Source organism: Trachemys scripta, chromosome 2 (genome assembly GCF_013100865.1).
Source record: "Trachemys scripta elegans isolate TJP31775 chromosome 2, CAS_Tse_1.0, whole genome shotgun sequence".
In the NCBI taxonomy this organism is placed as follows: domain Eukaryota; kingdom Metazoa; phylum Chordata; order Testudines; family Emydidae; genus Trachemys; species Trachemys scripta.
Genome location: NC_048299.1, coordinates 218673350 through 218785316, shown reverse-complemented (window position 1 = coordinate 218785316; position 111967 = coordinate 218673350). Strand labels below are relative to the sequence as shown.

General features: G+C 41.7%; 2 protein-coding genes across 6 annotated transcripts; one reads left to right on the top strand and one right to left on the bottom strand.

Annotated features, from left to right (window-relative positions):
• The first annotated feature begins 14159 nt into the window (after nucleotides 1-14159).
• Nucleotides 14160-72783, top strand: NSMAF (neutral sphingomyelinase activation associated factor). 3 transcript variants are annotated; one of them, XM_034762979.1, is made up of 31 exons: nucleotides 14161-14422; nucleotides 28051-28140; nucleotides 28244-28322; nucleotides 28414-28481; nucleotides 28571-28607; nucleotides 34919-34969; nucleotides 38999-39070; nucleotides 39847-39894; nucleotides 39985-40037; nucleotides 40614-40743; nucleotides 41925-41996; nucleotides 43120-43228; nucleotides 46321-46497; nucleotides 47886-47965; nucleotides 50049-50139; nucleotides 50235-50298; nucleotides 50421-50472; nucleotides 51380-51500; nucleotides 51892-52023; nucleotides 54579-54621; nucleotides 55074-55237; nucleotides 61543-61651; nucleotides 62680-62738; nucleotides 64133-64200; nucleotides 65717-65784; nucleotides 66032-66155; nucleotides 67049-67132; nucleotides 68293-68443; nucleotides 69069-69171; nucleotides 70000-70109; nucleotides 72390-72783. In XM_034762979.1, exons 1-31 carry the CDS (start codon nucleotides 14370-14372, stop codon nucleotides 72482-72484), a joined length of 2757 nt encoding a protein of 918 aa, XP_034618870.1. In that variant the 5' UTR covers nucleotides 14161-14369; the 3' UTR covers nucleotides 72485-72783. The 3 variants fall into 3 exon arrangements, 2 of the variants coding, with proteins under 2 accessions (XP_034618870.1, XP_034618871.1); XM_034762980.1 differs by lacking the exon at nucleotides 46321-46497; XR_004644743.1 differs by lacking the exons at nucleotides 68293-68443; nucleotides 72390-72783 and having other exon boundaries at nucleotides 14160-14422.
• Nucleotides 72784-75369: 2586 nt separating this feature from the next.
• SDCBP (syndecan binding protein) lies at nucleotides 75370-104573 on the bottom strand. 3 transcript variants are annotated; one of them, XM_034762976.1, is made up of 9 exons: nucleotides 104423-104573; nucleotides 95381-95447; nucleotides 92847-92925; nucleotides 84932-85041; nucleotides 84377-84541; nucleotides 81362-81537; nucleotides 79808-79979; nucleotides 78717-78808; nucleotides 75370-76163 (listed from the first exon to the last, which is right to left on the bottom strand). In XM_034762976.1, the coding sequence occupies exons 2-9, from the start codon at nucleotides 95429-95431 to the stop codon at nucleotides 76109-76111; spliced, it is 900 nt and encodes a 299-aa protein (XP_034618867.1). In that variant the 5' UTR covers nucleotides 95432-95447; nucleotides 104423-104573; the 3' UTR covers nucleotides 75370-76108. The 3 variants fall into 3 exon arrangements, with proteins under 3 accessions (XP_034618867.1, XP_034618868.1, XP_034618869.1); XM_034762977.1 differs by having other exon boundaries at nucleotides 84377-84538; XM_034762978.1 differs by having other exon boundaries at nucleotides 84377-84535.
• Between the last annotated feature and the right edge of the window lie 7394 nt (nucleotides 104574-111967).

The window sequence follows — 111967 nt, the reverse complement described above, 5'->3', positions numbered from 1 at the left end:
GCTACCGGCTTCGGGCAGCCCCTGTGCCTCCGGACCCCGCGCCGCTGCAGCCCGGGAGGGGAAGTGCCCGGCTGGGGGCGCAGGGTCCAGAGGCATAGGGGCTGCCCAAAGCCGGAGCGCTACCGGCTTCACGGTTTGCCAGGCAGCCTCCAGACCCTGCGCCCCCTCCCGGGCGCTTCCCCTCCCGGGCTCCAGCTGTGCTGGGGAAGCGCCGGCTGGGGGCACAGGGTCTGGGGGCTGCCCGGCAAACCCTGAAGCCGGTAGCGCTGGGGCAGCCCTTTCCCCCTGGCTGGGAGTGGGAGGGAGGAGGGGGCGGAGTTAGGGCAGGGAAGGGGCGGAGTTGGGGCAGGGCTAGGGGTGGGGAAATGGGCGGGGCCAGGGCCCGTGGAGGGTCCTCTTTTTTTATTTATGAGATATGGTAACCCTATACTAAACTATGTACAAGACTATCACCCTAGTGGAGTTTGATTGTGGTCACAAGGATGGATTAAAAAATTATGTAGTAGGGCTACAGCCCATCTTGTTAAAGCGGTAGTGCAGATATGACTAATAAGGCTATGGCTGACTTCTAAAGCTATTTTGTCTGTAGCATCCAATACCTCTAAATATATGCGTGGAACAAACAGTATGATAGACCATAAAGCGTCACTTTCATCTAAGACTGCTGGTGACAATATAAGCAAGAAGAACAAAGCTTGAGTGGCTTGACCATTTTACGAGAGCCTGTTATTTATAGTTGATTCTACTTTTTTAAAATACTAGGATTAAAAACAAAAGCCCTGCATGTGTGCCCTTTAACCTTCAAAGTGTTTGGTATGTTAGGATTCCCATACATGTTAGTGACAATCGTGTGCCAGCCCAATGCCTTGAACATTTAGAACGGCTGTAAACTTTCAAATGTATATCTAACCATTGACATCACTTCCTCTCTTCTTTTTGCACTTGCATTGGTTTGTTCCCTTACCCTTCTACATCTCTTGTTTTTTCATATGAAAGAGTAAATTGAGTATGTTAAAGACAGCTTCCTTCTCACCAGAGAAGTTACTCAAAGCCCTCTGGAGAGAGCCAATGGGGGGAGCAGGATATTAGTGCCTTCCTGCTCCCCACAACCCTGGCCATGTGGGGCTGGAGCTTTCCCCCGGGAGGTGGCTTTGGCCTTAGGGTGACCACCCAACCTGAAGTGGGTGGGACAGTCCCAAAGCACAGTACTTAGATAAATCATTCCAAGGCAGCATTTGTCCCAGATTCCCAGCTGTGCTGCTCTGTGCCTGAGGCTCAGGGGTAGCGCCAGCTTCTTCCTGGTTGGGAGAGATTAGATGGGCTTTAGCCCTGCAATGAGGCCCTGCCCGCTGCTTCTCCTCTCCCTCCCCCCCGCCCCCAGGCCCTGCCTCCTGGCCAGGCCAGAAGCTGGAGCTGGGCAGTAGTAAGCCACTGAGGGATCCCAGGCTGCTGTGGGGAGTCCTGGACCCTCCACCTGCCCATTGGCACACCCCAGGGGGTGGGGACACAGGCCCGGGGCTGTTATTGGGCACCCCATCCCCCCGTCCAGGGTAGGTTGAGGGTCATGGGCTCCCCACAGCAGCTTGGGCTCCCTGGGTGGCTCTTAACATTGCCAGGCTCTGGCTTCTGGACTAGCCAGGGTCGGGGCCTCAGGGGGGAGAGGAAGAGCAAGGGGTGCGGCTTTTGCCTTTTTAAAAGGTGGTCACCCTACTCAGCCTGTGTCTTCATCAGGAAGGCACAGAGCAACAGTAGCACAGGAGCACAGGAACACAGCTATAGAGGTGCCCTCTACTCTGGAAAGAAACAAGGGGGGAAACAGCTAAAACACCTTCCCTTCTCCTTCGCTGCCAGAGCCCCTCCACTTCTATGAAAGTTCCCAACTCTCCGTGGAGGGCAGAGTGGCAGTAGAAGCAGCATCCCAGCCAAAGAGGCCCACCTCCCCACTCACCAAAACCCTTCCCAGGAAATAGACAATGTGGGAGAAGCAGGGCCCAAGTGCTTTTCCTCATCCACTGGCTGGAGTCCTCATTCTCTCCAGGAAGACACAGCAGCAGGGACTGGAAGTCCCTGACAGAGAAACCCCACTGCCAGACATGCAGAGAGAGACAATGGCAGAAACTGCATCCAAAGGCACTCTCCCTCTGCCACTACCCCCGTCTCTCACTCAGGGCTGGTCTACACTGGGGGGGGGAGGAATCGATCTAAGATACGAGAATAGCGTAGCTGAAGTCGACCAATCTTAGATCGACTTACTTCCCATCCTCACGGCATGGGATTGACGGCCGCGGCTCCCCCGTCGATTCCACTTCCGCCTCTCGCCCTGGTGGAGTTCCGGAGTCGACGGGGAGTGCGTTCAGGGATTGATTTATCTCATCTAGACGAGACGCGATAAATCAATCCCTGATAGATCGATTGCTACCCGCCGATCTGGCGGGTGGTGAAGATGTACCCACAGTCACCAGTTTGTCAACCTTGGCTTTGAGGCACTGTACTGATCACTTGACTGAAGCTGAAACCTGAAAAGATAGAGATGATTCTGGTAGCAAGGGGAAGTACTTACAAGAATTTGCCTCCCTACCAAATTCACGGTCCATTTTGATCAATTTCATGGTCATAGGAATTTAAAAAATCATAAATGTCATGATTTCCGCTATTTAAATCTGAAATTTTACGGTGTTGTAATTGTAGTGGTCCTGTCCCAAAAAGGAGTTGTGGGGGGTGGAGGGCATGTAGGGTGACCAGATGTCCTGATTTTATAGGGACAGTCTCAATTTTTGGGGGCTTTGTCTTATATAGGTACCTATTACCCCCCACTCCTGTCCCAATTTTTCACACTTGCTGTCTGGTCACCCTAGGGGCGTGCAAAGTTACTGTAGTGGGTGTTGTGGTACTGTTACTCTTATTTATGCTCTGCTGCAGGCAGTGGCACTGCCTTCAGAGCTGGGAAGCTGGAGAGTGGCAGCTGTTGGCCGGGAGCCCAGGTCCGAAGGCAGAGCCACTGCCAGCAGCAGCGCAGAATGAAGGATAGCATGCTATGGTATTGCCACCATTACGTCTGTGCTGCTGCCTGCAGCACTGGGCCCTCAGTCAGCAGCCACCACTCTCCGGCCGCCCAGCTCTGAAGGCAGCAGCGCAGGAGTAAGGGTGGAATGGTACGGTATGGTATTGCCACCCTTACTTCTGCACTGCTGCTGGTGAGCATGTGCTTTTATTAATGGCTTTTTCCTCTTAGAATTTTTTTGAATGTTTTAATTACTGGACTATATTATGAGTTGCTGCTTAATTTATTTCCTGCATATTGCTGAATGATGCAGTTCTGAGTAGATTCTCACACGTTATACTGTTTCAGCTCTTTGAACATAAGGCCATTGAAGTCAGGTTTATTATAATAAGGCAGCAATGTCAAATAGAGTACTTCTCTTTCAAATCATACCAAGTAGAGATGCTAAGCTTGATGCTTGAAAAATGATCCAGCACTTATGGATCCAGGCCAGAAACCCCAATGTCGTCTTGGAAAATTTTCCAAACACACAAGGAACCAGAATTGCATCTCTCTGCTAGGATAAAAATCAGAATCAGTTTAAAATGCAGACGACTGCTTCTTCCTCTCTTCTCCTAACCTGTCAGTTGTTATTAGTATAGAGCAGAGTTAGGGGCCTTTTCTCTTTGAAGCACTCTTCCTTTAGTGACCCAACTACACGTATTTCCTGAAACAATTCCTGTTTTTTAAAAACACTATGAATACAAAAAGGACAAAATCTAAATTGTACTCATTGTTACTTTCTAGAACTATTGGAAAATAGGAGATAACAGTACTGATAGGGACAGAAGGTACACAATTTTCCAGATCAAAAAGAATTCTGGTGTAGTGTTCATACCTATACCCATTAAGGCATCCATTTTCAGTCTACTAAATCACACAATATCAGATTTTGTGTAGAACTTATTACCTTGGTGAATCAGGTTCAGATTTATGCAAGAGAGGCTGTTAAAAAAATGGTGACTTTGATCACATACGGGGAAATGTTCCACAGCTAACTGTTTCTGTGAAAAGCAATCTTACTCATGAATCTACTTTACTGAACTGTGATGGTGACATAAATATGAATCCCTCTCATCCTCTAGCACAGTGGTGCCCAAACTGTGGGGCATGGAGGAACAGCCAGGGGGGCACAGCAGGGCCTGGGCCAGCCCCAACAAGGGGGTGGGGAGGGAGTGCCACCTAGCCCCACTCTGCATCCAGCTCTGCTCTGGCTCCGCCCCCAGCCCTTGGCCGCAGCTACGGCTCTGGTTCAGTTCCTGCTCCCCAGCCCCCATCCCAGCTGCAACTCTGCTCCCAGCCTGGAAGAGGTGAGGCGTGAACACATTCTATTACTAGTAAGGGGGGACACGAGAGGAAAAGTTTGGAGACCTCTGCTCTAGCACCAGCTTCTCTTAGCAGTCAGGATGGTGGTGAACTCAGAGTAGAAGTCTCCAGTAAATAAATGGGTTAACAAATCATGGGATGTTTGTCCATGGAAAAACTTAGAAGCATTACAAAAGATTCTTAGCTGAGATTTTTTTAAAGGGCTCAGCTAAAGCCTGACTAAGCAAATCAGATGGCTTATCATACGGGGGAGAGCAACAGGCAAATACTTTGTTACTTCTTTTGAACTTTTGGAAATCATTCAGCTATTATGGTGAACCCCAACTGTTCCCTAAAATACTTGTACAGAATTATCTCCAACTGTACTGTCTTTGGGGTTGCCAGCAGTGTCACAATATAAGGGTCGTCCCTTTTTTAAATAAAGAATTGCATGCCCCATACTAAATTGGTTGGGGATGCCTTTTATCCCATATTTCCTCTTCTGGCCACTCCCTCCTTTTTTGCAGGCACATCTACACATGTTGAAGGATACAGCAGGAAGAGTTCATTGGTTGCTTTTTCCCGCTGTACTAAGTTCTGATGGGTTGTTCTATCCCGCAGGAGACAGGGCTATTGGGGATGCAGCCAACCAAGAGGCCCTCCCTACAGCTAACAGAGCCAGCTCCTGCAAGGTAGCTAGGCTTGGCTGAGTCAGGAGTTAGCGATGGACTTGGGGGCTGGCTGGGGAGCTGGGAGAAGGACCAGAGCTGTTGCATAGCTAGAAGGAACAACAGCTAGTTGGGCAGGTTTCTGGATATTGGTGTCAGGCAAAAGCTAAGAACCCCCAACCGCATTCTCCCTCTGCACTTTGCAACAAAGCCTCTCCCATCAGGGGGTCTATCATAATCCCAGATAAAGTAAAGCCCCTGTCTTCAGTATTCTCCTTCAGTACTTCACTCACTACTCCTCCCATGCAACAACTCTAATGCCAGCATTCTATTGGAATGCCTGCATTGTAAAGGTCCTGGTGGGTGTTTTGCCCCACCTACCAGGTAAATAAAGCCTTGTTTACACACAAACAGTTGAATTGGTTTAAATAAAATAGATTTTAAAATGAATTTAATCAAAGTGGTACAACCCCCTGTGTGGACACACTTAAACTGGTTTGCAACTGACTTATATACATTTAGCAGAATTAAATTAAGTATAGGGTGACCATATTTACCAAAGGGAAAACGGGACACCACGTGGGGCTGTCCTGAGCTGCTGGCCTGAGCCCTGCCTCCCCCATGTGAAGAGCTCTCAACCAAGCCTAGCCGGCTCCCCATGTGGGACTGGCATCACCGCTCATCCGAGGCCTGCCTGCCCCCTCCACATCAGTTGGCAAGAGCAAATGAGATAAATGCCCACTTTTGCCAAAAAATGTCAGGACAGCCGGGGCAGGTCTTATAAAAGGGACTGTCCCATCCAAAATGGACATATGGTCACCCTAACTAAGTAGATATAAGCCAGTTGTAAACTGATTTAAGTGTGTTCACATCAAGGTTTGCAATGGTTTAACTCAGGGGTAGGCAACCTATGGCACGCATGCCGAAGGCGGCACGTGAGTTGATTTACAGTGGCACTCACACTGCCTGGGTCCTGGCCACCAGTCTGGGGGGCTCTGCATTTTAATTTAATTTTAAATGAAGCTTCTTAAACATTTTAAAAACCTTATTTACTTTACATACAACAATAGTTTAGTTATATATTATAGACTTATAGAAAGAGACCTTCTACAAATGTTAAAATGTATTCTTGGCATGCGAAACCTTAAATTAGAGAGAATAAATGAAGACTCGGCACACCACTTCTGAAAGGTTGCCGACCCCTGGTTTAACTAAATCAAATTAAAAACTGATTTTAGTTAAACTAATGCAACTTTTGTGTGTAGGCCAGGTTGTAGGCATTCCTCTGTGCAAGACAACAGATAGCACAAAATTTTGTTCCTCAGACACAATGGGCCAAATTCATCCATTATTATTATTATTATTGTGGTAGTGCCAAGAGGAATCAGTCAGGGATTGAGCCCCATTGTGAGTACACATACATAATGAAAAGATGGTGCCTGCCCCAAAGAACTTACAATTGGAATCCACTTTACAGAATTTAGCCCAAAGAAAGCTATCTTTTAAAAGAGCAAAAATATTAACTCAGATCTTCTCAACACAAACTGCTAATGCCATTAATGTATCAGTTAGTTGCAAAATGTTAGATAATTATGAGAGCTCATTTGAAAATGTCAATTTCAAAATTTCAGTGAAAAATGGTGTGACGTTATCTGATTTAAATATGACCATATATGACCACTGTTATATATTTGCAACAAATCTTGTACAAAGGTTGTCAAGTAAGGTGTCTATGGAAAGGTTATAATTTACTGAATATGATTATGCTATTTGTATGCATGTATCGTTTTTGTATTTGAAGTTATGAGTATTGGCTCTATACCTGGATTTCAAATGTTTGCTCCTGGGGTAATGCCCACAAAGTATTTAGCCTGCACATCTTGGAGGGACTATTCAGATTAAGTGGCCCATCAAGAAACACTTAACTGACAATGGACCATGGGAGACACCCATCTACACTGAATGGACTGTCCCGTAAATGTTCTGTCTGGGATATAGGTAATGATTTCCTGCTGTGACTAAGCAAAATTATGCATGGACATGTGACTTGCCCATGTGACTCCAAACACCATCTTGTTACTGTAATTTTCCACAGTAAGAAAAATGGGATTCCCTCCACATGGCAGAAGATATAAAACACCTCCGGGAAACACCTCCATTTAGCCTCTTTCCTGCTCCAGACCTCTGTCCTGCTCTAGCCTGTGGACTATGGATTTACACTAATGGGAGCATTCTAATCAAGGAATTGAGGACCTTCCAATGAGTTGGAAGCAACCAGAGACTTGACTTAAGCCAGCAGTTTATTCCATCACTGCTACAAGCCTGAACCTAGAACTTTCCAATTATTGTATGTATTTGATTCCTTTAACCAATTGTAACTCTCACCTTTCTTTGTTTCTTTTTATAACTAAACCTTTAGATTTTAGATACTAAAGCATTGGCAACAGAGTGATCTTTGGGTAAGATCTGAGTTGTATATTGACCTGGGTGTGTGGCTGGTCCTTTGGGATCAGAAGAACCTGTTATTTGATGAAATTGGTTTTAAAGAACCACTCATTTATAAGTCTAGTGTTTTTGGTGGCGATACAAGGACTGGAATGCCTAAGGAAACTGCTGTTCTGACTTCTTGTTAGCCAGTGTGGTGAAACAGACGTTTACTTTTGTTTCTGGTTTGGTATACCAGTTTTGGGGTATGTCCGCCCTATTTCTCAGCAGTTTGTCCTGAATTTAGGTATTCTCAGTTGTGACCCACGAAGGCACGGTTACAAATGGCAACACATTTCAATGCAATTTTTCTTGGAAGGTTATATTTGCTGATCAGCTCTAGTAATAATTAATAGGCCAGAATATCTCCTCCCAACTCCACTGTTATATAATATGCCACTGGTTGCCTCTTGTCCACCGCTGAGTGAATTTGAAATGTGCTCAGCAGTGGCCAAATACTGCTTCCATTAAAAAGCCAATGGAAGTTTTACTGTTGACTTAACTAGAGGCAGCTAGGACAACACTGAGCACTTCAGAAAACTCTACTCCTACTAATTTTATAGGCATCTAGTGAGGATCCTAAAGTGATCCTTAGCACTGAAAGTTAAACAGGAAAATGTCTTACTTATACCCACTAAATGAGATAACATCTGCTGCATACATATTACCCTAGACATCCCTGCTAATAAAATACTAACCACTCCTGAAATATGACACCTATATTCACATCCACAGTAATGAATACTAGGCGGGTGGGGGAAAGTGTTGTGCATATTTTCTCCCCCTTCCTGAAAACATTTATGCACATGCTTAACTTTATGCTTTTAGGTAACGCTGATCAGAAATTTTATGACTAAACTTAGTTTAGTAGAAAAATGCCAATTTGGTAGAACTAGTGCTTAATGTCTGAGGGATGGGGTATGTTGTGGGGGGTCACAGATCTCAGATTTTTTTTTTTTTTTTTTTAAGTTTTAGGAGGTCACTATGGGGTTAAAAGCTTCTACCAGAGCTGCTGACCCACACAGCCCCCGGGGCTCTGCTCCACTGCCACATGGACAGGTACTGCCCACTCATTGGCCCACCCATCCATCCACCATGCACTCAGGGGTCTGTATCACTGGGGGAGTAGAACTGAGACTGGGCTGTGAGCAGCAAGAACCCAGGGAGCAGTAGTTGTAACCTGGCTGGAAAACATTGCAAAGATTTTGGGTGAGCTAAACTTCATTAGACAGGAGAGCATCTTGTTAATTAATCTAGGTGCTAGAATGTGTGTTTCCCACCCCTGCTCCACCCCAGCCCTGCCCCCACTCCACCCCTTCCCCGAACTAGGTCCTGGCCAGGGGACTGCAGCAGGGGTTGGGTGCATCCTGCACTCACTGGGTGGCAGGAAATGGAGCGACTCAGCCCCAGCCCGCTCCGCCGGTTCGTGCTGGGGGGGGCGGTTTCCCCTCTGCCTCCCATGCCTGGGGAGCAGATGGAGTGGTGGGGAAGGGGCATGGGATGGGGAAAAGAAGGGGATGGGGGAAGCGGGGGCAGGGGAAAAGATGCTTGTACACTAATGCGAGGAGCCTAGGTAACAAAATGGAAGAACTAGAGCTACTGGTGCTGAAGTGAAACCAGATACAGCTCTAGCTCGATATAACGCTGTCCTTGGGAGCCAAAAAATCTTACTGTGTTATAGGTGAAACTGTGTTATATCGAACTTGGTTTGATCCGCCAAAGTGCGCAGCCCCCCCCCCCCCCCGGAGCTCTGCTTTACTGCATTATATCCGAATTTGTGTTATATCGGGTCGCATTATATCAGGGTAGAGGTGTATTAGAGAGACATGGTGGGATAGTAGCCATGACTGGAGTACAGATATTGAAGGGTATGTGTTGTTTAGGAAAGACAGAAATAAAGGCAAAGGTGGTGGAGTAGCATTGTATATCAATGATGAGGTAGAAAAAAGAAGTGGTGGAATGGATAAGACAGAGTCTGTCTGAGCAAAAATCATATTGGGGAAGAAAGCTACTAGAGCCTCCCTTGGGATAGTGCTTGGGGTGTGCTATAGACCACCAGGATCTGATTTGGATATGGATAGAGACCTCTTTGATGTTTTTAATGAAGTAAATATTAATGGGAATTGTGTGATCATGGGGGACTTTAACTGCCCAGATATAGACTGGAGGACAAGGGCTAGTAATAATAATAGGGCTCAGTTTTTCCTGGATGTGATAGCTGATGGATTCCTTAACCAAGAGGGGATGCCATTTTAGATTTGGTTTTGGTGAGTAGTGAGGACCTCATAGAAGAAATGATTGTAGGGGACAACCTTGGTTCGAGCGATCATGAGCTAATTCAGTTCAAACTGAATGGAAGGATAACCAAAAATAGATCTGTGACTAGGGTTTTTGATTTCAAAAGGGCTAATTTTAAAAAATTAAGGAAATTAGTTAGGGAAGTGGATTGGACTGAAGAACTTGTGATCTAAAGGCAGAGGAGGCCTGGAATTACTTCAAGTCAAAGTTGCAGAAACTATCAGAAGTCTGCATCCCAAGAAAGGGGAAAAAATTCATAGGCAGGAGTTGTAGACCAAGCTGGATGAGCAAGCATCTCAGAGAGGTGATTAAGAAAAAGCAGAAAGCCTACAAGGAATGGAAGATGGGAGGGATCAGCAAGGAAAGGTACCTTATTGACGTCAGAACATGTAGAGATAAAGTCAGAAAGGCCAAAAGCCATGTAGAGTTGGACCTTGCAAAGGGAATTAAAACCAAGAGTAAAAGGTTCTATAGCCATATAAATAACAAGAATACAAAGAAAGAAGAAGTGGGACCGCTAAACATTGAGGATTGAGTGGAGGTTAAGGATAGTCTAGGCATGGCCCAATATCTAAACAAATACTTTGCCTCAGTCTTTAATGAGGCTAATGAGGAGCTTAGGGATAATGGCAGGATGACAAATGGGAATGAGGATATGGAGGGAGATATTACCACATCCAAGGTAGAAGCCAATCTCGAACAGCTTAATGGGACTAAATCGGGGGCCCCAGATAATCTTCATCCAAGAATATTAAAGGAACTGGCACATGAAATTGCAAGCCCATTAGCAAGAATTTTTAATGAATCTGTAAACTCAGGGGTTGTACTGTATGTCTGGAGAATTGCTAACATAGTTCCTATTTTTAAGAAAGGGGAAAAAAGTGATCCGGGTGACTACAGGCCTGTTAGTTTGACATCTGTAGTATGCAAGGTCTTGGAAAAAAATTTGAAGGAGAAAGTAGTTAAGGACATTGAGGTCAATGGTAATTGGGACAAAATACAACATGGTTTTACAAAAGGTAGATCATGCCAAACCAACCTGATCTCCTTCTTTGAGAAGGTAACAGATTTTTTAGACAAAGGAAATGCAGTGGATTTAATTTACCTTGATTTCAGTAAGACATTTGAAATGGTTACACATGGGGAATTATTAGCTAAATTGGAAAAGATGGGGATCAATATGAAAATTGAAAGGTGGATGAGGAACTGGTTAAAGGGGAGACTACAACAGGTTGTACTGAAAGGTGAACTGTCAGGCTGGAGGGAGGTTACTAGTGGAGTTCCTCAGAGATCGGTTTTGGGACCAATCTTATTTAATCTTTTTATTACTGACCTGGGCACAAAAAGTGGGAATGTGCTAATAAAGTTTGCGGATGACACAAAGCTGGGAGGTATGGCCAATACAGAGAAGGACCAGGATATCATACAGGAAGATCTGGATGACTTTGTAAACTGGAGTAACAGTAATAGGATGAAATTTAATAATGAAAAGTGCAAGGTCATGCATTTAGGGATTAATAACAAGAATTGTGGTTATAAGCTGGGGACGCATCAGCTGGAAGTAACAGAGGAGGAGAAGGACCTCGGAGTATTGGTTGATCACAGGATGACTATGAGCCGCCAATGTGATATGGGCGTGAAAAAAGCTATTGCGATCTTGGGATGCATCAGGCGAGGTATTTCCAGTAGAGATATGGAGGTGTTAGTACCGTTATACAAGGCACTGGCGAGACCTCATCTGGAATACTGTATGCAGTTCTGGTCTCCCATGTTTAAGAAGCATGAATTCAAACTGGAACAGGTACAGAGAAGGGCTACTAGGATGATCCAAGGAATGGAAAACCTGTCTTATGAAAGGAGATTCAAAGAGCTCGGCTTGTTTAGCCTAACGAAAAGAAGGCTGAGGGGAGATGTGATTGCTTTCTATAAATACATCAGAGGGATAAATACCGGGGAGGGAGAGGAATTACTTAAGCTCAGTACTGATGTAAACACAAGAACAAATGGATATAAACTGGCCATTAGGAAGTTTAGACTTGAAATTAGACAAAGGTTTCTAACCATCAGAGGAGTGAAGTTCTGGAACAGTCTTCCAGGGGGAATAGTGGAGGCAAAAGACATATCTGGCTTCAAGACTAAGCTTGACAAGTTTATGGAGGGGACGTATAATGGGATAGCCTAATTTTGGCTATTAATTGGTCTTTGACTATTAGCGCTAAATATGGCCAATGGCTTGTGATGAGATGTTAGACGGAGTGGGATCTGAGTTACTACAGAGAATTCTTTCCTGGGTGTCTGGCTGGTGAGTTTTGCCCACATGCTCAGGGTTTAGCTGATCGCCATTATTTGGGGTCGGGAAGGAATTTTCCCCTTGGGCAGATTGGGAGAGGCCCTGAGGGTTTTTTGCCTTCCTCTGCAGCGTGGGGCACGGGTCACTTGCTGGAGGATACTCTGCATTTTGAAGTTTTTAAACCATGATTTGAGGACTTCAATGGCTCAGATGTAAGATAGGGGTTTGTTACAGGAGGGGTGAGATTCTGTGGCCTGCATTGTGCAGGAGGTCAGACTAGACGATCATAATGGTCCCTTCTGACCTTAAAATCTGTGAAATCTATGAAATCTAAAGATAGCTACAGCACTGGTCCCAGGGTTTAAGAATCTGAAGCGCCTTCCAAAATCTGAGAGGAATGATATGTGGAGCATGCTTTCAGAAGTCTTAAAAGAGCAACACTCCAATGTGGAAACCACAGAACCCAAACCACCAAAAAAGAAAATCATCCTTCTGCTGGTGGCATCTGACTCAGATAATGAAAAGGAACATGCGTTAGTCCGCACTACTTTGGATTGTTGTTAAGCAGAACCCGTCATCAGCATGGACGCATGTCCCCTGGAATGGTGGTTGAAGCATAAAGGGACATATGAATCTTTAGTGCATCTGGCATGTAAATATCTTGCAACCCCGGCTACCACAATGCAATGGGAATGCCTGTTCTCACTTTCAGGTGACATTGTAAACAAGAAGTGGACAACATTATCTCCTGCAAATGTAAACAAACTTGTTTGTCTTCACGATTGGCTGAACAAGAAGTAGGACTGAGTGGACTTGTAGGCTCTAACATTTTTAATTGTTTTATTTTTGAATGCATTTTTTCATACATGATTCTACATTTGTAAGTTCAACTTTCATGATAAAGAGATTGCACTACAATACTTGTGTTGCCAGCACAGAGTGCCCGAGGCAAAGCAACAGCGGGTTCGTTGCCCGGTGTGCTTCGCGTCAATAAACACACCAGGTGGAGAAGCAAACAAAGTTTATTTGGGATCCCAAAGCGGTGCAAGGAGACAGGCGCGTCTCAGATCAAGCACACTAACAGAAACAGTTTTTCTTCTTTTATACATTTTGCAGTTAAGCCTCACCCCCCCCTTCCCCTCCCTTTCTCCCTCCCCCATTCCTCCCTCTACCCCTCCCGTCCCTGGTAATAGTTACTAAACAAATAACGATTACATTTAAGCAGTAAAGTCATTCTTGGCAGCTATAAGCCTAGCTTGTTAGTAATTTCTTTAAACTGTTATCTTGTCCTTTTTCCCTTCAGCCAGAAACATGCAGGCCTCATTATTACCGCTTGAGCAGGGGGTTGCACACAGATAACTGGTTGCTTACATATTCCAATTGCACCTGGCTTTTGAGGTTGATTAGAGTTTAAACATGGAAGGATAGAGTTTGGATCACTTAGGCCTAGTGCAGGAAGGCTTCATTGTCACTTTGTGGCCTTCCACCCTCCCGAGTTACCTAGGGTGATGCCTAGTGACGTCAACTCTTGTATTAGGTGAATTGAAAAATACCATTTCTTTTGTTTTTGTACCATGCAAATACTTGTAATAAAAATAAATATAAAGTGAGCTCTGTACACGTGGTATTCTGTGTTGTAATTGAAATCAATATATTTGAAAACGTAGAAAGCATCCACAATATTTAAATGGTCTATTATTATTTAACAATGCAATTCATCGTGATTATTTTTTTTGATTGCTTGACAGCCCTAATCTGATCCATTGAGACTCCAGGAGGAAGATGTCCTTAAGGCCTAGTTCTGCCATCAGCGCTGCAGGGGCAGAGTCCCGCGGGGGTGCCCAGAGAGCACCGCGCACAGCTCTGATTGCCCAGTCAGGGCCCCTGCCCGGCCCGGCGCGGCGGCTCGGGTTATGGGGAGGGAGGCTAGGGGCGGTGGCCCGGCTCTGGCGCCGGCTCTGCGTGACTGGGAAGAGCTGGGACCCCGCTCGGGCCCGCCCACTGCCCGGCCTGGTTAATAACCAATAACAGCAGTGGCCGCTGCTTGGGGGCGTGTCCCCCGCGCGGGGCCGGCAGGGGGCCGGGCTCTGGCACATCCCTGCAGCCGCCACCGCCGTGTGCCGTGTGGACGGAGCCCGACTCGGGCCTGGCGAGCGGGGTCCGCAGCCGCTCGCTGCCCGTCGCGGGATAAATGCGCCAGGGGCGGCGCGGGCGCCCCGGGCAGTGAGCGGGAGGACGGCCGGCCCCACGCTCTCCACCCCCGGCGGGGCCTGCGGGCGGCCCCATGGCTTTCACCCGGAAGAGGCGGCAGGAGCAGCAGCTCTACTCCAAGGAGAGGTGGGGACTCCGCCGCGGGCTCGGCTGGGCCGGGCTGCGATGGGGGAGGCTCCGGCTTGGCCTCCTGCGGCCCGGGCGCCGACAGACTCCCCCCCGCTCCCCCGAGAGAGGAAGGGCAGGTTTGGGCAGCGCTGACACTTCCCCCTTCGCTCCCCAAGGGGAGGGGGTCACATTTGTGCAGCACTGACAGTTCCCTTCTCCTTTCACAATGCGGTGTCTCCTGCTGGGCTGTGCATAGTGCAAACGCTCTCTCACATGCACACAGACTTATACCCACGGAGCAGGTGTTCAGGACATATGTAAGACAGGATAAAGATCTGTTTATTGTTTCATTTGTGGTATGGGGTTGGGAAGATGACATAAACACTACTCTGAGCACTTCTGGTTAATGGGGAAGACCAGAGTCACACACATTGGGTCAGGCCTAACTCTAATTACTATGAAATGATCAGGAGAATCATTCCCTAAAATAGGGTTCGCTAAAGTTGGAAAGGTCTCTCAAAGAGACATAAATATATTGTCTACTTCGGGGGTCGGCAACCTTTCAGAAGTGGTGTGCCAAGTCTTCATTTAGTCACTCTGATTTAAGGTTTCACGTGCCAACGTTTTTAGAAGATCTCTTTCTGTAAGTCTATAATATATAACTAAACTGTTGTATATAAAGTAAATAAGGGTTTTAAAATGTTTAAGAAGCTTCATTTAAAATTAAATTAAAATGCAGAGTCCCCCAGACTGGTGGCCAGGACCTGGGCAGTGTGAGTGCTACTGAAGATCAGGTTGCCTACCCCTGATCTACTTTAAGATACACATTAAAACAGTAGCCATGTCAGTTGTGTACTCAGTAGCTTAAAACACTATAAGCATCATTTTTGGCACACATTGCAGTGCCAGTAGCAATAGGGATGGAGTAGTAAACTAATCACGTGCCCATTTTACAAATGCTATTCTTGTGAGTGCTTCTCTGCAGCTGTTGGATGCATTGCACTCTTCATCCTTGGCAAGGAAACCACAGGACGATGAGACAAACTGAATGGCTAACTAACCAATGGCTAATGAAAAAGGAGAGCTGGGGTGAAATTAGTAAAGCATTCTACATATGCATTAAATACAAATGTCCATTGGATTACTTTTATATTATTGAATATTTAATTCTTTTTTTTTATAATAAAAGATACCACTTTGATGCTACTCTGATGCTTTTGGGGTAGCGTTGGGCACTGCCATAGGAGAAGGGTGTGAGTCCTAGGAATATACCGCCTTGAGGGTGAGCTGTATAAATTAGAGGGGAAAAAATCTTGTCTGAGGAGAAGGAAAAGAACAATCCTTAAAGCTCTGATGGGGCAAAAAAGTTCTTAAGAGTGGAAAAGGGGATAGGAAAGAAACACTAAATCTGTTCCACCAAATTTCTTATTTTGTGGAAGAATGGTTTTCTTTTGTTTGAATGGAGAACTTTTAAATTGTAAAAAACATGATGAGATCGGGGATTGGAAAATCTAGTAGTGGCTGATGGAAAAGGTGAGGGTCCCATCACCTGGGTCTGTGGGCAAACTCAAGTCTAATTCACAGTCCATTATTTTTGGACTGTCATCACTACTTCCGAGAGGTCTTCTCAGCCACTGAAATCTATAACGAGTATTTTTCTTCCAAATTTAATCTCACAATTTTATTGCCTACTAACGTTTCTAATTGCAGCAATTCAAGAAATACTGATTTCCGTCTTTACTAGTATTTGTAACCACTCCCAGTTTAATATCTGTGGATTTCATTTCAATTGCTTGCTCCTTCCCAATAATTAGTTAAAATCAAAGTTCCCTTGAGCCAGTGGCTCATGGGGTTGACATGGTTAAGTGACGTCAATTTCATAGCCAGTAGTACACAAGGTAATGATGTGGCCAGTGTGTCCTGGTGCCTTTGACTGCCCTAAGCTGATGGACCAGCTACCCATTTTGCAGCTGGGTGAACTGGAGATGGCCTTTCAGTGTGAAATCGAGTGAGACTTGAACCCACAACCTTCAGAATTGTGATCATGTGATTGTACCTGCAGATCCCTTTGTTTTGATACCCAAATATAGATGCTCCCCCTTTAGTATATGGGTTTGTACCCTTTTTATGACAAAGAAGACGTGAAAACATTTAAAGCAGGGGTAGTCAGTAAGCGCAGACTCTGGGCCAAATCCAGACTGCCAGATGCTTTTGAATGGACCCTGAAATCTTTTTATTTTCATATTATCATTATTGTTATTTTTTAAATTTATTTTTCTCTGGAGTCTGGACCTTGCCTATACATTGACCAAGAAATTTGGACCCTGACAAAAAATAATTGACTACCCCTGCTTTAAAGTGTTTTTCTGCTCCACTGATTTTTTTTAAAAAACATCAGTAATATAAAGTCTTGACACTTCTGTTTTTCTTAGATGCTTTTTCATCCCGTAATTGAAGGGCTAAGCTGTTGAATCTCTAACAGAGAGCTTTTCTTCTATTTGCTTGCTGGGTATTTGTTAAAGGCATTTGGACAGAAGTTGTGCCCCTTTATCTACTAATTTGATCTTGGGTGTTGTAACTATGTAACTGAAAGAGATTTGATTTTTTTCCCCCCATTTTATTTACTTTGTGCATTTGACCGTTTGTGTATAGTCAGTTTTGTTGGCTTTTTGCACAGCAGCATAGAACAATATTTAAGATACAAGATGATAAAAGTAGAAAATTGACTGAGAGGCAGGCATAGTACCTCAAACAACATTTAACTCCCGTTATGAAACTGACTAGATTACAAGTTAATTATATCCCTTTAAATAGACGACCTACAGAAAAAGTTTTAAATAATCTCAATAAAAATCATTCCCTTCTCAATTAATCAAGTTTAACTTTCTTAGTATCTGATTTCATAAGCCTCCTACTTCTCCAGTTATCTACAGTTTTCCAGAAAAATAGGACAGCACCAGAATTTCTCGTGTGTGTACAAACTGAGCAAATAAAAAAGCAAGACTTCTTTGTATTTCATAAAACAATGTCAAACACCAAAAAAGGGCAGAAAACCCAATGTCTTTTTTTCCTTTGCAGGCCATCTTTCATAGGTTTAGAACAGAAATATCCCTTTCAGATGGGTAGACATCAATTCTCATTTCTCTGACGCTTCTTTTCTCCCATTTGCTTTGTAAGAAAATTACTTGAGGGGCATGTATTGTGTCCTTTTCAATTGACTAGAACTAAAATCTTCTATTTTGTACCTGCTGTTTTTGCTGTATGTTTGCTATTTGAAGGAAATAAAACTACATTTCTAAAAAGTACACTAATTTTAGTTACAAAATTTACAAGTAAAATGAGATGGCTTTATTTCCTGTAAGATCATTGTAGTATTTATGGATTGAGTTCTCTATGCTGTGGGTTATTAGCGTGAACAGATGCGGGTGGGATTAACTCATTGGTCTGACACTTGATACAGAGAATCTTATAAACCTATATCTAATGATCTACATCTTGCACTGTTTCCTGTTTAGGAAGCTTATCTATTTCTGCATTAGTGTTCTGTTTGCATGTAAGATATTGGCAGCATACAGTTCTGCGGGTGGATCCTGAGCAAAACAACTGTTTGGCTTTTTTTTTCTGAACGAATAACCTTGTCTTCTCCTCTTGGAGCAAAATATCCAAAACCAAAAACTTACTGAGAGCTGTCCTGCTCAAATCACTGTAAATGAGAGTCACTTCTTATTTATGGATTCTTTGTTCAGTTAATAGTGTCTACATTTTTATTCAGAGTTTTACTTTACGAATAAGCTGGTGATTCCAGCCATTGCAGATGTTACTCACATTCTGATGCTGCGAGCTGTTCTATACAGATAGATGCCTGATAACTTCAGTGGGGCTCTGTGCAGGCGCAGAGGACCACCCGTGTGGGGCACCTTGCAGAATTGAGGCTTAAAGCTGCACAAGTAGGAAATCCTACTTACGGTTGCCTCCTCTCAAATGAGTATACCTATGAAAGGCTGAGAGTGAGCTCAGGATGGAAACGGAACTTTTATTTATTTTATCTTACTGAAGGCTTTAAAACTCTGTAGTTATCTAAAATCTTCTCTCAGTGAATATAATTGGGCTGATTTGGTAAGCAGACAGCTTAGAGACCCAGTGGGAAGGGAGAGCAGAGGGTGGTGAAACTTCACGTTTTCAGGAATCTGTTAATCAGATTGATATGGATACATGTTTCAGCAGGATCCAGGGAGTTCCCTCTCTGCTTAGGCGCTGAGGGTGGTAATGATAGAAATGGGCTTCTCACAAGACATTGACCTTGGTATCCTCACTTTCATATCTACCTCTTGTTAGTAGGTTTGACCAAGGGGTTCCTGAAGTACAGACTCTCGGGGAAAAAACAGCATTTCTTTATGATGACACACTCTAGTAACATATTTTTGTGCACAGATAGAGATGAAACCATATTTTTGTGCACCATAGAGATGATCATCTCACCAGGATCTCAATTGCTCAAGGGTCCCTGGCACCCATCAGCCTTTTGGGGGAGCTCAGATTAAAGCATTATTTGAAAAAGAGTTTGGTTCTCCACCTTTGTGCATGCGAAGCAGTTCTAAGGCTCATGTGGCTAATGGATTACAGAGCACATGTGCAGAGAGAGGCTGGCTATCTGGAAAACTCTCTCAGCATCACAAGACCTGAGGGTGTGTTATGGTTAAGGCTGCGAATCTGTCACGGATTCCATGACTTTCTGTGACCTCCATGAAATTTTCGCAGCTGCTGCGACCAGTGTGGATGATCCCCTGGGCTGCCTGAGCTACTGGCCCTGGGGCCAACTGCTCAGGTGGCCGTAGGGTCAGCCACAGCAGCCGCTGCTGGAGCGGCTCCACAGCCAGCCGCACTGTCCGCTGTTGGAGCAGCCGCACCAGCCGCTGCTTGGTAGCCCCGGGCAGCTGGCCCCAGGGACTGCCCAGGCTGCGGCCGGTGCCACTGGTTCCGGGGGCCCCCCAGAGTAGCAGGCCTCATGACAGTTAAGATTTAGTTGGGGGTGTTTATAGTAAAAGTCATAGACCGGTTACAACTGTGAATTTTTGTTTGTTGCCCATGACCGGTCAATGATTTTTTTTTCTAAAAATACCCATGACTAAATCTTTGCCTTACTTATGGTCACTGAATCTGTGCACCACCTCAGGCATTGTAGACCAGGTCAGAATCTGAAGTGAAAAAAGCAGACACAGTGTTCCAATCTGCCTCTGTCAAAAGGCGGTTCTTATTTTGAGGAAAAGTAATGTGAATACAGCAGAATAGTCAAAAGGTGCTGAAAACATTTTTTGAAAAGAAAATAAACCTACATAAGGAAATGCTTGCTGGTAGGGGAGGTGATTGGGGTGGAAGAGCAGGTGGGAATGGGGGAGAGGAGTTGGTGGATGGAAGTGGGGAGTGGGAAGGACGGCGCAGAGATGAGTGACAGGGGATTGGGGAAGAATAGGGGCAAGTTCCTGTCAGCCCCACGTTCCCCTCCCATATGTGTGCCATGATCAGGAGGCCCCCAGCCCATCTACAGGGCTGTGACCCTCCTACCATGCCTCCCTCCAATTTGAACCAGCTTCTGGAGGGAGCTTGCCTGTCTGAGTGAGGAGGTCTGAGTCCCTCTCACTGTGCTTTCATGTGAACTGCTATCTGGCGGGTTCCTGTCCTTTGGGAGTGTCTGAGCCCTGAGCCATGCCCTGGTGGTGTGCCAGGATCTGGGGGACCCTGCCCATATATGGGGATGTGACCTCACCTTCCCTAACCTGGTTTCTGGTGTGTGTTTGCCTTTCTGTGGTGGTGCCACCCACTCCCTAACCCCCTTATGTGATATGCAGGTAAGTGTGCCCTGGGATCCAGAATCTGGGTGCTCCTGCCCATCTGTAGGGGTCTGATTCCCCCCCGTGAGCTAGATTTTGGGGCGGGAGGGGACTTGCCTCTCTTGGAGTGTCTGGAATCTTCTCCTTACCCTCTCATGTGAACTGGGATCTAGATTTCCTTGTGTCTCTAAGGAGGCCTGAGTCCATCTCCCTACCACCTCCTCCCATGTAAATTAGGATCTGGGGAAGCCCTGCCCCGGTGCGTGGAATGCCCACCAACATGAATGGAGCAATTTGTGCATCACAGAGCTATTGTTTCAGGCTGTATTAATCTCCATTGGGTGTTCTGTTTCAGCTGAGAACAAGGCCATGTCTATACTACCACTTTATGTCAGCAAAACTTATGTCGCTCAAGGGTGTGAAAAAAACACCCTCCCGAGCGACTTAAGTTTTACTGGCATAAATTGTAGTGTGGACAGTGCTATGTCAGCAGGAGAGCTTCTCCTGATAACATAGGTACCGTCGCTTGTGGTGGTAGTTTTATTATGTCAATGGGAAAACTCTCTCCTGTTGGCATAGTGGCTACACAAGCGATCTTACAGCAGCACTGCTTCATCGGTACAGCGCTGCTGCTGTAAGCTCTCTAGTGTAGACATGGCCCAATTCATCGAGATGAATGGGCACTTAACACCTTTCTGAGGCTGCTATGCTGCTCCCCTCCAGTCTCCCTCTAATTTCATAATGAAGAATTTCATAATGAAGCGTCAGGTCAGCCGTAGCTACGGTTGGGATTCTTGCTTAAAGGCTGACTCTTTTGAGGGTGTAGCTACACTTAAAACACTATAGCAGCACAGATAGCGCTTCAGGGTAAATACTACCTACGTTGATGGGAGGGGTTCTTCTGTTGGTGTAGGTAATCCACCTCCCCGACAGGCGGTAGCTATGCTGGCAGGAGACGGAAGAATTCTTGGGGAATAGAGATCCTGGAGGTAGTCTGCAATCCTCTGCTCAAGGCTGCTTGGAAGGGGCTGCCTTGTTTCTTCCCCCATGGTCAGACACTTTGCCATGCCACTGGGCAATGACTTCAGGAGGCACCATTGCGGCACACAGGCTAACAGCATATGGACCTGGTCTGCAGCCAGACACATGCAGGAGCTTCAGTTACTCTCAGGAGTGAGATATCAGGTACAATCACCACCAGCTGTGGAAGACGGAGCTAGTTTTTAGTGCAAGAGCCCTATCCACTTGTACTGATGGACCAGTGCTATCCCCCTATTGTTCCAACTCACCCCTTTCTTCCCCAGGCTGTACTCAGCATGGCTAGGGCTGCCACCATGCTCTGAGTCCCAAGGGGAAGTGAGAATGTTGCACTTGTAACTTGTGTGGATCAAGAGGAGTAAATGCACTGACAATAGTACCTCTGCCCATTGTTTCTTTAGCAGCTGCAAATGTGGCCTTGAGGTTCTCTTCATCCACACCAGTGGAGTGGCTCAGCCAGATAAGGAGGAAAAAGAAGAGGACAAGGGAAGACATATTCCAGGAGGTCCTGCAAGCCTCTGGTGCTTTGGATTGCGAGCAGAGGGCTTGGCGGGTGGCGATCATGACAAAATGCAGAGGGATAGCAAGAACAGGAGAAACGGGCAGCAAGAGACGATAGTGCTGCTCAAGGAGCAAAGAGACATGCTGTGATGTCTGAACGAACTTCAGGCTGAACACATCTGTTCTTACCTCCCTCCAAAGGCAATAGAGAACTGCATTTCAGGACCTCCCTACACTCCCCTGCTACATTTCACATATCTTAGAGTACACCGGGCACTCCACCTTGCAGGAGATTTGCACAAAATGACAGCCACACATACACCGTGTAAGAGCCTCGTTGCTGTATGTGCTTGTGAATTCCTTGTTCCTCCCCCTTTTCCCTGTATGTATGAAGTTTACCTCAGCATTACATAGGTATGTTTGCATAGGTGTGGAATAAAAATTTACTTATGGAAACTGAATTTATTATTCTCCCATATAAGGTGGTTGCTTAATGTTCACAGAGAATAGCAGTGGGTGCATTTGCATCATTATAGTAGTGTGCGCACAGCAGTCATTACAAGGTTCATAGTATGGTGCAAAAAAAAAAAAAAAACAGTGCCAGGCGCAGCTCACTACAGCAACACACATTACTGTGGCTCATTGTTAAAATGCTCCTTCAAAACCTCCCTGAGCCAGATAGCTCCCAGATAGTTCCAGGAAAGCCAGATAGCTCCCTGTTGAGCTCTTCTTATAGCCATGCTAGCTGGCTGCTCAAAATCAGCAGACAGCTGTTTCACCTCTGCGGAAACTTCTCCTCCTTTGCTTCACATATTAGGAAGCACACAGCAGGCACCTATGACAATGGGAATATTGTCCTCGCTGAAGTCTAACCTCCTGAGTAGAAAGTGCCAGTGACCCTTCAAATGGCCAAAGGCCCATTCAGCAGTCATTCTGCGTCTGCTGAGATTGTTGTTGAGGCGCTCCTTGCTGTTGTCGAGGTGACCAGTGTACGGCTTCATGAGCCATGGGAGTAAGGGGTAGGCTGGGTCTCCCAGGTTCACTATTGGCATTTCCACATCCCCAGCGGTAATCCTGCGGTCTGGAAAGAAAGTCCCTGCTTGCAACTTTCTGTACAGGCCTGTGATCCTAAAGCTGTATGCATCCTGCACCTTCCCTGACCAGCCCGTGTTGATGTTGGTGAAACAACCCCAGTGACCCACCAGCGCTTGCAATATCATAGAAGAGTAGGCCTTTCTGTTGATGTACTCTGTCGCAAAGCGGTGTGGTGCCAAAATAGGCATATGTGGGCCATCTATTGCCCCACCGCAGTTAGGGAATCCCATTGTTGCAAAACCATCCACTATTTCCCGCACAGTGCCCAGAGTCGCAGCCCTTCTTAGCAGGATGCAATTAATGACCCGGCACACTAGCAGCAACCCCCACGATGGACTGACTCCAAACTGATTCCCGACCGATTGATAGCAATCTGGCATTGCCGGCTTCCTCATAGTGATCACCACTTGCTTCTCCGCTGTGAATGCAGCTCTCATTTTGGTGTCGCTGTGCCGGAGGGCTGGGGCGAGCTCTGCCCACCGTTCCAGGAAAGTGTTCTTGCCCATCCAAAAGTTCTGGAGCCACTGCTCATCATCCCATACCTGTATAATGATGTGATCCCATCACTCAGTGCTTGTTTCTTGGGCCCAGAACTGACGGTCCATCGTGGGCAACTGCTCCATGAATCCCAACAGCAATTTGAATTGTTTCTTTCCATGGCACACAGCAAGGCAAACACCAAGGCATCTGCTTCAGACTCCCAGCTCAGGGAACGCTGAAGGATCAGATGTGTTCATAATGCTCCCCACAATACTGAAAAGCAGTGCAAGATCCATGCTTTTTGACAGAAATGGCGGGTGTGCAGGTTACTGGGGCTGCTGAAAAGTGTTGCGAAACCTACATGGAATGATGGGATCGAGAAAACTGAATCATGGGATGCTGAACCTGCTCCCATGAGGTATTGCATACCTTTTCTAAAACACTCTGCCGTAGATGGTAGCGAGTTGCAAAGTGGGATAGCTACCCAGGGTGCACTGCTCTCTGTTGATGCAAGAGCTATTACTGTGGATGCACTCCGCTGATACAGTGTAGCATATATGCAATAGGGTTGCCAATTTTGGTTGGATGTATTTCTGGAGAGTTCATTATATGATATAATCTTTAATTAAAGATTAATCTAATTCCTGGAGACTCCAGAACAATCCTGGAGGGTTGGCAGCCCGACAGTGGTTTAATTACAGCAGCAGCTGTATGTTGCCATAATTTGAGTCAACTTAACTTTGTAGTGTAGACAAGCTTTTGGTGTTAGGATGTTTGGCCGTTTTCCTCCACAGGTACAGTGGCGTGTGTCACTTTTTTTTTTTTTTTTTCAATATTCAGGTGTAAATAATAATCTGTTGCCCAGGGTCAAGTACTCAAGCAGTTTTCTATTCATGTGTCTTAGTATCTCCTCAGGCAAGATCTTTTTTTTTTTTTTTTATTTTTTTTTATTTCTTCTTCAGAAATTATATTCCACTTAGTCACCACATTGATTTTTCATGTATCTTAGTAAATTAATCCATTAATTTAATTGGCACAGTGTAGAAAACAGAGCTATGAAATGAAAGCTGTCCAAGCAAAACTATAGGCTGTGCTTGGTTACCGTAGGCATTTTAAATTCAGCTGGCACTGATATGTACAGTATTAAAGTGCTAAGCACTTTCAGCACCCACTGACATCAATGGGAGTTGAAGTCACTCAGTACTTTGCAGGTTCTAGTCCCTAAATACGGTGATCTTTTGTGAATATGTAATCTCTTATATAATAGCAAATGCTTTTCAAGCCTCCGGTTACTAGGTTCATACCCCTCTATTACCAAGCTGTATTTCAGGTTTCAGCACATCTCATGAAAGTAACTAACAGGCAGTCTGGAACTCCCCCATCTCCAGTATGTTTTTTTTAAAAAGCTAAAACAAACATGTATAAATAGCCCTTTTTTGATATAGACATTAACAATCTCATCATGCCATTTCAGGGAGATATCAGTGTGAGCCAATACACAATATTACAATGCTTCCTGTTTCACAATCAGTCTGACTTGGTTAATTGAATATCAGTTGAATTCCTTTCCTTAAACTCACATCATCTCCTCTTTTAATGTACACATCGATACTGATGTGCACCCTAAAGGGTTTCCCCCGGCTCTCAATAAATATTTTTACTTAAAGAAGTGAGACCAGCTTGTGATCTTAGGTAGTCACCAGAGTTTCATTGACGCCTTCTGATTGCCAGATACACTTTCTGGAGAATGTTTCTGTGGATGTAGCCCCTTTGCAGGCAGTCTGCTTGCAGACGTGGTGTATATTCAATTAAGTTCCCTTACACTGGCTGCTTGCTGGTGTCATTATGTTGGAACTGGTAGGATAGTTGCTTCCAGAAAAAAAATTATATTGAACAGCAGGGTTTGAGTTGGCACATTGTGTTGATAGTGTCAAAAAAGGGAAACTGTACTCCTGTGGTATTCTCTTGTGGTTTCCATTTTAAAATGAATTTTTCTTTGCTCTGGCCTTCTACTGCTGTAATACAAATAATTATCTTAATTAATATTTTCACATTGGTTTCAGAAACAGTAGATGGTAATCCTATGTATCCTAGTTGTCCTGCTCTCTCTTAAAATACAGCCCCAAGGCCCCAAAAGTCGGCAGAGTGGCTCAGGCAGATATAGTACCAGAAGCTCCTTTTAGCTGACTAGATTTTAAATGCTCAAGTCCAATATATGAAGCCCCTCCCCTTTCCTAGGTTTCATAGCCTGAGCTCCAGCTTGAGCCTCAACTTCAAAGCAATGTCTCTACAGCTGTGTTTAGAGTGCTAGTGTGAGCCCTGATAACCCGAGTCTCTTGACCCACTCTGGGAGGTTCACTCCTGCTAGTAGCCCCAAAACATTGTGTAGAGTTACCCTTTGTGCTCTTTTGAAAGCTGGCCCCTCTTGTTTAACCAACAAAGATGTCCTTTTCCTTTGTCTTCTGTTTTAAGGGTATTTTTGCCTTTTTAAAGCAGTCTACTATTTTTCATTCCAATCCCACACTTAAGATAAAATATTGAATGATCCTCAAAGAAGTAATAATTTATCAGATACTCATTATGATGTGTTGCTATCAATGTATTTCTGAGCAATTAAACTGCATAGTGGTTCTACAACTTGTGGCCGTATCTATGACAAGTGTGTTGTCTTGACTTACAGAGAGGCAACATAATTTGATTATATTACATACTCCTGGGGGAATTCTGCGACATTGCGCAATGCAGAATTTTGCAGAAAATTAGCGTGCATGCAAAATTTCCCCTTTCCCTCCACAGAAATGTGATGCAGAGATGTTGGTCGCCACTAGGGGCCGCTGGACCTAGCAGAGCCCAGCTCACAAATAGATATGGCCAGGAGGAGGGGGAAGAGGAGGGAACTTGAGGGTTCCCAGCCACTGCAGTTCCCAACATGAGCTCAAGGCAGGAGGGGGTGGCGCCACACAGGAAACTCTATGTAAGCATGGGACCCAGCATCAGTTGTTTCTCCCTCTGGATCCCTGGGCTCTGGGGAGTAGAGGGTGTGAGCATCAGGGCTGGGGTGCCCGCAGTTGGGCTCTGGGGGAGAGGAAGTGTGAGTGTCTAGGCCAGGGGGAGGAGCCATAGCTGGCCTCTGGGGAGTAGGGGATGTGAGTGTCTGGGCTGGGGGGGACGGACCCACAGCTGGCCTCTTGGGGATAGGGGGTGTGAGTGACTGGGTGGGGGATGGGCATGACTGGGCTCTGGTGGGGAGGGGCTGAGTGTGTCTGGCCTTCGGCTGGGCTCTGAGTGGGAGGGGGCAGAGAAACAGGAAATGGGCTGTCATAGGGGCTTCTTTAACTCTCTACTCCTGGGAGAATTTTTGTCTGTATCTGTATTATTACAGACACATTTGCTGACAGGTATTTTGGAATAAATTACCAAAATAATTGAAACTGGTATATTATATAGTTTTATTTTGACAAATACAATTTGCAGAATTTTAAAATATTGTGCACAGAATTTTTAATTTTTTGGTGCAGAATTCCCTCAGGAGTATATTACACAAGTGCTTCCTGTGATGCACTTAAAGTGAAGTTTTAGGTGTGGGTCACTTAGGGCTTGAGCCCAACAACATTGAAGTCAAATTTCCATTGGCTTCAATGGGCTTTGAATCAGCTGGTTATAGTGCTGAGCTATTTAATATTGTTAACAATTAGTGTTAATTAGATAAGTGTCTTACATATGGCAAATTTCTGATAGCAACTGTCGATTTACATACTTCCAGAAAGCTGACCACTTTTTGGTGTTAAGAGAATTCTTAGTCATCCACGGTTCTCTCTAACTTCACAGGTTTCAGAGGGGTAGCCGTGTTAATCTGTATCAGCAAAAACAACGAGGAGTCCTTGTGGCACTTTAGAGACTAACAAATTTATTTGGGCATATGCCAAAATAAATTTCTTAGTCTCTAATTTCACAAAGACCCTAAAGGTAAGGGCCAGACACTAGTTTTCACTCATACCAAATAATGGAATTGAGAAGGGCTGAAACAAATTTTGAGTGAAAGTCGGGGGAAACATCACCCTTTTATTTCTAATACAGAAAGCAAGGCCTTTCAGAAGGATTCATTGTTGTGGTTATTCACAGATTGCCCAAACAATCTTGGCAGTGCAGTTTTAAAAAATGTTTATTATTATAATAACTGAAAAGATTATGCATATACATAATGTTTTCCTTATATTTTCAGTAACATGTAAATCTAAGTGATGGTGGCATAGATAATATCAAATGATTCAAGGCTATATGGTAGAGAGAAGCCTTACTTATTTTGAAATAATTGATTGCTTCCTGTTTCCTTTTAAACTGGTGTGAGTTCAGCTTCTGTGAACTGTGCTAGGTGATACTTGTTCCATGGTTTACCTTGATCAGGTTGAGCCATACTGGCCTTTGTGGTCCTGCTGGGTTCATCCAGGTAATCAGGATTGTTTTTTTGACCAGCATAGTAACAGAGCATAAAAGATCTCTTTTATGGTGTTTAACACTTCAGAAATGCCTAAAACACAATGGTATTTTTTAGGAAAGCCCACCTCCAACATGTCTTTAATTGTGTTACTCCTACCCATTTGACAGTATATTTTAATAAGAACAATGCAAAGTCCGATCCCTGCATGAAGAGAAAAGTTTCTTAAAAAAACGAAAACATTTCCCTCTCGTTTTTTTTATTTGTAGGTTTTCGCTGCTCCTTCTTAATCTGGAGGAATATTATTTTGAACAGCATACGGCTAATCATATTATAAACAAAGACTGCAGAGATGAAAGGTAGAAAACCATTTGTGTTTTGAAAATTATACTGGAGTCATTCAGCTATTGGATCTCAATTTGGTTATGCAAATCTTTTTTTTCTTTTTCCTTTTCTTTTTAGGAAAATCAGAGGTTCACTAAAAATCTGCTCAAAATCAATTATTTTTGAACCAGATGAGAAAATCCAGCCCATTATTAAGGTAAATTGTCCAGTCTGATCATTTGGTAGTAACTTAGTTTCTTTTTAAAATGTATGTTTAAAGAAATACATATTTCTATAACTTGCTGCAGATCCCATTGCGAGACTGTATTAGTATAGAAGCACCAGAAGATAATGAAGCAAATAATCCTTTCACCTGGTATGTGAATTTAAGATGTTTAGATATTTCTATTTTTGTTTTTAATAAGTGGAATACTTGTATTTCAAGTACCTTTATCTACATTATAGGTATACACCTGGAGTGATTTCTGTTGTATCCAATCAGGTAAGAAAAACATATAACAAATTCATGGTTCATAACTAAGAAAAGTTTTTTCTAGGATTTCTTTAAGCATTTTCAAAAAACAATATTGGACACAATGAACTAGAAAATAATATGCCACATTACCGTTCTTAGCATCTTTCATAAATAAGTAAATACAGAAAAAAAAAATGTTCAACTCAAACTTAGTTGACGTTGACATGTTGAGGGTATCTCTTGAATAGATGGTAAGTCAGATACGATAAATTTACCTACAAGCTCAATTGCAAATTGCCTAGTAAAGATAATATTTTCAGAAATGAATGGATACAGGAGGATCACTTTTATCATTAAAAACCAAGGGAGGTGTATTTCAACTTCGATACTTCTTGTTTTGGTCTTTCTACATCTCTTGCAGTTTTTCTGACTCTCCACTACCATCATGGCTTGCTTACATCTGTCTTTTCAAAGATCAAGTGGAAAACTCAGTTCAAAGATTGGACTCTACTGCGTGTGCATTAAAATTTTCAGCAACTGAACATGAAGTATGGAAGTAATGTTAGAGCATGGAATGTCTTGGATATAGTTAATTCAAATTTTCAAATGTTCAACACTCTAAGCTTCATTTAAAAAAATGGAGCGGATCTAAAGATTTCAAAATTAGAAAGACTTCAACAAAAAACGGACACACTTTTCATGAAATCTTTTGAGAAAAAAATTCAACCCATTTTCATTTTTGTCCACTGGTAGATTTCACACTTGTAATCTTGTTTTTGCCCTAATAAAGAACAAATTGCTACAGTTGAAAATTAATTTGGGCAGGTCACTAGACTGTCTACATGGGAAAGTTGTACTAGTTATACTGATGTAGTTATACCCAGTACAGTTAGTTATTCTATTTTCAGTGTAGAGCTTCTGTGAAAATGGCATTATGGGACCATGGCAACAACTTCTATATAAAATGTCCTCTGTTTACAAATATAAAGATTCCTTTCTAACAACCAGCCCTGCAAACTCAGTCAGGTCCCTAAGAGTGGAGCTATGTTCTTTTCCTCCCCACACTCTCCTGTTAAAGTTGTGAAGAACAAAACACATTAGCCCAATCTGTAGTCCAAGGAGGATTCCTCTTGCAGTATCTCAAAAACATCTTTTATAATAGAAAGTGTTCAGCAAACTAAATATGAGGTAGTTAGGTGCTACCATCTCCTTCCTATAACACTGCTCTACAGCCAAAATGCTTCTGAAATAAATGTAGTCAAACTTTACTAATTCTGGGTCACTGAGAACGAAAATGATGTTTAAAATTGTTGTTTGGCTCTAGTTTTCAAGATATGCTATTGGGTCAGTATATACGACCCTTGACTTGGGAATGGCGGAGGATAAGTGAGTTATAAAGGGGAGGGATCTCAATTTAAACCAGAAATGACTAAAATACATCTTTGACTGGATCTATGACTAAATCTATGACTGGGTTTGGACAGCACTTGCTTTTTAGGCAAAACAATGAATAATGCAATCTGAAGCTGGTATTGGGTCATACATGATATGAATTGCATCATGTTATTCCTAGAAGTCATGGATGATACAATCATAACAAAGCTTACATCACTCTGCTGAACAAATTGCCCTATATCAGCTCTAGAAATCATACAGTATCATGCTCTCTTATTTGTCAGTGTTTGATTTTGCAAAGGGACACATTTCTGTGTAGCCAAAGTGAGCAGAGATGCCTCGTACTTGTGTGAACAGTGCAGATAACTTCTGCTATGTTTGTGGTGAAGTGACTTTTGCATCATAAAAGCACAGTATGACCACTATGGTTAAGAAAGCCTATCATCTTTATTTTGGCTGCAAAATTGGAGATCAGGACAAGAGGTGGGCCCCACACATATGCTGCAACACTTGTGCAACAAATCTTGGCCAGTGGTTGAACAGGAAAAGGAAATCTATGCCTTTTGCAGTGCCAATGATTTGGAGAGCGCCAACAACTCATACCAGCCATTGTTACTTCTGCATGGTGCCTCCAGTTGGGAAAGGTGTGTCAAAGAAGAAAAAGTGGACTGTGCATTATCCAAACATTCCATCAGCTATACGCCCATTACCCCACGGAGAAGGACTGCCGGTTCCTGATGCACCAGAATCATTCTCACTTGAGTCAGATGAGGAAGAGGATGAAACTTCTGGTCCTGAACCATCAATGTCACTGGACCCACATTTTCTCCCATCCTCCTCCTCTGAACCACACCTCATAACCCAAGGTGAACTGAATGACCTTGTCAGGGATTTGGAACTACCCAAGAGTAAGGCAGAGCTGTTGGGCTCCAGACTACAGCAGTGGAATCTCCTGGCAGGTGATGATAGGGTTTCCATGTTCCGTGACCGTCAAAAGGATCTTGTCCCATTCTTCTTCATGGAAGGTAATCTTGTAGCCTGCAACAACATCAATGGTGTGATGGCAGCCCTAACATCGTTCACGATCCAGATGAGTGGAGACTGTTCATTGATTCATCGAAGACGAGTCTTAAAGCTGTTTTACTGCATAATGGCAATGTTTTGCCATCAATTCCAGTTGGTCATGCAGTCCATATGAAGGAAACCTATGACAACATGAAACAACTTTTGAGGTGCATAAACTATGACCAATATCAGTGGCAGCTTTGTGGCAATTTGAAGGTTGTTGCTCTCTTGCTTGGTCTGCAGACTGGATACACAAAGTACTGCTGTTTTTTCTGTGAATGGGATATTCGTGCAAGAGATTCCCACTACATTAAGAAAGATTGGCCACTCCGACAGTCACTGGAGCCTGGGAGGAAAAGTGTTCAGCATCCACCACTTGTTGAATCAAGAAAGATTTTGTTACCCCCCCTTACACATCAAGCTGGGTCTGATGAAGAACTTTGTCAAGGCCATTGACAAAACACAAGCAGCTTTCAAGTACCTCCGTGGAAAATTTCCAAGGTTAAGTGAAGCTAAGATAAAGGAAGGTGTCTTTGTTGGTCCTCAGATTCGTGAACTTCTTCGAGATGATGCATTTGACCATGCACTGAGTGGCAAGGAAAAGATGCCATGGAAAGCCTTCCAGTTAGTGGCAATAAATTTTCTCGGAAACAACAAGACAGACAACTACAGGTTGTTGGTGGAAAACCTCCTCAAGGCATACAAAAGCCTTGGTTGCAACATGTCACTAAAGACACATTTTTTGCACTCTCATCTAGATTTTTTTCCACCGAACTACGGAGCAGTGAGCGACGAGCATGGCGAGCGATTTCACCAGGACATTGCAACAATGGAGAAACGCTATCAGGGCAAATGGAGCCCATCAATGCTTGCAGACTATTGCTGGACAGTGACAAGAGATGCTCCATTTAATGAATACAAGAGACAAGCCAAGAAGCACCGAGTAGACACTAAATAGGACTAAACTATGTACATAATAGTTTTTTGCCTTTGTTTCATAATAAATTTTATTTATATAACCCTTTTGCTGATTTTTAAAGTGTTACATAAACAGAACAGGTGAAATATTATCATGTAAAGCAACCATAAACACATGAAAAGACCTAGGTTTACAATTTATGATTAAAACTTTATCTACACAATATACATAGACATAAAATGTAAAAACTTAAATATCTTAGAAACAGTAGCCAATCAGTTGTTTTAATTGTCATATTTGAATTCAGCACATCAAAATACATAATAAATAGCACATTTTATCTCTGAAGCAGTCGACTTCTCAAAAATTGTAGACCAGTGTAATCAGGTGTGCTGGAACAATTTTCCTAAGGGGGTGCTGATGATGGAAACCAGGTCTTTGGTGTTTGTTATTACTACTTCAAGCCAGAGGATGCAGGAGCACTCTTCGTTCCAGCACCACTGCCTATAATACTGGTAATGTATGGAAATCCTTGGATGAAAGCTGTGATATAAAAAGCCTTTTATATAAAAGGGAGGGAATTTAAAGTGTATAATTGACCCTTTCTGATGTCTGTCAGACTCTGTGCAGAGAAACCTTTCTTAGTATATAAGACTTAGACCTCATTAGATCCATTTTGTAATAAGTTGTAGTTACCGTGAATTATAATGGAACAGGTGTACAATATATTCACAGACAGGATTACTTTCTCTGTAAACTCAAAGCTCATTGCCAGTGTATGACTGAATAAGAAGCCTTTTGTTTTGATTGCTAGTAATGGGCAACTGAAAAGCTATTTAATGCCATAATAGCTGCAAAATAAAACCTGTAATGTGAAGATCATTGGAGATTATCAAAACAGTATAAAAATACTGTAACTTCTGCTTTTGTTATCTCTGAGGAATAACAAGATGCATTAATAATATATGTTAAAACCTGAAAGTGTCTTTTCTGTTATGCTTGTTTGGTAATGCAGATGCTTTCAACCTTCATGTTCTATCTGCTAATTTAAATTTGGGATATCTATTTGAGAGTTCTCCAAACTGTAAAATATTCATTTAACATGCAGTAATACAAGCGAACTGCAATGTAAGCAAATCTTAGATATTAGGCCCCGATCCTGAAATGTGGGCAAACCTCTGTGCCTGCACAGAGCTTGTTGCTAGATCAGCGCTTTCATAGCCATAGTTTGTTTGATTATTACCAGAGCACCTAAGAGCTCTAGTCATGGACCAGTACCCCATTGTGTTAGATGTTGGTTGTACAAAGACAGAAGAAAAAGACAGTCCCTGTCCCAAAGAGATAATAGATGTCTACAGACAGGTAGATGGGGGAGTACAAGGAAACAGTGAATCAATATTGGTCAGCACAGTCAGCAGTGCTCTCAGCACACCAGTACCCATTGTCAAGTTTTTTGCAGGTATCACTGAAAAGGAGAATAGTGAGGTAGCTTTCTGGATGTTTACAGGGAACTACTCCCAAGCGTGAAGGGCAGCATGAGAGAAAGCATAAAGGTACTTTTTTGAAAATTTAACAGGTGGCCAGTTGGAGGTGACATCTTTTCAATGGACCGTTCTGGCCTTGGAATCTATGAATCTTGAGAGTAAATGAGAGGCAGGCCATGAAGGGCCTTGAAAGTGAAGACGGTCTGGAATAGTAGTTTGATTTAAATATTAAAACTAATTCAAAGAAGAACATTAGAAAAGTTAAGTGCAAAACAAATTCTAGGAAAGGGCTGTATACCAAACAGCCTTCCAATAAGTATAGTTAGACTTCAGTGCTCTTTCCTTACATTGCATTTAATCCTCTAAATATTGTGGACTCTTTTAGCGAATAGAATAAAAATGCACTAAATCAAAAAAGATGCTTAAGAAATTAAGCTTCTTGGTTGAGTTGAACACTTGTGCCTTTTGTAGGTGGTGGTCATATTGCTGAAAAGCGATAGCTCTCACTAGCAGAAGTCACTCAAACTAAAAGAGTGCAATCCTGCTTCTATCTTGCTTAACAGTAGTTTACTGTCTTTAAAACCAGAAAGTGCTTACAACTTGTTAAACCTGTTCTTACATCAGTTTTAGTCCTCTATTTATTGATTGATTGATTGATTGATTGCCTTTCTTCAGCAGTATCACCAGTGAACATGCCGCGCTAATGACAACTTAAATTCAGGATACAGCTAATTGAGTGAAAGGCATCATAACATAATTTAGTTAAAAACATTTAATATCACTGACTTTATTATTAATATTTGTTTCTATCTTTGGTCTTTTTACATAGCTTAGTAAAACAGTAATGTTGACAAGTTATTTTAACAGTCATAAATCTTTAACTTTTTGAATCTCAACATCTACCATCACTAAATAATTATTGTCTGATCCCCACATAATTTCCTGCAACTGTAAAAATTTAACTAATAAAAAGCTTAAAAATAAACATTGATATTATCCATCAAAATTATATATACAAAAATTGCATTCTGCCAAGCCTAATTATATAGGATTAGAAAACAAAGCAAAAGCTGCCAAGTTTAAGAATGGATACAAGCCCTTATGCTTTAGGGCATAACCTACTTCTAAATGAAGAGTTTTATGAATGATGTTTTATGAATTTCTAAATGAAGAAATTTTCCTTACAAAAAGGTAGTTCCATAATTGCCCACATCTCGGTTTCTTGCACCTTACTCTGAAGCATCTGGTACTGGACACTTTTGGCAACAGGATACCAGATGGGCCATTCCTGGCAATTTCTATGTTCTGACCTCTTTGTCACTGTCACTCCCCTCTTGCTTCCTCCCTGCGCAGACCTCCACATACACATCATGAGTGCACACACTTTATCCACATATTGTCACCAAACTATATATTTCATAGAGAATTTATTGTCCAAGTGTATTCTGGCTAAATGATCTTTTATCCTTTTTCAGGCTTTTCTCATTAAAGAACAAAACATTATTGCACCCTATAAAACTGAAAGAGTAAGTAGACATTTTTCATTATGTTTAACAATCTAAGGATTTTATATGAACTATGCTCTTGTTCCTGAAAGAGCAAGCTTGATTATTTAATTGCCATCTGAGTTTTATGGAAAGAAATGCAAAGTACTCATAATAAGTACTTCTGTGTATTGTATAATAAACGTAGTCTGGGTATTTGCCTTAATGAATGCATAATGTGTTGTCAAAGGTCTAAGGCTGCCATGACTTGATATTGAAACAAACTTTGTATGCATATAAAAGCTTTTCAATTGCTAGGTTAAACTAGATCAAGGAAAGGCAAATGAAGAAAGAAAATGCAGTGCAAAGAAACCAGTTTTTATAAATTTGCTGTGAAAGAACATAAGCGCTCAAATACCAACAAACTTGGTTCTTACCCAGAAGTTACTGGAAAAGAGTGAACAGGCACAAGAATTGTTTAAATTGCTCAAGATATTCTATCTTCCTTTAAATAAGAGCAAGATTTCAAGGATAACACAGCCCACAAACTCCTATTTCTATAATGAACAGCAACGTGTCTTGGGAATGCTCTCTTGCTCCCTTCACAACTTTTTTGGGTTTTCTGTGTACTGTTTATTAACTAGATCTCTATTCATAAAGCATAAGAACTCTTGAAAGTTAGGGGGAAACAGTAAAAACCTTGTTGCACTGCTTTTCCCCTTATTCACCAGCAGTATGTTGGCAGTACAGACAATAAAACCTTATTGACAGGAAAAGGTCCCTGTGACAGGGTGCTGGGCTGGGACTGCTGAGCCAGCTCTCTGTCATGCCGATTAAGGGAGGTAGATTGGAGCTCCCTAGAGAAACCTGTGCCTGATTGACAAAGGGGAAACATCTGCCAGCCCAGTTAGCCTGGGTCTGCAGAGGAAGGAAGCCAAGATGGGGCAGACAGAAAGGGGGAAGCCAGAGAGTGGCAGGAGAGGGGTAGTTCCCCCCCCTGGTTGCAGAGATTGAGAAGCCCTTAAAGCTGAAACCTCCAAACTTTAGCTGGTGAGAAGGCGGTGGGATTACACACTGTAAATAAACTGCACCGGTGATTGCTGAGCCAGAAGGTCTCAGTGGTTTTGGAAAAGAGCAGAGGCAGGAGTAAAGGGGGCCCTGCTATGCCCTGTTATAGTCCTGGACAATAACAAACCCAGCTGGATTGAGCTTGACGAGAAAAGATTGAGTCCTTGCTTCAGTATTCAAACTTACTGGAGGCTAACTAGTTGGGAGGAACTTTTTTGGTCCAGTTCGTGTCAATTATCTTTAGGTACTGAAGCGGATTTTTTTTTTCTTGTCATTTCTGTTCCTAACTAATCCTTATTTATGTGAGTGGTAGGGAATCATAACTAACACCATAAAGGGATGCAGCTGTATTGTTGCATGTTAAAACAAGAAACCTAGTGTTTCTTCCATAGCTTCAAGGGCTCACTTGTTCTGCTGTTGCCAAACCGATCTTCCCCCTGAATGATTACTAATTCCAGATGCTCATCTGAGTACTTTGCTCTGGTGCTAAGTTTAGGTATATGTGTTTTGAAACTCCACTGATCCTCTCCATTTAGCACCTATGTAGTCACTCTCCAGCAAATCAGAATATCCTGAGTAGTTTTTGTTATCTTTCCATGTGACTGGGGAGATGGACTTTTTCTAAGATCCCTTTTGCCTGTGTTGGCTCTAAATAACCCATGACACTGAAAAGCGACTCTTCTGCAAAATAAATCTTTCATTGCATCTACCTATATCCCAGTGTCACCAAATTCCTCTTAGTATTCATCTTGCCTCATTAGGTTATATATTTAAAAAATCACAGGAGTTTATCTGATATACTTTTATACCATATGTCAGGGTTGTCAGAAGATTCTGTGATCTCCTTGCAGTGATACAATAGAGTCCAGACCTAAAATGTAGATAGATAAAATTGAACCTTGTTTTTAATGTTCAGTATTTTTCCATTGTACATATTCTCCTTCCTCATTCAGAGACCTGTACTGCAATTAACCTGCATAGCCTGATCTGCTAAGATGTTGTAGATTAGAAACTTTTAGACAAAAGGTATACAGTAGCACTAAACATATCCTACAATAAAAACTTCAGTCGCTAGATAAGCATGTACTGGTTCTAAAGTTACAAATAAATATGTTGACCCTCTGTTTTGGGTGTGCAAGCATTTAAAAGCTTTTGCTTCTAACTAGGGCTGTCGATTAATTGTGATTAACTTAAAAATTAATCACGATTAATCACAGTTTTAATTGCACTGTTAAACAATAGAATACCAATTGAAATTTCATTAAATATTTTTGATGTTTTTCTACATTTTCAAATATATTGATTTCAATTACAACACAGAATACAAAGTGTACAGTGCTCACTTTATATTTTTATTAAATATTTACACTGCAAAAATGATAAACAAAAGAAATAGTATTTTTCAATTCACCTCATACAAATACTGTAGTGCAATTTCTTTATCGTGAAAGTGCAACTTAAACAAATGTAGAATTTTTTTTGTTACATAACTGCACTCAAAAAGAAAACCATGTAAAACTTTAGAGCCTACAAGTCCACTCAGTCCTACTTCTTGTTCAGCCAGTTGCTCACACAAACAAGTTTGTTTATATTTACGGGAGATAATGCTGCCAGCACGTGCCAGATATGCTAAACATTCGTATACCCCTTCATGCTTTGGCCACCATTCCAGAGGACATGCTTCCATGGTGATAACACTTATTTAAAAAAACAATGCGTTAATTAAATTTGTGACTGAACTCCTTGGGGGAGAACTGTATGTCTCCTGCTCTGTTTTACCCACATTCTGCCATATGTTTCATGTTATAGCAGTCTCAGTTGATGACCCAGCACGTGTTGTTCATCTTAAGAACACTTTCACTACAGATTTCACAAAACACAAAGTAGGTACCAATATGAGATTTCTAAAGGTAGCTACAGCACTTGACCCAGGGTTTAAGAATCTGAGAGGCACAAGGTGTAGTGCATGCTTTCAGAAGTCTTAAAAGAGCAACAGTCCGATGCGGAAACTACAGAACCCAAACCACCAAAAAAGAAAATCAACCTTCTGCTGGTCGCATCTGACTCAGATGATGAAAATGAACATGTGTTGGTCCACATTGCTTTGGATTGTTATCGAGCAGAATCCATCATCAGCATGGACGCATGTCCTCTGGAATGGTGGTTGAAGTATAAAGGGACATGTGAATCTTTGGTGCATCTACCATGTAAATATCTTGAGATGCCGGCTACAATGGTGTCATGCAAACAACTGTTCTCACTTTCAGGTGACATTGTAAACAAGAAGCGGGCAGCATTGTCTCCTGCAAATGTAAAAAAAACTTGTTTTTCTGAGCGATTGGCTGCACAAGAAGTAGGACTGAGTGGACTTGTAGGCTCTAAAGTTTTGCATTGTTTCATTTTTGAATGCAGTTTTTTTTACATAATTTTACATTTGTAAGTTCAACTTTCCTGATAAAGAGATTGCACTACAGTACTTGTATGAGGTGAATTGAATACTATTTCTTTTGTGTTTTACGATGCACGTATTTGTATTCAAAAATATAAAGTGAGCACTGTACATTTTGTATTCTGTGTTGTAATTCAAATCAATATATTTGAAAATGTAGAAAACATCCAAAAATATTTAAATAAATTGTATTCTATTATTGTTTAACAGTGCAATTAATTGTGTGATTAATCACGATTAATTTTTATAATCACAATTAACTTTTTAATCGTTTGACAGCCCTACTTCTAACACTAGAATAATCTGAAAACTTGTCTCAAAATGTTTATTAAATACTGAATAGCTTGCCAAATACCACTTAAAAAGCAAATTTACTCCAATGAAGCTGCATTTTGTAATTTATTGTATATTTGTCATGGGTATGAAATCCAAAATAGTTCAAGAATGCCACCTTCTTTTAAAATCCATTTTGGCTAGAGAATGTGTGGTTTTTTGGTACTGTGCTTAATTATAGTCTCTCATCCGTATCAAACGTACTTTTTGTCTTTTGGTAGGGTGAAACTGAATACCTCTTTCAATTGGATGTTGCTGGGAAGGTGGATGACGTTCTACAAACTCTACTTCAGGTACAGGTGTTTGACAGCTTTGCAAACTTCACCACCACATCATCTAATTTTGGAATATGTGATACAGGTAGAATCTCTCTAAGCAAATAGTTTTATAGATTCATAGACTCTAGGACTGGAAGGGACCTTGAGAGGTCATCGAGTCCAGTCCCCTGCCCTCATGGCAGGACCAAATACTGTCTAGACCATCTCTGATAGACATTTATCTAACCTACTCTTAAATATCTCCAGAGATGGAGATTCCACAACCTCCCTAGGCAATTTATTCCAGTGTTTAACCACCCTGACAGTTAGGAACTTTTTTCTAATGTCCAACCATAAACCTCCCTTGCTGCAGTTTAAGCCCATTGCTTCTTGTTCTATCCTTAGAGGCTAAGATGAACAAGTGTTCTCCCTCCTCATTATGACACCCTTTTAGATACCTGAATAGCTTCACCTTCTGAAGGCAAATGAAAGGACACTTGCCTAAGAATACTACCAATTTACTTGGCGCACCTGTGATAACGTACACTAATCAAACATAGTGCTCATTTTGAAATCTGCCTTATACGTCTCTCTTAGAAAACTTTTATTTCTTGATGGTGCTTGTCTGTATAGACCAGATATTAAAATGACTTCAAATTTGAACAGTAGATCTGAGTAATAATTTCTTTTACAATTATTGCACGTCATTTCTCTGTTAACAGTCAGTGTGCAAGTCTGCTGAGTGCCCTCAACTTCTATTGACTGTAGTGTGAATCTATATGGTATTTAATTTTAACTCCTTTTTTTATTAGCTCAACCGGGCCTCTCACCTGGACAAGCTGGGAGATCAGGCTGCCATGGTAAATCCAATGACCTATTTTAAGGGCATGTTGTTGATGATGATCTGACTGCAATTAGGAATATAAAACATTTTAATCTTTTTTTCTTAGATAACTGCTATATTGCAGTCACGTTTGGCTAGAACATCATTTGATAAAAACAGGTATGTTTCTAATTATTTTTTACTACAAAATTCAAGCTTGTTTAGAGATTAACAAAAGCTAATTAGCTTGTTTAAAGTGTTTAGGAAAACCTTGTTTACCACAGCATGTGCATTTTAATTTAGAGGATCTTACTTCTCTTTGCATTATGACTCAGTATTGTAGCACCTTACATTTAGCATAGAGGATGGAAAATTCTCTGCTATAAAGTTAAATTTGTTACCTTTTAAACATCTTCATACTGTTCTGAGTCCTTATCCATGAGTTTCTGGTGGAAATATGGCATTTCTGAATGGACTGTGAAAAATGCGGCAGTGCGTGTGAAGCTGTCAATGCTTTAAAATGATGGCTGCTGCAGAATGTGATGGGGACTGTGTAACAACTTCTACTTTGGAGTAGCAGGGAAGATAGGGAGAGGACTCTGGTACATTTTTCAGATAACCTGTTTTAGGCATGCAATAAGATGCACGTAGAAACATTTCTAGAGCAGTGTGTGACCATTTCAGTTAAACAGGATCCAGTGAGAGAGATATTGACTTCTGTGTTTTTTGTTTTTGTTTTTTTTAAACTTTTCTCAGATTTCAAAATGTTTCTGAAACCTTGCATATGGAATGTGAAGCAGAAATGGTGACACCACTGGTGACTAATCCGGGGCATGTATGCATCACTGATGCAAACCTGTATTTCCAGCCTCTTAATGGATATCCTGTAAGTAAACAAAATTTCAAGTGTGATTTTTTTTTTTTTTTTTTTTTCCCCCCCCCACCCTGCACATCTGTGTACCATATATAACTTCTTTTTTCTAGATGACTCCTTATAAGAAAATGCCTCCTCTTGGAACACAAGCAATAAGCACCTATGTAGATGTAATTTGTTGTGCTGATTAAAGTAATAACCATTTAATTTTCCACAGTTTTCCTGTGTTGACTGTTCATATGTAATATTATACATATCACTTAAATTACTGGGACTGTTTCTTGATCTTGACTATTTAATTTAAATGAAAACATAGTTCTTACTTTTTGATTTGTCAGAGAGAGATTATTTTCATTGGATTACTGGCCTAATAGCAGTTATTCAATTGCATGGTAGACTTTCCTTGTCTGAATATTCCATGTAATTTACAATGTATAGGACCTTATTCTGAAGTACTGACCCTGCATACTGGAAATTTGAGTACATTCTGTGTCTAGTTAAAACTGAACAAGGTTAACTACATATAGGGGGCTCTCCAGTTCCTGACCTACTAAACTTTTTTTTCCACGGGGGGAAGGTGGAGGGTGTTGTAGATTAAACTGGTTGATCATTGCTGCTTCATTCATGGGGCTGTTTGTGCTGTCAAAGGGTTAAAATTATTCTAAAACAATTGTTTAAAAATACTATAGATTACCACTCACTATGCGTTTGTAATGTCCTAAAGTCAGATCCGCTGCCACCTTGTGTTCTGTTAGGTGAAAGAAATGCTATTTTATGTTTGTCCATAAGGTGGTATCCATAGCTAGCAAATATTTTTCCCAGCATGCTTACTCTTCAAGGACCCTTTCCATATTCGACAACTTCCTCATTTTTGCCTTCTACTGTTGTGTGACTAGGGTTGTTTGAGAAAATTTTAGAATGACCTATAACAGTGGAGTTGCCACTAAAGTTGTCTCTCAATCTGGGAAGCTGCCAATAGCAAAATAATTATTTCTCCTACAAAATAACTATTTCTGTAGGAGAACAGGGGTAGTTTCTTCTCTAATGTGGTGGATAAATCTTGCCTCCAGGGCATTACATGCCTACAAACAAAAAAAACCCTTGTTTAATTTCCTTGAATGTTACTGATATCATATATAAGAATCTGTGAAGTATTAATGCTTTTGGGATACGTTTTGATTTTTATTTTACAGAAACCTGTGGTTCACATAATGATGCACAATGTCCGTCGCATCTACAAAAGAAGACATGGTCTAATGCCATTGGTGAGCTGGGGTTGGTTATTTTTAGCTACATATATTGCTAATACCTTTCACGCTTTCTCTGAATTTATCCAGTGGGAGGAAAAAGTAACTCCTCTTGCTTTCTGAGATTAAGAATAGGACTGCAGTTTTCACCCACCATTTACGTTTTGTTAGCAAGGTAGAAGTTAGAAACTGAAAGGAACAGTGAACAGTATGAGGGGTGAGGGCCTCTTCCATAGCTACTTTTAAAAATTAATATTTCAGTTTGGTATTAGTCCAGATCTTATGCTAAAAAAGCTATTTAAAGGATTTTACTTAATTTGCTGATTATTCCGATGTGTGAATGAGAGGGAAACTTAAGTACACTCTCCGGTTCTACTGACCTGTATTACAGTTCTTTCACAGTGAAATAATAGGCCTACTTTCTTTTGTTTGCCATAAAGTAATTTGGTTTATACATTGACTTCCGTGACTTTACAGTGCCCAGATTTGGGGTATATTGACATCCCTAATGATTTTTTTAAAATTACATATTCTTCTGCAAAATGGCCAGATTGGTAAATGTGAGTTCTAAAGATAGATATATAGATAGATAGATATAGATATATAATCTTGAAGTACAAGAAGGAAATTGTGTTAGGTTACATGACTGATGTGAGAGAGTGGCACAGGGGCAGCACAACAATTCTGCACTGAGATCTTGGTTGTACACTTTCAGTGTTTTTGTTTGTTTTTAACATAATGTAAATGTAAACTCTAGGTGTAACACCATTTGAGGGGAGGGACCCAAAGGGGCTCACTTTGGCCTTGTTTCAGTCAATTACTATATATTTTATAAAGTTAAAATGTGTACTGTGTATTGTATATGAAATTGTTAGATTGTCTCATTTGGATCAGTTGTGTACAGCCATAAATTTCCTTTCTCTGATTACAAGAAAGTGTATGTGTATATGGTTGAGGAGGGGAGGCATCTTTACAACAGGCAGCGTATTAGCCAATAGTTAAGCAAAACTGCTGACGAATTTCTTGTATGGGAACAGTCTTAAGTTTTGGATGTCGCTAACTGAATTTGGCTGTTAGTAACATGGGCAGTAGGGCTTGTCGCTGAATTTGTAGACTTAATTTTTCTCCTTTAATTTCAAAGGGTCTAGAAGTATTTTGCACAGAAAATGACCTGTGTTCTGACATCTACTTAAAATTCTACAACTCTCAAGATCGAGATGAGCTCTATTTCTATATTGCAACATATCTAGGTTTGAAACCATTTATTTATTAAATGTCCTATTTCGTTCCCTTGTGGGGAATATGCTGGGTTCTGTTGTCTTGATGTGTGGGAAGAGGTAGGTCACAATTGTGACGGGTTGGATCACAGAACCGCCCCTTGGGAGCTGCCACCTGATGTGCCAAGACTAATTCTGCCCTTGCCTTCCCTCTGCCAGCTCAGGACCCGGGACCCCAGCATCCCGTCTTGCTGAGCCAGATACTCCCATCTGCTCCAACACAGACCCAGGGTCTGAACCAAGTGCCCAAAAGCTGCAGACTTAACTGAAAACATCTTAGAGAAGTGTGCTTGTCTCTAACACTCAGATGCCCAACTCCCAATTGGGTCTAAACCCAAATAAATCTATTTTACCCTGTATAAAGCTTATGCAGGGTAAACTCATAAACTCTCTAACACTGATATAGAGAGATGCACAGCTGTTTGCCTCCCCAGGTATTAATACATACTCAGAGTTAATTAATAAGTAAAAAGTGATTTTATTAAATGCAGAAAGTAGGATTTAAGTGGTTCAGAGTAGTACTAGACAGAACAAAGTAAGTCACCAAGCAAAATAAAATAAAATGCGCAAATCTATGTCTAATCAAACTGAATACAGATAAGATCCTCATCAGTTCCAGAATGGTCCCTTTTACAGACTAATCTCCTTTTAGCCTGGGTCCAGCAATCACTCACACCCCTTGTACACTATCCTTTGTTCCAGTTTCTTTTAAGTATCCTGCGGGGTGAAGAGGCTCTCTCTTTAGCCAGCTGAAGACAAAATGGAGGGGTCTCCCACAGGCTTAAATAGACTTTCTCTTGTGGGTGGAGACCCCCTCCTCACTCCTATGCAAAGTCCAGCTCCAAGATGGAGTTTAGGAGTCACCTGGGCAAGTCACTTGTCCATGCATGACTCACAGTTTTTACAGGTAGCATCCATTGTTTACATGCTACCTTGAACGTCCTGAAGTAGACTTCTTATGTGGATTGGAACATTCCAAGATCCATTGTCCTTTAGTGTTTCTTGATTAGGTACTTAATTTCTACATTCCTTTCTCCAGGAACTGACCAAATGCTCTACTAAGGTTATTTAGAAATCAAGCCAGTACACCGCCAACATTCATAACATTAATAACTTTGAATACAAAAATGTTACATGCATACAAATAGGATTAATACATTCAGGAGATCATAACCTTTACGGAGATATGTTACATGCTGTATGTAGCATTAAAACACATTCTAAGCATATTTCCATAAATATGGAAAAAGCCTTATGGGAGGTACCGTCACAACAATTATGCATCTTTTTAATAGGTGGAAAGCTCCATTCCTCCATAGACTTTTGGGCATATGGCAGTCTATTTAGAGGCCACCTGTACCCCCTATAATAGGGGTCGGCAACCTTTGACATGCGGCCCATCAGGGTAATCCGCCAGCGGGCCACGAGACATTTTGTTTACATTGATCGTCTGCAAGCACGGCCCCCCCCCACAGCTCCCAGTGGCCATGGTTTGCTGTTCCCAGCCAATGGGAGCTGCGGAAAGCGGTGGCCACCCATGCTGCTCCCCGCAGTTCCCATTGTCCAGGAACGGCGAACCGCGGCCACTGGGAGATGCCGGGGGCCGTGCCTGTGGCCGGTCAACATAAACAAAATATCTTGTGGCCTGCCGGCAGATTACCCTGATGGGCTGCTTGCCGAAGGTTGCCAACTCATGTTCTATAAAAGTTACTGGGTAGCTGCAGGGGAAGGAGAATGAGAAGGTATGAAGAATATCCGGTTTCTACATATCTATGCTGTAGGAGCATATATACGTCCCCCTCTTCCTCTCGCTACAGGTTATCATGCTTGCACTGTAACTAGCTAAAGATTTTTTTATTTTTGGTGGAGGTTGGCAGGGGGGTTGGTTTCTAGAAGCCACCCATGGACTTGCATCTAATCTTTGATAGTGTTAAAGGACCTGTCGTCTGCTACGCCACCACCCCCAAGTTGCCTGTATCAGCCTTTGTAACTGTGCTTTCTAGTTGCAGAAGATTGTATCTTCCACCTTGATTGTTGGCTTCTTTGTTTTTTTTTAAATAAGAGATGAATGCCAGTCATTCATCAGTAGGATTAAAAGTACAGGGTGTTCGTTACCAGACTGGGCCAATATTGTTAGAGGGAGTTCACTTTGTGACAACATGTATTTGTGAAATAGCTCTCAACAGTGCATCCTACTATCTCTTCAGCTTATGGACTCAATGAAGGTGTTAACGAATTGTGTTAATGAATAACATAATTAATGTCTGCGAATAATTTAATAAGAGGCTGGCATACAAATCCCAACGCCCTTAGTCTGTGATAAACCCAGTGTATGTCACAGGGGTGAGAGATAGCAGAATCTACTTAGATATGCTCAAATATAATCAAAGAAGCAGCCAACGTGGCAACAGTACCATATTCTGGAAATGGTCTGTCAGCTCAGGCCATCTTTTCCTTTAAGAGTATGGCTTGCATATCCATACTTCCATTAGAATCGTATTATTTGGTTTTGGAGCTAATGGAGGGGAGGATTTCTGACAGACACTCCACTCCGTATTCCGCAGGCAAAGAGATCCTCCTGTAATAATTTCCTTTTTTCTGTGTGGTGTTGGTATTGCACCTTCATCCAATCTGTTTGTTAAACAGGACCTCATTCACAGAAGGGTGGGACCACATTTCACTAACTGATGTTAAGCAGGCACCATTAGTTACTCCATAGCAAAACAAATTCCTTTCATGTAGTCTCATCCCTTAGTAAACCATGATCCAGAATCTTAAGGGTCTTCTCACTGCTAAGAAGAAAATTCTTCAAATACTGTAGACGTCATGTTTCTCTTTACTTTCACAAATGTTTAGTCTTTTTCCCCTGTCCAGTCAATTGGATTCCTAAATGATTTTTATGCATTTTAAAGCTATGGATAGGTATGTTTTAATTAGATTGTTTAAACATTATACACATTTGCAGTGTATAATGCAGTGAACTAATTCAAGGTGCTTTAACGTTAAGTATCTTTTAGAATAGAGGAAGAAGTTTAATATTTTTTTTTTTATTTTTATTTTTTAAGAAAATCATATTACAGAGCAGACGGCTGAGAGTTACATGTTGCAATGGCAGCGAGGTCATATTTCAAACTACCAGTACCTTCTTCATCTCAACAATCTGGCTGATCGGAGCTGCAATGATCTCTCCCAGTATCCTGTATTTCCTTGGATCATAGCAGATTATTCTAGTTCAGAATTAGGTAAACAACATATATAGGAGGAAAAAACATAGTCTGCACATGATGTACAAATCTGAAACTGCTGCTTTTATACTGCATAAAAATCATGCCACATCAATCTGAGGTTGGAGGGTAAGGAACAGGATGTTAATCAGTATGCTAATCCCAGCTCTATTGTGTCAAGCAAGTGACCGTGTCTGATTTCCCCATCTGTAAAATGGGGCTAATACTTGATGAGGTGTGAAGCTTAACTAATGATTGTAAAAAATTTTTGAGGTGCTTGCTAAAAGGGCCACGTTGTCGTCTTCCACAATATTTTTTATGAATGAGTCAACAATATCTGGTGGCCAATAATCTCAACAGCATTTTGCATTTTCTTATAATCTATATGGAGCAATCATATGATAGTCTGGCATGAAACAGACTGATAAGGTACAGAAGAAATGTATGGACCAGGTGTTACTAGACTGGGGCCAACACCATTTTCTGAGAAAAGCTTCCTAAAAAAGGGAGGTTCAAGGCAGGGTGCTAACTGTCAAGGTTAGTGCCTAAACTGGCTTCCTGAGTAAGGTTTTAATTATAACGTTTTGTGTTGCTGGTAGCTTGCCCTCTTCAAAGTTGTGAATGCCTTTGCCGTTAATGGGCCCAGTGTGACTTCGCTTGTGCTTCTCAGCTCCCACTCAGACACCTCCTATTCAAACAATGTTGTTGTGACACAATGAAGGTGTCAAGTTACTTTAAGGGATGGTATGGGGAAGATATGTCATTTATCTGTGCCTCAAGGCCACTGGGGTCCATATTAACAGATGGGAGATGTTTGCCCAATCGTAGTGCTGTGGAACATATGTTAGCAAAATCCTACTCCAGAGCTAGCCTTTGTGTGCAACTTTTAGATAAGCTGAAAAACTAATGTTGGGAAGGGGTATAGTCACTTAGGGCAAGTCTACAGCACAAAATTAAGTCAACCTAAGTTATGTCTACATGCAGCCACTGCAGTAATTGAATAGTTTTGCATAGCCACACTACACACCTTGTGTTGGTGGTGCATGTCCTCATCAGGAGCACGTGCACCGATTTAACTGTCAGTGTGGGACATTGTGGTACTACTTCTGAAAGGCGTCAACAACTGATGTAAGCAATGCACTGGCACTGTCGCCCTAACTACATCAAACTAAGCGCTACGCCTCTCATGAAGGTGGAGTTAAGTCAGTGAGTTACATCGGTGGGAGCTACGTTTTAGTGTAAGCTGCCTTATGTTGACCTAACTCTATAGTGTAGGCCAGGCCTTAGTGCGAGAGCTTCTTGTGCCTGTAGGAAGAGGAGGAAAATGTTGTTTTTAAAATATTAGTTTATAAGTGATTCCTATCAGTGGTAGCAATCCATACAGATTAATTTCTTTTCTCTTTTAGATTTGACAAAGCCTGAAACATTCCGGGACCTTAGTAAACCAGTTGGTGCTTTGAATAAAGAAAGGCTGGAAAGACTACTGGTATGTGGAGTTCAGGGTTTTTTTTGTTTTATAATTTGTGACATACAAATCTTATTACTAAGAGGACTCCGTTTTCAATCTAGCATCTCTTGAGAGGATGAAATTCGCACAATACAAAAATAAAATAAACATGCTTGTATGACTTGTATTCAGATATTTCTAGGATTTTTCACTGTATTTCCTATGTTCTGCAATTCTTAAAACTGTTATTGAAACTTAGGCTACAAACATCAGAAGCAAACTCTACCTGTATTAAGTTAGTGTGGTGTGGAATTCAATATATCCATAAGTAATAGCGCAAACTTAAATATCTAAGAAGCACTGCATGTAAAATATGGAAAACAAACTTGTTAACCTCATATTTATGATGAGATTTTTCTGCCTCTTTAAAATGAAGTCCACTAGAGAGTTAACTGTTGTGATTGCTTTTCCATGGATACTACGACGATTAGCTATATAAAACCCTATGATAGATGAATAGATTACAAAGCATAATGTAAAATAAGTGTGTGTGGTTCAGTGAAATTATTTTTAAGAAGAACATAAGAATCTCTTTTAACAAACAATATAGTTACAAATTAAGGTAGAACGTAGGCACATGCTTCTAAAGCCATGTCTATATTTATGTCGGCAAAACATATGTTGTTCGGGGAGGTGAAAAAGCACCCCCTCGAGCGACATACGTTTTGCTGGCATAAGCGCTTGGTGCACAGCGCTGTGTCTCCTGCCGACATTGCTACTGCCGCTCGTTTAGGTAGTTTTATTATGTCAAAGGGAGAGCTCTCTCCTGTCAGCATAGAGTGGCTACATGAGCGATCTTATAGTTGCACAGCTGTATTAATACAGCTGTGCCACCGTAAGCTTCCTAGTATAGACATGGCCTAAGTCTCTGAGAAAAGGGGTTTAATGGGGAGGGGAAAGTGGGGGGAATACTTAAATAAATAAATAAATAAAAATTTTAAATCCACACATATGGCAAAAGACCAGGGTAAAAAGTGACTGATTAATACTTGAAATGGAGTACTACCACCATACTTCATATGCAGTTATGGACAATACCACGTAAGAAATTCCTTCCCATTCCACATCAGGCAGGAATTTTTTTTTCATGAGCAATCTAGCATATAAATGCAGTGTTTGAAAGATCCCCATCTCTTCACTGGCATTAGACTTCATGATTATCTTCATGTAACTTAGACATAAAGCTGCAAAAACACTTTAGAGAATCCTAGTATATTCTTTATAGGACCTGTCTTATTGGCAAATTGGCAGCATTAAGTTATCATAAAGGAACAATCATATGAAGAATATAAATATCCTTTAATAATTATCCCCATGCTGCTGAATTGCTTATCTCTTTAAGAAGCACTGGGACACGAAATTCTTGCCAGATCAGTAGCATCTTTACTGGTGAAAAAGAGAGAAGGATTTTAAAGAAATAAAGATTCTTAATGCAAATTCTGATTTCCACCCCTGCTTTTCTTTGATTTTATGCTCTGAATCAGTTGATTGCTTTATTTGTATTGGAATACATTCTAATTTCAAGAGGTAGCTTGAATATATTAGTCTCTGCTAATAGATACTATTGAGTTGGAGTTGCATATGGAAAGGCAGCATGTCCAAATAAAACACTTAAAAATTACTGTAGTGATACATGTTTGGAAACTTACATAGATTCTTGGTCTATGATTGTTATGGATGATTTAAAGAAGTGTAACCTTTAACTTATCCTAAGATGTGAAGAAGAGCTATAACACTGAATTTACAGACATGCTGTAAACTTACAAAAATGCAAACTGCCAATATACCTTGTTTTTTCCACTTTTAGCCTGTTCTGCTCTTTTCAGCTTACGAGGAATGCATTTCAGATAGTGTGTGTGTATAATGGAATACAGGAATTCTTTACTGAGATTAAGTATCTGTAACTATACAATTTAAAAGCTTTGTATTGTGTTTTTATCTGAATGAGAAGAAGTGTTTAATCCTAGCTTAAGTTTTTTGATAAACACATGTGTGTTTAATACAGGGGAAAAAAATACTACTCTAATTTTAAACAGTTTGTCTTTTTTTCAATATGTTGCAGACACGTTATCGGGAAATGCCAGAGCCTAAGTTTATGTATGGCAGCCACTACTCGTCTCCAGGTTATGTTCTGTTCTATCTTGTTAGAGTTGGTAAGATTGCTTTCATTGCAAGTCTTTTGAATACCTGGTGGGTTTGAAAATAAGCAGAATTTGGACAGATCTGACTTCCATTCTTATCTCCCCAGCACCAGAGTACATGCTTTGTTTACAAAATGGAAAGTTTGATCATGCTGACAGAACATTCAACAGGTTGGTTTAATTTGAATTAAACAGATTTATTTTTCATTATAATATGGTTTCCTTTAAATTGCATGCTTATGTGGGGCTTAAACTTTCCTGACCAATAGACCTTTGACTTGTATTATGTCTAGTATTGCAGAAACCTGGAAAAACTGTCTGGATGGTGCAACAGACTTCAAAGAGGTAAGTAGCCAGAAGCTACTTGAGGTCACATTACCTGACTGTTCTGTCCTCCTTTTTTCCATTTTAAAAATTTTAAATTTCTATTGGTTGCTTCCTTATGGAGGTGAAGACTGCCTTGCCACGCTTGGTTTGAGCTTGGCACTGGAGATAGGTTTAAATTCCTTCTCTGAATGGTCACATGGCTTTTGGTGGGCTGCTTTTCCTTTTTATAAAAAAAAAAAAAAAAAAAACAGTTCTGTTTTGATCTGATCTTTAGTTGGAGATTTTAAGCAAAGATCATGAGATTATTCTACCAAGTTCCTTTCCTTGCTAAATATAATTGGGACTTGGCTTTTATAGTGCAGCCCATTTTGGGGGTTTAGAATTATAGTTCATCTGTTTTTAAGCATCACAGAAATATTGTGTTTGAGACATCTTAAAAGCTTTCTCATTGTTCTTAATGTCTTTTAAAAAACTAAAGGAGATCTGTCACGTAGATGTTTGGAGCTGGTAAATTATGCTTCACTGACATCAGAGAAGCTTGAATTGGGAAAGGAGGCTTTTCTTAACATTGCAGTCCAGTTTTCCACTGCAGAATTAGGAGTGGTTAATTATATCTGATCTTAGACAACTGGCTTACCTGAAATGCTTTAGAACCTTGGCCTGATATGTTTGTCAGAGTTCTATTTACTATTTTCAGAACTTTAAAATTGAATCTATACAAGACTTAGCTTTTTATCTACCTTTAAAATGCTTTGGGGACTTTCCAGAATGTTGACAAGTTTGTAATACTGTAATGTTATAATATGCCATGTGTTTTTAGCAGTGTTGTTTCAGTATATGTATCGATGCATTTCATTTAAAATGATAAAAAATAAAGGAAATCCTGAAATTTTTTTCTTCCCTCCCTCTTCCATCCTTGCACTAGCTGATTCCAGAATTCTATGAAAATGATTCCAGTTTTCTATTAAATAGTCTGAAACTGGACCTGGGGAAAAGACAGGGAGGAAAGATGGTTGAACATGTAGAACTTCCTCCTTGGGCATCAGGTAATGACATTCTGAATGCGTTTCCTAAACTCAATACTGCACGCAGTTTACCTTTATTGCTTTCAGACTCTTGGAATCCTTTGTGTCTCCCATCTCCAAATTTTATTTTTCTCTTCTGTTCTATTTTGTGTTACAAAAACTTAAATAAAAATAAGTACAGGTATTGGGGAGGAATAATCTAAAGTGGCTATTAATGAATGAAGATCATATTCTTATATGAATGTATAAATCAAATACTTTTTTCAAAATGTTACTAAATAGCTGAAGTAGTGTTATTTTAATAAATCTGGAAGGTTTCTCCGTGGAATATCTGTGAGGGGTGAGAGAGAGGAGAGTTCATCCACATTTAACAGTAGTAGATTTCTGCACTGATTAAACTTTCTCTTGTTAGATCCTGATGACTTTCTTCAGAAAAGCCAAAATGCCTTAGAAAGCCAGTACGTGTCAGAACATCTCCATGAATGGATTGACTTAATATTTGGCTACAAGCAGAAGGGAAGTGAAGCCATTGCAGCCCACAATGGTAAATTGTAAAATTCTCTAAAGAATCACTTTTTTGACATTCTAACTAAACTCGGATGGAAAATGTGACTAGCAAGGTTTCCATGCTGCCCTGCATTCTTTTGAACATGCATCAAGCCTGTGTTTGATCCTTCAGTACTTGAGAAAATTGCCAATCCTTTGCCACTGGAAATAGTGACTCATCTTCTAAAACGTATTCCCTTTCTTGTAATGTCTGTCTTCCCGGAATACAGTATATAAATGAGAAATGTTTGATTATGTATTGTGTGTAGATGTTGCACTTAGGGTTACCAGACAGCAAGTGTGAAAAATCGGGACGGGGGTGGGGGTAATAGAGGCCTATATAAGACAAAACCCCAAATATCGGGACTGTCCCTATAAAATCGGAACATCTGGTCACCCTTGTTGCACTTAAAATGACAGTCAAGGGAGACCGACAATATTTTTGTCTGTTGTTTACTCAAGTCAATGATAATGGCAATTTGGTGCTGAAATAGTCTTGTGATCGGCGTTGGCCCACCTACCCGCTAGGGGGCGGTGGGGAGCTATGAGGTCACTGGCCGGCCTGGGTCACGCCTCCGTCAGCGGGGAATTAGCGGCAGGGCGGCCGCCAGCCAGAGTCTGTAGCGCGCCCCTCAGGCAGGGGAGCGCCGGCAAAGGTCAGTAGCACGCCCCTCAGGCAGGGGAGCGCCGGCAAAGGTCAGTAGCGCGCCCCTCAGGCAGGGGAGCGCCGGCAAAGGTCCCGGCGTGGCTCTGCCGGGTAGGGGAGCGCAGGCCCACCCTACACCACTGCGCTCCAGCCCAGGGCCCTGACAGTGGCAGAACGAGGGTCCCACCACTGGGTCAGCGGGCTCGTCCCGCTACATAGACTCACCACTGTACAGCTCTGTCCCTGGGCTACTTCCTACCCGATTGCTCGCCCGAGTCCCTCTGGTCCTGTGAGTGCGTCGGGGTAGTCCGCTGCTGGCAGCTCCGGCTCCCCCTCAGGCTCAGGCTCCTCCAGCTCCTCTGGGTACTCGGCTGCTGGCAGCTCCCGCTCCCCCTCCGACTCCTCCAGTTCCTCTGGGTACTCGGCAGCGGGCAGTCCTGGCAGCCCCAGTCCGTCCTCCAGGTGAGGTTTCCACAGGTCCAGGGCCTCCCCTGGTGTGGCAGCAGGCTCTGAAGGGAGCAGCCCACGGTCTGTGTCTGCCTCCCTCCCTCGTGCTGCCCTCACTGAGCTAAGGGCCCCGCCCTTTATACTTCCTGTTCCACCCCTCCCCTTCCGGGGGGTGGAGCAAGCTTGGGCTGGCCCCGCCCACTCAGGCTGAGGGAAAGGCCCTTTACCCTCAGGTTCGGAGGGCAGCCACCCTGGCCCCCTACAAGTCTCTTGTGTATTTCTCATTTCTGCCCAGAAATTGCAGCATGAAACTTCAGGTTCATGTGGGTAACATTCTTTTCCAAGAAGAAAGTGAGAGGGAAGGGAAAGGATAAATAGGTCGCTGGGCTTCTCCCTGTGTGCCACTCTAGTGACAGTAACTCTTTGACTCACTTATGTTTCCTTCTTTTAATTTTTTTGTGATCTTTATTTTGAGAGTCTTATTGCTCTGTCTTTGCTATAATTAGCCCGGAATATTAAGACATTGTAAATAATTAAAGAAAAGTAATACATTATTTTCTGAGTGACTGAAAACTGTTTGCAGCATCAAAAGCAGTTCTTTCATGATGAAGTTCTCTGCATTAAACTACTGAAAGTCTGCTACATCAGAAATCTGATATCTAGTTTAGTTGTTTTTTTTAATACATTAACTAACTTCTCAGTGAGGAAACACATAACATTTTGCCAAACCAAGTGGATTTCAGAAGGGGGGGACGAGAGTGGATAAAACACCTTTATCTGTTCTAAGCATCTTCCCCCACACACACATTCCTGAGTTTCCTTTATAACCACCTCTAAGCCAAACAACCATGTAGTCAGTTCTTGTTAGTCTTGTTACATAGCTTTAATTTAGATGTAGCTGAATGTGAGGCACATGTAGCTTAGTTGTACTAAGCTAAGTTTTATGTCTCTGAATTACATTCAATGTTTATCTTCCTGGGGAGCAAGAGATTGAGATCTGAAAATCCATCCTAGACCTATTAGCAAGTTAGTACTGCAGAGATCTAATGAGGAAGTAATATTTGGGGGGTTTAATCACAGTTTACAAAATTCTCATTTTCTTACAGATAGGGGATTAGTCCACTGTGATGATGGGCTCTTATAATGATGTAATAAGATGACTGTTGTGTATCCAGTTACTGAGAGTCTTTGAAAAAATAGAAAACGTGCTAGGGAAATGCATAGGGTCAGGAAAAGTGGTATCTGAAACTGTTTTTTCCTCTTTGGCCTAGCTCGTACTTTTCTATGCATCAAATGGCTTGAAACAAACTATAATTTGCAGGAGTTGTGAGGTGGGTGGAATTGCATAGATGTGTAACACAGTTAAATATTCATGTAGTTTACAGTTGGTGTGTGAGTTGAAAAAAATAAGCCATGTTTATCTACATTGTGCAAATGGCTCTCTTTCCCTCTTCTTTCAGTGTTTCATCCATTAACTTATGAAGGTGGAGTGGATTTGAACAGGTAATTAAATGCTTATAAGCAATGTTTGGTAGAGGCACATAATAAATTTCTCTTTATCCCATAAAGTTCCCTGTTAACTATCTAAGTGCTCCCAACAATTGAGAGAACCATTCTGTTTTGGATTCCAAAAGACAGTGTCCACCAATCTTACCATTGTAACAAAGATTGAATTGAAGGATTATGCTCTCAAATGTCTGTGCAGTCTGAGATTTCAGTTACACTAATACAAATTGCTATATTTGCAGAGTAGCATGCATGCAATTATTGCTGTTGTACACACAATCATGGTTATGTGCTTGCATGCAATTATCTGGTCAGCTGTGTAATAGGTCAGTTGTGTATGCCTTTACTGTAACTGTATTTTACAGCAATAACTGCACACATGTGCCTACATTTTCAGAAACAATCTTTCTGTCTTAAAATATTTCACTGAACACTTTGCTTTTCTTAAGTATTATGGACCCCAATGAGAAAGTAGCTCTGTTGACACAAATCTTGGAGTTTGGACAGACACCGAAACAGTTGTTTACAACTCCTCATCCCCGGAGGATAATACCGAAGTTCAAAAGTTTGTCTCGAACATCCAGTCACAATGTTTCCATAGCTGAATCTCCAGGTAAACGTATAAAAGAATCGTAGTTATTGTTTGTATTGCTATCTGATAACATAGCTGACTTGAACTTATTTCTGGGAGGGCTGTATCTTTTGTTTCAGAGGATCATATGTTATATAACTTGGTTGGCTGCTTCCCTTGTAAATCATGGAGAAATAACTACAGGAACCGAAGGCTCTGACAGAAAACAGACTTTTGCCTGGCAACTCTCTCTTTTATTTTGTTTTAAACAACCAAAAATGGAAGCCTTGTCTTGTTGAGCTCTGATTATTCAGTTTGCCTCTTAAAATTGTTTCAAGGGTTTAAATGAACATCAGATATTATTTCTATCATCGATATACAGGCCTATAAGTATACAACAAGTCAATAACTCCTGCAGTTAATATGCAAATTACAGCACTCAGTTTTTCTTTTTTATGTGGTGTTGACTTTACCAAAAAAAAGTGAATTCTGTGACCTGTGAAGTACCAGATTGACAGCAGCGGCAATCAAATTAGTCTGTCCACAGCATACGTACAGGATGCGCACTGGCAGTGCAAGCTCCACACAGTGTCCCACTCATGTACTTTTAACCCTGTCCTGGAAGGATCACCTCTAGGGTGAGAGGGTAATTCAGTTCCTATGTCCACTTAATAATTTAACCACCATTGAAATGGCCAGCAAGGGTGCCAGTCAAGATGGTGGCTCTTGTGATGTGGACAGTGGTCTACTTAGAATTGGACTGGAACATCAGACCATGTATATGCTTAAATCAGTCTCTGTACCAGATGACTGTAGGGTAGCTAATGTAGCGCTGATTTTTAAAAAAGGCTCCAAAGGGGATCCTGGCAATTACAGGCTGGCAAGCCTAACTTCAGTACCAGGCCAGCTGGTTGAAACTCTAGTATCAAGCAGAATTATCAGACATGTAGATAAACGTGGTATGTTGGGGAAGAGTCAACGTAGCTTTTGTAAAGGGAAATAACACCTCAGCAATCTATTAGAATTCTTTGAGGGGGTCAACAAGCATGTGGGCAAGTTATTACAGTATACTTGGACTTTCAGAAAGTCTTTGACAAGGTCCCACTCCGAAGGCTCTTAAACAAAGTAAACACTCATGGGTTAAGAGAGATGAGTAACTGCTTTAAAGATAGGAAACAAAGGGTAGGAATTAATTGTCAGTTTTAACAACGGAGAGAGGTAAATAGTGGAGTCCTCCAAGGATCTGTACCAGGACCAGTGCTGCTCAACATAAATGGAGGGTGAACAGTGAGGTGGCAAAATTTGCTGACGATATAAAATTAATCACAATAGTGAAGTCCAAAACTGACTGCACAAAGTTACGTGGAGAATCTCACAAAACTCTGTGACTGGCCACAAAATGACTGACAAAATTCAATGTAATGCACATTGGAAAAAATATTCCCAACTATACATACAAATGATGAAGTCTAAATTATGAAGTCCAAGAGATCTTAGAGTCATGGATAGTTTTCTGAAAATATCCATTCAATGTGCAGCAACAGTCAAAAAAGCTAACAATGTTAAGAACCATTATATTAGGAAAGAACCATTAGGAAAGGGTTAGTTAAATAATAAAACACATGATATGATAATGATAATGCCACTATATAAACCCATGGTATGCCTGTTTCCTGGGGTTATCTAAACCTGAAAAAATAGTAACCTCTCTGTGTTTTCTAGGGAGTTTCAGGACATAAATCACTAGGGCCACAGCTCATCTATCTGATAAATGATTGGTACACGCAAGAGTGCTTTCACTCAAAAATCCTTGTTTTTATTGAGTCCAAAGCGCACACCTAAAATAACAATAGTCTTGAGCACCCCAGATATAGTTACCCAAAGTCTGAGATGGTGTCAAGTGGTCAGCAGTACATTTCCAGTTGCCAGCCTTTCTTCTAGCTGCGGTGGAGTTGGATGGCAGTCTCTTAGCTCATCAAAATCCTCTCCGAAACTTCTCCAAATTGCACTCTCTAACTAATCTCTTTTATAGTTTGATCAAAACAAAGCACATAACTCACAGTAACTCCTAATGGGCTAATAATTTCCCTAGCAACAGCAAAAAAAAAAAAAATCTACTTCCACACCCAGATCCAAGGTCAGCTATCCACACTCCCTCCCCGTCTCAGGAATCTGTCACTTTCTCTCTCCTTGTCAGCAACAGTGAAGCTGTACAGCTGTTTTGTCTGCTCTGGCAAAGGTCAAATTATTCCTGACTATGTGGTGTTCTCGTGTTCAAATAATGGTGACTGAATAACAAAATGGCTGCGGTTACGTCAATTCCAGTTTGTCATAACACACCCACACCTTGAATACCACATGCAGTTCTGGTCATCCCATCTCAAAAAAGCGATATTAGAATTGGAAGAGGTGCAGAGAAGATGTTGGAATTATTAACGTTTATGAAGGGTATTAGCTCGACACTAATTTAACCGTAAATTCCTTTATTAAATTCAAAGGCGACATGGCATTTATGCAATTGCTCTGAACATGCCTATAAAGTCTAACTAATAAGCAATTTACTACACCCAATACAGTAACAAAACATTTATAAGCATTTGCTCTATATACTTACAAATGGGCTAAATGCATCCATATTGGTCGGTTCCAAAGCGGTCAGGCAGGTATTAGCAGTGAAGCTTTTAAGAGTTTCCTTTCTATACCCTTTAACAAACAAGTGATGTCATTGCCAATTACTGACTTCCACTAAAAACCAATTTGGGATAAATCACCTTTATTTGCAGTCTTAATCCAGATAAAATTTACCACCTCCTTTCTCCCCAAGGCCTTTCCTCCCTATCACTTCGCCTCCTTGCTGGCCAACAGTTTTTCTTTTGCATCTGGTTCACATAGGCCCTAATTTTTGAAATAACACTGGTGTGTGGCGTGGGAAGGGCCATGTTGCCTCATTTAAGACAGATTCTGTTTGTCTTGTTTAAAACCATCTGCAGTCACCCCTATCCATCATGAGACCTTCTTTTTAGAACTTTTCCTTATTTCATTAGTTATTCTTTGAACCAGACATCTTCACTGCTTCATTCCTTCTGGCTTTATAACTAAGGCTAAGATTTTGTCGCAGTTATTTGTAGTAAAAGTTACGGACAGGTCGGGGGCAACAAACAAAAATTCACGCAGCCCGTGACTTACTAAAAATAACCATACAAGCTGCGGCAGAGGCGCACCGCTCCAGCTGCAGACCCCACCACGGGGCAGAGGCTCACGGTCACGGCGGAGGCCCCTGTGCAAGCAGCAGGACAGAGATACGTGGCCCTAGCGATGCCCCGCAGCTTCTGCTGGGGGTCAGAGGCGCACGGCGCCGGCCCACAGCAGAAACCGCAGGGCAGGGGCGTGTGGCCCCCGGTGGCAGCCCCCAACGCAAGCCATGGGGGAGGGGTGCACGACCCCGGCAGCGGCTCCCACCGTGGGACTACGTGGGGTACATAGCCCCAACCATAGCTCCAACTGCTGACAGAAGCTGAAGAAGTCACGGAGGTCCGGTAAAGTAGGGTTACCATTCGTCCGGATTTACCCGGACATGTCCTCCTTTTGTGTGCTAAAAATAGCGTCCGGGGGGAATTTGTAAAGCACTCACAATGTCCGGGATTTCCCCCTCCCCCGGCAGAGCGAGCGGCTGGGAGGGCTGCAGGAAAGTCCCGGGCTGGACTCCGGAGCAGCTTCCTCCTCCCACCCCCCCCTCCCTGCATTCTGAGCAGGCCGGCAGCTCCTCCTCCTGCAGCCCGCTCCGGCAGCCCTGTGCAGGGCCAGGGACCGGGTTTTGTGTTGTGCAGGGGAGCTCAGCCATGTGTCCGGCTGGCACAGAGCCCAACACCCTGTTCTGAGCAGCAGGGTAAGGGGGGGCAGGAGAAGGGACAGGGAGGTTCTGGAGGGGGCAGTCAAGAAACGGGGGGGGCTTTTGGAGGGGAGTGGAGAAAGTTTTGGGCAGTCAGGGTACAGGTAGGGGGTAGGGTCCTGGGAGGCAGTTGGGGGAGGGTCTTAGGAGGGGGCAGTTAGGGGACAAGGAACAGGGAGTCTTAGGTAGGGGGTGGGGTTCTGGAGGGCAGTTAGGAGCAGGGGTCCCAGGAGGGGGCAGTCAGGGGACAAGGAGCGGGGGGTAGGGGGCTGGGAGTTCTGGGGGGGAGCTGACAGGGGGCAGGAGTGGGGAGAGGGATCGGAGCAGTCAGGGGACAGGGAGCAGAGGGGTTTAGATGGGTTGGGAGTTCTGGGGGGGGCTGTCAGGGGGCAGGAGTGCGGAGAGGGATCGGAGCAGTCAGGGGACAGGGAGCAGAGGGGTTTAGATGGGTTGGGAGTTCTGGGGGGGGCTGTCAGGGGGTGGGGAGTGGTTGGATGGGGCGTGGGAGTCCCAGGGGTCTGTCTGGGGGTGGGGGTGTGGATAAGGGTTGGGGCAGTCAGGGGACAAGAGGCAAGGAGGCTTAGATAGGGAGTGGAGTCCCGGGGGGCAGTTAGGGGCAGGGGTCCCAGGAGGGGGCAGTCAGGGGACAAGGAACGGGGGGAGGGTTGGGGGTTCTGGGGGGGCGGGAAGTGGGAGGGGCAGGGGCGGGGCTAGGGCGGGGCTCCTCCCGTCCTCTTTTTTGCTTGTTGAAATATGGTAACCCTAAGTAAAGTCACGGAATCCATGACTGCTGTGACCTCCGTGACTAAATCGTAGCCTTACTTATAACTTACTATTTTCAAGACTTTCCTTTTGCTTGCTAGGCAGGGCCTTTCTTTACAACACACACATTTTGTTAACCAAACTTAAGATAACCCTAATTCTTTAATTTCTTATTTATCCTACAGAAGGGCAATACAAATAATTAGTGGTATGGAACAAATTGTATATGAGGAGAGATTCAAAAGACTGGGACTGTTCAGCTTTGAAAAGGAACAAGGGTGGATATGAAAGAGGTCTAGAAAGTCATGAACAGTGTGGAGAAAGTGAATAGGGAAGTGTTGTTTACCTCTCACATGACCCAAGAACTAAGGATCAGCCAATGAAAATAATAGGCAGCCGGTTTAAAACAAATAAAAAGTGCTTCTTTACACAACATGCAGTCAACGTATGGAACTTATTGCCATGGGATGTTGTGAAGGCCAAGAGTAATACTGGATTAAAAAAAGAATTAGACAAGTTCATAGAGAATAGGTCCGTCAATGGCTATTAGCCAAGATGCTTAGGGATGCAGCCCCATGTTGTGGGTGTCCCTAAACATCTAGCTGCCTGAAATGAGCTGGATGACAAGTGATGTTCACTTGAAATTAACTTTTGTTCATTCCCTCTGAAGCAGGGGTTCCCAAACTTGGTTCGCGGCTTGTTCAAGGTAAGCCCCTGGCAGGCCGCGAGACACTTTGTTTACCTGAGCGTCCGCAGGTGTGGCCACTCGCAGATCCCAATGGCCACGGTTTGCAGTTCCCAGTCAATGGGAGCTGCGGGAAGCGGCGCAGGCCGTGAACCAAGTTTGGGAACCCCTGCTCTGAAGCAACTGGCATTGACCACTATCGGAAGAAAGGATACTGGGGCTAGATGGACCATTGGTCTAGCCCAGTATGACCATTATGTTCTTATACCCTATCAGTTATCAGCAAATATGATATGCTTTTGACCCCCATCTTAGGTTTACCAGTATATCATTTTCCTCATTCCCCTATTGGGTGATCTTTAACTTTGAAGTACAGGAGTGACAATACAGGTTGCTGTTTTAAGTAGAATGTTTCTTCCAAATGACTCACGTAGAATTAATTCTAAAATTATGTTGGGTGGTTTGCCAAAATAGGATTCTATTTAAAAAAAATTCCAGAAATTTAAACATCTCTAAATCATGCTATGTATTCTCACAGCTTGGCAATTCTTATTGAGTTGGTGGTATTCTTGGTAGCAGTTGCCACATAGTAAGCTCATTTAATTTCTTTAAACCCCCATAACCTTTGAAAAACATAAGCCATAATTTTAAACCTACAGCTTTACAGAATCTGACTCTTAAATACATGAACATAAAAGTGGCAGCCAGTCATAACAGAAGAACATATACTGTCTAAAAACTTCTGATCCATTTAGGAATTAACCTGAAGATTTCTGGCTATTTATGTTCTTGATTTCTGTCAATAAATTTGTGGGGCAGTTAAACATTCTCTCATAAATTCTCTCCTCTCTATAATAGAACTGGAAATAATAGAGATGCTGCATATGCCTTTTTGTATCATTTAATATAGTCAGATTTGGTATAACTTCAACTCATTTATTATCTGAAGTCTATCTTTTTTTTTAATTTTCAATTTGTGACTTCTCATTTTATGGTGGTATTATATTTTAGTTTCTCCAAGTGAAGAATCTTTTGAAGATTTGACAGAAGAAAGTATAACGCTTGCATGGAACAACATTGCCAAACTAAAGTTAGATGAGCAACATAAAATTCATAAAGAGTAAGTCTTTGTAATGTCTTCGTTTGTGGTATAATTATCTCAAAATCCAGTAATCTCCTGTAGTCATCCTGCTAGTTATTGGATCACGTGTTTATCTGGATGCATCATGTGAAGGAAAGCTTCTAGAACAGGGGTGGGCAAATTTTTTGGCCCGAAGGCCACATCAGGGAATAAAAATTTTATGGCAGGCCATGAATGCTCACAAAATTGAGGTTGGGGTGCGGGATCTGGGGTAGGGCTGAGGATGAGAGGTTTGGGTGCAGGAGGGTGCTCCAGGCTGGGATCGAGGGGTTTGGAGAGCGGGAGGGGGATCAGGGCTGGGGTAGAGGGTTGGGGCGTGGGGAGAGGCTCAGGATGCAGGCTTACTTCAAGCGGCTCCCAGAAGCAGTGGCATGTCTCTTCTCCGGCTCCTACACGGAGGCGCGGCCAGGAGGCTCTGTGCGCTGCCCCATCTGCAGGCACCGCCCCTGCAGTTCCCATTGGAGTGCATAGGAGCCGGAGAGGGGCCATGCCGTGGCTTCCAGGAGCTGCGTGGTGCGGCCCCCGACCCAGCGCCCCAGCTTAAAACGGCTTGTGGGCCGTAGTTTGCCCACCCCTGTTCTAGAAGGTGCCTTCCTTCATGAGATTATCTGGTGGTTTGGTAGTGAAAAATGAGTTGTATACTATGAATTGGCCTGATATTTTAACAGTCATCTTATTATTGGCTGTCCCAATAGAAGCTAAATTATTTAATGGGTGTGGGCTAATTTAGGCTTTCACCACCTTAAGCAGGTCCTTTTTGGTTAGGATTGAAGCATGCTGGCAGAACAATGGGCACTGCTCCTTCCAGTTCTTTGGCAAGGAATATTTTTGTCTGTAAAATTGTGATGCACTCTACAATTTTTGTAGTAGTAATTTGCTTGAGTGTCTAAATTAACCCTTGTGAAGATCAGATACTGAATTGCTGCAGTAAAAAAGTCACTGTATGGTATGATTGTTAGAATTAAATACCCTTTGAATTCACTTCCAAACTTATTTGCCTTGAATAGGGAAATTACTGGAATAGCAGTCTCTTGCAATGGATCTTCAGTTTTCACAACATCTCAAGGTGGGTATTCTCGTACAAGTATCTTCTTGTAAGACTCTGTGATGCAACCATAGCATCACTGTGTTATAATGTCTTGGCTTAATGAAGTTGCATGAACCATCAAAAATTCAGACCACTCAAAGTGTACTTTTTGCTTTTTGGATGGGAGTTGCAAAAGTACTTAGCGTTGGCCTAGCTCTGCTGTTCTTGAATTCATGGGAGTAACTTCACTGAGAACAGAGTTAGGCCAATGCAGTGATATTGAAAATCCTACCTTAGGTTGTTTCTTGGACTTTTTCAATAAAGTAATCCACTGTTTGACCTCTAGACAGGCTTTCATGACATGTCGAATGCAAAAATCTGTGTCAGCCTGTACTATGGAGCCACCATCAGCGTTTCCATTGTGTCTGTTTCTCTCAAAAAACGTGTGCATAGGTACAGTCTTAAAAATCTTCAACAATAGTCTAATGTGATCTGAAGGCTTCTTATCTGAATGAGTTTGGGATAGTCAGGTTATCCAGCTCACGCCAAACAAATGTTGTTAAAACTGTATACTGCATTACAACGTGTATTCTGCCATATATTTAACACACTTAAAACACCTATAAAACCAATTTTAGGTCACTTTTCATGCTGTTGAAGTTGCATATTGAAAATTTCCAGGTGCCAAGTAATTGAGAAACTGATAATGCTGGTAAACTTCTCTTTTCTAATGTTACAGAGATCCCATTTGCTAGCTTATTGGCTCACAAGATACCTGAAATCTAAACCTGTCAATGATGCAAAGTAGATTATTGCTACTCCTGAGCCTCGGATCAGTGTAAAATTTGTTGTAGGGGATTTTTTTAAAAAAAATCTATTCCAAGGAGTAAGTGTCAACTGATGTATTAGTGGGTAGAGTGCAAATTAAGTGGGAAAAGGATGCATGCTGGATTAAGTTAAATTGCAGGACTCTGCAACTTCTTTTGGATACTAGATCTGTGTTACAAGCATGCAGAAGTGAGAGTCCTCTGGGAGCTATACCTCTTAAACTTCCTGACTATCTTGCACATTAAAATATCAGTGATGAACAACAACTCAGAATGTTTAAAGGTTACACCTGCAACATATCTGAGTTATCTTGGGTTACATTTGAATATAAAACACCAGGACTGCCTATCCCTTCAACTCCCTGGTCTCCTTCCTCATTCAGTTCTTCAGAATTAAGAAAAATGCTCTGTAGTTTCTGTATTTAACAGTAGCCTACAATGTGGCTCTTATAGTGGCTTTTTAAAAGTGATGTGTGCATCCCTTGCCTGCTGTTAGACCTAAATAGTTGAATATTCACACAGGAGCAAAAATTATTCGTTTAGATTAGAGTATTGCAGTACAGTCCTGTTCTGTCTTTGTAATTATTTCCCTAATGTTTGCATTAGATTCAACCTTGAAGATGTTTTCTAAAGAATCAAAAACGCTCCAAAGAAGTGTGTCCTTTTCAAACATGGTGAGTAGTTATTGTCATTCAGGGAAGTCGTCCTGAAAGCTACCCACAGAAAGATGTCCCTTATCAGCAGTATATCAGTGAAATGCCAGGTTTGCCTTTGTTTTCTTCCTTCTGCATTCTCTCTTGCACGAGTAATTTACCGACGTGGGGTGAGGTTCAGTACTGTGCCTCTGAAGAAGCATAGCACAGCTTGCGCCTTCCCAAGTTTGGGCTGCTCTGAGGCCCAGTGTAAACCTTGTGATGTAACTGACACCTCCAGGGGGTCTGCCTACGTTACATAAATTCATCACTGGCTGCCTAAGGCCAGCCATGCTGCCCAGAATCTGCAGCACTACATGCTCTCTCATGCCCCTGACATGTCCCGTGTACTAAGACTTGTAAGGGGATCCTTGGAAGAACATCTCTTGTCTATCTTCCTCTGTGCCAGGGGAGTTATCCACCAGAGGGAGCTGAGGCTTTTAGAGCCTCTTTACATAGCTCCTGCCATTTTAGTTAGCATAAAGGGTCTGGAGCCAGGGTGAGAATCTCACCTGTGGCATTGACTAGGCTGCTGCTACTTCTGACTGTGACTGCTGTTTTCTTTTCATTAGTACTTTTTTCCTAATCCTTGGCCAGGGAGCCAGTTTCTCTCATTAATGGGCCTTGTCTACACTGACATTTCTCTTAGTCTCCTATAGGTGCAGTGCAGCTACATTGCAGAAATGGTGAAAGACCTAGTAGAGACTTGCAGCTGCCTTTCTGCCACTGTTACACCTAACCCTGCTTAGAGCAGGTGTAGCACGCAAGGCAATAAAAACACCAGCAACAGAACTGCACAAATTCTCCCACTGTTGCTGGTAGTGTTGCTGGTAATGTAACTACAGCAAATTTCAATAGACAAGCTAGTGTAGACAAAGGCCTTAGCAGTAACAGCACTGTCCTTCCTTAAATATTCTTCACTTGTTTAGAGTTAACAGGGCTGCTTTTTTACTTACGCACTGCGGAGAGAATACCCTTTCACAATCAGAAAAATATAATCTTCATGCAACCCTTTTCATGAAAATACCATTCTCTGACTAGTAGTTATCACGAGATGGTTCTTTGGCAGCGTAAATATAGAACAAAAGCTTCCATTTACTTTGGTGGTTTCAAGTTTGTTCAGTATTTGCTGTGTCTCAAGTTGATAGGTAGCTGCAAAATTGGAAAGCTTGCTCATGCAAATAGGAGGAACCAGGATGAAGCAATGCACTGTATTCTTGAAGCATGAGCTAAGATTTACTGTATCCTCCATAAAATACTGGAGTTGCAGCTCTCATGCAAAGCTGGTAACTCTTTTATGTTGGCCATAGAGAATCCACCATCCTTTAAAGCAGTAAGGGTTAATCTCTGACACCAGTCACATTTTTTGGAGAACATGAAATGCATAAGATGTAGATACTGTTTGTGTTTTTTCCCAATATGTGCTAATGCACTTTAATTGACTTCTATGCTATCTGGCACTAAATTGAACACTGCTTTATTTTCCTTTTCATTATAGGCTTTGTCATCTTGTTTAATCTTACCAGGAGATACCACTGTCATAAGCTCTTCGTGGGACAATCATATGTGTGTATTTATTTGTGGATTATATTTAATTATACCGGTTTTGGGTAACTATGATTTATGAAATTTCTTTTGAGAACATGGAAGTAAGTCGCTGTCAGGAAGCATTTACTCTTTTTCTACATTTTTTGGCAGATTTCTATCTGTTATTTAGAAATTATAGAAGCCAAATTATTTTAACTTATTTCAAATCTATAAAAGTTTGCTCTCTGAAGCTATACTTTCATAACTAATACTTTTTTCCTGATAGCTATTTTTATTCAGTCGCATTTGGAAGACGGCAGGATACCCTAATGGGACATGATGATGCTGTCAGCAAGATCTGCTGGCATGATAATCGCTTGTATTCTGCATCTTGGGACTCCACTGTAAAGGTTTGTATGTCAGCCACTTTACTTCTTGTACTCATCGTTTTCATTAAGGTGATAGTGGAGTTCGTGATAGTAGCTGTCCTGTTATTAACAAAGATTGCTGAAATTGTGTCTAATCACTATTCTATGGTAATGACAACTTTTTGCGGACCCCTTAGACAGTCTGCAAACCCCCAGAGTCCGCAGACCACAGGTTGAAAACCACTGTACCTTAAATCCAATCAAAAGTTAAAGGTAATGCACTACTTAAATGGAATATCTTGCAGTGATGCCAGTGCTCTATGATCTGTATTGACTACCTATTGGGTTTTGAGTGGAAATTAAGGTGTTGGCTTTGCCTTATGACCATTAAATGCGAAAAGAGCTGCCTAATTAAAATATCACCTCTCCCTGTCTAATACTGCCATAGTTAGAATCGGAGACTCCCCCCAACACATTTGTTTTAAGGGGGGGCTGCTGGCATCATTTGGGTGCCCCCCAACTTTGAAATTCATCACTGCCCTTAAGGGCATTCTGCAAAGCCTGCCTGTTTGGTGGATTGAGGGGCAGGAATGTTTTGTCATGTTTTCTTGCTCAATGGGTTGAGGATGCTTCTGTTTGGTAGAGTGGAGTATGCTGCTGCTACTAATTGTTATAGACTAAATTCTTCATGATTTGTCAAGAGAGGTTAGAACTTTTTGACAGGCAGGTTTGATGTTTAATCCAAAACCAGAATTATTTTTCCTTTTACTTAACTTACAGAAACTTCCTCCTTGTCTCTAACTGACCTTTGTACAGCTTTTAGTTAGCACAAACAACTGACCTTGCAATGACAGAGCTAGGTAATTAAAAAAAATAGTTAACATGACAAGTTGTCCTAATGCTTGTTTAAACAAACTGCAATGTTGGTATTCTAGGTGTGGCACTGTGCTCCTGCAGAGGTCCTGGGCCCCAAAAGACATCATTTTGAATTGCTTGCTGAGTTAGAACATGATGTTAGTGTGAGTATGGAAATGTACATATATAACTTCTAATCAATCAAAGACTATAGTCTGGAGTTACTTGACAATATCTCAATCAAGTTTTTAAAAGATGTGGCATAAACCAACAAAAGCGAAAATTCTGAATTAAGACTACCATTCATCAAAGGCTGACAGTTGCTAGATATTGCAAGAATGCCAAGACTAGGAGGGAATAGAATAGACTAAGGGCAAAGTGAAAGTAACTCCAAATATTTTTCTCTTTTCTTACAAGAATTGGTTCAAGTACCCACTTCTGGAGAGTGGAAAGCTTGTATAAAGAAATGGGTTTTCTTATTATTTGTCAGGCACTGCTTGTGGTGTGTGCAAAGCGTTCATGGGCTCTTTCAGTAAATCAAAATAAATTTGTCTGAAGTATTTGCATCCTCATGCCTTCTGTACAAATACCAAATTTACCTGTTTAGAGTTTTTAGGTAAAAGTCTGACTTGTTTTCCATATTTTGTACTTTGCTATGATATATGTTATCATAAAGACCACTGTGACTATCTAAATACATTGTAGGTGTTTGGCTCAGACATTCAATTAAAAATAAATATGGGCAGATACAGGATTTGTGTACATTTATATCTCAGTAACTTCTAACATCATTCCTGCAGAATATTTAGAACTCTTTCATTTAAATTTCTTAAACATCTCAGTGGATTTATTTATAGATCACAAGAAGGCAACAATGCCTGGTAAAATTTACCAACAGCATCCAAGAATATCAAAAACAGATGGGTTGGGCAAAGCACAGGCTAGTGGTTTTCTAGACTTGCTTTCTATGGTTAAACATTTCATTAACTAATTAGAAATGTAGGCTGTAATCAGTCATCTTCTCTTGGATAAGATCTTAAATATCAATTCAAATGTCTGATTCTGCAAGGAAAAAGAACGCTTATAAATCTGCTTAAGACTCCATTTATGACACGCTTCCCCTCCATTTCCTGCTCACATATAGTTGGCAAGGATTTTATATTTTAAAAAAAAGTCAGGATTTTATATAAAAATATGTAATCAACTGATGCAATAAAATTGGATACTTATGGAAGACAGGCTTGTTTTGTGAACACTTAAAGATCTATCAAGAATGCCCATGTGAGAGCTGAGTAAAGGAATAATGTGGTACTTAATTGTCTAGGTAAATACTATCAACCTAAATGCTGCAAATGCAATGCTGGTGTCCGGAACCAAAGAAGGTACCATTAGTATTTGGGATGTTACTACTGCCACTATGTTGCACCAACTTTCATGTCATTCAGGGACCGTGTATGATGCTGCTTTTAGTCCTGGTATGTTGTGTTTAAGTCTCTTCTAATATGCAGATGTTGAGAGAGATGAGAATTGCTAGAGGAATCTCCGTCTTTGTATAGCTCTATTATACATTGATATCTGGATTTTTAACATAATTGTAGATTTTAAATGTTCAGCTATAGTCAGACACAAATCTCCAGTGTCCAGGTTTTATCAGTGCTTTGCAGTACCATACTTGATGTTAGAATACTGTTTTCTGGGCTAGTGATAAATTGCTTGGTTTTTTTTTGCTTGAAGATTTATTTACTCCTCATTATCTGAGACATAACTGGAATAACTGCTTTTAATTAAAACATGATGTTTTCTGACATACCTAACTAATGTGCAATATTAGTCATAATTCCTTTCTTTGACCACTGGAAATACACCTCTACCCCGACATGACACGACCCGATACAACACGAATTTGGATATAACACGGTAAATCAGCACTCTGGGGGGCGGGGCTGCGTGCTCCAGCGGATCAAAGCAAGTTCAATATAACGCGGTTTCACCTATAACGCGGTAAGATATTTTGGCTCCCGAGGACAGCGTTATATTGGGGAAGAGGTGTATTAGATATGCATTACTGTATGTGTTTTAATACATTTAATTTTTGTATAGACAGCAGACATCTGCTCAGCACAGGAGAAGATGGCTGTTTTAAAGTAATAGATGTGCAAACTGGAATGCTCATCTCTTCTATGGCCTCAGAGCAGCCACAAAGGTAATGCCGAGAGAAAGCTCTGTGTGAAGCCCAGTCCCTTCTAGCTACAGTGGCTGTAATTGATAGTTATGTCTCTGAATTATAGTCGGGGCAGGAAGTGGATATCTGTGTTTGCATCAAATGCCCAAAGGGAATGTGGAAATGACACAAATATTAAACACGTCTAAGGTATATGTCATCTAGGAGAAATGGGGTCATCTTAACAAGAGATGCATGTATCAACAGAGGGAAGTGGAAAGGCTGGGATTCTGTGTGCATTGTCTGCTGCAGCCAAAGTTTCTCAACTTGGATGCTAGAGCGAGGCACTTGTATAAATGGCCTGCCTGTCAGATGTGCTAAGCAGCTGCAGTTTTCACTGAAATTAGTGAGAGCGGACACTGAAAATTATTACAGTTCAGAGATGCAATTTTGTGTGTAGTTCAGCAGCTGTAAAAGATCTTGGATTCAAAACTTGTTAGTTTGTAGTATACCAAAAACTATAGAAGTGTCAGCCTTGTTATCTTGCACTAAAGAAAGCATCAGTTTTAACTTGAAGGGCTCTCTTCCCCGCCTGTCTCTACTCAGACTGATCTAATGTTTCAGAATATAGAGCAATATGATATGTGATTTAAACTATCGACAGAGAGATTTCTTCATTTTTAAAACTTTCCCTTTATCCTTGCACCTAACTCTCATTGCTTAATTCATAGAGCAGCATTGGCCTCAGTACTAAGTAGAACAGTTTTTTATGCATAGGTGATGGGCTAAATTAACAGGTAGAAGAGTCTTAAATAAATAATGCCACTTCTTAATGCAAATGGGCTAAATGATTACTGAATTATTTTGCAGATGTTTCAAATGGGATGGACATACTGTGTTATCAGGAAGCCAGTCTGGTGAATTATTGGTTTGGGACCTTCTTGCAGGAAAAGTTATTGAAAGAATCAAAGGACATACAGGTGTGTGTGTGCAGTGCTGTGTAATCTCCTAGGGCCAAATCCACAAAGGGACTTAGGTGCCTAAACCCCAGTTTTAGGGGCCTAAGTCCCAGATTTAGGCTCCCCTGTGATCCTGCCTACTCCTGTGGTGTCTAAACTCACTCAATCCCTAAATTTTTGCTGTAAATGTTCCCTCAGCACCTATGTTTCTGCCTCTGCACATGCAGACTGCTGCCTCCCTCTAGGTATCTGGACAACTATCTCCTGTCTAGGCCCTAGCACCATCCGCAAATGGGGGAACGTAGGTGCTACTCTGCCTATCTTGTCTGCAGAGCCTGATCTGGTAGACATGCTTAGAGCAGTCTAACTACACTCACAGCAACCAGAAGGTGGTGGGGAGGAGGTCTCTCTCTTTTAACCTTCAGCACAATGCCTAGGGTATTCCCCAAGACGGTAGGAGACCCAGGCGAGTCTCTCCTATTGAATCTGTTCCACTTTAATTCAGTGTTTGAATAGTTAAATATGAATTGGGCCAGAGGGAGTGAGGTCATGTCTACATTATGGGCGCTACCGTCCTGTAGCTATACTGTTGTAGCTCTGTAGTGTAGATACTTCCTACCGCAGTGGAAGGGGTTTTTCCTTTTTTATTGCTTATCCACCTCTCCATGCAGCAAAATGCTATGCCAGGGGTTCGGTTGGCTTCACTATTGTGCTTGGGGTATGAATTTTTCACACCTTTACGTGCTGTAGCTCGGTGGATCTAAATTTTAAGTGTAGACCAGGTCTCAGAGTGACTATATAGTCCATTGGCTTCAGCACTCAACTGAGTGGGGAGAAACCCCTGTTCAAATCCTTTCCCTCATCAGGCAGAGGAGGAATTGGTCTGTGATCTTCTGCATCCCAGGTGAGTGCTCTAACCATTGGGCTAATGGTTATAAGGGAGATGCTCCTCCTTCTCTTGTTTTGTGTGGAATGAGGCAGGCACCTAACTTATTGCTGCAGAAAGGGGCTTAAGCGCCTAAGCTGCCTGACTTCAGGAGAGAGGTTCCTGGCTGTGGGTCATAGGCAGAGAAAGGCAACTCACTCCATGAGAAGGGCGGGACTGAGGATATACCCCTCTTATTGGCATCTCCCCTAGGCTGGCTTATGCAGCTCCTCACCTAGCATGTTGGCTTTTGTGTATCCCATTTGGTCTCTCCCCGTGTTGTGTATAGTGAGCCCAGGCACCTAATTCAGGCTTTGTGGACTCCATTGTTTCAGTGAATCCAATGACAATGGGATCAGATGCTAAATTTAAGACCATAGAAAGTTTCCCATTGGCTTTAGTGGAAGATGCAGAGGACCCTTAAGCCATTATTCCTGGCCAGCAGCATTATAAAGGGAGATGATCTGCCCCTTGGGTGGCATGAGGAAGAGAAAAGAGTAACAGGAGAAATGTTGAATTCTACTGATTTGGGTGTTTCAGTGGTGCTGATGGAAACAGGATGCTCTAATAGCACTCAAGGTCTAGTATACTCCAGCTATGGCAAAATACCCAGGTTTCTGCAGCAGATGTGAGATTTTGGGAAAGTCAGAGTTTGTATTTTCCACATTTAATAAAACCTAATTTTGAAAAAATCTGTCCAAAGTCCATATATTTATTTTGATATCAAATTCAATTTTACAGTCTCCACACTTTCAGTGCGTTAGTCTGACACAAAGCTGTTTCAGGGTGTCTAGGGCTTGAAGATAATACCATCTAGCATCAGTTTGCTTTTAAGGTTTCCCTTGATCTTATGAGGGCTGGAAACAGCAATGTAATAAAAGTTTGTGTGTGAAATTCAGCTCTACGTGGAGGGGTAGAATCTCAGAAAACACAAGGGTTCTGGCCATATGCTCCCACTGAAGTGTATTGTAGGATTGTGTAGGATGCCAACTCCGATTTTAACATGTGAGAAATGGGTCAAGTGGCAGGGTTTAAGAATGCTGTGAAGGGTCCTCTGAAAGTTGGGCTAAAGGAAAATTCTTGTAGCCTTCTACCAGTTGATTAGAGTGGAAATGGCTGCGGCTAAATTGATTCATTCAATTCAAAAGACTGCTAAAGATATGCAGTGTCCTGGAGTGAAGTATATGTACTGTAAATGAGATCACTGAGCATGCTCAAGCAAGAGAAATGCAAGCCTGTGCTGTTCAGTGCTATTAATTGGATCAAAACTACCCATCAAATATCTTCTGCAAACTTGATTTTTAAAATCGTACACTTCTCAAATCTTCCCACTGTATTTGTATCTAACACACAATTCAATTATCTGTTGTTCTCAGGTGCTGTAACTTGTATGTGGATGAATGAGCAATGCAGCAGTATTATCACAGGAGGGGAAGATAAACAAATCATGTTCTGGAAACTGCAATATTAAGTGCCTTTTCCCTCCAGATATTTAAATGAACTCAATGTATTTTAAACCAAACTTCGTAAAGGAACTTACTTACCCATGTGCAATGATGGCTGCGGAAGGTCAACCAAATAGAAAGCTTGGTTTATCTAAAACTTTCTAGCTTATGGTGACTTCATTTAAAGCTCTTGTACTGTAATTTCCATACTGTAATATTTTTTTGTATTTCATTATGGCTGTCATATTGTCTCAACTTGAAAATGCTTGTTTTAATTTAAGATGAAAGACTTATTTTTCTGTAATTAAAGAGATTTTAACTTGCAGTCACTGTGTGATCTACTTGAACTGCATCAAATAGGGTAGTGTATGTTTGAATTAATAAAGCAAGCCTCTCATTTCCGCAAGCACCATGTTGTGGTGCATCTGGTGCATCATTTTTTTTTTTAATTGGAGGCTTCTAAGCAAAAGCGCTTTCATCAACCTCTGCTCTTTACAAATTTATTAGAAGGAAACACCATGATCTTCACTTAGCCCTACCACTCTAAAGAGTCTCTCCCCTCTATCACACCTACCTTCTTCCTAGTAAGTAGAACTACTAACTTCTTGTTTTAACAGGGGGTAAAGGAGGAATCCTTACTCATGAACAGAAAGTGAGTGCTTATACCTGAGGCAGCTGTTGTACTTCAATCACCTACAGGATAGCTGCAGTAGGTCCCACTTGGAGCAGAACAAATGTTTCTCCTGCACAAAGGGAGCAGAATTGGGGATTGTGAGAAAGATTACTTACCAATAACTTGTTCTTCCAGTTGCCTTTGTATATTCACAGTGGTGGAATTGGTACCTCCTAGGGTTGAGTTGCAGAGCGGCCATAGGTGTTGTGGGGGATAGGGGTGAACATGCCTATTCAAATGGGAAAGTGATATCAGTGCCCTACTCCTACATTCATCCTCCCAAACTAGAGTTCTAATGTTTTGTAGAACAATGCAGAGGGGAAGGTGGGCAAGTAGTGTGATTGCAGAAGTGACTGAGAATAATAACCTCATTTTATTTGGGGCCCCTGTGTATCCTCAGGAGGGGGAGATTAGTGAGCAGTGCCCCTTGGATAGTGAACAAGGAGGTCCATAAAAGAATATGGACTAGCACTACTCTCCCAACTGGGCATGAATGTGAAGTCTGAATAGTGCTTGCTGCTTGTATGTCTGGTGCTGCTCTGTGAACAAGAATGTGCCTGAAAAAAGCTGCAGCTCTGGCAGGAGTGTATTTTAATCCCGGGAGCATTGTGGTTGTAGCTAAAGTGTCACCTCACTTTATACATCTTAGTATCCTTCCAAGGAGGGTCAAGTTAGAGCTGACCCCTGGGTCAGAATTGAGTCCTGTTCCACTGGCAGAGTCTAGTAAGGGACACCATGATTTAAAGTGGGGAAAAAAACATCCAGCAAAAAACACTTCGTTACACTGAAAGTTTTGCCAAATTGTTTTTTGGTTGGGGGGGGGGGGGGGGGGGGGAGGGGGGGGGCCTTTTTTTTTTTTTTTTTTAAAGAGAAATTGAAGTGTTTAGACACTAGGAATATTTTGATTTTTCCACACAAAATGACTTGGAAATTTTTTTTTAAGCAAACTTAATGTTAGATGCTCAAAACAAACCACCATTTGATTTTTTTTTTTAATTCAATTTTGGTTTGACCCAAAATTAATTTTGTTTTTTGGAATTGCCAGCAAACTGAAGAGTTGGTGGTTCTTTGAATGATTGCTCCTGTGTATTCCACAGTAGGTGAGCGTGCTCGCCATGTGCACCAGTGCTGGAAGGTTTTCCCTTAGCAGCATCCGTAGTGGGGGAGCACTGCTGCAAACCCCTGGGGTGGCACCAACATAAGGGGGTCTGTGTGCTCCCCCCATCCTCAGTTCCTTTTTGCCACCAGTGAAGGTAGTTGGAACTTGTGCTCCAGCTCTGCTGCAGCATTTCTAGCCTTAGTGGTATCCAGCTTTCCCTGAAGTTACTTGGTGAACTTTTCTCTGTTAGTGCCGTGGCCCAGGCTTACATTAGTGAGAAGTGTAAAATCTGCCGCTCCTTCAAGCCGCGAACAAAGAAGGAGCATGAGGGGGGGAGGGATAGCTCAGTGGTTTGAGCATTGGCCTGCTAAACCCAGGGTTGCGAGTTCAATCCTTGAGGGAACCACTTAGGGATCTGGGGCAAAAATCAGTACTTGGTCCTGCTAGTGAAGGCAGAGGGCTGGACTTGATGATCTTTCAAGCTCCCTTCCAGTTCTAGGAGATGGGATAGCTCCATGAATTGAATTTAATTTAATTCAATTAGACACCAAGCTCTCCTAATGGAGTCAGTGTTGCCCCAGCACCAGTGTGTTGAGCCAACCCCACGCTGGGCACCTCATCCTTGGCACACAGCGAAGTGCCCCAGGCACGCCGTCCTGATTCCACGTCATCGGAGCACAGTGAGGCCCCGTCAGTGAGCTGGCACTGCTCCCCTTCTAAGAAGCAAGGGAAGACTCAGCAGCACCGGGAGAAAGATCAGGGTGAGGCTAGACCCGTGTTGGGCAGCCCATGATCCCCACTGAGACAGAGACCTCCAACTCCGGTAGAACGGAGTAGTCCGGTGCCATTCATGCGTGCCTCGCCAGAGGTGAGAATGCCTTCAACACCGGCAGCAGCTCAGGGCGCGTGCGACATCATGACACTTCTGGTACCAGGAGTGCCGCTTCAGTCAGGGCCCTGATCCCATGGGAAGCCATCGCTCAGTATCAATTTTAATTTAATTAGGATATACTTCCTGGTTAACCTTTATCCTTAAGCTCAGTTTGCTTGAACAGTCATTAATTGACAACATTACACTGCATTTTAAAATGTTCATCCTACATCTTAAAAAATATATCCATAAAAGTTTTGAAATCTTATGTGGTTATTCCTGAACTTTATTTTTAAACATGATTAAGGATACAGAATTTAAGAATATTCGAGAGTTACAATTTGTAAAGTAAGAGTAGTAAAAAGTTGAGCATAACAATCGATATTTATATACTTTACCATTTAAAGCGTTTCTTTAAGGTTTAATGCCAATATTAGCTAAACATGGTTTTCAATTGGCCAAAAAAGCCAACAAGATTACTTGAACAAAAAGTACACTACCACTAAAATAGTCAGTCAATCTTCTAAATATACTGTTCTAAATATATGGTTACAAAGAGAAGGCAATAAAAATACTTATTCGTCCGAAAAGGAACATACAAAGAGCAGCAATATGTTCTAAATCATGGATAACTGATACTATCACGTGCAGAAGAAACATGTATTAGTTTCCTTTAGTTGCAATGGCTTATAATCATAGAAACAGTAGTAAACTAGAGTAGCATGATCCTACAGAAAAAGATCAGCAGAACTTTGTTGAAAATTTCACATTTGTAAAATCAGCATTAGACTACAAATAAGTCTTACAGTTGTATGAATAAACAAGATAACATGTTGAACTGTAACATTCCCAGGCATTATATATAATGTAAAATGTTCAATGCAGCATATCCCCTCTTGGCCTCAAGGAAGGCTCATGTGTAGAATCCAAAGAAGTTGCTGAGCAGAGTAGCCCAAGATTAGCCGAGTTCTCATTACAGATGCATATACAATACAATGGCTTTAAATTTAGACTTCAGGGATTGTATGGTCCATCAGACTTTTCATGATGCCAGAAGCCATTCTGGGGGGGTGGGAAAAAAAAAGTCTCCTTTACTAAAAGTAAAAAAACCCCAAACCCTTACTTTGTTATTAAAAATAATGCAGAGAAAGCAAAACTAGAGAGACAAAGTTTTAAATCAAAGCGTTTTGTCTTACTAGGTTAACAGAACATTGCAGCAAATGATATAGAAAACTAGCAGGCAACTGTGCTGTTGGCATTTTATTCTACCTTGTATGTTAGCAAAGAAAACAATATTCTAATATACTTTGTATATGGGTGCAGAACTGGGAGATGTATTCTGTCTGATGTTTACTATAGAGAAACTGCTAAGTGTAACAGATAAGGATAACTTTTTTACATCCTCAACATTGAAAGCAATACGTTTGTCATACTGCAACCAGAACAGGTGCTCAGGTAGTGGCAGAAGCTTAAATCACTAATGAAGAAGATGGCAAGAATGTCACAGTTTTACATAGAGAATAGTGGAGTCTAGTCCAGCTTAACAGAACACTTGTCAGCTGAAACAGCTAAAAAAAACATTAGATTAGGGATCTTGGATAGGGAGTTTCCTACTGGAGTTGGGTTCTTGGTGCATAGCTGAAATCATATATACTCAAATACTTAACAGTAGCTGGACTAGTTTTAGTGCATCACCGTGGTCTAACACAGCGATTGGCAAACTTTTTGGCCCGAAGGCCATATCTGGGTATAGAAATTGTATGGTGGGCCATGAATGCTCACAAAATTGGGGTCAGGGTGTGGGAGGAGGTGAGGGCTCTGGCTGGGTGTGCAGGCTATAGGATGGGGCTAGGGATGAAGTGTTTGGGGTGTAGGAGGGGGCTCCAGGCTGGGACTGAGCGGGATCAGGGCTGGGGCAAGGGTTTGGGGCATGGAGGGGTAGCTCAGGGGTGCAGGCTCCAAGCAGCGCTTACCTCAAGTGGCTCCTGGAAGCAGCAGCAGGTCCCCCCTCCGGCTCCTACACAGAAGCGCAGCCAGGCAGCTCTGCTGTGCACTGCCCTGTCCACAGGCTCTGCCCTTGTAGCTCGCATTGGCCATGGTCCCAGCCAATGGGTCGGGGGCAGTGTGCGGAGTGGAACTCCCTGGCTGCCCCTATGCGTAGATGCTGGGGGGGGGGGGGAACATGCCGCTGCTTCTGGGGGCCACGCAGACAAGCCCCAGACCCTGCTCCCCAGCAGGAGCTCGAAGGCCAGATTAAAATGGCTGGCGGGCTGGATGCGGCCCATGGGCTGTAGTTTGCCCACCCCTGGTCCAACAGGCAAGTTAGTATGCAACAGGATTCACACCCCTCTAGTGCACATCGCCTCACTGTGTAGGCAAGCCCTTTCTATTTATTGGACAATCCTGTTAATACACGCCAGAATGATATTAGCCTTTTTCACAACTGCACCATATTGTTAGCTCATATTCAACTTGTGATTCACTAGAAATCCCAAATCCTCTTCTGCTGACTACTGCCTAGCTAGTTATTTCCTATTTTGTAGATGCGCATTTGATTTTTCCTTCTTAAGTGTAGTACTTGGCACTTATCTTTATTGAATTTCATCTTGTTGATTTCAGACCAAAATTGTACAATTTGTTGAGGTCATTTTGAATTCTAAACCTGTCCTCCAAATTGCTTGCAATCCTTCCCAGTTTGGTGTCATAGGCACACTCTCCACTCCATTATCCAATGGACTAATGAAAACATTGACTAGTACTGGACCTAGACTACTGGACTAGTACTGACACGGGTTGGACTCCCAAACTAATACATCTCCCAAACTGACAGCAAACCCCTGATAAATATTTGAGATTTCAAATACATTGCTATATTCAAAAATCCATTACAACTCTGAAATATTTGGCTAAATTTCAAAGAGGGCTGTTACTTTGAAAAAAACATTAATGAAGCAGAAAGTTACATATTACAGATTTTTTGTATATGAGATCTTTTAATCTGACTGCGTTAACAGGATTAAAGGCAATGATTTCCCAGTCCCAAAAGACTCCATTTCTGGTTTACAATTGTTTGAAGTAAAAGGTATTTCTCTAATCAGCTACTCTAACATTACACATGAACTCTGCCTGAGTCACAGCAGGACTGAAATGAAATACAAATACTGTTCTACAATAATCTGAGATCTAGTCTAAACTGTGGGAGTTTTGTATGTTATATACTTCCCCCATAAAGCTATTTCAGTGCCCTAATTCCTTGCCACTAACTTCTTCTGTAACAGTTTACTCTGTTTTGTTTGCAGAAAACAAGTTTTCAAACTTTTGTCTTAAAAGGATACCATGGTCATACCCCACAAATTGAGATTAATATCTTTTTAGTGAACTGAAACATTACACCAAAGCCCTTAGCGTAAATGCATTTCCACAGCATGCCTGATGCCAGATTTGGTATTTTCTTGACTCAATCACATAAAATGCATTTATGTTTGAGAGTTAAAATTTACCCTAGAACCAAAGGAGTAATTGTCCATTGGAATATTATTTCCACAACACTTAATAAGCAGATTTGTGCAACTAATTAGCTATTTTTAAAAAATGATTAAAAGTTTTCTTGCTTACCTCTTAATTATGTGTTCAAAGATATATGAAGGCATGATAGTAATTGTCACAACATTCCCAGCTGTTGCCAATATATCTGCAATTTGGGAGTCCTGTTAATGAAATACAAATGAACAAAACCTCATGATCTGAATCCCTGAAATCCTTCCGCATCTGCCTAGCAGCTACGAACTATAAACAGGGCACAAAGAACCTTTTCAAAATGTCTGCAAGGAAGCACTAAGGGAAGATATCCAATGTAGACTAGGACCAAACAACAGCTTTTACCATTACTAAAAGATCCCTGGTCTTGGAATACAAGGGTCAGCGTGTACCCTGACACAAGAAGGAAACCCTGGACTGGAAGTCATAAGTTCGCAGGGCAATCACTGCCAATGTTGATACTGGCAAGTGAACATGTAGCAAGCTGTACCTCATGTCTCCAGATGGAGCAGGAGAATAAATACCAGGCACACAATTCTTAGAGAAGCTATGCTAAGGCAGAGAGTTTAAGAAAGTTGATAACTAGTTTTATCCTTAGGTTTTTGTCAAGAGCCTAACTCTATTAAAAGCCATTTCTACCTGGCTAAGGGTACATCTACACTACAGCGGGGAGTCGATTTAAGATACGCAAATTCAGCTACGTGAATAGCGTAGCTGAATTCGACGTATTACAGCCGACTTACCCCGTTGTGAGGACGGCGGCAAAATCGACTTCTGCCGGTTTTTGTCGGCGGCGCTTACTACCACCTCCGCTGGTGGAGTTAGAGCGCCGATTCGGGGACCGATTGTCGCGTCCCGACGGGACGCGATAAATCGATCCCCGAGAGGTCGATTTCTACCCGCCGATTCAGGCGGGTAGTATAGACCAGGCCTAAGAGACACAGTAAACTGGAATAATCAGATAGAAGACCCTCTGATATGGAGATGTTAAAATTTCGTTGAGCACTCTTGATTACATCGACTGGTAAAAAGTCACATCACTAAATGTTCAGAATGACTCTCGTATACCATAATTGAGATCTTCTAAAAGCACCACTCCCCTCTCAGAAAAGTATGAAGATAGGACTATTGTTACGCTGAATTTGTTTTTGTAAAGCACATTACTTTACCTTCAGTCCAATTACGTTCTGGCCATTTATTTCACACATGTTGTGCTCTGTAAGAAGTCCATTTCTAGCAGCAGAACTGTCTTTCACTATTGAGGTTACTTTTCCATTTTTGAATATGAAACCAACATGACCTGTGCTGTCCTTATGCATAGTAAGAGTTCGTTCAAAAGGCCTGTAAGAAATATGTTCACAACATATTATTGTACTATATTCAGCAAGTATTCAACATATACTGAACAATTCCATAAGAAATTAGAGTTACTACTAAAAACCTGTAGAGCTGTTATTGTAAATGTTATAATATATTATGGGATGCACTATTTTTGACCTACAAGTATTCCTTTTGTCTGAAATGTCTGTTCTCAATATTGGTACTATCCACTTTGCTAGCTAAAATATTTATAAAAGTTATACAGATTAAGCTCAATACATTCACAGAATTCAGTTTTGATTATTCAATTGTATGAGTAATTGCCATTTCAGTTTCAAGTTATGATTCTAATACAAAATGCAAAAAAAAAGTTCACTTCAGTATTGAAAGAGACTATGGTATTTTAGGTGACTAATGTACTCTACACACCCTTACTTTCAACTATATGCTGAAACATCTTGATATAACCAGCTACTTCACTTAATTTAAGCTTATTTTTCCACTCAAGCTATAATCATTGTTCATTGGCTTTTTACAGATATTCCCCTATGCCACAGGAAATATGTAAATTTCCCACCCTCTTTAACATATATATATTTACATTTTAAATTACATGTTCTTGTACAATGGATTGGCCTGCAAGTGTTACAAGATAACTAACATAGCATTGGCACATATCGATTAGATCACTGGTCTCCTTTCTGAAGGCCTAATACTCGTCCACATACAAACTTGCACTGGTGTGTTTTTAAACCAGTTTAAGTTAAGTGCAAATTTGTATGCAGACACTTAGTTTAACTAACAGTGTAAAAAACACACTGCTAATTAAAACGGCACAAGTTTGTATTGCTAAAGACAAAGTTAAAGGGTAACTTCAAAGCTTTCAATATGAAAATTAAGATTCCAGATCAATACCAAAATACTGTATGCATTTATACATAAAGACATATTTTAAGGCAAAAATCTTGGAAATAATTGAATATCAGTGGCTCTGCCATGAATAACCTTGAACTCAGGACTAGACAGATAGTAAATGAAATTGTCTTAAGATACTCGTATACTTTTTTCTATTCAAAAGAGGCCTAGACCAAAGTAGCAAAAACCTAAGCAGAATTGCATTGGCAGAGTTTGCGAGAAACTGTGCATAATACCTGCCTGCGACAGAGTTAGCCCTTGCCAACAGTCTTAATTTAACAGATTTACTCATGAAATATTAGACATGAAAAGGAAGCTTCTGAACTACTTAGACTGTAAGCTCTTTGGGGCAGGGATAGTCATTGTTATGCATGTTTGGTGCTTAAACACAGAAGAATCCCATGCCTGGACTAGGGACCCATTGTGCTACTGCAATACAAATAAATAATAATGAACGATCACTTTCCATTTTTGCTTGATAGTTTTACCTGTCACGAATGATCATTGAAATTCTCTCCCCTGAAGCCTGCTTGAGAACTTTATGGGATTTCTCAGAGCTCCATCCTGCACAATTTTCACCATTAATTTGCAGAACTTGGTCCCCAAACCTCAGACCAGCTAAAGATGCTGGAGAGTTGGCTTGTACTAACTGGACAAATATACCCTAAATGGAGTGATAAAAATTTATTATTCTTGAGTATTAACAGTCAGAAAAAGTTCCCAGTGCCTATTTTATACATTACATAAAGTATACATAAACAGCAAGCAGAAGATGGGTTGAACAACTGCAACTTTTAAAAATACAGATACACTGCAGGAGATGAATAGGCCTTTTTTTTTTTTTTTTAAATACATACAAAGGTGACCTACAAAAGCTAAAAAGCTTATTAATCCTTTTCTGATACAATGAAGGCCTGAAATCTTGTTTTACTTCATTTTTAAAAATGAAGTATTACCACCACAGAACTATCAGGAAGTGATAGACAGAACTGCAGGATCTCTTGGCATCTCAAAGCAGGTTTATTGTGAGCTTTAAAGACTTGCATTAAGTGGTGAAGGATGGTGACTCTTTAGCAATGGATTTTACGTATCTCAAATGCTAGTCTGAGAAACAGGTGTTAACACAGTTGACTGAAAACCCCTTCCTCTTTCAACTACTCAGCTTTGATTCCTGTGAGCTTGTTTTAGTAGTGCTTCAGTCATCATGGACCCTGTCTACAGTTAGAAAGGAAAACTAGAAATACTAGGAGCCCTAATGTAGATAGGGTTGTGTCTGCAATTATGGTTATCAACACCATGCTATTAGACTTGCTCCCACTTCACTTTCATGAAAGGATGCTGAATGCTAAACCCCACCTATGCTGGGGCACAAAGATCTTAACACCTGTTCAGTTGACAATAGTGGGATGTTTCCGAAATGCAGACAAAACCTTAGAGACTTCAAGATAGCCCACACCAGAATTTCTAGTTTAAAAAAAGCCATAAGATAATTAAACTTTTGATACCTTGGACACAAGCCCAGTTTCTCCTGCTTTTGCAGGTCAGTTTTTAAGAATGTGACAAGTTAACATGTCTGTTTCACAGTTGGGAATACTCAGAGGCCACAATGAGGAGAGACTGGCTGCAGAGAAGTTAATATGATTTCTTTGCACCTTTGGTCACCACAAAGGAGAACAACAAAAGCAAACTTTGGCATTACTCTTTGTAGATAGTGTAGGCCAAATCAGAGCTTCACTTTACCTAATGTTCCCCCATCAGTAGCATATGGTCCTAATCTAAAGGCACTCTTACTAGTGGTTAATAGCATAATGAGAAATTAAACTACATGTGTTACCCATTGATAGTTTAGGAATAAAGACTAAAGCTATTGAGCTAGTGACCAAAATGCCATTTAACAAGTACAATAGCAGATAACTGAAAGGTGTCCAATATCTGTGTGACACTGCACCCTGTATTCTTCATGGTGATATTATTATGATACGATTATAGCATAATTACGATGCATTTTGTACAAGATGAGTCATGTGAGGTGTCATTGGGAAAGTTATGATTTGCTGAATACGATTTGTATGCATGTATCATTTTTGTATCTAAAATTAGGAACATTGACTACATATCTGTATTTCAATCGTGCTTACTCTGGGTGAGACCCTCAACTAGCCTTTCAAATACAACAATGAAGAAGCCAGACGGGGCTGATGGCCTATCAGCAAAGACAATGGACTGTGAAACAGATTAACCTTCCTGTGGGCATTTTGGCCAGCCTGTAAGCAATGGCTGTTATAACACTGCAAGGGCATGCGACCAGAGCACGTCTCTCGACTCCATCTTGGATGTCAGTATTTTTCCACAAACCAGTTTGGGAACCAAGTTTTGAAACAAAGGGTTCCCCGCCATATGCTAAAACTATATAAGGTAGAGGAGGGACATCATCAGTGGTTCTTTGCTCCCCACACAAGACAACTCCTGGAAACACCTGAGCAACAAAGACTGAATTGGGGGGGGAAGTGCTGGATCCAGACTAAAGGGATTTCTAGCCTGTATATGAAACAACTGGGCATGCCAAACTGCAAAGCAAGTGTCGACTCTGCAGCCCGCTTGTATCATCTGTCAGGGTGAGATACTGTTAATTCAAATCCTATCTTTCTAGGATGTTAAGCTTAGTTTGCATTTTTGTTTATTTACTAGGTAATCTGCCTTTGATCTGTTTGCGATCACTTATAACAACTTAAAATCTATCTTTTGTAGTTAATAAATGTATTTTATGCTTTAATCTAAACCAGTGAGTTTGGAGTGAAGTGCATGGGAATCTTAGCTCAGAGGGGCTGTTGCATTTCCTCTCCACATTGTGAGGGGAGGTGAACTGGATAATAAATTCATACTGGGTTGGGGTTTGTACCAGGGCAGGACAGTACAGCTCTGGGGTCCTAGGCTGGGAAACTGGTGGTTATGTTGGCTGTAGTCTCTCTCTTGTTGGTTCACATGCAGTGGCTAGTCAGAGAACTGCAGCTGGGAGTGGTTCTACCTGTGTGGAAGTGTAAGACCGGGAGCATGCCTGCAGCTTTTCACAGCAGCACAGTGTGAGAGGGAGCCCAGGCTGGTGGGGCTCAGGGGTACCCCAGGGGGAGGGAAACCTGTCACAATCTGTACTTACTATATAAAGAGGTGCTATGTGTAAACTTAGGTACTAAATGTACAAGTAGTACATAATGCCAGTTGCTTCTATACATTTATATAAGAGTAAATAATTATGTAGTACTTAAGTTTAGATCTCTAATCTATTAGTATATTTTGAAAGCGTTAACAGAAGACAAAACAGCAGCCATAGATAAGATACTAGAAACGTTATACACTTGGTAGAAGTCTACCCCATTTTGTATTAAACACAAATACATGCCTTTGCATCAGCAACTTCACACTCCCATACAATTTAATTTTGATTACAACAGGATTCACTTACTGATCTACAGAATCAAGACAGAATTAAGTTTCCATATACTTACATTGTCTATAGATTTAAGACGAAGTCCGATTTTTCCATCCTGATCTTTACACACAATTATTTCACGGATGCCTTGTTTAATCTCTGCTCTGCGAATTCCAATATCGTTTCCAGTTACTGGAGCCACCATATAATTCACACTGGAGGGTCTTGTTACCAGCTGCTGCTGATTAAAAACCACACAACATCAAACTACTTAGAACAGCAACTTGTGTAGACAGCTGAACAAGACATGTCAGTCAAAATGAAATCACATTTTCACACAAATAAATGAAATTTTAAGATGTCTTACTTCTAGTTATTTTGGGGATAATAACATTGTTAAAGTTTAGTAAAAGTGTCTTTATACAAAGTTCTTACTGAAAGGTAAACTCTAGAGATGGAATGACTTAGCATCTTAAGATCATTAATCCATCACTGGTTAACTATGGTAATGACCAGAAGTATAATCCACTAAATAGAATATGGGGAGTCCTATTTTTAAGAGCAAGTTATTTTGTTAATAAATATCCTGTCTGTGTTTTCTAAAAATCAGGTTTACTTGAACGGTACCTACCCCCTGAGATTGTGTATCTGCAACCATTGGCAAGTTTTTCTGTACCTCTTCTTCATTAAGACTCAGACCCATGTACTCAGAAAGTTCTGGGTATAGTCTGGGATAGAGGCCTAGTGAAAGAAAAAAAAATACAAAGTAAATGATTCACTATTTAGAATATAGAAAATGTTTATTCACTAAAATACTAAATATTTACTGATTTACTAAAAGAACACTGTAGATTACGTTCCTATATGTTACTTGTCTGTTCCAGTACTTTACTTCAAGGTCAACTGCATCAATAGCAACAAACTTTGCCTCTGAAAGCACATGCAATATCATCCATTAGAACAGTACTACTATTTTGTCACCCATCTTAAGATACTTGGCTACTTCCACATTTTACATAAGGCACTCTCCATTGTTCAGGTAATTTTTAGCCTTTTTTTTTTAAATCCCAGTAGAATCTATTTCACACCATTTTTAGTTTCCAGTGATTCATGAAAACAAGGGTGAAGGGATTTGACATCACAGACATGAGGTGAGAAAGCTCTGGAAATCTCTGAGCAGAAGGCATGCACTTTTGTCTCCCCAGGCCTGTGCGGAAGTGGTGGGAGGGGGGACCATTTCCCTTTCACCCCATTCCCAGGACTATATGAGGGACTCTGCATTGGGAGGTACCCAATCTGGATGGGCATGCACATGTTGCAAGGGAGCGAAGTATCAGATCAATAGTTCTCTCAGAGACTCCATACAGACTATCCTTGCTTTTTGAAGATCCCCAGGTACCTGTGAAGTTTTGGAAGGCAAGAGGTCATAGCCATATCCTGTCAACAGGGGAAAGAAGAATAAGCCTAAAGGAATTCCCTCCCAGTATACCCCTTTCTACAGGTTTTACCAGAAGCATGTCCAGTGTGACCCTCAGTTATTTCAACTTTCTGAGGTGGTTGTACTGAATATGAGTAAGCACAGGTTAGAAAAGCATGAACTATTCATTCTCTTCAATACCTATTTGTTTTGCCACTTAAATTAGTTGATGCATAAATTAAAATTGAAAAGGATGATCTGTCCTGAACAATAGTAATCACATTTTAACTAACTGTGGTGTCAATTTCCCTAGGGCAACAAGGTATTTTAATTACTTTAAAATACTGAATTTATACTTAAAATATTTTAATTACCGATGAAACTATTAAGTACCCTGATACACTGTGTAGTACCAGCAAGTTAATGGCACTATGAAAACCTTCTGAATTTCCTATCTTGCAAGTTCAAAATGCTGAGTGTTACACAAAAGATTTTTCATTTAAAGCTACTGTGAATTTGCTTTTCATTGTACAATGTTTTAAGTGTTTCACTGTACTTAGTGATTAATATATTTCTGCTTTCAATAGAATCAGCTGACAGTAAACATCTTGATAGTTTGCTCTAATACAATTCACTTCTTACAGCTATATGAAACCGAGGCACACAATCCACTTTATAAGACGGTGTTTGGCCAAATCTTTCATGGGAATAAAAGCCTTCAGAAGGGCCAGAAAGCTATTAGCTGCAAGTCAGTTTCTGTGGAATAGTAACACCAAGGGAGCAGAATGTGCTTTCCCAGAGAGCAAACAGGTATTATTACATCATGGCAAAAATTGGAAGAAGTTATTGCTTTATTACAACAAGAAGAGAGTCAGTTTTGTTGATAGGAAGTGGTATAAAAATATTTTAATATTGAGTTATTGGTCACTGGAAATTTCAGGAAAGCCATGAAGATTGTTTTTTAAAGTCAAAAATAACTGTTCCAAGACATTTAACACTTAATAGTTTAAAGCCATAAAACTGTACTCAACTATAATGGAGAAAAAGCCAATTTTTTAAAGAATAGTTCTGCTCAATAGCAGTGCAGTTGGGTGACCAAAAAAAGGGGGGCAATTAATTATGGTGGAGCAGTGGCACCTCTATAATTAAGGTTGCTCCACAATATCTGTTTAAAGGTTACCTTTCCTAAATCCTCTAAAATTGACATGTTCAGTCGGATGTCTTTGAAATTTGGTATGCCTTGGGAGGGTGTAGAGCAGGATTGGTGACCCAAATGGAGTCATTTGAGCCCATGGTGCAGAAATACAAGTCCGCCCGCAAAAACCAGCAATATTTTAAAAAGTTTCTAGGTTGGGGTTTTTTGCCCAGAGCTAAAGAACTATTGACAGAAGGCGGGTCAAAATAATCTCAATCTGTCAAATCTTATCCAAGACAGTGCATGGCACCCATGAAATCTCTGGGGGAAGACCCAAACTGAGAAAAGTAGTAAGAAAAAGCACCAATACAGAAAAAGTGCTAGATTTCCATTACTGCCATTCATAAGCTTTGAAGCTCCACTCTTGCAAGTACTCTCAAATTGAAACAGTTAACCGGACTGCTCTGAAATTTGGTGTGCTTCATGGTGGCGTGGGATAGCATTAGGTAATACAAATTTGGGGTCACCTGACCAAGGGATTCCTGCATTACAGCCCCCCCAAAATTGTTTCCTTTTGTTGCCCTATATTGTTAAAGTGAGAGGTGCTAAGGATGGGATGAATCAACAGTCTCTGGACGGCTGTGAATTCAACCTTCAGTTAACACAACTAAAGATAAGTTAATCACAAACCCTCCACCTAAGACAAAAGAAGTTATGGATGAGTGGCTGGAGGTTGTTATAATTTGAGAGTCACGGGTGGCAATTTTATTTTGGGGATAATGTAATCAGTCACTGAGTGAAAAAACTTAGACATGTAAATGCTTCCTGGGAGGGAAAGCGTATCAGGGAGGAGAGGAATAGAGGGGGAAAGGGGTTGGGGCTGCAGAAAAGAGATGAGGGTTATGTGGATGGATGGCACCTGCAACTCTGCCAGTACATCCCAAGCCCTGTGCGCCACCAATACTGCCAGTACATCCCAATCTGGATGGAATGCTATGGGTGACAGTGAACAGGCTGTAAAAGGAGACAAGGTGCTTCTGTATTTCAGGAATAGTGGGGTGGGCAGAGAAAAGGTGTGTGTTAACAGGGCCTACTGGGGCACTGCTGAAAGAGAACAGAGTTAAGGTTGCATGGGCAATCTTAACTCTGCATTTCCTAGTTTTCAGAAGTTTGAGTTTTGCTCAACTCAATGTTCTGCAAGGTAACAACATTCCACCAAGCAAACTTAATGCTGCATTAAAATATTTAAAACCATTGAATCTTATAGTGACTAGTTCTTCAAGATGTTGTTGTTCACATGGATCCTATGTTCGTGAAGTCAGAACCTTTGAATAGCAGTTTCAGAGCCATCCTTGTGCATCCCCACCAGAGGGCTCAAAGGCCAGAGTGGCTAAAACCCACCCTTAGTTTTCTTTACCTGGGATTTTGAAATGGCAAGTGAATGCCAAAGAAGCGGGGATAGGGTTTGTGGGATCTATGTGGACAACAACCCATTCTCAAAGAATCATAGTTTACTTTAAGGTAAGTAAACTGTTTTTCCTTTGCAGTCCACACACGTGTGCACACACTCTCTAGTCAGGGTGACTAATAAGCAGACATGCCAAACCTGCGGGAAAAAAAAGCAGAAATTGGCTTGTTTTTTACTTAATTAGCTTGGGAGTTACTTGTTGGCTTGTAGCTTGTTGCCCCCCCCCCCCCCTTTTTTTTTTTTTTTTTTTGATTGGCTCCTAGCAAGCGGGGGCAAGAGAGTCAGGGGTGGACTGCGGGCCCACCACAGTCCCAGACAGCACACCGGGGGAGGGGGAAATCTAGTCATATAGAGTGTTGGTGTTCTTAGGGATTGGCTTGTTTTGAAATGGGATTAGTTTAATTTTTGGCTTATTGTGAAAATTGGGGTGCTTATTTACCACAACTGTGCTGAAAAGCAGTATGGAAGATGGGACTGAGGAGTCTTAACTGCCACTAACAGTGCCCTACCAAATCTCACATCTGATCTCATAGCCAGGAGAAGGACACAGTTTTTAACAAAGGTAAGCAGACTACCACAATTAGCTGCCTTGCAAATTTTAGATATGATGATGTGTCCAAAGCATGCACAAAATGTAGCTTGTGGAGTGAGCTTTAGCATTTGAAGGAAAAGGTGTATCAGCCACATTACTGCAGACCGAAATACATGCATAGTTCTTTTTTATATTCTCTGGGAGACAATGGGTTAACCCTGAGGAGTACCAGAGATGGCAAGAAAAAGATAGGAAGTCTGTGTAAAAGGCTTTGTCTTATCAAGATAATATAACAAGATCTTTGAAACATCCAGGATGTAGAGTTTTTTTCTTCTGAAGAACAAAAGAAAACAGGTAAATTAATTGTAGTTCAAATGAGTGTGACAAGTTTGGGAATAAACTTGCAATGAGGTCTTTACACCAATTTATCTCTGTGGAACATTGAGAGAGAAGGGTCAGCCATAAAAGACTGGAGTTTGCTCACCCTTCTGGCTGATGTAATGTTGACTAAAAAGACCATCTTGAGGGTAAGATAGTGTAAAGTACACTCCAAGAGGCTTAAAAGGGGGGCTTGTAAGGACAATGTGGAATCTTAATATTGGAGACAGTTCTCTAACGGCTGGATAAGTATGGAGTAACTACTTTAGAAATCTAGATACTGTGGGGTGAGTGAAAAATGAACATGATGGTACAGGGGGATGGCATGCTGAGAACACTGCAAGGTGGCTTTTGATAGAACTGAACAAGAAGTCCAGTGCTTTAAGTACCAAATATATTATAGGTTTTGGGTTTTTTTTTTTTTTTTTTTTTTTGCATTTTGCCCTTTTGTCTGGAAGTGGTCTGGGTGCATATACAATGCATCTGTGATCAATGTCTTCGTAGGAGGAGCAGAGAAGGGAACCTGTCTGAATAGATTTGGGGTCTAACCACCCATTCAGTGCCAATAAAATGTGTCCTGACACTAGTCACATGCTCATTTGTTGTCCTGTAAGGTAATATACTAGGTTTAATCAGCCTTTTAATGGACCCAAGTGAAGTCTGGCTAATAGCGTCACATAAAAGCAAGGTGATGTGGGCTAAAAGTTTGAGGCAGTTTTCTTACTGTAGTTGACATTCAATTTGATACTGATCATCATATGAAGAGAAAAATCTGCCTTCGGTAATATATGTTTTTGCTGATTTGGAATCCACTACAACTCTTATAAACTATCATTTATGATGGATTGAGAAAATTTTTCACAAGTTACCATGAGGCCCAGCTATCTGAACAAGACAAGTTTTGAGCATGAAGGGACAGGATGATGGAGGCAAGACACCATTTCTTCCTTTAGGCGATTTTCATTAAAGGACCCTGAAGGACAAGAAAGGGGATGGGTAGGGGTTAAGGACTGAAACAGGATGGAACAGCCATGGGAGATAACTTTTAATACCCATCTGTCTGTTATCATGCTCCAAGTCTGATGGAAGAACAAAAGCCAGCATCTAAAGACAGAGTTTGAAGACTGCTTTTGAGTGACTTTAGTGTGGTTCTCGACCCTCACATCAAACCTGCTGTTCTGGAAGCAGCTGTAGATGGCTCAACAAACAAGGAAGATTGTCTTGTTCAACAGAATCTCAGCTTCTCCCTGGTTAGGTACTCAGAAGACCATTGTTGAGAGAAGGCAAGTGGTCTTCTACCTTGACTGACAACCTAGTAGCTGAAAATCTTACAATTTGGGGCTGAGGTTTAGATGCCCCCAAAAAACTGTGTGTAATAAATCTGTGCTTTCAAATGACATCCTCAATTGCATTTCACTGAATGCCAGAGGCTTGCAGCAATGAAGCTATGGGCAGTTGCCACAGCAGCCACAGATCAAGCTGTGTCCTATTTATTTGTTGCTGACTGTAACAATGTTTAAGCCACTAGTCCTCTTCAACTATTCCTTTCAATTACCCACTCAAGTCTCAGAGGAGTTCAGCTAGATGAAGAATACCTGATCCCACGTAAGATATTTTGCATTTAATTTGGGGGGGAGGGATAGCTCAGTGGTTTGAGCATTGGCCTGCTAAACCCAGGGTTGTGAGTTCAATCCTTGAGGGGGCCACTTAGGGATCTAGGGCAAAAATCAGTACTTGGTCCTGCTAGTGAAGGCAGGGGGCTGGACTCGATGACCTTTCAAGGTCCCTTCCAGTTCTAGGAGATGGGATATCTCCATTAATTTCTAATTTCTTTCTAATTTCTAATTTCTAAGCCCTGATGATTAGCAACTCATAGTTCCAGTGACCCTGACAAATAGGCTTTTCTCCAAAATAAATCTAATTTCTTGGGTGTCTGTCTTTTGGAATGTTCTTAAATTGCTTGGTCTTTTCATGGACCACATTAATCATCAACAAACCCAATGTTGGATAGAGTCAGAACTGTTCAAACCCCTTTTAGGGTAACCAATGTGTCTTTTCTGCTGTCTTAGCCAGAAGAGGCAGTGTGGCTGGTGCCTGTCAGAGTCTTTGCTGGATCTAATATGCCCTCATTAATTGCTGTCCTAGCAAAAACAGAAGAATGTAGAAGAACAAAGACCTTGTGAGCTTTTTCTTCTATCACGGATGTTCTATCTTGAGAGTCTCAACACTAAGGGAGAGCAGCTCCAGCCGTGCTCTAAAGTCAAAGGCTGATACATGAGTTGAAGAGAAAGTCTCATCAGGAGAAGATGAAGATGAGTCCCTGGGAGATGGTGTGTTGCTCAGGGGGCACTAATGCCCATTCCTCCTCTGCCAGCTGCTGATGTTCTTCCCTGTCTGCAGATAAAGATCAAGACCCTCTATACTTCCTTCTAGATCATTCAAGAAGGATCAGCCCTTGGATGCAGGTCCCCGGTGTGCCTATAGGTAAGGCTTGTTCTGATAGGGTTGAGCAGGCCATTGCCCTGCCATACAGGAAGTCCCTGGTCTGTAGAGAGAGACCTTAGTCTGATCTGTCAGAAAAAGGTTCCCTGCTGGATAGTGGAGAGGTGGTATGTGCTGGAAATGAAGAAAAAAAAACCATCTTCTAGAGGCAGTGCCAATCTTCAAGATAACCTCAGTACTGGGAGGTCAGAAATATGCACCAGTATTGAATGTAAACATGGGTGATAAGGGTGGTACTGGGGCATAATTATCTCCTTCAACATTGAATCAGGTGGTAAATTTAAGGTCTTCATTGACAGGGCTGATGTTGGCACGGGTGCCAACGTCCATGCTGATGTTTACTAGTTACCAGTATTTTCAGGTATGGGTACCAAATGTGACTTCAGTTCAATGGCCACTGCTATTCAAAGATTTTTGACCTGAGGAGCATGAGGTTCATGCAAAATTAGATGGGATCCAGGTAGTCACATACTCTAAGAAGAAACATGTTTTTATCATGAAAAGTGGCAAGTCAGTTTGTATCAGTCTTTAACACACGCCACCTCTCCAAAACACTGATCTTAAAACATCAGCAGGAACTTCATGCAGAAACTTCATACGGTCATACTATTCCACTTTCCAGGCCTCTCCCCAGTACTAGAGACAGGATCCCTGCTCCGTCCCAAAATTCCCCCTCAGTTTATGATTGTGTGTGCAGGGATGAAAAATATGCAAAGATAAGGCTGACAGCCCTCAAACTTGCAAATCTCCCACGGATTTCAAGGGAGATAATGGCACAAAGAGCAGGCATCCCACTAACTCCCCAGCTTCGGAACTGTAATCACTTGAAAGAGGTATCCGCAGTGAGGGGAAGGGAAGAAAATATATATTAACCACTGTACTCCCTCTAATTACTTCATTTTTAAAAAATTCTGTAGACTACCACCCAAATATTTGCATTTACAGAGGACACAGTTTGACCCTTAGTTAACAATGAAAGAATTATTTTGTTCTCCTATACAGTACAGTTTGACTGTACTTCAAGCTCCCCTTCAAAAGAGTGTTTGTTTACAAAATTTCAGGATTTTACAGTTTTTTTCAAAACATCAACTTTTTGTATAGTACATAAACTTACTTCCATCTTGAGGAATGGGAGTGGAGGCTTCAGACAAAATTGCTGCATTGGCAGGGTTTGACGAAAAGGCAGTCTGGGCCTAACAGGAAAAAGGAATTCACATGCATTATTCTGTACAAGAGAGACTATTAGATAGTTATTATGCAGTTGCGAGGTCAAATGTTCATGTTTTTAGAAAGTACAGTTTGTTATATTAAAGGACAAAACTTCAGAACTCATTCTTGGATCTGAACACCAATTAATATGGATCTGAACACTAATTCATATAAATGGAATCTTTTTCAATGGTGTTAAAATTGGTTAATTAAATTAAATATCACTTGTCAAAACAGCTTACAGCTGTGACTTTCTACAGGGAAAAAGCAAGGCAACAGCATAAAGAGGTAGTACCTTATAAAGAAAGAGGGTTGGTAAATTTATTAACTGTAAATATACTTACTGAAAGACTCAATTTAAGACATTTACACTAAATAACTTCTCATCTAGCATACAAGAGACACTAAGAAGTTTAAGATGTTCTGAGATGGCACTGTTTAAATGCAATATGAAATTTATAAAACTTCAGCAATTGCAAATACACCTCTACCCTGATATAACGCTGTCCTCGGGAGCCAAAAACATCTTACCATGTTATAGGTGAAACCGCATTATATCGAACTTGCTTTGATCTGCCGGACTGCACAGCCCCACCAACCCGGAGCACTGCTTTAACGCGTTATATCCAAATTCGTGTTATATCGGGACAGAGGTGTACCCAAAATAGTTTATTTTAATTCAGTAATTCATAAGCACCTTCAGAGTCTAGATGTGTCAAACTCATCGAATCCCACCTATCTCTTCTTGTGTGACACACAGGGATTAATTGTGAATCAAAGCTAAAAAGTTAACAATCCTTTAACATTAACAGCTCCTATTAGAGAAGCAGTGAACCTTCTAATTAGATTTGTATACAGAACTCAAAGAGAGGACACAATGTTTACAGCAAATGCCCCCCAAAATATTCTATTTATTAATTAGTATTTGCTAGTCACTGGAAGAGAGTAAACGATAAGCTTATTTGTAATACTAGGTATTTCCTTCCTTTTCAGTCTCCCATCTTTTGGTAGTTTTAGAGAACCTAGATAGGTTTTCTACGCCTCTGAATGCAAGCCAGGTACTACTCACTATTTAAAAATTACCTTTAAATCAAACTAATGCCACAGTTCATGGTTATCCGACATTTTACAATAAAGTTAAGAGAACACAGGCATCAATACAGCGTAATGCATTATGATTTAACAACGTAATTCAACACATTGGTCGAATTAACCAACAATTTAAGAAAACAACATGTAAAAGAAAAAAATAAGCCACCACTAATAATGCCTTCTCTAGAAAGCTGTGGATTAGAAGTCAAACAAGTTGCATTTGAAAATAAATTAAAACAATTGTAATGGTTTAATACAACAAGCCATTTAGGGGTTAATTTCCAGTTTAACTATCCCTGTTGTTCAAATCTGTCCGTTTAACCTATATTCACTGGCTGAGACTAGAGAATTTGCGCTTTTTTCTTCAAAAAAAATTATTGATTTGGTTGTAACACCAATCACTAACATGGTTACAGAACCATCACTGGTAATACAAAAGAAAAAACATGTTCTAACAAGATGCCTCTAAGTGTAAAAGACAACCAGGCTACTGTAAGCTAAACTTCTAGAGTGGACAGGCCCTTATAAAGGCTGGTTAGCAGATTCATTAAACTTAAAACTTTACATCAGACCACATGCTGGAGCACCAAATAGTTTAATCTTGATCACTGAGAGCAGCAGTGAAACTGGAGTGGTCCAAACCTAGAACATTAAGCTCAATTAACTGTCCCAAAAAGAAACCACATATATTTGTTAAACACAATATTCCAGGATGCAGACTGTGCTTTGAGATCAAAATTTCAAGTGGGGGTGGAAATAACTTGACAGTACTTGTAGTCAAGGGGTTGTTTTCTTTATTACACACACTTTAAGTGAGATGTGAAAAGTGTGTCTACTGACCTATCTAGCAGAGTTGAATAAAAGTTTTAGTTTTGTTCTAGGAAGAGAGGCAGTTTTTAAATCAGAATTTTGTTACTCAATGGTTTACTGTATGATCTAACTTATTTGCTGCAGCCTTTATCCTTAAAATAAAATGTACATCTGTTATCTTTAAATTGTCATTTTGATATAAGCAGAGAAGTTGCTATTAACTTTTAGATACCACCAAATAAACAACTATTTGATTAAAAAGGATAAGTGTTCCATGTGGATCCCATAAGATTTACATTGAAATATTTGTAAGAGCAAGCTCTCCTAATTTAAGGAAGTATTAATATCCAATCTATCCAAATAGGTGGCAAAGTACCAAAAAATATAAAGACTTTATAGTAATTTAGTCAAGTATTAAATGTAGTACCCACACATTTAACATGAGAAACTTGTTTTAGAAATGAAATTAATATTAATTGAACTGTTCATTTTTAACTAGAACTCATCTCAGAAAGAAGTCTATATATTTCACCATACCTGAATTACCTTGTCCACTTTCAGATCTTCCAGAGAAGGATAGAGAGACATTTTTGTGCAATTTCCACTAAAGAAAAATAAGAACATTTTAATAATCAAGTTATTTTACTCCCAACAGTATAAAATGCCAAGTAAAGCTTGGAAGTTGGCTATGTTAAAAGCTACTGTCCAGAAAAGTGAATTTCTGTTAGCATCAAACAAGAGTAAATCATGTTATAGAAGAAAGATGAAACACTCAGTTGATCTGTAGTCTAAAGTCTTGCTTAATGTTGAACAAAAAACTTCAGGATAGATTGATGCATAGGAGCATTACTAACATTATCATCAGACTTCTATTCTATCAACCAAAGAACCTCCAAATGTTCAATTTTACTGAAAGATAGATCTGGAATGTAAACAGAACTTCTAATGGAGAGAACTGTGTTCCAAAAGAAATATTTTATTCTATAAAGGTGGATTTCTAGAAGCCAGAATTCATAGAACCACAGGTTTAGATGGGACCAGAAGGGTCATCTAGTCTAACCCCTCTGCTAAAATGCAGAATTTTTTTGTGTCAAAATCATCAAAGACAGATAGCTAATCCAGCCTCTTTCTGAAAACCTCCAGCAAAGGAGATTCCACAACTTCCCTAGGCAGTTTGTTCCATTGTGCTACTGTTCTTACAGTTAGGCAGTTTTTCCTGAGATTTAATCTAAGTCTGCTATGCTGTAGTTTGAACCCATTGCCTCTTATCCTGCCCTCTGTTGCAAGAGAACACAATTATTTTCCATCTTTTTTATGGCAGCCTTTCCAGTATTTGAAAACTGCTATCATGTCCCCCCTTAAGCTCCTCTTTTCCAAACTAAACATACCTAGTTCTTTCAGCCTTTACTCATATGGTTTGCATTCCATCCCTTTGATCATCTTTGTTGCTCATCTCTGGAATCTTTCCAGTTTCTCTATCTCGTGATCAAAATTGGACACAGTAGTCCAGCTGAGGCCTAACCAGCACCAAGTAAAGCAGTAGTATCACCTCCTGTGACTTGTGTGCTATGCCTCTCGTAATGCAACCAAAAATTGCATTTGCTTTTATTTGCAACAGCACCACATTGTTTACTCATGCTGAGGTTGTGATCCACCACAACTCCCAGATCCTTCTCAGCAGTGCTGCTGCTGACAAGCCAGTTATTGCTCATTCTCTATTTATTCATTTGGTTTTTCTTCCCTAAGTGTAGCACCTTACATTTGTCTTTATTGAATTTCATTTTGTTGTCTATAGCCCAGTTGTTCAATTTAAGATCCCCTTGAATATTAGTTCTACCCTCCAAAGTGTTTGCAACCCCCCCCCCCAGCTTTGTATTATCTGCCAATTTAATTAATTAATTTTAAAAATAATCTCTATTCCTACATCCAGGTCATTAATAAAGAAGTTAAATAACACCGGACTGAGAACAGATCCCTGTGAACCCCACTTGAGACCTCCTTCCAATCTGACATTCTATTAATAGTCACTTTTTGCACCTGTTTAACCAATTATGTATTCACTTAACGGTAGTTCTACTGAGCCCACTTTTCTCCAGTTTACTTATGAGACTGTCACATGGGACTGTGTCAAAAATCCAGGTGTATTATGTCCACTGCATTCCCTCTATCCACCAAACCAATTACTTTGTCAAAGAAGGAAATCAAGCTGGTTTGGCATGACTTCCTTTTACTAAATCCATGCTGGCTGTTGGTGATCACCCCTTCACACTCCAAGTATTTGCAAATTTAATATTTTATACCCTTGCGTAGCTTCACAGGTATCAAAGTCAGGCTGACTGGTCTATAGATCCACGGCTCCTTCTTTCTCCCCTTTTTAAAGATGGATACTATATTGTCCTGGAGGACTGGAGCAGGGTTCTCTCCTGTCATTCATGAGTTTGCAGGGCTCCAAGATTTCTTCAGCTAATTCCTTCAGCACCCTGGGGTGAATAGTATCAGACCCTGCTGAATTGAATTCATTCAAAATTAAATCAGAAGATCTGATGTGTTCTTTACTTATCCTTATTTGCATTCCTTCCCTTTTATTGGCTATGATAACTGTCAGTAATTCTGTCACATGTTATTTTTTATGTGAAGACTGAAGCAAAGTAGGTATTCAGCAGCTCTACCTTATCTTCCATAGTCAGCTCACCTTCTCCACTGAGTAGTAAACCCACACCACCCCTGATCTTTCTTTTTTGCCTGACATATTTGTCAAAACCCTCTTAGTCTTGGCTTTCCTGATTTTATCCCTACACACTCATGCTATTCGCATGTATATTTACATAGTTACATGGCCCTCTTTCCATTTCCTGTATGTATCCCTTTTGGTTTTAGATAGCTAAAAAGCTCCTTGTGCTGCCACACTGGTGTCCTGTGGCTCTTAGCTTTCCTCTGCATTGCAATAGCTTGATGTTGAGCCTCTAGTATTACATCTTTTAGGAACTACTGGCCCCCTTCGACACCTTTTCTTCTTAATTGGTCTCTCCCCAGGACCTTGCCTACTATTTCTCTGAGTTGAAGTCTGCCTTTTTGAAGTCCAGTATCCTTGTTTTGCTGTTCGTGTCCTTGTTTCTTTAGGAACTTGAATTCTATCAGAGCATGATCACTTCTTCCCAATTTCCTAACCACCTTTGCATTTGCAACTAGTTTATCCCTGTTGGTCAAAACCAGATCCAAAATGGATGACCCCTCGTTGTTTAGTCAACTTTTTGAATCAGAAAGTTGCTCCCTACATATGGTAAGAGCTTGCAGGACATCATATATTTTGCTGTATTAGACTTCCAACAGCTATCAGGAAAGTTAAAATCCCCCATTAATAGAAGCTTGTGTATGTTAGCTAATCTTGTTACCTACTTAAAGAATGCTGAATTAGAAGTTGTGTCCTTCTAATTAAGTTGAAGAAAAGTGTAAACATGAAATTCCAGAAGTGCCACCTTAAGTGCAGCCCTATGAAATCCATGTTAACGAGAACACGGACAGAATTGCGGAATCAAAACAACATCGAATCCAGGCTCTCCCTGGCACTAGGGCCACAGCACAGCAGGCAAGGTGGGCTGCACAGCTGAACTATGCGTAGCCACTGGAGGTAATAGAGCATTAGGTACGGGGTTGGGGGAGTGTAGGGACTAGGGGAGAAGTACCAGCATCTGGGATTAAGGGCAGCTTCTGAGAACTCAGTTCTTTGCTGTGTCAGCTTCATGTCAGGAGTTGCAACTCCTACGCAGACTCCAGCCATGCAACAAAACATTGATCAGTACAACAAACTACCACCTCCCCACACAGTTCTGGTGAGGGGTGGAGAAGAATGGTTGGTGTTTCTGTAAACCACTCAGAATGAGCCCACCTCAGATCCACGGGATCTTTGCGCTTACTGGAAGGTTATGAAGTGACGAATGCCTAAAGTAGCAGAGGTTGCCCTACCTTACATCTTCCTTGTCAGCTCTGTAGACACAGAGAGAAGCTTTAGTAAATATAAAAATCTACTTATAGACAAGAGGGAATCACTTTCTGAGGAAAACACTAAAAGGCTAACCATAATGTATCACAATGGAAATGTCCACCAGAGATGGCAAAAACAACATTTAAGTTTATGAATTTGTAATGCTACTCAGCAATAAACTAAATTTCAAACTATCAAATCAAATTTAAAATTAATTTGAGCAGGAAGGAAGGAAGCTTAAAAGTACTGAGTTTAATTTAAAATGCCAACAATGAATGCTGCAAGGATAGATTATTTTATGTTTGGTACTTTTTTAATTATTCAAATATTAATTCAGTTAAATTGACAGTGTACGAGGCTCTTCTGTGGACTTCTTGTGTTACTGTTCACCAATGTCAGTTTGGTCATATTACCAAGTGCTACTTTAAAAAGTGATTTAAAATGTATTACTTTTACCATATACTGCAGGATTTGTTTAAATTGTACGCTTTTTTCCTAAAGTTATTTTTTCCCCATTGCAATCCAATTCTGAACATTTTAATGTATTTATTTATAGTAGGTCCACTTAACTGTTGTCAATGCAAACAATTTTGATTAAAAATCAAAGAATTTTTTTTTTAAATGGAAAAAACAAAATCATAAAAAAACCGAAAACCCACAATAATAAAATGGATTTCATAGGGCCCCACTTACATATTTCCATAGCTTCTGATTCCTATGACGTTTATAAGGCCAACTCACTGAACAAACAATTGGATTCCATTAAAGCCACTTTGTGCCGCATTAGTAATAGTGAGTGACCTAAAACAACCAGAATTAGTCAGTGGAGAATTCCCCTTATGTAAGTGAACTTCACCATGAGTGGAAAGTTGGCAGAAGTGGCTAGACCGGGGGTTCTCAACCTTTTTCTTTCTGAGCCCCAGCATGCTATAAAACCTTCATGACCCACCTATGTCACAACTGATTTTCTGCTTATAAAAGCCAGGGTTGGCATTAGAGGGTAGCAAACAGGGCAACTGCTTGAGGCCCCATACCACAGGGAGCCCCATGAAGCTAAGCTGCTCAGGCTTCAGCTTCAGCCCCAGGTGGGGAGTATCAGGGCCTCAGGCTTCAGCTTTCTGCCCTGGGCCCCAGTGAGTCTGATGCTTGCCCTGTTTGACGGACCCCTTGAAACCTGCTCACGACCCCTCAGAGGGGGCCCGGGCCCCTGGTTGAGAAGCACTGGGCTAGACCTCCTCTTGTAAAACACGCCCTTCACCCATAGGTTAAGGATAGGAAGGGGGCAGGTCACTGACTTCCCAGATCCTCATTTCACCACATGTGATTTTCCAATGGATCTTATGGAAGTTAGAGTAGGACCCCCTGCTGCTCTAACTTCTGCCAGGACTAGGTGGCTGAAGATCAGAGAGCCACAATTATTGCATATTATCTGCACATGAACTCCCACTGAAGTCAAAAGGAACCCCATATAAAGTTTGGAAACACTGGACCCTAAAGTTATTTGTGCTTTCCTTTCATATACTTTTTATTAAGAACTGTCAAGAAAAAGAGGGTTTTGCCATGTAATCTGGCATGCATGGTTCAAAACTTTCTGTTCTCATTTATGCAAGTATCAAGTGCCAGTTTCAAACTTAAAAGATAGGATTTAAATCCTATCAGGTCATTAATCCATAACCTGTTGATTAACTTTGCTATTTACAGAAGTTAACTTCCTTGTCTGCTTTTAAACAGATTACTTATATACATCTTCTTAACACTATCCCAAGTGCATAGCCTAATTTTGCAGCAATACAATAGACATGCCTATGCCAGTGTCATTCCAATCATTAACAGATTTTTGTGATTCAGGTAGTTACCTGACAGACAGCTCCTACAATGTCAATTTGCACTATAATCAAGCTTTAGGAAAAAATGCTCAAAATTCAATATCCCTGTGCATTACATGGCACGGTACAGTAATATCTACCTATTTCTAGGGTATCAGTAGTGTATCTAAATGCTACATCTGTGTCTAACTGTTTATGGTTTAAATTAAATCAACAAGGAATTGGGATTGAGCCTATTTCCAAAATCTCTAGTTCAGAGGACCCCAAACTGTGGAGCAAGCCCCTATAGAGGTGCCCAGGCCAGTCCCCATGAGGGGGGGTGGGGATGGACCACCAACCAGCCCTGCTCTGGCCCCGCCCCCAGATGGTGTCCAGCTCCCAGCCCTCCCTCAGCCTTGGCCACCGACCATGGCCCAGATGTACTCGGCCCCGCCCCCAGTTTCTGGCCATGGCCCCTCAACAGGCCACATTCCCATCCCAGCCTCAGCTCCCTTACTCTGCCCTGTCATCCCATCCCCCCCGGGAGCCACATCCCCAGTCCTGGCCATGGGGGGGGGGGGGGGAGAGAGCACAACACTGAAAAGTTTGGGGTCCAGTGCTCTAGTTGTTCCAATTGAACAGGATGTAACTTCAGCATTAAGGCCTTAAATTCACTGAGCCAGTGTATATTTAACCAGTTTAGAACTCTTTAAAACCAGAGTTAACCTGAACCAGTTAAGTCTTCTTTTCCCCTCATAGCCAGAGTGGATGAGCTCAAACAAAATCCTGCAAAATCCTTACTCATGCAAGCAGTCCTTCAGACTTCTGCTTGCACCAAGTAAGCCAATAAAGAGAAAAAGAATCTCAGCTTTCTTATAATTTTTTTTAGCAATGTTACCTGATCACAAATAGGAGGGGAGATGGTCCCTGCAATCACAAAGAGATGGGAAAATGGCCTGAGCAGCATGCTGCTAGAATGAGGTTCGCAGTATGGAAGATTGAGACTCTTATTTATAAATGTAAATATGCAATGATGAGTCAAAACGTAAAAACCTTAACTGCAACCACAACATCAGATAACAGTAATCACTGAATGTCTTGGTCCAAGCTTCTAAAGAAAATTCTACTAAGAAATGGCATCTTTAGGAACATTGGGTATTCTAATGGTCTAAAAATTCCAATTATTTAAAGAAAAAAAGTCATGTATTCAGCTGAAATTTATCATTAAATGGTCAGATTTATACAAATATTAAAAGCCACCAAGATGAAAAATCTTGAAAGAACTCCCCACTGTAATTAGCTATTGCAGTACATTGTGTAACAGCAGACAACTTCTACCACAGACTTAGTAGCTTGTAGCTAGTTTGTTAGTTAACATATTATGACAAAAGTATGGACAGAAATCACTACCCTATTATTAGAGCTATTTAAAGTTATGAGAAACACTGAGCAGGAAAAGGATTCTGTCTCCTCACACAATCACTTAACTTGATTTTTGTACAGAGATGACTCAGTCCATTTTTGTTTATAAATTCTTGCATGCTGGTATAGGCTGCAAAACCCAACAAGGGGGCGGGGGGGGGATTAGAAAAGTGACTCAAAGACAGGGGCAGGGTAGAATGGTAACTGAACTAGTTTTAAACTTTAAAAAGCTTTTCATTAAAACAGATTGCCCCCCTTTTCCCAAAATACTGGCCTGTAGATGTGTCTTGTTGCTTCTCTAATATCTGTCCGATAGACTCCACTGCCAGCAACAGACTGAGGACAACCAGCTGTACATCCCCTAGTTCACAGACTCCACCAATGTCATCTCTATCCCTAGAGATTAGCCACTGGTTCAAATTCAACCCAGAAAGACCAAAGTTATACTAGTTGGAAGAGAGAAACACTTCCAAGAACCAGCCAAGCAACTGTTCTCATATTCCATCAAGGACATCTGCAACCTATTCACTAAAAAGATTTGAAGCCTCATGGTCTCATCTTAATTGCCACTTAGTCTGGAGTTCAGGGCAGCATCAGTGATGAAAAAAATCTTCTTATACCTTCAATTTACTGCTAAATTACTCCTCTCTTGACAAGGAAGCTATGTTGCAAAAGTGCACCTGGCATTCATCCCGGCTACACTCTGGATTGCTACAACTACTAGCATCTGCATTTGAAGCTGAAGTTTCAGCTTGTGCAGAATGCAGCAACCCAATTCTCCAGTACCACTGCAAGGCCTTAGTTATCATTAAGGACATTCGTGAGTCAGGACGCAGTTATATCAGCAATCATCTTCATCCACAGCCCACTAAGAAGGCAGTCCTTCTCTCAAACAATTTAGTTTACAAATCTAGGACAAAGTGAGAATCAGAGTGAAGTCATTCTCAGAAGAGGAGTTACGGAGTTTTCAGAGGAAAACAGTCTAATCCAGAATAGTATCATCTTCAGTTATTTGGGGACCTACACACAAAAGCAATCCTTCAAGAAAACAAATAAACCTTCCAACCAACTATCGTCTAAGCCCATCCTCCTCTATCAAGGCACAAGAAGATTAACAAACCTAGTCATGCAATCCTCATTACGAAGCTCCAGGTAGGTTACCTGAGAAGCACTTAGATTAGGTAGTGACAGGCATAGGAGTGGCGGGCGGAGAGAGAGCAGGGGAAACAGGGCTGATATCTTTAGTCTGTGGTTAGTTCTCTGCCTCTAAGAATATAGGCATAGATAAATATATACTATAGATCTAGGGTAAAAAAAAAAACTTGTGGTCTCAATAGAAAATGGAAAGCAAATCAGTCAGCCAGTACACAAATGAAAAGCCAATTTACATAGGCAATCCTAACTGACCCATTGTTGCAAGGAAGTTAGTTGAGCCTTACTTACAAACAGACAAGTATTTATTCATCATCTTCTCTAGCGTTCAAAGTATCCATAAATTAAAACTTTAATCCCAAACAGTTTTACCCAACCACTGCTAAAGTAAGAATCTGAAATACAGTAGTATCTCAATCTTAGCCGTGTTTTCAAGGGGATAGTTAAGGACTCTGTCTAAACTGTTGACATCCTAGCAATAAAATCTGTTACTAAATGGAGAAGTCAAAGCAATTTAGTTTGCAAAAACTAAGAACATTAACCAAGTTATGGCACAGAAGCCTGAATTAGCCACTGGATGGTTTGTAAAGTGCTACAGCGCCAGCTGCGGCCCTCCCTGTCTTGTGAGCACACCAGATCTAGCCCATTGACCCTTTCAAGGGGAGGTAAAAGATTGCCAAAGATACAAAACAAAAACCACCTTCTCCAGTAAACCGAGCCGAGCAGATTAAGCACTAATTACTCTCGCTGGGTAATCACCAGAAAGCCCAGGGGAGCAGCGGCTCGGCCCAGCCCAGACCCCCCAACCCTGAAGCCAGGGCTGCCTTATTTCGGGGGCGGCTGTGGGAGACTTGCAGGATTTCCCATTGCGGCGTCTCCACGGTGCCTAGAGCTGGTATTTGCCAACTTCAAGGGCAGGAGATCGAGTAAAGAACGCCCTGTTCCTCACGGGCCGCCGCCCCGCTCCCAGCCGCCGCCCCGCTATGCGTATGGCGGGACCCTCGGGGCTTTACTCCCCGCCCCGCCCAGGAGAGGTGGGGGAGCGCGGGGCCCAGCGCCTGCCCGCAGCCCGAAGGTAACGGCCGGGCCGGGCGCGCTCCGTACTACCCCCGCCCCGCCACTGCGGCTCTCGGCGTTAGGCGGCAGCGGCGAGCGAGCCGGGGAAAGGGGGGGGGGGGGGGGGAGGGGAAGAGCCAGACTGCCCACCCCGACACTCACCGGCCGAGGCGGTGACGGCAGCTGCTAGTCTCAGGCCGCTATCGGCTCCGGCTCCTGGCGACGCGGCTCTGCTAAGGGAGCGACGACGGAGACTGCGGAACAACGGCTTAGTGCGCTGCTGTGCGCATGCGCCGCCCCCGGGGCCCCGTGACACGGGGGAAGGAGGGGGCGGGGAGTCTCGTGTCCGCTGGGAGCAGGTTCTGTCCCCCCCCCCCCCCCCGTCATTCCGGGGCAGGCACCCGCCCTCCTCGCGCGTCTGCGGGGGAGGAGCGGCCCCGGCGGGGGTGGGGACTGCCCGAACCCCATCGTCCGCAGCCCGGTCTGCAGGGCTGTGCCCGCCGAGCGCGGTGTTACACCAGGGACGCCCAGAGGATTTAGGGGACCTGGGGCGGAAGGACCCCCGCCGCGGGTCTTCGGGGCACTTCGGCGGCGGGTCCCGGGGCGGAAGGACCCCCGCCGCCGAATTGCCCCGAAGACCCGGAGCGGAAGAAGCTCCGGGGGCCCGGGCCCCACAAGAGTTTTACCCCAGAGGGATCCCGCTCCAGGGGCCCCGAAAAACTCTCGTGGGGGCCCTGCGGGGCCTGGAGCAAATTGCCCCACTTGCCCTCCCCCCCGGCGGCCCTGTGTTACACCCCCTCCCCTCCCTGTGCACAGCAACGCGCCCAACTGCGTCCTCATCCCCCAGCCCCCTCACCCGCCCCCCAACCCGTGACCGGAGCTGTTGGCTCAGCAGCATAATGACTCCCCACTTCCTTCGGTAACCCCGGCGCGTGACAAACCGCGCTGGGCTCTGGTTTAACCTCGGGGAGGGGGGGCGCTCCCAGTCCCATTCCAGCGGCTCTGAGCCGCTGATTGCAGCGGTCCCGGAGACCCTCGCCCTGGGGGTTGAAGTGGCCCCCATCATTTACAGGGTTTACAGTTTTGTTTACTGGCTTTCAGCACCCCCGGCTGTAAAAATTGTTTCGGCACCTATGCCCTGGAGGTGACTCAGTTGACAACAGAGTTAACTTGAGTTCATCTATACAGCACAGTCCTGATTAAAGAAACGAAACTCCTCATCAGGGCCTCTGTGTCATGCTGGGAACAAGAGAACTGATTTTACATAGTGTCACAGCCCTGAATTACGCCCTTCTACTTTCATAGCCTTGAGGTATGATTTTGGCATGGGTCTGATAAGAAATCATGTGACAGTTGTGCATGATGTGAAGGGTTGTTTTTTTTTTTTAAATAGCTAGAAGGTTGGGATAATCTCTCCGTCCCTATTCTTCAAAGCCGATAACGATGACCTGTACAACGCCAGTTCCCGTTTGCATTTTTTGAGACTTTTACGATCTTCAGCAGCCTGTGGGAACTTTTCAGTTCAAAATTTCTCCAAGTCTTCCTTCAACTTCATTCGTATGAGCTTGCAGAGAAGGGAGCACTCTAGCCTGTTGCTACCACTTCTTTTCATTTTCCTCCTCTTCTCCAATTAAGGGCTGGTCTACACTGGGGGTGGGGGAGGGGGTCGATGTAAGGTACGCAACTTCAGTCGACATATCTTATTTCGACTTACCTCCCATCTTCACAGCGCGGGATTGATGGCTGCGGCTCCCCCATCAACTACGCTACCGCCGCCCACCCTGGTGAAGTTCCGGAGTCGATGGGAGCGCGTTTGGGGATTGATATATCGCGTCTAGATGAGACGCGATATATTGATCCCCGATAGATCAATCGCTATCCGCCAACCCGGCGGGTAGTCTGGACATACCCAAAGTCTTTGTATTCGCTGAGATTCTTCTGCTAGCTCTTCTTGGTCTTTCACATTCAGCTGATTTCATACACCGTTTCAGTCTCTTACTGAAGTTCTCATAATTGTCATCTAGGAGGTTCCAATCTTTCCTAGAAATGTTTTCCTTCAGGATTGCCTCGTCGAAAGCTACTGGTTGGTGCCTTCTTTTCACCATACACAGCGCCTTTTTCTCCACCTTCATAGTGAACGTGAGTCTGACTCTCAGTAGGCGATGATCACTACCGATATTGAATGATGGTACTACTGAAATATCCTGCACGATGCGTCGTCTATCGATCAGAAAGTAATCAATTTCATTTTTTGTCTTCGCGTTTGGTACGATCCAGGACCATCTTCTGTTGGCCTTTTGGAACCAGGTGTTACCAATGAACATTCTCCTCATCTCTGCCAATATAGCTAGTCGTTCTCCTCGTGCGTTTCGTTCTCCGATACCATACCTTCCTATGAACTTTTTTCCCTCTTCCAACCTTGGCGTTAAACTCTCCCATCACAATTGTATATGTAGAACTCTTAACGAGAGTTTCCTCCAGTTCCTGATAGAATCCTTCCACATCATCATTTTCGCATGCACTTGTGGGAGCATAGATCTGGATGATTTTGAGGGTACTATTTCGGTTCAATCGGAGGTAAAGCAACCCGATACGTGATGACTTCAAATGGCATGAGACAATTTTCGAAGACCATTCCTTGTTTATGATGAATCCGACTCCTCCAATTGTCTTTGTGCCTTCTCCTTTTCCTAAAATGACCGTGCTTCCATCCCTCCAGCTGACCTCCATCTCCTTCTTTCGTCATGTTTTGCAAACACCCAGCATATCGCAGTCTGTTTTTGCCTTTTCTTCCATGAGATGGTTTATCGGTTCCTCCCTCGTCAGTGTTCTGCAGTTATAAGTGCACACAGAGAAATTTAACGTTGAAACACCTCAAGGATAACTTGGAAGAGTCCTTTGAAATGTGCTTTCTGGCCTGCCTGAGAGTGATTCAGCTTCATAGCATGGCATCTGTACACCATCCAGGTTTTGCATACATACCTCAGAGTTGGCAACACAATGGTTTTGTAGACCTTCAGTTTTGTCTGACTGATGTCTCTTCGCTCCCACACATTTGCACGTATTCTGCCAAAGGTCACGCTTGCTTTGGAAAATCTGGTGTTGGTTTCACCATCAATGTGAACTGCATGTGACAGCGTACTGCTGACGTAGGTGAACCCTCTTCAGTATGATTTTCTCTGCCATGCTTCCAGATGCCTTTTGTGATTGACACCAGGATTGGCATCAGATACCAGACTAATGGCAAGCTCTTCAATTTGAAGAGACTATAGGAGAAGACAAAAGGTACAGGAAGTGACTGTTCATGATCTTCTATTTGCTGATGGCTGTTCCCTGAATGCCAAATTTGAGTCTGACATGTAGCAGAGTATGGATTATTTTTCTTCAGTTTATGACAATTTAGGTCTCACAATCAACATCAAGAAGACAGAAGTGATGTACCAGCCTGCATCAGGAAAGCCTTATGTAGAGCCTACTATCACAATGACTGGCCAAACCCTCCAGGCAGTGGACCATATAGGTAGTATGTATGTATATTCACGGTTACAGGGCTAGCTGAATCTCTGATTTGTTCAAGTGCACTCTTAATGGTATCAGGTCTTCTTCCCTTACCTGTCTTTAGGGTAGAATCACACAATTCTCCTTTCTTTAGACCAGGTACTGGGCTGTAGTACCCTGTGGATCAGCTGTGCCTTCCCAGCAGGTCTGAGTGGGTTTGGGTTCCTGTGGTTCTTCCCTTCAGGAATCTGTGACCCGTGGTTTATAGTGACCCAGAACTGCCTTCTTAAAACAAAAGTATTGTTTATTTAACCATAGAAACAACACAAGGGTTATTTGCATATCTATCATACCTAGTGTCCTAGGCATGCCTATCTTACCTCGGACTCCTAATCTCAGGGGGGGGGGGGGGGAGGGGGAGGAAGGAGAGGGGGTTGAGTGTCAGTTTCCAAAAACCCAGGTAAGTCCTTATGGGACTTTCCTGCTATGGTTCTTTTTTTCCCCAGTTTTCTGGACTTGGACTTACTGCCCAACATCAGTTTGGTGAGCTATACAGGCTCAGAGGTAGAACATACAAGCTGATGGCTCTTGTATCATTCCTGAAGTGTTTGCTGAGAGGTGTATATTGAGATCCACCTCCCCTTTCCTGGGTGTATTTCCTGACAATCCTGCTATTGAATTAACTCAATATATGCATACAGTAAACCGCACAGTAACCAGGTCATACATAATATTTATAAATTCATACAGGAAATCCAAAATTCATCACAACCAACGTAATTCATAGAGCTGGCTGGAAAACAAAAACCAAATTTGTGAACAAATTTTAAATTGTTTTGTTTCAAAGTTTTCAAAATTTTGGGGGGAGGAGTTGAACATTTTCAAGATTTTTTTTTAATGCATTTACTGTTTTAGCTTCTGCTAGTTTCTGCTGTGCTGAATTGGCCTTGAGCAATGACCTTTCCTGAATTGGAGAATAAGAAAAGAAGATAGAAGGAAAAAGTGGGAGTGTCTTTAACAATTATAACTTAACAAGCCTCACATACTGTGAAAATATTTGTATAGGGATAAGTACCTTAGCAACCTGAGATAAAAAAATATTACGCAAGATAAATGTAATAGGCTACGTCTACACTACATGCCTGAATCGGCGGGTAGAAATCGATCTCTCAGGGATGGAATTATCGCGTCTTGTTGGGACGCGACAATTGATCCCTGAATTGATGCTTGTACTCCACCAGCACAGGTAGGAGTAAGCGCCGTCGATGGGGGAGCCGCGGAGGTCGATTTGCCGCCGTCCTCACAGAAGGGTAAGTCGGCTCGGATATGATCGAATAGCTGAATTTGCGTAGCTGAAATCGACCCCCCCCCCCGTAGTGAGGACGTAGCCATAGATATTTTCACTGTATGTATGACAGAAATGTCATCTAAATAGCTAAAGGTAGACTTCTAAATGTTATTGTTTTTAAATGCAACAAAATGGAGTTAAAATGCTTTTAGTGTATGTAAACAGTTAAAAAAGGGAGGGACTTGCAAGCATTACTCCTGAGTAGTTATACTTTACCCTAGCGCACAAATCAGATAAATGTAGTATTTTTAAAGGTGTATTTAACTGAGCTGTTGTAGAACTAAAAATAGCATATTTAAAACTCTCATATAAAATTGTTTCCTTTGGTTTTGAATAGCAAGATCAAGTAGGGCTGGTTGCTTTTCAGATTAACTGTTTATGGAGAGGAGTCCTTAATTTCTTAGCCATTGAAGTTAGCAGGAGTTTTGCTTGAGTAAGGGTTACAGAATTAGATCTATTGTTTGAGAGCAGAGCAGAGAAACACATGGTGAAGTCATCAGTTTTTTGCTCACTTAAATTGCAACCAATAGCTTGGAAATATTTCTGTTGTTGAAATACTTTTTTAAACAAACCCTGTTATTGTGCTAACATCCGGAGAATAACAGACTCTACCCCTGGGAAATAACTAGTCATCAGCAGCTGAAGAATTCCTAATAAAATAATCCATGGCAGATAATGGGGGCATTTTCCTCTTGGAACTGGAAATAGACTGTTCTTTGCACACGAGAAAGCTCTCTGACCATCCAGCAGCGAACAGTTGTGAAGAGTCACTTGGACTTTACAGAGAGCAAAGACATTTTGTGTGTGTTTGTATATGGCAAAGAGAGATCCAGCATGTATGTGGTAGATATAATTATTAAAAAAACTAAAAGAACATTATTAAGGTTGCAAAGTCAAGCACTCAAACGTTAGGAAATGCCAGAATGAAGGTTGCCTTTGCAATGTTAATTTGGCCCTCTTGTGCATATCCATGATGATACAGTCTTTAAATCACATGACCATGTGCTATTTTTTTCCACTTCTGGCTCATTCCAAGGAGGGACAGTGCTAACTGAATGAGCAGCTATTCAGTTTTCTCTTTGTTCAACAAGTAGCCCTATGACTTATTTACTGCACACTAATCAACCTGGCTTTGATGGAGGAATTATTTATTTCCTCATAGGCTTTTCTGTGTGGTTCACAAACATTAATGAACTTATTTTCAGAGATGAGGGAATATTATTATTCCCATTTTACAAATGGGGACTGAGACACAGAGAGATTAAAGTAAAAAAAATATATATATGAATTTTGGGTACCCAGTTTGAGATGCCTATAGCCTGTTTTTCCCCCCTGAGAAATTTGAATCCTGCATCACTTTATTGGTCAGTACACACCTTCTGACTCCAGATTTTTACTGGGGTTCCGGCTACATTTTTATCCCATGCCACCTGATTTATGCACATCCCATCCATGGGCCTACAAAGTCACAGAACAGCCTTTTCAACCTCCTCCTAACACTGGCCAACATGGCCATTCATCACACCAGGTGGAGGAAGCTAGACAGGGGGTTTCTCTGTAACTGGGGCCTACTTCCATTCCCTTGTTCAGTCATGTCTCTAGGCTGAGTTCCTCTGGGCAGTGTCCACTGATTCCTTGCTCACCTTTGAGGAACAATGGGTGCTGTCCAGGGTTCTCTGCTCAGTGTCCACATCTGGTTTCTTGATTTTCAATCTTGAACCTCACTCCCATTTCTGTTTTCTCGTTTGTTGTCCTTTGTAATTAATTGGAGCCTGGCCTTGGTGGTTCCTCTTCCTTAGTTGTGGGGGATGGCCTTTAGTTTTGGGTGGGCCTAGATGCACCTGTCCCTAGTACTTCAAATACTACATACTTTCCAACTCCAGAACCTCTTGCGGAAGTTCTGGCTGCACTTTTCCTCACATCCCACGTGTGGTCCTGTAAAGTCACGGGCCCACCTTGCCAAACTCCTTTTGGCACTGGCCAAGACAGCTGGATGGGGGCGGTGCTCTGCAATCATGGGGCCTATTTCTGATCCCTCGTACGATCATGCCTCCAGGAGAGTTCCTCCAAGCAGTGTCCACTGAGTCCCTAGCTGCCTTTGAAGAGCAGTGGGCTCTGTCAGATTCTTTGCTTGGTGTTCCCTTCTAGATTCCTGATTCGTTACTTCTGACCTCCTTCCTGCTCCTGCTCTTTCATCTGTGGCCCTCCATAATCTACTGAAGCCTGGATTTAGTGGTGCATACCTCTTAGTTGTGGACAAGGGCCTTTAATTTTGGGCAGGCCCAGACTTGCCTTTCCCAAGCTTGTGTAACAAACGAGGCAGGAGCCTTACAGACAACAGCCTCTTTCATCACATGACTGATTTATTCCCTGTGAGAGGAGACAGGAAAGAAAAGTCAGGAAGTGGGTGGAGTGAAGCTCTGCACTTGTAAATAGAGGGGCTTATTGTGCCTTTTCTGTAACTAAATCACAGGTAGGGTTCCAGTGGAAGGGATAGTGACTGAATGAGCTAATATGCCTTTTCCATCTCCTACCTTGTATGAGTTCATGTTTTAATACAATGAAGGCTGGAAGCTGAACTAGACAGATTAGCATTGAAATAAAGCTCACATTTTAACAGGGTAATTAACCATTAGAACAACATACAAAGGGATGTAGTAGATTTTCAGTCTCTTGAAATCTCTAAATCAAGAGTACATGTTCTAAAAGATCAAACAGAAGTTAGGGGCTTGATGTAGTAACTACTGGGTAGGAAATCAGATTAGATTATAATGTAGCCCTCAAAATAAAATGGAACAATTGAGTGTTTCTCTGCATTCTGCCTAGGGTTACCATACGTCCTCTTTTTTCCGGACATGTCC

Bases quoted from the DNA above. Each gene is read 5' to 3' on its own strand.
- NSMAF (XM_034762979.1), top strand. From the start codon at position 14,370: ATGGCTTTCACCCGGAAGAGGCGGCAGGAGCAGCAGCTCTACTCCAAG. The intron at 40,038-40,613 runs GTATGTTTCTAA...AACTTTTCTCAG, and splicing joins ACATCATTTGATAAAAACAG to ATTTCAAAATGTTTCTGAAA. The intron at 52,024-54,578 runs GTAAATTGTAAA...CTCTTCTTTCAG, and splicing joins AGCCATTGCAGCCCACAATG to TGTTTCATCCATTAACTTAT.
- SDCBP (XM_034762976.1), bottom strand. From the start codon at position 95,431: ATGTCTCTCTATCCTTCTCTGGAAGATCTGAAAGTGGACAAGGTAATT. The intron at 84,542-84,931 runs GTAGGTACCGTT...GTTTTTAATCAG, and splicing joins CAGATACACAATCTCAGGGG to CAGCAGCTGGTAACAAGACC. The intron at 76,164-78,716 runs GTAAGCAAGAAA...CCACCCCCCCAG, and splicing joins TTTGAACACATAATTAAGAG to AATGGCTTCTGGCATCATGA.